The 121,975-nt window shown below is 42.6% G+C and overlaps 10 protein-coding genes and 2 pseudogenes across 12 annotated transcripts; 6 read left to right on the top strand and 6 right to left on the bottom strand.

Annotated features, from left to right (window-relative positions):
* The first annotated feature begins 2,151 nt into the window (after positions 1-2,151).
* LOC133883613 (formamidopyrimidine-DNA glycosylase-like) lies at positions 2,152-5,635 on the top strand. Of its 2 annotated transcripts, XM_062322988.1 has the most exons (10): positions 2,153-2,505; positions 2,760-2,811; positions 2,897-2,954; positions 3,654-3,722; positions 3,814-3,939; positions 4,067-4,117; positions 4,187-4,264; positions 4,362-4,461; positions 4,617-4,651; positions 4,733-5,635. In XM_062322988.1, exons 1-10 carry the CDS (start codon positions 2,274-2,276, stop codon positions 4,931-4,933), a joined length of 1,002 nt encoding a protein of 333 aa, XP_062178972.1. In that variant the 5' UTR covers positions 2,153-2,273; the 3' UTR covers positions 4,934-5,635. The 2 variants fall into 2 exon arrangements, 1 of the variants encoding a protein (XP_062178972.1); XR_009902923.1 differs by lacking the exon at positions 4,733-5,635 and having other exon boundaries at positions 2,152-2,505; positions 4,359-4,461.
* A 1,821-nt stretch (positions 5,636-7,456) lies between these two features.
* Positions 7,457-8,429, bottom strand: LOC133930050 (36.4 kDa proline-rich protein-like). Its single transcript, XM_062376751.1, has one exon. It carries the CDS (start codon positions 8,352-8,354, stop codon positions 7,503-7,505), a length of 852 nt encoding a protein of 283 aa, XP_062232735.1. The 5' UTR covers positions 8,355-8,429; the 3' UTR covers positions 7,457-7,502.
* Positions 8,430-22,396: 13,967 nt separating this feature from the next.
* LOC133883352 (ESCRT-related protein CHMP1) lies at positions 22,397-25,051 on the bottom strand. Of its 2 annotated transcripts, none has more exons than XM_062322656.1 (2): positions 24,216-25,051; positions 22,397-22,579 (listed from the first exon to the last, which is right to left on the bottom strand). In XM_062322656.1, the coding sequence occupies exon 1, from the start codon at positions 24,860-24,862 to the stop codon at positions 24,248-24,250; it is 615 nt and encodes a 204-aa protein (XP_062178640.1). In that variant the 5' UTR covers positions 24,863-25,051; the 3' UTR covers positions 22,397-22,579; positions 24,216-24,247. The 2 variants fall into 2 exon arrangements, with proteins under 2 accessions (XP_062178640.1, XP_062178638.1); XM_062322654.1 differs by having other exon boundaries at positions 24,221-25,051.
* Positions 25,052-31,851: 6,800 nt separating this feature from the next.
* Positions 31,852-35,713, top strand: LOC133883564 (proteasome subunit beta type-3-like). The gene is made up of 7 exons (XM_062322913.1): positions 31,852-31,981; positions 32,076-32,257; positions 32,339-32,446; positions 33,724-33,813; positions 34,633-34,717; positions 34,915-35,009; positions 35,308-35,713. Exons 1-7 carry the CDS (start codon positions 31,976-31,978, stop codon positions 35,354-35,356), a joined length of 615 nt encoding a protein of 204 aa, XP_062178897.1. The 5' UTR covers positions 31,852-31,975; the 3' UTR covers positions 35,357-35,713.
* Positions 35,714-36,948: 1,235 nt separating this feature from the next.
* Positions 36,949-44,197, top strand: LOC133883350 (PX domain-containing protein EREL1-like). The gene is made up of 10 exons (XM_062322652.1): positions 36,949-37,222; positions 38,274-38,402; positions 38,845-38,943; positions 39,225-39,317; positions 39,453-39,561; positions 39,672-40,348; positions 40,596-40,760; positions 40,845-41,075; positions 42,025-42,243; positions 43,491-44,197. The coding sequence occupies exons 1-10, from the start codon at positions 37,112-37,114 to the stop codon at positions 43,767-43,769; spliced, it is 2,112 nt and encodes a 703-aa protein (XP_062178636.1). The 5' UTR covers positions 36,949-37,111; the 3' UTR covers positions 43,770-44,197.
* Positions 44,198-44,898: 701 nt separating this feature from the next.
* On the top strand, positions 44,899-47,851 carry LOC133883351 (uncharacterized). The gene is made up of 5 exons (XM_062322653.1): positions 44,899-45,413; positions 46,218-46,374; positions 46,978-47,201; positions 47,314-47,487; positions 47,575-47,851. Exons 1-5 carry the CDS (start codon positions 45,204-45,206, stop codon positions 47,659-47,661), a joined length of 852 nt encoding a protein of 283 aa, XP_062178637.1. The 5' UTR covers positions 44,899-45,203; the 3' UTR covers positions 47,662-47,851.
* A 615-nt stretch (positions 47,852-48,466) lies between these two features.
* Positions 48,467-49,023, bottom strand: LOC133931132 (cytochrome P450 71D7-like; annotated as a pseudogene).
* A 4,005-nt stretch (positions 49,024-53,028) lies between these two features.
* On the bottom strand, positions 53,029-57,527 carry LOC133883348 (protein KINASE OF THE OUTER CHLOROPLAST MEMBRANE 1-like). The gene is made up of 5 exons (XM_062322651.1): positions 57,279-57,527; positions 56,369-56,736; positions 56,166-56,257; positions 55,297-55,770; positions 53,029-54,222 (listed from the first exon to the last, which is right to left on the bottom strand). Exons 2-5 carry the CDS (start codon positions 56,732-56,734, stop codon positions 53,262-53,264), a joined length of 1,893 nt encoding a protein of 630 aa, XP_062178635.1. The 5' UTR covers positions 56,735-56,736; positions 57,279-57,527; the 3' UTR covers positions 53,029-53,261.
* A 13,944-nt stretch (positions 57,528-71,471) lies between these two features.
* LOC133931131 (mitogen-activated protein kinase kinase 7-like) lies at positions 71,472-72,476 on the bottom strand. Its single transcript, XM_062377938.1, has one exon. It carries the CDS (start codon positions 72,474-72,476, stop codon positions 71,472-71,474), a length of 1,005 nt encoding a protein of 334 aa, XP_062233922.1.
* A 4,953-nt stretch (positions 72,477-77,429) lies between these two features.
* On the bottom strand, positions 77,430-81,055 carry LOC133930437 (uncharacterized; annotated as a pseudogene).
* Positions 81,056-89,240: 8,185 nt separating this feature from the next.
* Positions 89,241-92,455, top strand: LOC133930542 (APETALA2-like protein 4). Its single transcript, XM_062377201.1, has 10 exons — positions 89,241-90,067; positions 90,222-90,247; positions 90,344-90,374; positions 90,470-90,557; positions 90,675-90,820; positions 90,952-90,996; positions 91,073-91,164; positions 91,256-91,374; positions 91,478-91,648; positions 91,805-92,455. The coding sequence occupies exons 1-10, from the start codon at positions 89,694-89,696 to the stop codon at positions 92,024-92,026; spliced, it is 1,314 nt and encodes a 437-aa protein (XP_062233185.1). The 5' UTR covers positions 89,241-89,693; the 3' UTR covers positions 92,027-92,455.
* Positions 92,456-100,392: 7,937 nt separating this feature from the next.
* LOC133883345 (probable E3 ubiquitin ligase SUD1) lies at positions 100,393-106,404 on the top strand. The gene is made up of 9 exons (XM_062322641.1): positions 100,393-100,766; positions 101,425-102,105; positions 102,755-103,522; positions 103,627-103,838; positions 103,933-104,286; positions 104,695-104,852; positions 104,970-105,133; positions 105,305-105,451; positions 105,607-106,404. The coding sequence occupies exons 1-9, from the start codon at positions 100,512-100,514 to the stop codon at positions 106,120-106,122; spliced, it is 3,255 nt and encodes a 1,084-aa protein (XP_062178625.1). The 5' UTR covers positions 100,393-100,511; the 3' UTR covers positions 106,123-106,404.
* The last annotated feature ends 15,571 nt before the right edge of the window (positions 106,405-121,975 follow it).

Below are 121,975 nucleotides of genomic sequence, written 5' to 3'. Positions count from 1 at the left end.
CGCAGAGCGACCCGGCGTGCCCGCCCTGTCTTGTTCCTCTGCCACAGCAGGGCGGCAGACGGAACGCGATCCTTGCGATGATAGGGGTGATACGGGACGGGACCCGTGCAATTAATAGCCTCACGCGCCTCTGCCAAAGCATGGCAGGAACTGACGCTGCGGTGGGAGCAATTGGATGTGTCAGGCCACGCACGCTCATTAAATGCGGCCTCGGGCCTCTGACTGGCGGACACCTCATCGGTGGGCCCCTCGGGGGCCTTTCTGGGTCGTCGGGGCACCGAGTGCTCAGGGGTACTGTTCACGTCCCCGAGCACTCTCTCCCGAGAATGCCTATCCTTATCCTCGGGGTACCGGGTACTCGGGAGTACTGTTCACCTCCCCGAGCACTCTCTCCCGAGCACTCTTGTATGATCCTTCGGGGAACCGAGTGCTCGGGGGCTACCACGTGCAGCCCCGAGCACTCTCTCCCGTGCACTCTTTGCGTGGAACCTCGGGGAACCGAGTGCTCGGGGGCGACCGCCCGCAGCTCCGAGCACTCTCTCCCGGAACTTTAGCTCTTCTGATCATCGGGGGACTAGGGTGCTCGGGGGTGACCAGGCACCGGCCCGAGCACTTTCTTCCCGGTACTTAGACTCCGCGGGTCATCGGGGAACTGGGGTGCTCAGGGACCAGTGACTGTGGCCCCGAGCACCTTCTCCCTGGACTTGAACTTTCCTCACCCTGCAGGAGGGACCTCGCGGGATGGCGCCATGTGGCGGATGGCTGGCCTGGCCTCGGGACTCAGGGACCCCCGGTTCTTGATACACCGACACCCCCAGTCGAGCCCTTGCACTCAGTCCATGCACCAGCCCCCATCTATTATAAATAACCCCACCCTCATCCATGGATAGACCACTTTTTCCTGCAATATCTTCCTCAGCTCCACCAAGCCTACCCAAGAAACATTAGAGGATTTTCATCCCCTAAGGGGTCGAATAACCAATGTACTTCTGTGGCGACCCTTATAGGATACGCGAGTCTCAGGACATATCCTACACATATGAACTACGCTTCTTCATGTGTGCCAACTACCAGTCCGTCGCGCTAAGGCAGGGGACCCGATGCCCTAAGAAAGGGCAAATATCCTATGTGCACTCAGTAGAGAGCACCTATTGTATTCTAACATATTTTTATTCTTTAAGACATGTTAGGTTTAGCAGCAACACGCTATTATATTAGTCTTTAGACGTACCGTACATGCTAACGTTTGTGGTCATCTCTTTACGGTTACGGTCTATTCGCGTAGCGATGAAAAACCCTATGCCCTATATAATATTTATCAGCGTATGTAAACTTCGTACCGGGTTATATGATATTTGTGCTTCATAACTATTATTGTTCGACAAATTAGATTTTGTATTCTCACATAATCACTTTATTAAAAAATCCGTACACTTTTACACCCACTAAATAATTTTAAAAAAAATTAATGTGCAATATTTTTCAATTTACCGAATACACATTCTATTAAAAAACTAATTATACATATAGTTCTGCAATTGAATTAAATCGAATGAAGGTATCGCCCACTGACCTTACTCTCCTCGATTATTAAATGCTGTCGGAGGATTAACTCCTGTCGCAGGGATCCCGAGAGACCCATTTTTAGAGATTCGGCCGGGGGATGATCCTGAATAAGTTCGTCGGAGAAATAAATGGGAATGAATGCAACGGCCGGTGGTGGGGGCGTCGACCTAGTGCAAGAAGAAGTAAATGCACCGGAATTTAGACAGATTCGGGCCGCACGGGGGCGTAACACCCTACTCCTGTATGGATGCAATAACTGTCCTGAGGAAGTCCCTCAAGGATGTTGCTGGTTACAAGAACACTGGCCTAACTAAGAGCTTAAGGCTCCTTATTCTCCGGTTGGAACTGTACTCAACCTAGCTCACAATGTCTCTCGTTCTTCCTTATTGGCGTTTTGCCTTGTGCGTTGTGTTGTTCTACGTATCCTCTGGCTCCGGTTCCTGATACACCGACAAATGCACTGTCAGTCGAGGTCTATAAGGTATTGCATATTCTTAGCTGTTGAACGGACGACGATAGGGTAGATTTTATCATTTTTGCAAATGTCAAGTAATCTTTATATATATAAAAAACAGAAGCAAAGCGACCCAACGCATGGGCTCACTGGGCCGGAAGGAGAAGGCTCTCACAATTCACGAGGGGAGGAGACGGTTGGTCCAGGCGGGCAGAGAGAGGGAGGGGGAGGGCGGAGGTGAGCGTGCGCGGCGATGCCGGAGCTACCGGAGGTGGAGGCGGCGCGGCGGGCGCTGGAGGCGCACTGCGTGGGCCGGCGCATCGCGCGCTGCGCCGTGGCGGACGATTCCAAGGTGGTCGTTGCCGGCGTCGGCCGCGTGGCCTTCGAGCGCGCCATGGTCGGGAGGACCATCGTCGCCGCGCGACGGAGGGGCAAGAACCTCTGGCTCCGACTCGACGCGCCGCCCTTCCCGTCCTTCCAGTTCGGTCAGTGCATGCGTAGCCTAGGCTTAGTCTTTTCTTGTTCGCTCCTATCTCGTTGCCCTGCTCTTGTCTCAACTTGCTTATCCTGGAGCAATGGGTAGTCAAAATGCTGCCTTTTAGTTGATGCTAGTGTGCAATTGGGCGTAATTTGCAATGATTAGTGGTGATTTAAGTTGAATTCTCCTGAGGAACCCCACGTTCTACTACTTTGCATCAGTCTAATACGAGGGCTGATAAGAACATGCTTTGGATTGCAGGGATGGCTGGTGCAATATATATAAAGGGCGTTCCTGTCACAAACTATAAGAGGCGAGTGGTCTTTTCCAATTTTTAGCTTGCAATTATCTGATTTCACCAAGGGGATTTTAGGAAATAATTATGCATATGATTGCAGATCGGTTGTCAATTCCGAAGAGGAGTGGCCCTCCAAGTACTCTAAATTTTTCGTTAAGGTAGTGATCCAAGAGATGATATCACTTCAATTTTTTTCTGGCATTCTTCTTTGTGACGTGTTAATTTTGCAGTTGTGCTTATATAGACTGACGAAGTCTGGTGTGAAGTAGCAGTTCGCAAGTTGAAATCAACATAGAATCCTTGTTCTTGCACAGTTTCGTTGGTTTGTAAAATAACAGTCAATAGACAAGAAGAGTCATGGCTTCATACCGACTATCCTTACAGCAATCTTAGTATACATATCTTCAGATGAACCGACAACTAATCATTTACTAAAATCCCATGGGCAGAGGCTTTGAAGGTCCCCACTAGCTAAGCTTCATCCATCCTTTTAGGGTCCAGGGAGTCTCACAGGTGAGCATCTGTAGGTTCCCTCTTGCTCAACATAGGTCCTTGGGAGCCATGGGAATTAATTGGTTCCATGAAACCAATGTATCAGCTCACGGATGGGTGAGTAAAATCTGGAATTTTTCCATGGGTTAGTCCCTCATGATGATGGATTGCTGGGAGATATGGCAGGCAATTTTGGCCACCTACTGTGACTGATTAGGGGTTGTTTCAAAGATGTGCATCATATTGTTATTTGACTTCAGTTTAATTTGCTCCAACCTATCCGTTTTGTGTGAAACTCAAAATCTGTCTCATATGATGTTGATTTTGAACTCTGATGTATCTAACTTTTTTTGCTTGATTTACAGCTTGATGATGGCTTGGAGTTTTCCTTTACTGATAAAAGGCGCTTTGCAAGAGTTCGCTTGTTTGAAGATGTTGGTACCTTCACAAGTTCTTTCTAAATTATCTGAATATTCCTTTCCAATTTATTTCGTACAGATTTCCTCACCCAGGTAATATTTGCAGCCTGAAACTGTACCCCCAATTTCTGAGCTTGGTCCGGATGCTCTCTTTGAGCCAATGTCTGTTGACAATTTTTTGGACTCCCTGGGTAGGAAGAAGATTGGAATAAAAGCTCTTTTACTTGATCAGGTAATCAGCATCCAACCAATATAAGCTTTTACCTCTAAAAAAAATGGCCCCCCTACAATATACAGAATGGACTTCTTGTTATTTTGTATACACACTTGATTTATTACACTTCTTTTAAAATGAGCAGAGCTTTATATCAGGCATTGGTAATTGGATTGCAGACGAGGTGCTTTACCAGGTATTAGTACAATGGTTTGTGAAGCTTGCATGGAATGCAACAATCAATTTTGATCTTTTTTCTTTTCAGTCAAGAATCCATCCATTACAAATTGCTTCAAGCCTATCCAGGGAGAGTTCTGAAGCACTGCACCACAGTATCCAAGAGGTGGGTCTAACTTGACATTGCATTGAGGAACTGAAATGCATTATAGTGAAGTAACCTTGCAGAATACTTTAAGTCCTGACCAAGAATTTTTTAGTAGGTTGTGAAATATGCTGTTGAAGTTGATGCTGACTGTGACCGCTTTCCAGAGGAATGGTTATTTCATCACCGCTGGGGCAAGAAGCCTGGTAAAGTCAATGGTGAGATTTTCCTCAAGTTACATCATGTTAATTATTAACAAATCAAACTTGTTAATATACGGCAACACCAATAGTAATGTTTTCAATTCTGTATATGAGCACTCGTCAGCTGTCTATTCCACTTTGAGGATTTAACAAGTTTCTGACCCTTGTAGGAAAGAAAATTGAATTCATAACGGCTGGTGGCAGGGTAAGTAATTGTCCGCTTCAGTATTATGCCTTCAGCTATCCCAAATGTTTCTAGCTTCTGACATCTACTCGCTTTGCTCAGACCACAGCTTATGTGCCACAACTGCAAAAATTGACTGGAACCCAGTCTAGCAAAATGATAGCTGCTAGCCTGGAACAAGTGGCCGCAAATGGTGGCGCCGAGGATTTAGAGATGAATGGAGAAGATGGTGATAATTTGAGGCCAAAAAAGCGAGTTGCGACCTCCAGGGCTGCCAGGGGCAGCAAAAGAAAGACACCATAGGTGGTACATCGAGAATATGCGAATAGCATGGTGGTAAGAACTCCAGGTGTGAGGCTAACAACCAGGGTTTAACCCCGGTTCACGTAAAAAAGGGCTCCTCGTTGTGTGTTCTTTGTGGCCGTGGCGCGGTCGCTCGATAGTGTGCGGGTTGTATGTAGCCGGTTTTCAGAGTCTTTTCTCGATCTTAAATGCAATACCTTCTGGATATCTATTCCCTTGGGTCAAGTTTTCATAGGTGGCACATCCAAAGAAAAGGAAAAATGGTGGTGATGGTGAGAAACCAGGTAGTGAATGTAGCAACAAAGATGATGTTACGATTACAGAACCAAATAAAGTTGGCACCATTAGCAATGGCGAGTAAGATTTGGAGAAATCTTCCAGTAGTGCAGGCCATAAATCACTTCAGGTTACAAGGTCATCAAGGAACAAAGTGAAACCTAGCCAAGAAAGATAGCTGGGGATTGGTCTATTTGTCTCACTGGCATTTGCAAACTGCATTTTGGTGTATATATGTCGCCTGCATGTTCGCATTTAGTATATGCTTTCCTGTGCTCATCCGGTAAAATCCCTTGAAAACCAGGAGACGTGATTTCCATTCTCTTCGTTTTGTGCGTACCACTGTATTCTGTACCTGATGAACAGAGGATGCCACTTCAACATTCTTGGAGTGATATGTTCCGGGGGCACATTTTGCTGTATCTCTATCATCCCTGTGAGTGGTGCAGCTCCGCAGTACTTTGAACAGTAACAGATCTAGGCTGTGTGTTCATGAAGGGGATATTATGCCAGCAAGATGAGTAGCATCATTTTAGTATCACCGAACCGAATGGATAAATATCTTCGATGTGTCAGTACCATTGCGATATATATGTCAGTGTGGCCCTGGGTCCTATGTATCATCCATTGCTATATATGTCACTGTGGTTCCGGGTCCTATCTATCATCCTCACAAAATATAGATGGTATTTTCCAATATGTACGTCTTTGTTGAGCTAATTTTCTCCTCAACCACTTTCATCGAGCAACAATTAACTGCTAAACGCCATGTTATCCATTCTAATCCTGTATACGTTTCACTACGCTGATCAAGGTCCCATCCTCGGTGGTTCAGATTCAAATCGTGTCTCACGCAAATGCTTGTGGCAGTGCGTGCAAGAAGACAGCAGCAACTGTTAAAGATTTCACATGCCACATCGATAAAAACAGACGGTGAAAGAGGCCGATCGGCTGCTAGTAAAGTCAGTGCGACTTCGGTCACGGGTGACATAGCGCCAAATGACACATGTCCTCGCGCCACTTTTGCGCCTATCACATGGCGTGCCGCCCTGTCGACTCATGCAGACGTACTGCAGGTGCAGGGACACTGAGACCGCAGGCCGTCGTCAAAGTATTCTCTAGAGCTTCGCGGCCGTACGTGAGACTAGCCAGATCCCCACTCGTCGATAAGTCACGTCGTCATGCATGATGCGTATATGCATGTGAGATTTCGAGCCAAGCAGGACCCGACAACTACTCTACGTAGGTAGTGTCTCAGACTCTCAGTCTCACGCACTGACATTATCAAAACCAATCATATATTCCAAATTTCCAATTACATACATCAGATATTCAGATTCATATACACGACAACACACATGCTATAAAATCAGTCACCGACACTGCGACACCTCATGCTATTATTATAATGCACCTCCTAATGATCAAGCGTCTGAAAATGAAAACGAGATGCATAGATCAGGTGACTTTTTTTAGATGGTGGTTTCTTCGTCTGACGGAGGAGGCGGAGCCATCATCGGCCACGGATGGCCGGTGGGCTAGTGCCGGGGTGAGGGAGATACGGGCGCGGGTTAGCGCGGCGCCGGTTGATTCGGCAACAAGAGCCCTACTGAAGATGGGTGGAGGAGGACGGGAGGCGGAGGCGAGTACCCGAGCTCGATTGAGGGGCGGGGGAGCGCAAGGGTGAGGGGAGCTATCGGGAGGTTGAACAAGGCTGAAAAGCTCACTGTCATCACTAAAAAAACTAAAAAAAAAGCATCTGTATTTTAGCATCACCTTTATTATAATCCTCCACACATGATCTCAGTCTCGCTCGAGAAGGCCAGGCTCACAAGAACATCCACAGACAAAAACAAGTGTAGAATTATTGAAGACATGCAACACTGTTCCTTGCTCTTCATCATGAGTTCATGACAAATCGAGAATACAAATTAACAATTAATCGTCACCCATCTTGCATATCAAACTTAACCGTACCACAAATCAAGGTGCGTACCAAACTGAAAACAACTAAACAGGTTTAAAACCACAACAGAAACGATTGAGCATAGAACAGTCGACCCATCGTTAGCTGATCGTCCTGTTCCTCCTCTGGAGCCTAGCACAAAGCAGACGACATCCTCTCATGTCGACCCTTCTTCAAAGTAACAAAACAGCGCACTCCAAAACTCCTGCATTTTCACAAAGAAACAGATCTAGTCAGAGTTGAGCAAACGTGCATGTGTTACTTGCATATGCCGATGGATGTGGGGGTAGGTACGTACATACATGCATCCATGCATGGATGGGTTGATCAGACGGTGCAGGTGTAGCCGGGCGGTGGAGCCTTGCCGCAGGTGAGGAGGAGCTGGAGCGCGAGGGGCAGGTAGATGTTGATGTTGAGGAGCTTGAGCCTGATGGTGGTGCAGAGGCACACGGCCGCCTCCAGCTCCACCAGCCCCTCTAGCAGCGGGCAGCACTTGTTCACCACCGGGTCGCCGAGGCCGATGTGCACCAGCCCGCCCAGCAGGTCCACGCACGCACCGATCTTCAGCGAGTCCACCGGGCACGTCGGCGACGACGGCGTCGGGGTCACAGGCGGTGGTGGAGGAGGGCAAGGCGTGGTGCTGCCTCCGCCGGGCGGGTACGTGACCGGAGGCGTCGTCGGGGGCCCAGTGATCGGGGGGTACGTGACGGGTGGACCGACGACCGGGGGCGTCGTCGGAGGGCCGGTGATTGGCGGGTAGGTGACCGGCGGGCCGACGACTGGAGGCGTGGGGATCGGCGGGTATGTCACCGGCGGGCGAGTAACCGGTGGGCCGACGAATGGCGGGCGCGTGACGGGGCCCTTCGGCGGGCCGACGACTGGAGGCGTGGGGATCGGCGGGTATGTCACCGGCGGGCGAGTGACCGGTGGGCCGACGACCGGCGGGTAGGAGGGGCTCTTGGGCGGGTGGTTCACCGGCGACGGGTAGGTGGGGCCCTTGGGCGGCTTGGGGTTCTTGGGCTTGGGCGACGGGTATGAAGGCTTGGTCTTGGGCGGGTGCGACGGCTTGGGGGCCTTGGGCTTGTCGCAGTCGCAGGAGAGGATGGGCGTCACGGCGGTGGAGAGCAGCAGCAGCAGGGTGAGGAGGAAGGGCCGGAGCTTCTTGCTGCTCGCCTCCATGGCTGCTGCTGCTGCTGAGTGTTGTACTAGCTAGAGTGTAGGAGTGTGCACTCTAGGGTTTCGGGGTGGTGCTGCTTTATAGAAGAGTGAGCTTGTAAGGGACGCCCGTGAACTCTAGGGTATCTAGCTGGCAGTGTAGCTAGTGTTCTGGATTTGTACAAGTGTAGGACTGACTGGCGAGTCAAGTTGCATTCGTTCGGAGTTTACTTTATTTACAGATAGTTCATGATCACATGAATGGCCTGGTAACACTCGACAAAGAAGTCATGCATGTTGACGTTCGCAATGGCTACAAAGCCTAGATGAGAAGCACGTACTGTAAGCAGGGAAGAAAATTTTGGTCTTACCCGTCTACCGGTCTACTTAGATAGAAAAAAAAATTATCAGATAGAAAAAAATTATCATGTTTTATCGGTATAGACAATTTCAGTCTTACCCTGTCTACCGGTCTACCTAGTAGGAAAAAATTATCATGAATTTTATTTAAATTTATTTGAAATTTATGAAGCATATTCGATAAGTTATGTTTACTGTAAAAAAACCAGACCGTAAGCGTGCTCTATATATTGCTCTGTATCGTTTTGTCCTTTTGAAGCACCGTACCGGCTGTGCGGCACGGCGCGCACATGCTGGAAAACGATGCATCGATTGCCTGATGCCGCCCATCGGTAAGTACAGTACAGCACAGCACGTCGTGAGATTTCGGATCGACGCGACCGACGCTGCCTGCCTTCGTCGGCGTGTGCGACGTCGACTGTGTGCCGCGCGCGGCGCCGTCACGAGATATATAGCGCCCGCCCGCCTGACGACGCCCGGCCGACCCGGCCGCCGTGCTTGTACGCGAGCGCAGCACGCACTTGGCACGTCGCGCGCGGTGCATGCGTACAGGCATTGTGCTACACGATGCGCGGCGGCCGGCAGAACCGTACGTTCCGTCGCTACGTGTAGGTAAACGATCTGGGGCGGAGGAGGATGGAGCCGTTGGAGCCCTCTCGCGAACAGCCGACCCTGCCCCTTTTTTCCACAATCACCTCACGAGTCCTCCAAAATCCAGCTAATCCACCCACGTTTTCCACAAACCTCTGCCAGATCCAAGAGCCTTCATCTCTCATCCAGATCCCTTCTCTGGATGTTCTAACGTCTGTTGTGTTCTCTCCTCTTCAAACGGAAACTTTTGTTGCTGGAACGCCAAATCTACATCGGCAAGAAGACAGAGAAGAGCCAAATTCGACGAACCAGCTTGATGGTGCGATTGTTGGTGTTGCCTCTAAGGGATTTCCAGTTGAAAGCTCCAACGCGATGGTGGTTCAAAGCGAAACCAAGAAGTCTCGGAAGCTCTACCGGTGCAGCCGGGAGGGTCGACCTCCGCAGATCCGCTGACTCAGGTCAGTGGCGGACCCAGGATTTGGCGATTAGGTATTCAGTATTAAAAAAAAATATTCAATCTAAAATACGAGAAATCTATAGTAGCGTAAATTTTAAAGTATAGATTGTTCATAGTAGAGAAGTTTCAACTAATTAGGAGAAATTACAAAATATTTAAAAGAAAATTATAATTTAACTTTATGTTCCTTTATGGCTTGGAAGCGTTAAATGATGTCACTATCTTTAACTTGCACAAAAAAATCACGCTCAACTGCTGACTGCCGAACTAGGCAGTCACAATATGGAGATCATGAACTCTTGATGCTTGTTGCTGTGGTATGAGAAGATGGGCTCTTTCTAGTTAATAGGCCGAGTGGAGGATGGATAGTAGCTTGGGCTCACGATTTGCTGGATGGACTGATAGATTGAAGCAGCAAACAAGTAAGTTGGTCTAACTAGAGATATATATACGTAGTATAGCTGCTATATAATCAATTTTTTTGCAAAAAAGTTGGATATTCAATTGAATACCCATGCATTATGGTGGGTCCGCCCATGACTCAAGTTCAGCTCCTCCATCCCTGGGTGCCTGAGTGCAGTGGGCATGGCCAGGGCATCGCCTTGTTTGATCTGCAGTAGATAGAGGGGGGGGGCATCTTCTTAGGTATGCCTTCTTCAGATGTGCAGAACTTCAGGCCAATCTCCCTCGGCCAAGTGCATAGTTTGACGCCTCACTCCGCCAGCAAGCCTTCCAGGGAGGCCAGGGTGCCTTGGCGCCCCTGTCCTATGGGTGCGAGTTAGCACAGCTCAGGTAATAAGAGTACGCCCAGCATCTTGAATTCGAGGCTGTTTCAAAACCAATCTTGCAGCAACAGGAAACTAGATCAACTCATCTCTGAGAAACCTAGGGAGAAAAGGGTCGGTTTCAATCCATCTGTTGACGTTTTCCCTATCGAAATGTCCCCAAAAGAGTTATCCGCAGCTGAGCCTGGGACTCAAGAGGATCACGGCGAGATTGCACATTTGGAAGGGTGGCAGCAGGTGAAGTCTAAATACTGGTGGAGAAAAGAAAAGGCCCTCTCTTCCACCGCATCAAATGTTCAGCAATCTGCTAGGATGAGCAGATATCAAGAGCTCTACTGAGCTCTACTTAAGACGCATCCAAGGTAAATGCTTCAATTGTCTTGCTCACGATCACAAGGCGGCTACTTGTATAGACCCAACGAGATGCTGGCGGTGTTGTGGCTCCGACCACCTTGCTAACCAGTGCTCAGCTTCCCCAAAGAGCCCAAATCTCTTTGTTGTTCCTTCAAAACCTTTTATTTTGGCCCTGTTCAGAAAGAAATTAAATGGTAACTGCTTCAGATGTCTTGCTTCGGACCACAATGTGGCAGCTTGCAGGGAGCCTCCTCGCTGCATCCTCTGCCTCGCTTATGGACACCGCTCAAGATGGTGCCCCTCCAGAAAAAAAGAATCTCATCTCCGCGAAACACGGCAAGCTTGCCGCATCACTGTCGGGTCGAGCCACCAAGTTCCTCCTCCTTCCTTAACCTCGGAGGCCTTTCCTCCCCTGCCAAGCTGTTTGGTGTCATTTCACTCTGCGTCTGCGAATCAGGCCTGTTCCCCCACCTGGAGGGAACTCTGGGGTTGCTCGTTGGTACAAGCGTATGCACCCTCCGTTGCCTTTTCACAGTGCCTGCGCGGACACGCTTGTGTGCTCGTCTTCTCCTAGGCGTGGTGAGCTCTCGTCTTCTCCTACGCGAGAGCGCCTATGTGCACGTTCTCCATCTTGGTGTGAGTGCCAGCGTGCACGCTCTCCTGTCCATCTCCGTTTGCTCTCTCAGTCACTGGTGCGAGGCCGGCGCGAGCGTGGCCACTCTCAATCTCCGGTGAATGGCTGGCGTCAGCGTGGGCGCTCTCCGCCTCCTACGCGTGGAGGACGATCCGACTTGTTTCTACGTCTTAAGTCTCACGCAATATCCCCTCCTGCGCACGTCAGTTTCCATCGGGTTCCTGTTAGGATGTCCACGCGCGACGCGTATCCTCCCTCTAGGTCGCGTTCGCGGGCCGCAAGTTGCCGTGCCCGGGATGCTTCTTTGTCGCTAAGGCGTGTAGGGCATGTTGGCACATCCTCTATTTCCCTTTTGCGAGGTAGACACCGACGTGGGAGCTTGTCTCCACCAGCCAGCGGTGAGCCTCCTTCCTCATGTTTCGATGCTCGAAGGCGCGCACACGTGGTTGATGCTAGCTCGCTACACCTATTCATCAATCGAGCTCTAAAGGCTTCTTTCCGTACCTTTGATCCAATGCTTGAGGAGTTTTCTCGGTGCATGCTTATCGCCTCTGGGCTACCACCATCCTCCACTCTTCCTCCATGTGTGGACTGCCTTCAGGCCTCTCAGTCTGTACCTTCAGTAGCTTCTTCGCGGCCCGTTGAGTTTGAGCTGGAAGAGCTCCCCGTCGTTGAAAATGTGGCTTCTCAAGACAATCAGGTGGTGATTGATCAAGCTCAGATGGTAACTGCAGATAATGATGGGGAGATTGTTCAAGCGCAGTTGGTAAACATTGACGCAGTGAACATGCAACAATACGATGACCAGTTGGCCTCCTTCCTTACTTTGGTCTCCTCTGAAATCGATGCTCCTCTTCTGCTTTCACCACAAAAAAATAAGAGCCGCAAGCAATAAACATTGCTCTCCCTCCGCAACACCTGCTCGTAGGAGCGAAAGGCTGGCAAACAAACCTGGCTACTCTATGAATTCTGAGAAGAAAGCATGTGAGGTTTTGATGAAAAAATGGGGTATCATTACTCCTCAAGAAAATGTGAGTGAGGTTGCTCTAAAACGTTACTTCGCTTTGTTCTCAGAGCCCCTGTCGAACACGACCATCAATGCCATTCTCGCGCTCTGTGGTCTGGATGGCAACTCCCTCCCCTTGCCAGTGCCTGGTGATGACAATATTGAAGATGAAGCTTGATTATCGGTGCAACTGGAGGAAACAGTGGGTCTTATTTGTTGGAATGTGTCTCCTCTCTCTAGTTTGGGTGCTACGCGGGCCGACGAGGATGGTCAACTCGCTTGAGATGTTGTGTCAAATCTGCTTGATAGGGATTTGGCTTTCAGCCCCGATGTGTTTTTTCTCCTTCTGGGCACCCTGATCGACCCCTTCTGTGTCTAGTCTGATCACAAGCTCAGCTGCGATTGCCATACAGGGACAACTCTCCCAACTAGCCACTGTTTGTATCTCTGCAGTATGGTTGATGTGGTTTCAGTTTGCTTATAAATGCATTGCCAGGTGTTTTACTTAGGAGCCCATATCGCAAAATAGCTGCAAGATCTTAAATTGGAATGTTAGAGGTTTAAACGACCCGGCTAAAAGAGCTTCAGTTAGGGGCTTGATTCAAGAATCGGGTGCAACTGTAGTTTGTCTACAGGAAACCAAGTTGGCTGCTCCAGATAGCACCATACTTAGAGAAATTGTGGGTGATCAATTTTTGGAAAACTGCATGTTTTTGCCTGCCCAAGATACTAGAGGTGGCATCATCCTAGCTTGTCATGACAACTATTTCTCCCTCTCCGATCAAAGACTCACGTCCTACACCATCTTAGCCAAGCTGCTAATGAAAAGTGATAACATTTGCTGGACAATCACCTCTGTATACGGTCCACAGGATGATAACAACAAGAGTGAGTTCCTCCAGGAACTTAAAAATCTGAAAGTTTTCTCTCTTGCATCTTGGTTTATTGTTGGAAACTTTAATCTCATCTACCAAGCAGGGGATAAGAGTAATGCAAATATAAATAGGAGATTAATGTCAGCCTTTAGGAGCACCTTGAACGAGCTGGAGCTCAAAGAGATCAACCTGCTTGGCAGAAAATTTACTTGGGCCAATAATCATGCAAACCCCACCCTAACTAGAATTGATCGAGCTTTCTATACAGTGGATTGGGATCTTATGTTCCCTAGATGCCAAATGCATGCTCTCTCTTTTAGATTTCAGACCATTCCCCTCTCTTCATTGTGGGGGATATGAAATTCAAGAACACTAATGTGTTCCGGTTTGAGATTTTCTGGACCAAGTTAGAAGGTTTCTCTCAGGTGGTTTCGGAGGCCTGGAACAAACGCACACAAGAGAGAGACACAATACATCGTTTACACATCAAACTATCTAGGACGGGAAAAGCACTCAAGAAACGGAGTCGATAACAAATTGGTGATTTGAGACTTCAACTAGCAGTGAGCAAAGAGGTGATCCTACAATTGGACAAAGCTCAGGAATCAAGACATCTATCCTAGGATGAAAGAGATCTCAAGTGCAAGCTTAGGCTGCGTTGCCTTGGGCTGGCTGCTATGGAAAAAATGAGAATGTGTCAACGGGCTCGACAATCCATCATACAGGAGAGTGATGCCAACACCAAGCTTTTTCACATCATGGATAACAGGAGAAGGAAAATAAATTATATCCAACAGCTGAATACTTCCTATGGTTTAACTATTACTCATGATGCAAAGGCCCATGAGCTATTCAAGCATTTCTCAGATCACATGGGAAGGAAAGTGCAGTGAGAACTGTTGCTAAACTGGTCATCCTTGGGTGTCTAGGTTGTGGACCTTTCCCATTTGGAGTCATCCTTTGAGGAAGAGGAAATTAAGGACACCATCATGATAATGCCATCTGAAAAATCTTCCGGCCCAGATGGATTCACGGGCTTATTCTTCAAGCTTTGCTGGGATATCGTCAAGGATGATCTAATAGCTGCCATTCATCACATTTATAACCTTCGGGGTCATCATCTTCACCTCATCAATACTTCAAATATTTCTCTCTTGCAGAAGAAAACAAACGCACAACAAGTTAAGGACTACAAGCCGATCAGCTTGATTAACAGCACAGCAAATTTTTTCACAAAGCTCCTTGCAAATTGGCTTGCGCCTTATCTCAATGAGCTGGTATCCATAAATCAAAGCACCTTTGTCAAAAAGAGGTGTACTCATGACAACTTTATTTACACTCAAAATCTGATCAAGAGCTTGCATAGGAAGAAAGAGCCCGCCTTGTTTCTTAAACTGGACATTGCTAAAGCGTTTGACACTGTGAGCTGGGAATATTTGTTGGAACTTCTGCAGAAATTAGGTTTTGGACAATGATGGCGTGATTGGATTGCTCTTCTACTTGCCACATCTAATTCTCGAGTTCTGCTAAATGGTTTACCAGGTAAACGCTTCTTTCACCAAAGAGGCCTTTGCCAGGGTGACCCGCTCTCACCAATGCTCTTCATTTTGGCCATTGCCCCATTGCAAAAATTATTTGACTTGGTAGTTGCTCGAGGTTTGTTGAAACCAATTCGCAATAGGGCAGCTAGACTGCGTATCTCACTTTACGCTGATGATGCGGCTATCTTCATTGCACCAACAAAGGAGGATGTCATGACTGTCGAAAGCATTTTGCAGACCTTTGAAAAGGCCTCGAGACTTTTAACAAATATGGAAAAAAGCGAGATTTACCCTATTAGTTGCAATGGCCTAAACATGGAGGAAATCTTCAATGTTCTTCCAGCTCAACTCAAGAACTTCCCTTGCAAATATTTGGGACTGCCTCTATCCACTAAGAGATTGCAGAAAATTGAATTACAACCTCTAATTGACAAGATGGCCGGTAAGCTTCCTGGATGGAAAGGGAAACTCCTCACGAAAGTAGGTCGTCTGACTCTAACTGATTCTATTCTTTCATCGTAGCCTATCTATCATCTCTCGATCTTCCAACTGAATAAGTGGGCCATCAAAAGCATGGATCGTATTAGGCGTGCCTTTCTATGAAAATGAGCAGACCATGTGAAAGGAGGCCATTGCTTAGTTAGCTGGAAGAAAGCTTGCCGGCCAAAGAAACTAGGAGGGCTTGGCTTAAAAAACTTATTGGTCTTTGCGAGAGCCCTCCTGTTGAGATGGTTGTGGTTTGAATGGCAGACTCCGGAAAGGTCATGGCTTGGGGCTGCTTTACCTTGTGATGACTCTGATCATCGCTTGTTTATGGCTTCAATAGAGATCATGATAGGTAATGGTCTAAAGGCGAAATTCTGGGTCTCCAACTAGCTGCACTGTCAAGCCCCAAAGGACTTGGCACCGAACCTCTTTCTCATCGCCACAAGAAAGCACCAGAGTGTTATGCATGAGCTACAAAATGGAAATTGGATCCACTCCGTAAGAAACATCACTACCTCCATACAACTAAATGAGTTTGTTGCTCTATGGGTGAAAATCCATGATGTGGTCCTGCAGCCATATGTACCAGACAATATCATTTGGAAGTGGACACCAGACGGCATCTACAGCGCGAGATCAGCTTACTTGGTCCAATTCCATGGCTCCTTCTGCCGATTCAATGCCAATGTGATTTGGAAGGCAAAGATTGAAAACAAATGCAAATTCTTTGCTTGGTTATTTGTGCAGCACAAGCTCAACACTTCGGATAACCTGGCGAGAAAAAATTGGCCACACAATAACATGTGCCCGCTATGTGATCAGGCACAAGAATCTGCACTCCATCTTGGTTTACAGTGCGTGTTTTCAACAGAGGTTTGGGAGCATGTGGCACGCTGGTCACATAAACAGAAGTTTAGCCGTATGATGTTGCGGAACCATAATGATGTCAAGGATTTGTGGGAGGAAACAATGGCATCGATCGTTGTATCTGATCAAAAGATGGCAAACTTCATGTTCATATATACCTGTTGGAACATTTGAAAGGAGAGGAACTGAAGAATTTTTCAAAACAAAATCTTACAACCTATCCAGATCTCGCATTTGGCAAAGGAGGAGGTCACGGCAAAGATAGGAACGATCATGATGTCTGGTTGATTTGCCTGATGTTGCCACTCGGTTTTTCTTGCTTGGTGTCCTCTTGTTGTGTGTAATTGGTTTGCTAGTTCCTTCTTCATGTTATTTCTGCTTCTTATACGCCTTGCGGTGATGAACCTTGTTGTTTTTCTTTTTTCTTTCCTTCTTTAATGAATGGCAGAGATCCTGCCCTCCTTTTCAGAGAGAGAGAGAGAGAGAGAGAGAGAGAGAGAGAGAGAGAGAGAGAGAGAGAGAGAGAGAGAGACGCACATATATCAGTTGGTTTTGGATCGAAGACTATTCCGCTGTCCAAGATAAGGTTGTCGAGATTCCGGAAATAAATATACTAAGAGCACCTTCAGTGTGGGTTCAAATCGAACCGTGCGTCGTTGGAATGGAACCGAGCACACTGTGGAGCGGTCGATCTAAGGTGTCAGAAACCAAAATCGTATCTCAAATTATAGTCAATTATTTTCTGCACATGAACGTTGGCTGACCGACTTCATGCTACCCACGCGAATGAGGGCGATGAAAGAGGAGAATTTTTTTACTGGCCTATGGAACCTGCACACATTATAGCAAACGAACCATAAAACAATCGAACCGAACGCTCCCTCTCAAATACAATGAAGGTGCTCTAAGTGGATATTGTACGAAGGCGTGCAATAAACTTGGTTGAACCATGAGGTACATGATCGAGCATCCCACTCCCGAGCTGTTCTCGTCACCTTTGCTCTCCACCTTTGCACGATTCGTTACCTTCGCCGCTACTCCGCCAACCTCAATACTACCAATAACAATGCATATATTGTAGCAAGTAAGCCAGAAGACTTTTCAAGTTTTTATTTTCACCAAACGTATGAGGCATTATCCTTGAAAAAAATCGGAGTCATTATCGTCGTGTCGCTACAAAATCTGAGTTAAAGTTAACCAAAGCCAATAGCTAGGGAGGTAAAGTTACCAAATATAGAGAGAAGGTTACCATAGCCGTACAAATTCATTCAACAAAATACGAGATATCTCGCGTATGAGCTCATGCTCTCCCATATAATCAATCAAACAAAAATATATACATACAACTATAAATTTTATTCGTATCATCTCATCTAAGCGAGCCATCACATACATATTCAATTTGATCTGAGCGACCAAACAGCATACACGGTGCACCCGCCGAATCCTAGCTGTATGCATGCACTCGTCCGATTGGACCGCCGACTGGATATGCACAGCGAGTTCATACTACGACATGTGCTAGCTGCATGCACCCGTACAAACCTGTGGTTGGTGTGGGTACATGCAACTTGCGCCACGCCACGCCACGCCACGCCACGTACTGACCGGTCGCTCTGCCTGCGTCGGCGGCGCGCGTGATCACCCACCCATCCGATGCACCCAGACACCGGCCGGCCGGCCGGACTAGTCGTCGTCGGTCGACCAGTGTGACTGATACCTGTGGGCGCGGCAGCAGCAGCGGCGCGCCCTCGATCTCACCCTTGCGGCGTCGTCCGTGATGCTGTGGGGGGGCGCACGTACGTGGCCTTATGCGACTCGTGAACCCGGCGGCCGCGGCCACACCCTGTCCTCTCGGCCATCGCGCGACCTGCAGCAGCGACCTTTTCCCCTCCTCTTGCGCGGCCACACCCTGTCCTTCTGCCTTGTTGTCGATCGCATTGCTCATTCCGGCTGGTCTGATCGATGGCAACAAGTTAGTCCTTGATGTAATACATAACACAAGTTAATTACGTAATTTAAGTTGTAATTAAGGGCTAATAGGTAATTAAGCATTTGATTGAGTGGCTAAACGTACAATGGTTAAGTCCTAGGTCAGTTAGCGCTATAAAAACAGAGGTAGGCCTAATCATGGCTTTAATCTCATCATTAGTGTTGTATTATGGTCTGCCTCACAATTTTCATCTTCAAACCAATTTGAGGGCTCTAAGCTGATCTTAAGGCCGATCCATGTCATCGGGCAATCTACCTGGACCTTCATCAAACATCTACAACGATCAAGAGGGGGTGATTTCACCAAATTCATGTATTAATATCCTAATTCTGTGATTTAATTGGTGTTGTATTCATGTAATTAGTGATGATCCAGCATCTAAGCTGAGTTTAATCTCTAACAGTCTGAGCTTGCCGGTCTATGGGTGTGGTTTCCCATGAAGCGTTTCAATTGGATGAGTGGTTTTGCTCAGTATCCACGCAACCACGTAATACTGAGTGTGCTTGGTTGTTACACTGGGCGCGATTTGCCTGGCCTTGAACAAGCTAGAGAATTGCTTGTGGACTGTTTGGCTACTGTTGAGAAATCGTTGTTACCGGATATAGTCCAAAGATATCTAAGAGATAGACTCGAATATATAGTGTCAAAACCTTTAAGGGATAGACTCGAATCCTTCTAAAGATCGAGATGGACCCATATTCAATTGGAAACTTTCAGATTTCCTAACAGCTACTACCCTAGCTCCTTCCGACATTACTGACTCAGGTGCCCAAAAACTGACGCCTGACTCAGGCAACAACGACAACCAACAAAGCCATTGTTGTTGACCGCCACCGCCGCTAGATTCAACGTCCATGGCAGAGCCTCTTTCCAATTCCTCTTCGACGTCCATGGCTTGATGATTTGACGTAATTTAATCAAAATGGCATGGTCTGTTCAAGATAGAGATTCATTTATCCAACCTTATATTAGTAACCTAACATTGCTGATGGGCAAGAAACTAAAAATCTTGCACGAGGAGGAAAATGACCAATTTTGTCTATGGTTCTTTGCTTTCTTTCATTCTATCTCTTTAATTTGTCCGAATACACAACCTACATCGCGCAATTTCTTTGTTGTTTACGAAACTAGCGATAATGTGGTTGTGTCTGCATTTTGTGTAAACCATGCAAATGGGTGATATTTCACAAATGGATGGTTGGTGTTGCTTAGACAACTTACAACCTCCCATTGCATCGGATTTCATCTCATTACGTATTAGCCTTTGATAAATTAAAATAATCTCAGTCCCTGTTGAGCTACTACACGTTTGGCCAAGACATCTGAACGAAAAAAACAAGTTCGGTCACATGGGTGTCTATATGTTTGGATCTTTTCGTGGAAGTCCACGGTTGGATGGGCACCCTAAAAAACCCTCTTGTTCTCGTCCTGATAATACATTCGGTCAGTGGTACAGTGCACTCCATGCTCGCCGGCCTTTTGTACATGCACATCTTGGTTAGGCCGTGTTAGCATACAGAGAGAGGAGGCAGTAGAACAAGGAAGGAGACAGCAATAGGAGGAGGCACGCTCGATTGGATTACTCACCGGCGGCTAGTTTGTCTGACGTGAGAAGGAAGGAGAAGTCGTTATCTATTACAGCCTGTTCTCCTGTGTCTCTCGTGCTCTCTTTAGCGATCTGCTGCAACACGCCACACGCACGGGCTGATTGAGCCACAGCACGCAGTCATGCACGGGCTGAGCCCACTCCACTTTTACAAAGCCACTCGGGCCCAGCTAACTTCACATTCGACCTTCTAGCCCGCAACCTCCTGCGCTCGGGTTCCTCTTGTTGCTGCTCTTGCCGGATGCGGTACAGTGATACTGACACCACACCCGTCGTCTTGTGAACTTGCTTGCCCGCACGAGGAAAAGATTGCTGAAGAGACTCCATGTCCTCCTAAATAGACATCTCTCAAGGCATCTGGGGTCTTAGAGTCTCTAAGTAGGTGACTACTCCTAAGTCTTATCTTGTTGGCAGGAGTCTTAGAGTCAAAGGCCGAGACGGAGACGGAAGGGATCGCCATGGCTGGCACGAAGCTATTGTTGAGGGGGTCTTAAGTGGCCCATCCTAGGACACCGGAGGTGGGTGAGAAGGAGAGGAAGCGAGGGTGGGTGGAGAGCCAAGGATGAGGGGGGCAAGGGGTCTGGGGTCGAAGGAGGAGGCAGAGGTGAAGGTGGAGGTGGCAAGAGAGGTAGAGGAGGGATCACTTATCAGGACATGGGTATAATATCCTGATTAGTGCGAGAAACACTACGTATTTTTTAAGTAGTAGAGATAACACAGCGGAAAACAAACTCTAAACTATAGGCCTAATTTTTTTAAGTAATTTTTTTATCAACTTTTTTCGTAGAAAATTTGAGATCAACTTTTTCCAGAGTCATTAATTTAGAACCGAGGTAAAGCACCTCGCATCACGGTTTCTTATGTTGAAGCACGATTCGTTAGAGTCAGGATTACAGCATCGCTGCTAAAGATCTTGCAGAAACAACGGGCATCATTTAGCGGCTGCAATTTACACGACCCTTCTTTCATGCAGAATTATTACAACGATTCAGAAAGCACACACATCTAGGGATTCCAGGGAGGATTGGTTCAACCTCTGATCTAGAGCACCCATCCTTCCAAATATCTATGAGCACCATACTATCAGTTGTATGCAACTAATTGAGACCACTCATAGATTTTATTAATGGTCTGGTATAAACTTTTCTTGTTAACTTATTTTTGAAAAAATTTCTCGCAATCATTTTTCTCAAAACTTTGAGCAGAAAATTTTCATAAAAATGTTTTTAAAAACTTTCTAAAAAAGAAAGACAGGAGAGAGAAAAAGTTTAGAAAAAAAAGATGAGGACTATCGGGGTGGTTTATACGGACGGCTGCTCGCGTGATGATTAGCCGTGTCCCCCACAGTTGTGCTCGTTTTCTAACTTGGGCCGGAAGCTAATGTGACTGGCCCTAAAAAAACCTAAGGTCCCTGGCAGCCCACGTGTGTCGCACGGGTGCCTCTAGGAAACTCACGCAGCCAGCAGTCCCCAGCCCACGTATTAAAAAAGTCAGCAAAGATGAGGGTCAGCTCGATTGGGAATTTTTTTTATATTTTTTCTTTAATAATTTTAAGAATACACGTCTATTAAAAAATCCATATCTAATTCTCCATGACGACTACACGCGCGGCGCCCCACGCCCCACTCCAACTCCTTTAGTCCCACCTCGGGAACCGAACCAAGGTAGCGCAAGTTAAAAGCACAGCTCCCGCACCAATCCCCGCCGAGCTCAGCAGCGCGAGCTTGTGACCCGAGCGGGGGCATCAAGGTGGTGTGGACTTTGACGTATGGCTGTGGGCCCGGGTCGGGAGCGCTCTTGTTGGCCCGCCCGTTCCAAGTTGCGTAGTCGGTCGGCGAGGTTTGTGCGAAAGCTGGGCCTCACGATCCTTAAAGCGGCAGGCACAGCGTGAGGCTGGTTTCACAGAGCAGCGACAACTGCCCGCTTCCAACGGTGGAAGGATAACGGGCCTCCGCGCTCCCGGCCCTTCCTGGGTCTCGCAGCCTACTCCAACGAACCACCATCTTTTTAATTTTTCACTCCATGCAGAGCAAAGGAAAAGGGATTTTCTGTTTCTGATAATCACAACCAGGAGGCTGGGGATTCACAAGGCCACTTCCCTGGAGCAGGCTCAGATAAAATTCAAGACGCGGGTGATTCGAGTATGAACCGTATACAAGCGTTCGCTACTACTATACGGTGGTCTGATTAGAAAGGCAAAGTTAATTACTGTTTCGTAACCTCATTGATTGATTTCAGAGTTGTATACAATCCTCCGAATTGCAACAGAGTCGCACATCCTAGCATCACCGGCCACTGCTTATCAAGTGAGGTTGTAAATTGAGTGCTCAAGCCGCTGTCCAAGAAAGGAGGCAGACAAGAGACGGCCACCGGATTTGTTCATAATAGTTCGATCTTAAACTTAAGCGAGGGCATTGACAGTAGGACAAACTGATGCAAAGCATTGAAAACTTAAGCATTTCTGTTTAAGACGAGTGGCGGGCCCTCGAGACAGCAACACAGAAACACAGATGTTCACAATCCCGCAGATTATAGATTTTACAGTACAATATCACACAGCAAAGTTTCATCAAGTCCACTGACCCCACACAGCAAAGTTTCAGCATAACAGTATTTACGAATCTATCAAATAAGAGTAGCAGTCTGCGTGTGACTGAGTAACAGCGACTCGAGAGAGCACAGCATGAATTGCATCTGCAAAAGTGACACTGGCATTAGTATACAGAAGCGAATTTCGATGATCAGAAACATGGACAGGAAGCATGCCTCAACTAATTTAGAAAGTTAAGAGGAGATTGCAGAGCTTTTATGATTTACTATAAATGGACCAGACTTAACAGTATTAGTTGAGAAATTTTAAAACACTGGATTGCAAAGCTAAATATCTCAATAACAGCAAAGGCAGCAATCAGTCATCACTGTTTTCTTTGCTAGAGGAACGTTGGGTATAAAATTTGAGCCAATACTGCTTATACATAAGAAAAAAATTCCATATAGGAGTGCAAACTGCAATGCATGCTTTGGAAATACAGTTGTGTAGCTGGATCATGCAATCTAAATGACGATACACAATCAATGCACATTCACAAGCAAAATGACAATATGATTTCATCATTGAGGAGCACATCATAACAAAAAATGAAGGGTACACCATGAAGCATGTTACTTTATCACATACTGTTAAGGGCTCTGCTAATTCTGTTAACGTGCTAATAAGTAATATATTGATTAATTGTATCAGTGGTGCTGTAGAACTAATTTCATACTAACCTTAATATTGTGATATAAATAATCACCTTTTACAACCTAAAGAAACCAATCTCTTCCACTTGTGCTCTTAGATTCATAGTGAGACTAGTAACATATGCCAGTTCTCTACGATCAATCCACCAACCTTTTACTTCATATATTAATTGACAGGAATCCTGACATGATATGGAAAAGCAAACAGACATGTGGATATGTATCAGCTGATAAACTCCAACTCTGTATACACCAGTATGCCTACTAGAAAACCTCAAATAAAACACACCAAGAACTATTTCTGATTACTGATAAAGCAATCAATCAAATTTACTACAACTCTGTTTAACTTTATCTCAGACTTATACATGCTTATGCTTCAGAGAAGCCAAAAACACAACAGTATGCACAGCAGCACAGGCAACAGAACCATCCACAAATGAATAGACACCACACTGGAGCACAATATGTGCATTTTTCATAAACTGTAAGTTCAAGCAGCATTATGTTATTGTTACCATAATATTTGCCAGACAAACTCTCAGGCTTTAGCTGGCGCTAGCAACTTATGGAACTGCTAACTACCGGAACGCGAACAACACAATAGACGCTCATGTGGTCAGTTCCTTAGGACAAACATGGCTTTCCAACTGAACTTGGACATTACCAGGAACAATCACCATAGTTCTAGTTCTAACAAATTTGCAGGGTCCTCGCAGTCATAACGTGACTAGTGTGTATACAGTACTGCAGAGCTGCACCATTTTTACCAAGGTACTCCATTATCGATATGTATCTCGTTCCTTTTTCCTAGGTGTAAAACTGAAGAGAAGACACTCATTATTTGCTAAGCTTGTCTGCCCTAGAGTACAACTCGAAAGTCGAAATTCACAAAGCTTGGCTTGATATTATACTAGATACAAACATAATAACCTTTACTTGCAGTCGGACATAATGTTACCCAGAAACACAATCTTGATAGTAGATCGACAGTATTCGCAGGATGCAGCAGCGGGACGTATATTATGTGTGTGTGTGGGGGGGGGGGGGGGGCTAGGGCTAGGATACATCTATTATAATCAATCACCTGACCTGAAAGGCTGAAAGCCTGAAACGCCCTCAGCCACGGGCCTTGAGCTCGGCGAGGCGGCGGGAGAGGTCGTCCTCGTCGACCTTCTCCTTGTCCTTTGCAGCCGGAATAGCGTGCGCGGCTGCCTGCGGCAGTCCGACGGAGACCTCGAGCCCGTAGTCGTCTGCGACCTGCTGCATGAGGCTGTTGACCTCGGTCTCGGGCGTGGAGAGCGAGGTGGATCCGGCCATCGCGCCCTCCATGAACTCGGCCTGCACCTCCATATTGACGAACTGGCGCTCGAACTGGTCCATGGTCTCAGACATCTTCTGGAGATTCCCCGTGGCGAGCGCGGAGTCGAGCGACTTGACGATGGACTGCATGGACCTGCCAATGACCTGCATCTTGGCCTGCGTGTCGAGGCGGGCGACGACGGCGTCGAGGCGGGAGGCGAGGCGGAGGTAGTTCATGTGCTCGGTGCGCTTGCGGATGGCGTTCTCAGCGTAGATGCGGGCGCCGTCCACGTTGCCCTTCTCGATCGCCTTCTTCACCTTGAGCTTCTGCTCCTTCTCCTCCTTCTCGCACTTGCGCGCCTGCCGCTGCAGCGACTTGGACGTGAACTTGAGGTCGAAGATCTGGTTCATCAGCTTCTCCGGGTTCCCCATCGCCGCGCGCCGGAGTTGGGCCGGACCTGGGATTCGGTTGGGGTTTGGGAGAGATCGGGATGAGCAATTGGGGAGAGTTCGTGGAGGCGAATGGGGATCTTGTGGGGCCGTTTGGGTTGGGGGATTTGGATTCGATTTTGATCGGGAACGGGGAGACGACCACGCGGTTTGGGGCCCGGGCGACACGGTTAAGCAATGTGCTGCCGTTAGGGGGAGGAAGACCATGCGGTGGCTGCGTGTGGGGCCGTATCCCGGGCACGGATGGGAAGTCACGGCGTACCTTTCAGTGCTTTCACCTACGCACCTACCGTTCATGCACATCCAACATCCTCTGTTGACTTTCCTTTCTATTTGGGTAAAACACCATTTTAAAAAATATTATTGCAAAAAAGATATCGGGCTAGTGCCATTATAATCTTTGCAAATTCGAGTGTCGCCATTTTAGATGGTTGAAGCGTACTTAGCCAGCTTGTTTGCCTATAGTATTCAAGTAGGAACTTTTTCGTTCCTATCCTTGCTCTTCTTTCCCGGCGCCAGCTGAGCTCGAGAGGCCTTGTTCCTATTTGTGCTTAGTCCTCAACCCTAGCTCGAGAGGTGGCGGCGACTACTGGAGGGACGACAATGTTAAGGCTAGTTGAGCCATTCTAAGGCGATGGAGATGGATGTCGGTTGATTTCCAGGAACGTAAAATCTCATACGGCCGCTTCCACTATTGTGATGGAGGAGGTGGAGTTTCTCCGAATGGATCTCGAATCGTAAATAGCCTCTTCCACATCCTTGTAGGATTGATGTGAATCATCCATAGTTTTTTATGGCCTCTCACAATATTGGTGTAAATCCTTTGAAAGTATCTAATGGTCCTAGAGGGGTTGAATAAGGCACTAATCAAAAAATTAAACCAACTACCAAATTCTAGAACAAAGAGCAACCTTAGCCTAGAATCAATAAACGCAACTAGACGACCTAGCAAGCTAGAATGATAAGCACAAACATGCAAGTATATAGAACATAAGTAAAGTGCGGAATTGAAACTTGCATGAAGGAAATACTAGAATCAAAATGCAGAATGTAACAAGAGTAGTGAAAGAGGACACCGAGTTTTTTTCGAGGTATCGAAGAGTTGATACTCTTCACTAATCTTCGTTGGAGCGTCCACACAAGGATGCCGCTCCCCCTTAAGTCACCAAGACTCAAGTGCTTACTAGTGGTTCCCACTTCTCCATCTCCAGATTGGCGGGTATCAAACCAAGTACACGAGCTCCCTGAGGCTCCTACAAGACCTCCAAGAGCTCACCGAGAACATCTCCAATCTACACGACCCGTTAGGTGTTACCAACCACCAAAAGTAACAAGCTAACTAGTTCACTTGATCCCTATCAAGCCTAAACAACAGCTAGATGCACACTCGCTACTTTTGAAGCACTAATGAAATCCTTAATCTTAAATTAAGAACTTGCAAATCACCTCAAGTGCTCTCCCTTGCCTCTTGATGATACACACTGTGTATGAATGCTTCTGGGTTGCAAGAGAGACGAATGAAACCAAGCGAGGAGGTATATATAGGCCAGAGGTCCAAATCTAGCCGTTGTCCAACCATTCACTTTTTCTGTGAACACCGGATGGTCTGGTGCACACGCCTCTGTTAACACCGGATAATCCGGTGAGTTTACTTTTTCCACACGCTGGTCTGACAGCTGTCAGTAGCCATTGCAAATGCTCCGGTGTTCCTCCACACAGTATCATCAGATAATTTAGTGAGTTATAATCTTCTGCACCATGACACAAGTCACAAAATGCTTCGGTGTGATATCCATCTCATCACCGGATCATTCGGTGCCTTTTAATCCATTTACTCTGAAAATACCAAGCTTCTGTTTAAATAGTTCGGTGATAACTTCTTTAAGTCACCGGATAATCCAGTTAGTTCAACTCTGATTTTCTCCAGAAAACAATCCTTCTGTAAAATAGTCAATGTATGCGTCCATCATATCATCGGACAATTCGGTGCATGCAACTTCAAACTTCTCTGAAAAATGACTCTTCTGTTAAATGCTCCGGTGCATAATTTCTCCCATCACCGGACAATCCAGTGAAGTTATTTGAAATCTTCACATAAAGGAAACATAGTCCGGTGAGTTTAATCCTTCTCGCATCGGACAATCCGGTGAGAACAAACTTTCTGGAACTCGTCCAATTCAATCGACTCTGAGTTCTAACTTCTCAACTTCTCACCCATGAGCTTCTTTGAGCTACCTAGTGCTGAATTTTCACAAGTGTGCATCCAACTATATCTAGACTCAACTAGATCAAGATACAACACTTATCCCATCTTTATAATATGATCAAAAGATAAAAAGAGACATATATCTACTCTAAGGCCGTGTTTGTTTGCTGCTTCTGGTTCTGCTTCTGCTACTGGCAGAAGCCAGAAGCCAGAAGCCAGAACAAACGAGGTTCTGGAGAAGTGGCTTCTGGCTTCTTCTGAGGAAAATGAACTAAAGCTGAGAAGCTCGCTGAGATGTGCTTCTTTGAGAAGCTATGTGCTGAGAAGCCAAAAATGTATTGTAGAAGCCAACAACCTATTTCTAAAAGCAGCTTTTCAGACAAGCCAAAAGCACAGCTTTTCAGAAAAGCTCAAAAGCAGAAGCTCAAACAAACACGACCTAAGTGTCCTTCATCACCTTGTAACACTTAGAACTAGAAGATCCTTAATCTTGACGCAAATGTCCTTTTATCGACCAATAGAATTCCATGAGGGACAAAAAAAACATTCAATCATTGTGAACTAAAAAATTGATTCGCTTCAAAACATACGCATTAGTCACAATAATACGGTTGTCATTAATCACCAAAACACTTACCACTTACATAGGGTCCTAGATGCTACACACTTCACTCGCTCTTCACCACCGCTTTTGTCCTTCGGCGCCAAACCATTTGCTTGCACTTCACCACCGGATGGTCTATCGCAGTCGAGTCTTACTTACCCTTCACCGTCTTACCATAGAAAACTATTTTGTATCCAACATCTTCAATAAATTTATTTTATCATATATGAAGTCCAATCTTGTTTTTCACTCTTAGCATATAGAATATTTCAATTCAACTTATGTCTTCTTATGTATTCTAATATCAACTCACTCTTAAAAATAAAACACACGAGTTAGTCCATAAAACTCTATTGATAATAACATACCTTTAGTTACTCGATCTTCACAAGTAATTTAGCATTCAAACTTATCGCCAATCTTCTATGAGTTTTTCTTTCCTCTTATGAGTATCATTAAGATCTCAATGACTTCAATGCAATTCTTTGAACTCATGATAATTCTCAATGAATCCATGATTAATCATTTATGCATCTCCTATTAAATAATATAATAATAATTTTTAACATAATTATTAGTCTATATGTATTATTATTAACTTACCCGGGCATTGTTAAGAGCTCATTCATCTTGATGTATATCTCTCCTCCATGCATCACTATGAAACAACCTACTAACAAACTCAACACCATTGTTAGTCTATAGTACTGTCATTAATTACCAAACCACACATAGAGGCTAGAAGCACTTTCAATTCGCCAGATTATCCGATGTGTACAAGTGCCTGGAGACAGATGCTCTGACGTGTACAATTCCTCCATCGATGGATCATCCGATGTATATATTTTTTCTAGAACTTGCCCAATTCAATCAATGTTTGTCACAACTACGATGTATTCTTCATATATTACATATATGAGACATACTAAAGTATATAGTTGATAAATATATTATTCTCATTGATTATGTTGTTATTAATCATATAAATCACATATATACCATAAAAAGATCATGTTCGCTACAAACTCTAAAATCTGAAACTTCAAATCACCAAATTCAACAAATGCATCTGTTCCACTTGTAGAGGAGTTCCACCTATGGCCTTCCCTTTCATCAAGACCCTATAAAATCCACAAGTGCTATCATTTTGCATCCAAAACATACCTCAATCAAAATGTCAGTAACATAAAAACGCACCAGATCCACGCAACTATTGTAGGTAATCATTGCGAAATGCTTCCCATTGCTCAATTGTCATACTTATTCTTGCTTTTAGGCAGAATGTTAGTAAAAAAAATGAAGAATGTGGAATCAAAGATGATAGTCACATACTAATACATAGAATCAAAATACCAGCAACATAAAAAACACCCTAGACTCACACAACTCACAGGTATATTGTTCTCTCACTTAAAATCGACATAACTTCTTGGTTGCTTGCTCAGTAGCTTAACAACTAGAATCCCACACGCTAGCCAATCAACAAGCGGTAGCTCCTTCCCCTCCATGATACTTCCGCTGGAACTATAACCAAACTTCCTCGAAACCCTAACGAATTATGACATTATGCTTCCCCATAGAAGTGTATCTTAGCGGAGGATGAGGGCGTGGACAAGGGGGGCATTGGGGTGGGTAAGGAGCAGGCTGGCAACGAAGTCGAGGGGGAGCACTGGGGTGAGCAAGGAGCACACGGACGATGAAGGCGAATGGGAGCACTATTTCACGAGGGACATTAATGCTTACCTTCAACGACGGTAAAATGGTCCAGTTCAAACATCTGGCACTGGGGGAAAGAAGAGCCGAGGGCAGGGGCAAAAACATCCATACTTGAATAGCGTATGCCAATGGTAGGCTCCAGTCGTCTAAAGTGGCGCCACTTGAATTTGCAAAGATTGTAATTGCACTATGTCATTTTTTCCAATGGCATTTTTCAAAACGACGTTTTTCATAATGGCACGAATCTAATGTACCATTTCTATTTTATTCATTTTTAAAAAAAGAAAAACTTCGAAAGGGTTACTTTTTCTTTTGGAAACTTCAAAAGGGTTCCTTAAACCAGGGATGGCAACTTTAGCGAGAGCAATAATGCACCTACTTAAAACTTAAACATACGGTCAAATAAATTGCCTTGACCATGCTACAAAGGTAACATAGACACTAGCCATGATTTCCGTACCATGAAATGGTTGCTGCATTTTGCAGTGAGCAAAGGCTATTAAAAAACTTTACCTACCACCACACCTTTGGCAGCAGGACCATCCTGTTGGGACAAAGGTCGATCACGAGGCCAAAGCCAAATGCGCTCAAAGCTCATTCACAACCATGGGGCTTTCATACTTGTTCTTCATCGTCTACTTCTTTGATTACTCGGTGGAGATGGGAGGAGGTGAGGTGTTGATATAGTATTGGATGATGAGGTGGCATCACATTGGTGAGGTAGTACAATCTTTTGGTTGGTGAGGTGCCACAATATTGGTCGCTAAAGGTCTCACCTTTCTCAGCCCGTGGCGGCTAGGGGGTGATATGGGTGATTGCATAAGATTGGGCCTCATGAGCAGGCAGGGGAGTTGAGTCGTGACTTGTGATAAGGAGACAAGCACTCGATTGAGGCAAGTGAGAAAAGAAAGTGGCGGCAATTGCAAGTGAAAAAACAAATCTAGGGTTTAAACTAGTAGACTATAATAGGCAAGTTAGTGGATTTTGCCCCCGAGAGGGCCAACCATGAATATTTTCAGCAGTTTAACTACCAAGTGGTGAAATAAAAACACTAGATCAAGTTCTTATTGGGTGAATTGCCATTGAAGATCGGAGATCAAGATCCAAGTCCGTTACCATACCCCTACTTGTCTTACTTGTCTTCATCCCTTCATGGTACCTTCCATGTTTTTATCAAACACTATGTGTCCTAGGATTAAGAACCTATGCTATAGTTAGAAGAGGGGTTTGGTTGGACTCAACATACCAGAGGAGTTCATGTCATGATAATATCCAATATTTCGAACCAAAATTGTAGGCTGGCTTGGTATTATATATTTATGGGCCTGATATAGCTACAGGCATATTAGAGTTGCAAAATTCTAGACTCCATCAAATAAGCTTATTGGGAAAAAAGAAAACCCTGTTGAAAATGTAGTTGATTTAGCTACTAGGAGAAATATCAGCCCCTAATGATTGCACGAGAAATCTTGGAGTTACCCAAAGTTGGGCGAGAAGAGAGCCTTTGTTAGATTATTTTTTATAAGACATAACATAAAACTAAAAAAGATTCCTCCAAAAAGTTTTGTAGCTAAGTCTTGCTTTGAGTCTAGGCCTCAATATAGATTAACAGGTTTATTATTCTCTTATTTCCCTGAGTAGGTTGCCATGATCTTTTATATATTAGTTTTGAAAACCGGCTCCTCATTAACTCTTTCTCAGCTATAGACCTATTTATACTTTATACCTGTTTAAAGCACAATTTCTATTCCTCACCAAAAGAAAGCATAAATTTCTATTCAGTTTAGGTGAAATTCAGCTATAGAGTTTTTGTTAAGCTGTTCACCCTACTCTGCGATATAGAGACGAGCTAACACTGTTAACAAACACGTTGACATGAATACAGACTCGGGCACAAACCGCACCCGAACTTGAGGTCGAACGGCACCTCGACGCCGCTGGACCTTCTTGCTAGAGTTGGTCAAATGGACGGTCCGGTTCGATACGGTATAGGTTTATTGAGGTATGATCCGTTTAGGTCCGTTAGCTAAACAGGTTATGCTGTGTTAGCTCACGTGTCGTGACTCCAGCCCAGTCACGGTCCATTTAAGATCGGGTCGTACCGTGCCGGCCCGCGGCACGATAGGCCCGATGATTTTTTTGGCTTGTCAGTCCGTAAAAAATAGAAAAAAATCACAAACACTTATTTTCACTCGAAATCGAACACCCGAACTTCTACTTGTAAGTTAAATACACTATTATTGTACTACATATCCTATATGATATTAGATCTAAATAAATTATATAAAATACTAAAAAATATAAACAGTTAAATGAGTCGTGCCTTACCGATCTGTCATACCACGGCTCTGATCCAGACACGATCCAAATCATCGTGCCGTGCCGTGCCAGAACCGGACCAAAATAGTCCTGTATGGTATCGGCCCATTTAACCCGGCCCACTTGGTCATCTTGCTCGACAAGAAGCCTACCTCCGTCGCTACTACCCCGTCCTGCATCCTCCGTCTCTCCCCCCGTCGCCGACGCCTCCGCTCCGACCTCCTCCGCAGCCTCCTTCTCAGCTCCGGCCATGTCGGTGAGTCCCATGGACCCCGACACCCCCCGTACCTTCTTCTCCCCTCGCTTCAGATCTCGATTTACCGACGGGTTCCGTCCCGCTCGTCCCGCAGATCTTTGAGTACAACGGGTCCGCCGTGGTGGCGATGGTGGGGAAGAACTGCTTCGCGATCGCCAGCGACCGGCGGCTGGGCGTGCAGCTGCAGACCATCGCGACCGACTTCCAGAGGGTCTTCAAGATCCACGACAAGCTCTACATCGGCCTCTCAGGACTCGGCACTGACGCCCAGACGCTGTGAGTCGCTGCCGGATCCTTTTTTATTCGTGGTTTCGTGCCCCGCTAGTTCGGTGGCTTAGGGTTTGGATCTTTGGGCAGGTACCAGCGGTTGGTGTTCAGGCACAAGCTGTATCAGCTACGGGAGGAGAGGGATATGAAGCCAGAGACCTTCGCCAGCCTCGTATCCGCGCTCCTCTACGAGAAGAGGTGAGAGTTTTACCAGCACAATATTGGTGGAATTGTGTAGTATACTAATTAATAGCAGTGGTTTTGTATTAATTGAAACTGTCTGTCATATATTGGATTGTGCAAGAGATGCAATTTTTATTTAATGTGTTGACTGTCTAGTGTAGTATAGGGCATATGAAGAAAGGTTACGATGTTGCATTAGAGCTTGTTCGATTGAAGGCAGAGCCATTGGAGACAGCTAATTTGTTGTCTTAATGTTGACATATGTAATGTTTTGTGAATCATATGAAAGAAAGTTCTATGTTAGCCTGATTTAGGGTTAAACATTTACAGTATTACAAGCATATTGCAATTTATAGTTTGTGCTAAATTTGCTTCCTAAGCACCGTAGCGGTGAAGTTGTGTTACAGTCAGTTGATTCATTTGGAGCCGGAAATAAGTACATGTTGGTCCATGAACAGGACAATTAGCTTGCCAATTGGTGATTTGGTGGTCAGAATATACAGAGCTTTATAGCATGATGATTGTTTGGGGATGAAATACTTTGGAGTTATATGTTCATATACAATGCTTTGCCTTTTAGACTTGCCCTGTTCCAGCCCTAAGGGAGTAATTCAGATGTACTTTGCTTGGTTTGTGCTAAATTTGCTTCCTGAGCACTGTAGCAGTGAAATTATATTGCATTCAGTTGGTTCATTTAGATCTGGAAATAAGTATATGTTAGTCCATGGACAAGACAATTAGCTTGCTTATTGGTGGTCAGGATATTCAACGCCGTATACTATGATGATTGTTTGGGAATGAAATACTTTGGAGTTATTTGCGCATACACAATTTTTAGACCTGCCCTGTTCCAGCCCTAAGGGAGTAATTCAGATGTTCTTTATTGGGTTATACAAGGATTATGTTAGTTATGCAATAAAGTGTTAAGTTATGTAGACTTATTTTTGATTTTCTAGCTGAACATAAACAAATCTCGTCAATGACTTTCAAAGAAGCCTTTGGTTTGTACTACTAGAATGATATGTTGTTAGGCTCTAGGCTTGCTCTTTTTCAAGAGGGATAAAAAATAGGGTATTAGCCTATTAGGGGTTAGATGTGAACATAAGGCTCTGATCGCTAAGCACTTGTCAGCTGTCATCCAGCCTTTTCAACTCATAATTGCTCAGGATTAGCTTTTGTGTACAAATATTGGCTTTGGGTTTATTTAGGCCCAGTCCATATTCCTTGAGTGTGTGTGATTGCATTACAGAGACTGTTTATCTAACTTTTATTGTGCCGCATGAGAATTTCAGATTTGGACCTTACTTCTGCCAGCCAGTTATTGCTGGACTTGGAGATGACCACGAGCCATTTATTTGTACCATGGACTGCCTTGGTGCAAAGTAGGTATCTGTTTCATTTATGTTGTTTTTCTTTTGGATCACATATTCTGGTTGGTTTTCTACTTCAATATGCTGCCATCTTGCTGCACTGAGTAGTGTGTACTATGCTTGTTAGTTCGTGTTGTTCACCTTGGGGCAGATTACACATTCAGGTTATAGCACTGTAGCTTCAAGTAAATGCTACAGACCGGACACATTTTATAATTTCTGGATGCCCACTGTTTGGTATTATTGACAATTTGTATGATTCACTGCTGTTCATTTGATTCTCCCTCTGACACACTTCAATACAATACACAATCTGAATCTCATGTATATATTTGCTTGCACACGTGCATAATTTTACATAAAAACATCATATGAGCTGGGTATTGGTTACTTGCTCCTGAAAATGGAGATGTGCTTGATGAAAATTTGTTGTTTTTATCTCAAAATTTGGCAACCCTTGTTTACGATTTTTTAGCCCTCCCTTTTACTTCATAGTTCCATAATTTACTGAAGCGGAATCATGTACTATTCCATAATAAGCCACTTGATTCTCCTGTCTTGCCATTCATGCTTCCTATGCCTTATATGCAATGCTGTTAAAGTTGTTAACCAGTAATCATTTGATTGCCTACCTAGTAGTGATTATACTGCCTAATAGGTTGATTATATGGTAATGGGCTGATTATAAAGTTACCTAACTTTTCCTTGTATATGCCCTAATAGACCTGTTTTTAGAACATTGCTTGTAGGTCTCTCGTGATGCCTTTCTCTATCATCTTCTTGTGAACTGATTGAAGAAGTGTGTTCCTAACTGGCTAACTTCCTATGCAGGGAACTGGCCAAGGACTTTGTTGTTTCTGGGACGGCATCTGAATCCCTATATGGTGCTTGTGAATCCATGTACAAGCCAAACATGGTATGTGTTTCAACTTGCTTTATTGATCTGTTTTCTTGACATGAAGTCATGCCAGACAACATATTTTCGTTTATGTTTTGGATCTGCCATATTTATGGAGTTCTTTTTTTTGTAGACTGTAGGATATAGCTTTTTTACTATTATTTTGACCGAGACATAAGTCGCTTGACACAAAACTGTTATTTTTCATGACAAAGGAACCTGAAGAACTCTTCGAGACTATATCCCAAGCTCTTTTGTCATCAGTAGATCGTGACTGCCTCAGTGGATGGGGAGGTTATGTCCTCCTTGTGTAAGTTCACTGGACCCCTCAAATATTGGTCATTTGAACTTTTTTGCCTTTATATTATATGCTTATGCACTAAGAAATTAACACTTTTCTCGTTCGTGTTATCGACCACGACTGTAAGTAAATTGATAAAAGAGAAAAATGATATAATCTGGTACCAGTATAGGGTGCAGTTTTGAATAACATATGGGTTTGCTAGACAAAGTGTAACATGAAGCTTGAAATCCTATCAATTCCACGTTGTCGTCATTCTGCCACTTGAGCATCAATCTACTTTGACATGTTGTTCTTTTGGGTGCAGAACACCGACTGAAGTAAAAGAGCATGTGCTCAAGGGCAGGATGGACTAAATTATGGACGGTAATTCTTCAGCTGTGTCCCGATGCTTTGATGCATGCTGTTTCTGGTCTGGTCTGCAAGCAACACATAATCCATGTCTTCGGATTCTGAAGTAACTTTGTATCACCACAGTTGTTGCTGTATTACTTGTAGAAGGAACATTTGCGAAATTCGTTTTCTTCACCTCACTAAACTTTTTCGCCGAGGCGTTTTGAGTGTGCCGTGCATAGCGTGTTTCACCTTAATGGTGAAATACTGACTGATATGGATGATGGATGTAGGAGAATATACTCTTGGCCAACATATGCTCAAGGCCTTTGAGATGTTAATCGAACTAAGCGCGGCGGTGCGGCGCAGGTCACCAGACAGCCAAACTCTTGCGGGACTGGGATCGCTGTCTTGTATTCCGAATAGCAGAGAGCAAAGGTTCGTGGCAATTAGCATATGCTTGTTGAGGACTGCACGCCACTGGTTACTTCACTAGTACGCGTACATCGAACTCACTATGTTAGATGAAGGTGCATCCGTGATGCATTTCTTTTGGGCGAGTATTCATAAATCATCTCGGTTATGGAGATACCTTATGCACTACCCTACTACTCCGATCCTAAATATAAATTATTAGGACATTCATATGATTTCTAATGTATCACTTTAACTAATAATATATATACAACTATATTTTAAATAGAATGAGATATATTATGAATATATTTTTCATGATGAATGCAGTGACATTCATCTTATGTTGTCAGTGTGATTTTTAAGCTATTGATGATCAAAGATGTTTTTTTTTTGCTTAGAACAAAATATAAATGGATTTATATTTAGAATGGAAGGGAGTATCAATTTATTTCACGCACCCAATCTACATACGTGTCACTATGCAAGTGCGTTGAGGTTGCCCTTCGAGCCTACTTGTGTACTTCATAAAAGCCAGTACTTGCATCGTTATCCAAGTGTTTTCAGCTTCTGGATCCCTAGTTCCTGTGTAATTGTGTAACAATGGTCTAACTAGTTTTCAAGTGTTTAAAAATAACTTATTTTTTTTATCATCATTCTATGTCTTTATTTCCAATCCACTTACGTCAATCTATAAGTGGTTAGGTGTTAGTACAATGATATATGATAGGTGATTGAGAAATAAATATTATCTAGCGTCGAAAAATAGCAACTCTCATACGGCAAAAACATGTAAATATATATAACACACATCAAAGTTGGACAAACAAGCATAACTCTAACTAATGCTATAGTAAATATGGGGCTCTTGATTGTATATCAGATGTAGAGTTTATAGGCTAAAACAAAGTGTTTTAAGCTCGATTTTTAGTTTAAAATAGGAATAATATAACTCACCTAGACACAGGTAAAACCTCGATTTTCAATTTAAAATAAAATAATATAACTCACCTAGATATTACCGGTGTAGCGGAGCTCCAACTCGACTAATTCCGGCTCCACCAAACGAGCTCTTGATCCGGTCAGCTCGTGGGCTGAAAAACCGAGGTCTAGTCCTGGTCCAACCAAACCGCACCGAACGACCGGGCCCGTCCAGCCGGTCAGCCCAGCTCTCACCACCAGCAAACTGTGGTGGCTTGCGTTGACAGTTAGATGCGACCGCGGGAGCGTCCGCCTCCGCGTCTGGTTCAGCTGTTCCCCTCTCTAATCTCTCTCTAGTGTAGTAGGAATCGTCGGCGCGACGCCTCGGGTGATTCGTCCGTCCCGATCCCACCGCTCCTCCGCGGAGGCCACGGCGGGCGGCGATGGCGACGTCGGCGGCGAGGAAGAAGGTCCTCAGCCCCCCGAAGCACCGCCACGACGGCACCTCGCCGCTGCCGCTCGGCATGGACTGGTGCCCTCCCCCGAAGAGATGGGTAAGCGCCCGCGATCCTGTCTCGTACTCAACCCCGTCGCGTTGCCCCTCTCCCGCGCGCGCTTTGATCTCGGTGGCAGATGCGGTTCCCGCCGGTTGGCGCTACGGGGAGCTCGCGATCCTGCTTCGTTGCGTCCCCGAGGGCCTAGATTTGTTGTTGGCTCCGTCGATTCCGTGAGGTATCGATGGGTTTGCTATGCTTGGTCTCGAGGGGGCAGGCGATTTCAGTTGGATTTGGCTGCAGCTGCGTAGCGCGTAGTAGCAATTTACTACATGAGCCTAGGTATTAAATGTGTGGGTTGGGATCTGCATTAAAATTCGCTGAGTAGAGCGCCACGTTGCGCATGGTTGCCGATTCAGCGCTTAGAGCTTGCCTTCGAGTCTTCGACTAGGGTTTTGGATTTTTGTGTTTCACTTGCAAGGAGTAGAATATCTGCTTGATGCATTAGTTTAGTGAGAGTGGGATTGTAAGTGTCAATTTCACTTGTGCTTCACTTCTACTTGTGATTTGGAATTTTTGTTCATGTTTCTCTTGCGAGGAGTAGATTATATATGTTCCATGGAGTACTTTGCTGAGAGTGGGATTGGAAGAATCGGTTGAATGCTTCAGCTTCAAATGATTGATTGTCTTGTTGGTCTGTAGTGTTGTGGTATTTTGTGTTTTCTATCGGAGTGAATGGTCTGTAGCTTCGCTTACCGAAAAGTATAGTTGACGTTGTAGTTGAGCTGGTTCATGTTTTGACCCTTTCAGTACTATCCCATGATTAGGTTAGACCTCCCTATGCTGTTTCAGTGATCATGGTTTCTTGTTAGTATGACCAGCGACACTTTTAACACACTTTCACCTGAAACAATTCTGCATGTTTGATTAGCAAAATTCAGTAATGTGTAAACCGAAAACAGTGGCAGAATTCCATTTAAAAGGCTTTCCTATTATAAATGGTTTGCATTAGGAGAAATTTTCTGTACTATATCTGCATGATTGGTCTCAGGGCGAAACTATTTATTGGTCGACACTTCTTATGGGCTCGCTGCCTATTGACTGCATGCAGGAGGGAAGGAACACCATATGGCCACATAACCCTCAAACAGGTTGGAGTTACTGTGTGATGGTTCCTTCCTGGATCGCTCAAACACCTGAAGCTGGTGTGACCACTGACAGCTTTTTGAAATCTGTCGTTGTGAGTAATGTTTATCTTGTATGCTTCTTATTTTTCCCAACAATGCATAGCATAAATGGCTTGCACGCATTCAATCTAGTTACATTTCCATATGGCAATTTGGCAAACACACTGTTTCTGGTATTGTCCTTGTTCTAGAACAAAATAAGCTAGAAGTGTATCACAAATGAGAAAACTTTTATGTACCAATAGAAAAAGGAGAAAAGGGACTATTCTCAATTATGAAGCTAAAAACTGAATTTCTTTTAAGGACATCTCCGTTTATACTGTCTGGACATCTTAATGTATTATGAACACTATTTTTGAACTTCATTGTGTTACTAACGTATTGTAATCAACAGGCAAAGGGCACTTATCTTCTGTATATTGTGGAAGTCTTGATTGATTTAAACTTTGCCATCCTTGTTTTCATGTATCTCTCTTTAATGCCCATAAAGGACAGTTTTACAGGATACATGTTGGTGTACAGTCTCCAGAAGGCTTTAGCTCTAGCCATGGAATTCTCAGAAGGTTTAGTGACTTTCTGAAGTTATATTCTGATGTAAGTTGAGGCATTATTGCCATTTGTTGTTTCACATGTCCAGGATCTTAACATTGCAATATTCTTCTTCCTTGAATTTTAAAAAAGAACATCCCCCCTTTTTTTACTCAGGCTGACAGTAATTTTGTAGAAATGTAATAAACCTGTACGTATCACTTTGTGGCTAAAAGTAACCAGTTGTGTTGATAATGACTTGATATCTTGTTTTGTAACATTGTGTTTTTTACTAAGTTTGGTGTTTGTTTGTTTTCTTGTACTAAAAGTGTCTTTCTGTGCTGCAGCTTAAGAGTGCATTTCCCAGAAAAGATGTCCCGTCGGCTCCTCCGAAGCATTCTTTCTTAAGAATAAATTCAAGCAGGTTGCTTCTAGAAGAGGTAAGATGTACTATTTATTGATTCATTATAGTTTTGTTGTTTTTCCCTATATCAACTGGATGTTTTATGCTAACTAGTACATTATTTCATATTCTGCTTCTTGGACTTGTGGTTCTTAAACTGTTCTTGTTGCAGAGAAGGCATGCATTGGAGGAGTGGATGCAAAAGTTACTTTCTGACATTGACTTGTCAAGAAGTGCTCCTGTTGCTGCTTTTCTTGAACTTGAAGCGGCCGCACGTTCATGTATGTGCTAATCGACTTATATTTCCCTCTAATTGTACATTAATCATTGTCTTAATGTGCACACTAAACATATTAGCAGAGAATTTAATTATAGTGTTTTATTAAATTAGATTTCCAAGAACGGAATGGGCGTCCTTCTGAAGCAGGTCCTTCCGCAAAAAGTAGTACAGACTCTTCTCCGCATCCTGATTATCCTGCTTCTGGTTCTCTCACCGAGTGCAATCAAATAAATCCAGCACTTAATCATGGTAGCAGTCTGACAGGAGCAACTGGCAATGGTGTGCTGGGAGAAGCTATCTTAGATCAGTCCGATGAGCATGCTAGTAGTGTCTTGAATCACAGGAAAGGGAATCTTGTCTTTTTGGAACATGATGGTAGAAATGGTTCGGTAGCGTCTTACAGGGGAGTTGTTTCTGATGAGGATCATTATTCTAATCCTGGCCATGCTCGGAAGGACTCTGCTGAAAGTATTGGGAGTGATTTGAGCTCTTTAAGAGGCAGTGAATTATCTGCTCCAGGGGCTACTAGTTCCCTATGGGATGGTCCTGTGGATCTACCAAGCGGCATGGATGGACATAATAGTCAAACAGAACATCTTACTGGTTTAGATATACAACTTTTGTATGATGTGGATGCACAAGTCATCCTTCCAAATGATCAAAAACAGAAGTTGACTAGACTTTTGATTACCATGCAACGAAGAATAGGGACAGCAAAAACTGATATGGAGGATCTCATAGCACGATTAAATCAGGAAGCAGCTGTCAAAGAATATCTGACCACAAAGGTATTGCTTTTTAACTTATACATTACTTTATGGTTTGTCATGCATCTAGCGTTGCTTAGTATTCCAGGTTCATGCCTAAAAACAAAATGAGCATTTGTTTTCATGTTGCGTATAAGATTGTATGCTTTGCCAAGTTACTATGTTTTGTTGTTTTTGTGCATTCTTAGTTACATTCAGTGGAGTTGTGTGTATCATAATCATTCTGTGGATTGTAGGCAATGTTTGCTACTTATTATTTCGGATGTAGGTCAAAGATTTGGAGGTTGAGTTAGAAGCCACAAAGCAAAAAGGTAGAGACACACTACAACAAGCTATCCTGGCTGAAAGAGAGAGGATTACCCAGATGCAATGGGATATGGATGAGCTCCGCAGGAAGTACTCTGAGATGGAGTCAAACCTGAAGATTGAACAAGTCAGTTTTTCCTCACTGTTCTTGTGGCTTAGTTATTTTATTATCCATATGGAGATACTGATTATCTCCCTTTATTATTTGCAGAATGAGAAAACTCGCGTGGAGTCAGAGAGTGGTGAAAAAGAAATTTTATTGGAAGAACTAGAAAATAAACGAAAAGAAGTTGCAAGTTTGAAACAGCATCTCGGAGAAGTTGAGGCAAAGTCTAAAGCAGATGTAAAGGTTCTTGTCAAAGAGGTCAAGTCTCTTAGAAACTCCCAAAAAGAGATGAAAAAAGTGCTGAATCAGTATCTTGAGGAGAAGAATGATTTAGAGGTATAACGATACCTGTAAAATTACAATCCTCTGTTCCTTGCATAGTTGTAGCAATAACAATCTTGGTGTTTTTTCTAGAAATACTTGTTTGCTCTTACAGACAGCATATTCAACATTATTAACGACTTCCCAGACTAGTTTGGCTAACTGTTCGTGCTCTTACTATTGGTCTATCCTGCAAGCCACCTACCATGGTACTTAACTTAAAATCCTATATGTTCAGTTTGTAGTTACTTGGGTCAGGATGCACTCGTCAAGTTGCTAGTACACTTTGGTTCATAGCTACGTGACTTTGCTATGGGACTTTTTGAAGCTGTTAGACCCAGGATACCTTTGGGAGGATGCAAGACATCCTGGCCTTTTGCATTTCCGCTTCAAAATATTCATGGTTTCATGCAACAGGTCATCCTATTTGGAAAGATGATCATAAAACATTATGCTTGCTAGCCGAGAAGGTTCTCTTAGCATTAAAGAATGTGATTGTTCTCATGATCAACATACGCATGAGCTATCTGTTTTGTTTCACTATCTCCATGTGTTTGTTTTTGTCAAACTTGGATGGATAAAGTTTGAAGAGCACTAAAGAATATGATTGTTCTCAAGATCAACAAACACATGAACAGTTTGTTTTATTTCATCATCTCCTTGTGATTCCTCTTGTCAAGCTTGGATGGATAAAGCTTGTTCTATCTAGACAAGATAGGATGTATAAAGATTTCTCCTTATATAATGCAGCTTCTTTGTAAACTACTTAACTGCATAAGCTGAGAAAGGGGGTGTGTCTTTTTATGCATGGTGACAGCTTCAAACCAATTAATCGTTTATAGCCCCCCCCCCCCCCCACAAACACACAAAAAAATCTGAGCTTGTATGGACTCACATCTGTAATTTCAAATTTTATGCCATCATTTTTTCCCTCTGATTTCTAATTGTATTTTTGTTGATCCAGAGGGTTATTAATAGACAGAAACAGCGGTCAACACGTATGAAGTTATCCCGTGAAAAAGTTCTTCATGAGTGCAGACTGCTGCGTGAGCGTCTACAAGAATGTAGTGCTAAATTTCTAGCAGAAGAACAAGACAACTTTACTATTGATCCATCATCCTTGCCTGATGCTCTAGATCTTCTGGCAACATCAGATAATAGAATACGCCTACTTGTTGCAGAGGTAAAATTTAAATGTTAGGCAGATTAATGTCATTTATTCCAAGGGCCTGCTTGGCCAAACTCTACTTTTATCTTCTTAGAGAGCAGTCAAAGTTATGCAGTAGAGCTCCAATTGTGAAGTTGGAGGTGGAGTAATGGAGTTATTTGGAAATAAATGCTGCTTTCTTTTCCTTCAAAATAGAAAACTATGTTGTTGTCCTATGGATGAAGACATAAAGTAGAATGTTACTTATGCAAGAAGATGAGAATTATGATGTAATTTTATCCTAACATAGTAACACTGAGGCAAGATTATCTAGAGCAGTTTTGTTATCATTTGGAAGTATTCCCTACCTTTGCATTAGAAGCCCCTGAACTCTGGTTCTCATTTTCATCTTGGAGCTGGAGCAGTCTTGTGAAATAGCATAGTTCTAGCGGTCTCTTCTTTGAAGCTAGACTGTTCTAGTGTTGTAAAACTGGGTGTAGACAAGTGAAGTTGGAGAAAATTACCTTATCAAGATCCCAGCTTTATTGTTACTAAGATGAATCATAGGTTACCGCATCTAGTTCTGCAACCAGGGCTTGCACTCTATTTTGGTAGCTCTTGTTTGGAGTTACGGCCACCTACCAATAACTTCTTCATAGAAGCAGCAGTAGAAGCTAAATTTATCTTTAGTTTTCTTGGGTTTTACTGGAATTTGGAGTTTGAACCACATATCATTGTTTACCTTGATGGTTGCATCCTGTAGTTGTTTGATTTAGAGGTGTAGACTTTTGTTCACTCTGGAAAACAATATTCATGGGTCTGTGATGGATGCTAGTACATTAGGAGGGTAAAATCCATCCTTGGGAGGTTAAACAGCGACGACTTGAGGTAGGTTACACTAGGTGAAAAAGGGTACACAGATTGGCCGGGGGGTGGATCTATATTGGCCGGTCAAAGGAAAGGGACCTGGAGGTTTCTCTTATTTCACTTATAGTACCATCTTATCACTAAGTTATGTTTCGGTTTTTCTCATATCACTACTTTGATATGGAATTTTGTTTATTCAAAGTTATGCTTCATCGTTTGCATTCTTTTTTTTTAATATAATTCTTCCTGGTGTTTTGCATCTTTGCACATGAAAGCATTGCACACTCGGATAATTTACCTCTGTACGGAACATCCACACTCAACTTTCAATTTTTTAAATGTGCTTTCTATTCATTCCACTGCTATTTAAATGTGGGAATCTATACTAAATCTATGCTATGCATTGATCTCTATAGGCTCAACTTCTAGCTCGAGATGATGAACAAGGCTCTTCTGATGATGGTGACCATTCTGATAGTAGATCCTCGTTAACTACGAGCAGCGAAGGTGCAAATGCTACTGATGAAGATACAATGAAAATGTTGTCCGATCTGCTTATTGACAATGCGCAGCTGAGGATGCGCCTCAACTCTGTCATCCGCAATGCTGTAAATACCACCGTGAAGCCAGAGAAAGACGGTAGTGAAGAAGCTGTCCCAAAAAAGACAGTTCTTAACTGGTTGTTGGACAGATGAAAAAGCACCAATGTATATTCTTGTGAATTATATCTTGAACTTATGCGGCTTGATCAAAGTTATATGATGAGCATTCCTATAATGCCAGAGTAACATCAGGATAAATATTCCCGTATGCAGAGGGATCCTCGAAGCGTGCCATGCTGTTGTATTATTGTTTATTTACTTGAAAATTTACGGAGGGTAGTATGCTTAGTGGGCTTGTGAGTTGTCACATTGCGCCTCCGTTGCTGTTAGGACAGTAAGCTTGCCCAGCTATGGAGAAGTTCGCAGTTGGAGTGTTACTGATACGGAGCATAATAAGCCCCCCTTTTTGCACTATATGTAATTACAAAGCTGGTGGAGAGCTGTATCTTTGTAAAAAAAAAAAATATATCGGGATTTCGGCTGGCGTGTTTCCAGAAGGAATGTACACAGTTAACTGGACTTACCTTCTCCCATGGACTGTCCAGTGTTTTCTTTTTGGATTTCATGGAGTGTTCCTATGCTAAAATTGTGTTCTTTTCATGGAACACTCCATTGTTAGAAGAGTTCATGCCATCCTGGTCCTTGGTCCGTATGTAATGTATAGGTGCTGGGCGCTACCCGGTAGATTTACGTCGTTTTGGCATCTTCTCTATGACATCTCTATCAATGAAGAAGCTCAAATGCACTGTACAGAAATACAGGTGCATTACGTGATGAGCCAAATCTATGGGAGAAGTGTAACATGGGCAGGGCAGTTTTACACATCACAGTCTTTTTACAGACCACAGTTCATCCGACAGAACAAGTCTTACACCCCCAGAAATGGAATCGCCCCAGCACGAGACGGAGACTCGGAGAAGGAAAAGCACGCGGGTAGGCCCACGAAAAGGCCCGTCCCGGCCCATCTGTCCGCCAAACAGCACGTCACGTCTATAAATTAAATTTTATAGAATTTTATCCTATAAAAGATTTTTTATTCGTGTTTATTTTTTATTTCTCCTCTTCACTCTAACTATTAGATCACGAGATAAATAATGTAAATAAAATCTTATAAAATATTTATAAACAGGTTATATAAAATTTGTTTTCCCGTACTCACACCCTCAGGTTCCACTTGCCGAAAAATAACGCGCAGATCACACATTCACACGCACGCAGGCGGCGCAACGGGGTAGAGCTAAAAATCCAACGTGAACGGGAGGGAGGAGAGGCGACAGGTTGATAAATACCCTCGCGAGCACGAAGGCGTCGCCAACCCAACAACCCGACCCAACCCATCAGAAACCAAGCCAATCAAGGCGGCGACCAGGAGGCGGAGGCGGAGGGGATCGAGACCCAGCTGTGGATCGCCAGGGGGAGGGGGAGACCGGACGTAGGAGCTTGGGCCGGATGTCCCGCGGCGGCGGGGACTAGGACGACGGCGGGGATCACCGGCGGTGAGAGGTGGAGGCGGGGGAGAGCGGCACCATGTCTGCGGTAGTCTGTGGCAAGAGGTCCTCCTCCATCTTCGCCGACGAGCTCCTCCCGCCGTCCCCTCCCTCTCCCCACTCCCATCACCACCACCACCCGGCGGCCAAGAGGTCCCGCCGCTCCCCGCCGCACCGCGCCTTCGACGGCCACCGCCGGGGGGCGCTCCTGCACCAGCTACTCCCCTTCTTCCCTGACATGGATCCCCAGGTCCGCCTTGTCGCGCCTCGCTTTATCTTTTCCCCATGGTTTTTAGGTGGTAGATGACAAGATGCGGTTTGCTCTCCACGGTTTAGTGTGACCATTTCGGATGGGTTTGGTATTCCGATGAGAAGACGCCGTTTCTGTTGGTAAATCTGTGATCCCAGCGCTCTTTTAATTGACCGATGGGTTCTGGGGTGTGAAATCGAATATTCTGGTGCCTGGAAGCTGAAATGCGGCTTCTTTCGCTGGATTAACATCTTTTACTGCCATCCTTGATATGAAACTATGAGATATTGAGATGATAAGCTGAATCTCCGTGTTATCTGTGCTGTCTTTGGATTAGTATGTTTTACTCCATGCTTGTATGCTTGCTTAGATGTTTGTGGTACTGTGAAGATAGAATTGTAGCATGGCCTACCACTATTGCATTTGACGGCTTTGGGCCATGTTAGCACTGAAAATTGTTTGTTTGATAGGATTTCATCTACTGTTATCCTGTGTATGTTTTCTTAAGGGAAATTTGCTAAGCATTTGTATTCGCCGTAGTTGATGGTGTTGTAGGGATTGAATACATGTATCCACACTATTTTAAGTTCTTGAAAGTGTTTAATCTGCTCCAAGGCTGCTATGTCCCGAGCACACAAAGTGAATTTTTGGATTGTATGTGGTTTCCTTTATCTATGGAAATTTATCCTCCTGCTGCGTCCTGATGGATTGAATTACTTCGGTGCAGAGTCATTTACTTTTCCTACTAGTAAGTAGTATTATATGTGCAACACAGCTGACTATACTTGTTCGAAATAATTGTAGTTGCTTGAAAGAGCTCTGGAAGCATCTGGAGATGACTTGGATTCTGCAATAAAGAGTTTGAATGAGCTGCGCTTGGAGTCAACAGAGGCTACCTTGTTATCTACTGGTTTCAAATCGGAAAATGGTCAGCCTGCAGCAATTGACCCATCTGTTGAAGGTTCATTTTCTACCCAAGACTGTTGTTTTCCTTGGATGCAATCATATAGCAATAATCATACATGCTCATGCATTTAGTTCTAGACTTCTAGTTGAGTTCTAGACTTCTAGTTGAACTTATGATAGTCACCAAGCACTGACTCATTGAAAATAGGTTTTGATACTCCTGTTCGAATTTGTTCATCAGTATTACTCAGAGACCTATTTTGCAATTTCAGATTTCAAGGATTCATAATTTTTTTACCGTTATATCTCTACACCATCATGCGCTGTCGAATTTAAAACACATGTTTGGATCTGATTGTGGTACGCAATTAATTATACATAGAATTGGATCACCAAAATATCCTACTTTGTCTCTGACTCTCTGGCTTTACTCGTAACTTCACCTTGATATGACATCAAGCTGTCCAGCTCTTGTGTTGCATTTGGCGGTTAACATAATTTTGTATCAGCTAGGATGGTATGACGAGTACTACCACAGTAAATGAATTGGTTGTAGCACACTTATATCCTGATGCGTTTTACTATTCTCTAAAAAGCAGAACAGTAGTTTTCTTGGTTGTATTGTTGACAGTAGCAGCAATTTTGCATACCTTGGCAGGTATACCCAATGGTGGCGTGGATACAGCTACAGAACATCCACCTGCTGTAGATAATTATCGGACAGGTAATAATGGCTCCGAATGGGTTGAGCTATTTGTCAGAGAGATGACGAATGCTTCTGACATAGATGATGCACGGGCTCGTGCGTCGAGAGCTTTGGAAGCTTTGGAGAAGTCCATTGTAGAGCGTGCAGGAGCTGAAGCTATGCTGAACTTGCATAAGGTACCCATGTGTCACCCTAACTTCTATTTGCCTGTATTATTCGACTAATTTGTAGAAAACTTGATAGGTGAGGAAGGCATGTTTAACAGTTATACGTTTTCTTGGTCTATAGGAAAACACGATGCTTAAGGAGCAATTGACAGTCGTTCTGGGAGAGAATGCTGTCCTGAAGCGTGCGGTGGCCATTCAACATGAGCGCCAAAAGGAGTTTGATGAGAGGTCTCAGGAAGTCCAAAGCTTGAAGCAACTTGTTTTGCAGTACCAGGAGCAAGTGAGGACTCTGGAGGTAATAATTCCTAGTCATTTCGTCAACTATGCTCCTCTTTGTAACATATCAACTGAAAAAACTTTTGGGATTGACCTTACATTGCAGATAAACAACTATGCTCTCACAATGCATCTCAAGCAGGCTCAGCAGAACAACTCTATGCCCGGACGTTTTAATCCTGATGTATTTTAGCTTAAGCTCCAGGATGATCCGCTACAGATTAATAATCTATGAAGATGTCTTATTTTATCCTACTGCCCCGTGGAATGGGCATAAGGGATAGGTGGATTAACCACCCACAGGTCCAAAACTTTCCAAGTTATGTTGATTCAAATGTGTTGCTCATATAATTTGCTATTAAATATATAATATTCTTTCACCAGTTATCGTGTATTGTTCTTCACAATAATTCAGAATTGGTCCACGATATGCATTTTTGTTGGTGTAATATACACATGTTCCTGTGCATCACGGTGTTCAGATGAAATATTACTCCCGAAGTTTCAAAGATGGTAATCAGTATTATTCCATCTCCCAGCTAGCAGCGATTAGACGGCCCTATGCAGTCTTACAGCAATGATACATAAGCGTCAGGGGTATTTGTTCCCTGTATAGGCTATGCTTGAGGGAAGCGAAGCTTTCGTCAGTCTCACAGTTGAAACCAGGGATTTCAGTTTACATTTTTCTCGTTTACCAGTGAAAATATTGAAATTTGTGAAATTTTATTAAAATTTCGGTTATTTTTCGTTTCTTGCACTGTGGGTTTCACGTGCTAGTGAATTCATTAATATGAGTGGTATCGCAATCAAATGGTCAATCTTTTGAGTTGACAAATCTTCAATTCATTGGAATTAGATATTTCATTTTTTTGAAATTTCACTAAAATTTTGGTGAAATTTAATCGCCGGTTGAAACTAAAACTCCGGCAGTAAGGAGTTGCCTTTGCATAAGCTTTGTTTGGAATGATGGAAAATTTTAGACTTCAACTGGGATCAAACTATTTCACGTGGAATTTTCGCAAACTTCTTACATCCCAAATGATTCTAGCTCTTAACTCATAGCTCCCAACGTAAACAAACATCCACACATTACGAGCAGGTACGCGAATGGTGGCGTGCAGCCACAAGTCGCTCTTCCTCCTCGCCGTGATCCCGAGCTCCTCAGCCATGTCCAGCTCCTTCGGCGCAGCGCCGGGGAAAGCTCCCAGTCGAAATGGAACTGTAGACTTGCGAGGCCGAGCGCTATACCGGGACAGATCCTCCGCCTGGCGCTGAATGGCACGAGCTCCAAGTCCGTGCCCCTGAAGTCTATCTCCGCCGCCCCGTCGGCGCAGCCCTCGAACCTCTCCGACTGAACTTCTCCGCGTCCCCCCCATAGGTTGCGGCGTCCCCTGGCCTATCGCCCACGCCTTGACCAGCACCATGGCGCCCTTTAGGCACGTCGTAGCCGAGGACGCCGCTGGTGTCCTCCTGGCTGGCAGTCTTGCCGGAGGAGCAGTGGCACCGCGGCGTGCAGCCGCAGCGTCTCTTTGATGACGAGGTGCAGGTAGTGCATGTTGTATAAAATGAGATAATAAGAGCATCAATGTTATTTCATATATATATAAATAAGGGTATAACATATATGAAATAATTTATTGTAATCTTGTTCTGTGTGCCGAAGGTTAAAATGACATTTAAAAGAGAACGGATGAGTAGTTAGCTTGGTAGAAATTAGATATTTGATAAAAGTTATTTTACGAGGTGAAGAGAAGCATAAGAATGGAACTTGCAAAGGAAAACAAAGAGGACGCTTTTATGAAAACATTTTGTGTGAAACTGTGAATCGGTGTGATCATCGGATTGTTATCTATTTGGCACTTCTTGCAGGGATTTTGGGTGGCGGGTTCCTTCTTGGTTCAGTTGTAATGGTCATGGAGGACGCTGATGCCCCGCACCACCTTCTGCTTCTTCGGTGCCTCATGGCACAGGGTGTTGTTGTACACAAGCAGCCGTTGCTCATTGCAGAACCCAAGAAGAAGCCTCGGTCGTTCCTTGGTACACTGCCTTCTCCTGTTTCATCTTCAAAGGAGGATGGACGGCATAGAGCGATGGGGGTTGGAGCAAGTAATGATGGACGAGCGAGTGTAGGTCTCCTGATCCTGAATACTTGTTATTACTAGAGTTGGAGTTGCCAAAGGTCGTTCTTCTTTTTCATATTGCTCTGCCAGGATGAGGGTTTGAGAATAGCTTGGCAGTACAAGAAATACTCTGGGGATGAGAAGACTTCTCATGCTGAACATAAAGGTGGTCCTTTCTTTTGACCGGGGAAACAGTAGGGGAGACCCCTGCTGAGGTATAATATTGTATATAAGAGAAAGAAGATTGTATAAGAAGAAAAGGGAAACCAAACTAAACTAAACAAAAGCAAGAATGCTCAAAACAAAGGGGCCAAAAAAAACAAGCTAGGAACGCAAGCAAGACTCCTCTAAAGAAAAGAAATAATCCAGTCAAGGATCACATGTCTAGTTTCCTCCTTGATTCTATGAGTTCGAAGCAAAATATCCTCCTTAAAATTCTTCTTCCAAAGAGTGAAGCTCGACTGTTTATGCTCAAAGATGAAGGCATTTCTCTGTTTCCAAATATTCCATGCTCCAATAATGAAGATTTCCATGAAGAAAGAAGAGTTGAAGACATTTTTCGCTTGGATCAACATATCAAAGAAAGGCTTGGAGAAATCCCAATGAATGCCAATGAAATTCCAACACCTCATACTGAAGTTACAACCAAAAAAGAGATGGAAAGCCGTTTTTCAATTTGTAGTCTGCAAAGAACACAATTGTAATTTTCATTTTTCACTTTGAAGTTTTTTCTTTTCAAAATATTCCTCGTGTTGAGTCTATCCATTTGAAAGGTTGAGGAGGAGATATGTGATTGTAAGATAAATTATAACATTTCTTGGGAGAATACATATGAGAACCCCATAAGTAGTGCCAAGTATCCTTGGCATTTTCCTGTATTTGTAGGTCTTGAATGAGTTCTTGTAATTTAATGTATTCTTCATAGGCTTGAGCAGATATAGGAGTGTAAAACTGCCTTTCTATACTGTTATTCATCAGGAAATCTGCCACTGAGATGTTTTTATTTTTTTCAAAGGAAAAAAGTCTTGAGAATTTTTCTTGTAATAGGTGATTGTTCCAAATGTCACACCAGAACAACACTGTTTTTTCACAACCAAAAGAGCAAGTAGTAATTCCTTTGAACAAAACATTAAGTCTTAAGACATCTTTCCACCAAAAGAAGTCTTTTTCACTGAAGGCATGAGGTACTTGACCATTTTTGTAGTAAGAACCCCAAATCAGTTTAACCCACGGTAAGTCCTTTTGATTATAAAATTTATCCAGATGTTTGAGTAGAAGAGCACTGTTATGATTTCTGAGATTAACAACACCTAAACCTCCTTTGGATTTGGGTTTACACACCTTTTTCGAAGCAACTAAAGGATTGCTTTTTGCATTAATATCAGACCTTGACTCCGTCTCTTCATCTTTCGTTTTGTTCTGTTGCTGGTGATTTTCTGCAGTATGCACAGAACCATGTTTTCTGTGCAAGTTTTCATTTCAAGGGTATGTTAGAAAATATATAAAAAAAGGAGATATATATTAATAATTAATGAGCTGATTATTTCATGCTCTTTGCCTTTGTAATCAACTTATTCCTGGCAATCATTGATTGCAACCTGATGCTGACAAGATAACAGCTATCTTCATAATACATATTAGTTTTTTTGGATAATCATAATTTCTAGTACTAATATTTAAGTTAAGCTTCCATTATAGTCCCTCAAGATGTTCATGACAAGTCTGACTCATTTAGCATCGTTGCAGACTGTAAGCAGGAATTTAGCAATGATTTTGATTTGAGGAAGCCCTTGGAAAGGCATTTACTTAGTGGACAGCAAATTGAATGTGTAAGCACTCAAGATGCAGACACTCTCAGTGATGTCCAGGATCACTGTTTCACTTTCTTATCTAAACTTCCAAGGTAAGGTTAATTCTTGGCTTCAAAAATCAGTTTCTTTGAGGAAATTTATTCCATAGTTGCAGTGCCCTGTTATCATCGACTATTCTATCCTAACATCATGTTATTGTCCAATAACGATAAAGTTGGCTGTGCTCGACCAATGCATCACGTCTAATATTGCTTCTGAACACCCTTATGTTTTCTGCATTCAGAAAAGATGGCAGATATCTAACTGCTGGGCGAATTGCTATACAATCACTCTGTGCACCGCAGTGTGGATACTTTGAGAAGGCAAGCGTTTAATTCAACAATATTCACTGGCTGATTACTCTACTGCAATGTGTTGAAAATTTGAAAGCAATTTACGTTTCTTTTCTATCAAATTTGGATGTAGTTGCTACTTGCAAGTCATTGAATATGCATTGCAGGACTGGGACATGGTCTCATTTGTCAGATCACTGAAAGCCATGGTGCACTCATCTAATTCTGTCGCTGTTATAACATTTCCAAATACACTTTTATCACATTCATTCTGTAAGAGATGCCAGCACCTGGCAGATACACTGTTGTCGATCAAAGCAATTCCAAGCAAGCTTGACCATTTAAAAATATGTTTCATGCTGACCATTTCAATCATCTACATTGTCCAGCATTTGAAGTGCCTGTTTCCTACTAGATGAGGACAAAGACTTGGCAAAACTCCTCACAGGATATCAAGATATGGTTGGTTTTTTGCACGTCCATAAGGTGGCTCAGACTAATAGCCAGGTACCGAAGTCTTCAGAACTGCTGTAAAATAAACTTTGTGCTCACTTGTTTTGACGCCTTCTATGTCGACAAGCAGGTCCCTGTGATCTCAGAGGCGTCCACACTTTCTCTGAAGCTGCGTAAGAGGAGGTCGCTGGTGCTAGAACGGTTGAATCAGGCTCCAGTTGATGGGTCAAGTGGGCCTTCGAATGCTGCATCAGGCAGTTGCTCCTCCTCGTCACAAGGCTCACAATTTGATTTCTAGTTCAGATTCAGATGGTATGGCTGGTCTTTGCGAAGAGAGAAGCTCAGTGTTGTGTACTTGTTACTCTGGGAAAAACGCAACTTTTGGAGGTTTAGTTTTTCGCTAGGAGGCAGTTTGATGGTTCACGTTAGCCGTCCCCCTTCATGTATCTTTCACCTTTGTTGTATACCACTTTCAATAGTTTTGAAAAGGTTTATCTTGTATATTACTATCCGCTGATGGCAGGTAATTTTCCATGTTTATTGAATCGTCTTCAACTAAGTTAACAAATTGCAGACTTGTAATCATGTTGTCCGTTTCAAGTTATCATATTTTCTCAAAGTGATAGCGATGTACCAAGTCAGAAGCGTACGAAACAAATCGGCCATGTTGATGCAGTTGAAGAATTAGTGGTCTCCACGAAGACGAGTGACAGACTTCAAAAGTTTGCTATGTAATGCCAAAAGCAAAAGACAGTTTGAACCTACAATTCTGCATACAGAAGCACAGAAACATGATATACCAACGCATAAGACATGCCTGGGATGGCATAAACAGTCAATCATATAGGAAATAACTTCATATAATTGTATTTTCAAAGAACACCTGGAGATGCTTCTTGAGTAGATGCACAAAATGAGACGTTCAGAGAGAGAGAGAGAGAGAGAGATTTACAGAAGTTTTAGTAAGAAAGTTTCAGGCCTAAATATGCACAACTGCGATTGATTCAAGCGGTACATATGCAGAATTCCTGATAATCTTATCGGGAAATCTCCATCTTTACATTGGTCTGACTATTCTTATCCAGAAGGTGCAACAACATCACCGAAAAACATGTTTGCCACTGGTGGAGGGAGCCATGCTGCATTGGCATTGTTCTTGACTACTTGCTGTTGTTGCTGGTGATCACCGCTCTGATCGGAGATGCTGGCAGCCTTCCGACTCCTTGGCCTCGCAATGCTCTTCCCAACAAAAATACCCAGCTTGAGAGCGGTGAAGAAACCTATAGCGATGAACAGCGGCCTCACTGCCCAATGGAAGTCCTCAAGATGCTCATACTTCTTCACAATCCCATCACACTTGTCAAAGCTCACGACCTCCACCTCAGAAGGATCTGCCAAGCAACTGCATACGTCACCAAGGCTAAATTTGCCAGGAAATTTCACAAGAAGACACCCATTCGGGAGTATCTGTGAAATTCGACCTGTAGCTAATCCTCCACCCCTCTTTCGCTGCCATTCAAATCGTGGGCTTGAAATATTGGGTTTCAGTCTTACAAACTGCCCAATACAGTATGCTTCAGCCATTTGGAGATCTGAATAATTACCCTTCCAAAGGGTGTCCATTCCTATCAAGCCAACAGTCACTGTACCGTCACGGTCAATGCTATGAAGAATGCCAACCTGAGAACGCTTCTTGTCCTCCTCCCTCAGGCGTACCCAGTCTCCAGCAGCAAAGCCATATGTTAACCTCTCCACCATTGAGGAGCGAACCTTCAAAGGATCGTGTAGACCGTGGACTCGTACAAGAATGTAACCATCACGTTCTCCATCATCCTCCATGCCAACTATGGTTCCATCAGGGATTTCCATAGTTTCAGGACTACAAGATTTTTTCAGCTTTGTTGAGCGGACCTTATCACCCACCTGCAGCTTGTCCTTAAAGAGCAACCAATTAGTGCGACTTGCCATGGTTGGCCTTGCCACCCTTACATTGTCAGAATTGTCCCAGCCAATGTTGTCATGATCTGCATCTTTAGAACTAAAAAAATAGAAAATAAATTAGGTCAACAGGTGCTCCAACATTTTTGCTAAAAACAAAGGAAATAAGCTCTCCAACAAAATGCTAGGACGCATGCACAACAGTCTAGCCTAGCTCGCTATACCCATGAGTTGGCGCCCCCATCTCAGATCTCAATGGGCCTGCTATACACATAGGCCCAACCGGAGTCACAACCAAGGTCCTACACCAACTCAACCCAAAAAAGTAGCCAAATGGGTGAGGAACCCTCCACCTTTTATGTCGTGCTCCCCTATCATCAATATCCGATGTTGGACTAAACTCAACAATCTTCCCCATCACACATCGGGTGGCGTAGCTCGCAACCATGAGGCCCAGAAGACGTTCCGAGTTTCAAACATGAAGCACTGATGCCATTTGTTACGAAATAAACACGTGCAACGATATGGATCTACCGAGACACACCATTCAAGATCAAATGCAAGATGTTTGTTAACGAGGTTCAGGCGAAGCCTACATCCACAGGGCATGACTACGAACGCTCCTTCTCACAGTTGCAACACCGGTCGCTTCAGGATCCCAACAGAACTGCTGACTCCCCTTCCAAGTATGTCTCTATGTAATCATGGCTACAACAACGGTCCTCCTCTCATATTAATGAGGATCTCGGGTTACACAAGTTCAGCACCAACTCTATTGTACTGCTAATACAACTCCAAGTCCAAACGTAACCTACTAATACACATATTCGACACATATTCCAACAATAAAAATAAGGGAGGAAAGTAGGATATTGACCAAAGATAGACCATATTACAATAGAACAACCAAAGCATATCAACACATTTCCATGCTTTGACAAGACGCAAGATAGTACTTCAATAGAACTGAGCACTCTTAGATGTGATAGAAGCAAAAGTTAGAACATAAATGCTTTGACAAGACGCAAGATAGTACTTCAATAGAACTGAGCACTCTTAGATGTGATAGAAGTAAAAGTTAGAACATACCATGGTGAAATGACTCATCTAATGGGAATTTAAAGAAAACCTGTAGATTGCCGATAATGCAGAAGCACGACATTTAGCATGTTACCTCTCGAATGCATGCAAGATATCTTTCATCAAGGGGCGGTCTCTAAAGTCATACTCAAAGCACCCAGAAAGGACGTTTTCAATGTCGGGAGGTAAACTATATGGGAATATTGGTTTTTCTTCCTTCAGGGCAACCAACTGATAAATCTCATCTGGTGATTTTCCACGCCATGGCTGAATGCCACTCAACATTTCAAGGATGCTGCAGGCAAAACCCCATGAATCAGTCTCATAACTAATTGGACCTCTGATGTTTGGTTGCCATTGTTCTGGAGCCATGTAATTTGGAGTTCCAAGCCTTTGGAAAAGGTCTGGATTAGGCAGTGAAAGTCCAAACAGCAGGGATGGGATCCCGAAATCCCCTAGCACAGCACGGTCATGTTCGTCTATGAGAAAATTGCAAGGTTTAAGATTTAGGATCAATATTCCCCTGGTGTGTAAATCTAGTACTCCGCGTGCCAAATCAGCTCCATATCTGCAATTAAAAATTGTCATGAAAAATATATTAAAGGAAATAGACACACAAGACACGTATAAATAATACCATCATAATCATTACAAGAGATCAACAATATATTTAAGTTATACTAAAATGAGAAAGGATAACTGACAGATTAGATCCCCTAAGCCCTACCATTGCACTGTAATGGTAGAGAACAAATGATGTGCTATTCCTTCACTTCTAGCTATCAATCAACAGATGCACTCGATATTTTTATAATAAACTGCCAAACTCCATGATATGTTACTCAGTACCTCATAGAAACTACTTGCTCAAGTCCAAAAGTTTTAGAATCTACACGCTGATCTTAATGGTGCGCATGGTGCACTCGATGCATATATATAAACCTTTGGGTAGTTTCACTGTACCTTAAAACATCTGACAAAGGGAGCCTTCCACCTTTAAGCCGAGCCATCTTGTCTCCAATGGATCCTTCATAAAACTTCATGGCTATACAAATCTGAAAATTCATGAAGCAAAATAAGCAATGAATTAACCTTCAATGCCAAGGTGGTGCACCAGTGAGACTCGGCATGGATCAACAAAGATCAACGTGCCGCAACCAACATACCCTTCCATTATGCGTCGAGATACCATGTAGGAAACATACATTGCCGAGACCCTGGCACTTGCTGAAGATCTCATCGAACCTCGCAGAGAAGATCTGCAGCTGGTCATCTCTGATTGGATGCAGCATCTTCACCGCGACCTCGTGGTACCGGTCATAATCCTCCGTTCTCTGATGGTGAGTTGCTATCCATACATCCCCAAACAGGCCTCTCCCTATCCTGTGCTTCAGGTTCAGCACGCTTGGGTCAATCCACGGGCTTATCTGGCTTGGGCCGGAGAAGACTGTCCGGTAAAGACCAGGATCCTTCTCAAGCAGCATGTACTCGAATGCCTCGGTGGGTTGGGACTCGGTGCTTTGCCCTGCCATTCCTGCAAAGCAAGTTCCACCATTACAATCTCAATACCTTTTGTAGTAGAAAATCTCAACACTTCATAGCGTTCTAGCCATGCTTACGGTGTTCTATCTAATCGCCGAGATTTTCTTGCTTTCAATTTCAATGGCGCTACTAAACAGAGTAGAGCCAAAAAATTTCCTACTTATTTGAGTTGAAATAGCACCGGAAGCAAACTGAGAGCTGAGGTTCCCAACTTCCCAGCAATTATAACACAAGAAAAAAAAAAACCTACACAAGAATGCAGAGAAGCCCAGAGACGGGCAAGAAAGATTCGATTACTTACTGATAGCACTGAACTGACCAGTATAAAAGAGCGAATCAATGGACAAAAAAAGGGTGGAACTTGGATGAGGAACAGAATCAAGAGTCCACTAGAGCAAGAATCGCTCAACCTAATCGGCAAGAATCACTCACATGACCGGTACAAAGGTATGAAAACTAAATGGGGAACCAAAAAAAAGGCAAGAACTTGGATCAGCAACAAATCAAGAATCCACAGAACAAGCTGGTTCTCACCAGTCTCTTCTTCTTCTTCTTTTCCTCCCCGCTACTTTTCCCCTTTTCTAAGCGAGGCCGACGAATTGGTACTGGAGTAATCCGCGGAAAATAAGAGCACAAGCAACAACAGAAACTCTGCTATACGTGCGCATGTTGGTTTGGTGGTGTGCGGACGTGGGAGGGGAAGCGTGCTTGGGGGAGGAGGAGGTGAGCGGTGGAGAGGATTTTTATATGGAGGTGGATTTTCTGCGCCCGTTGCCGCTTCCTTCCCGGCCTTGCTCTCCTCCGCTTGCCTTTTCTTTTCCTCTTTGTTCCCTTGCGGTTTCATGTAGCTTTTCTTGCATTTTGATTATTACGGCCTGTTTGCAACTGCTGTGATGTATACTTGTGATGGACTGCAATATTTAATCAGCTGTGTGATTTTTTTTGAACTGCAGATGTTTTGTACTAACTACAATATTCAAAGGTAGAATAAACGATTTTAGAAAGCAAGCAAGATGTCAGAGAAAGCCTAAATTTGTTTATGACTTGACTCTTGCAGTGAACATTGTTGTTCGATCCGTCTCTTTTTTTCTAGACCCGGTAAAAATGCTTTCGACTAACTAAAATATTAAAAAGTAGAATAAATGATTTTAAAAAGCAAACAGATGTCAGAGCAAACAAGTAGAATAAATAATTTTCAATCCACTATCTTGAACCAAAAAATTTAAAATAAGATATTCATCAAACTAGCCTTAACACGAGTATTGGCTAAGACAAAGTAATTACAAATATGGTGATAAAAAATGTAGTATTTAATAGTATACATGAGTCATAAAATTTTCAAATTTTATCTTTAGAAAAGCTAGTTTGATTGAAATATTTTATGTCAAAGCATCAAGATAAACCTAAGATTAAAAGCTTTCTTCACACAACTACTCAACTCAGTCTAAATTCAAGTCTAGCAATAGAAAATACTAAAGACATACAAGTCAAAATACAATTACTATAATTATCTTATACGATGAAATGCAATGCAAATACAATAAAAGTAAGATAGAGTACGTATAAGGACAACTTCCCTTCATATAATGCTATGGAGATGGCACACTCTAAGTTCTCTTCTCAAATAGGCAAATCTTGTTGCATATAGAGGCTTGAAGAAAATATCAATAAGCTGGTGTTGGATATCAATATATCTCAAGTTAATATATCCCTTCTTATTATGGTCTCTGTTGGAACCGCTAACCCCAAACAAAGAAGGCCTTCGTTCTAGGGAAAAGCCGAAAGCTCATAAGTGTAACACGTGTTATGGTAAATAATCTTGATTTCTCCCGTCACTTCAGGTACAATATGGCCCTATTTATAGCTTGTATCCAACCACCTAACTCTAGGATTTACAGTTTAACCCTCTCAATTGCCACATTCTCGGTATATTCGGGGGCATTATGATACAATCAAGTACATTTGTATGATTACAATTGTGCCCTAGGCAGTTAAGTGGGCCTCAACGTCCATTTGTGATCTTCGGCCAGTCTCATGACTGCACTGAGGCCCCTCTCCGGCTTCCAACCGAAGGTTCGCCACGACCTTCACTCCTGCCCTCCGGCGCCGTGAGTTGACCTTCGGCCTCCGGCCAAAGACACGCCATTACCTTTGCCCACTCCGGTGAGCGGAATTGCCGGCCAACCTTCAGCTTCCGACCGAAGGCCTGCCGCAGCCTTCGCCTATACGGGCGGTAGAGGTCGCAGACCCACCTTCGGGCTCCAACCGAAGGTCCGCCGTGGCCTTCGCCTGCACGGATGGGGGAGGTTGCAGGCCAACCTTCGGGCTCCGACTGAAGGTCCGCCATGGCCTTCGCATGCATTTTCTGAAATACCACAACAACACCCATCAGTGCTCAGCCATCGGTAGACTTCGACTTGCCATACGAAGGGAGCTATAGATCATCCCCAACAGTCTCTCAAGAAGTGAAATCTCACATCTATATGTGTTTAGTTCTAGAGTGTTGGACTAGATTATTAGCTAAGCTGATAGCACTGGTGTTGTCACATAAAAGTGACACACTCTTGAAATCTAATACATAATCTCTCAAGGTAGCAACCATCCATAAAATCTTAGAACAACAGCTAGAGACAGCAACATATTCAGTTTCAGCAGTTGACTGCGTAACACTAGACTATTTACGAGAAGACCAACAAATAAGAGAGGTACCCAATAAATGACAAGTGCCGGATGTACTCTTTCTATTAATTCTACAACCAGTAAAGTCGGCATCCAAAAAATCTCGTAGGAAAAGCAAAGAAGATGTAGAGAACCAAATACCATACTCAATGGTGTGTTTGAGATACCTCAATATACGCTTCATCGCTTGGTGGTGAGATGTCCTTGGTGATGCTTGGAAGCGGACACAAAGATAAACGGTGAAGTGGATATCGGGTCTTGTCGTCGTCAAGTACAAGAGAGAGCTAATCATGCTCCTATACTCCCGCTGGTTTACCTTCTCGCCATCTTCATCTGGATCAAGCGCAATCGATGTAGCTATCGGTGTTGCCAAAGACTTCGCATCGCTCATATCAAACTTCTTCAACAAATCCTTAGTATACTTTATCTGGTGGGCGAATATACCTTACTTGTATTGCTTGATTTGAAGCCTAAAGAAGAAGTTGAGCTTGCCTATCATAAACATCTCAAATTCTTTACTCATACTTTCTGCAAACTTGGCCACAAGAGTATAAGAAGAGCCAAAAAATAATATCATCCACGTATATCTGAACAAGTAGAAAATCATTGCCATACCTAAAGGTAAATAAAGTTTTATCAACCGACTCCATATCATACCCATGCTCTAACAAGAAGGACTTAAGCCTATCATACCAAACCCTAGGCACATGTTTAAGCCCATACAAAGCACTTTGAAGCTTGTATACTCTATGCGGGTATTTGAGGTGCTCAAAAACTGTTGGTTGCTTGATATACATATCTACTTCTATGAAACAAATTAAGAAAGTACTTTTGACATCCATTTAGTACAACTTTAAACATTAAAATACCGCAAATATAAGAAGAATCCTAATAGCTTCTAGTCTAGCTACCAGTACAAAGGTCTCTATAAAGTATATCGCCTCTATTTGAGTGAAACATTGAGCCACAAGTGTAGCATTGTTTCTCACTACAAACCTATCTTCCCCTGCTTATTTTTTAAAACTCATTTGGTGCCTATGGTGTGAATATTTTGGGGGTGGCTCCATGAGGATCCAAACTTGATTTCTCACAATCTTTTCTAGTTCTTCATACATGGTATTGACTCAATTAGAATCAGAAAGAGCGTGTCTAACATCACGGGGCTTAAAAGAAGCAACAAATGCTGAATCAGTGAAATAAGCATGATGAGTAGATTTGGATCTTATTACCCTCTCACCAAGGTTGCCGGTCATCAGTCGAGGGGGATGTATTCACTGAATGTGCCAAGAAGCCTCGCGCTGTGAAACACCCTCCCCCTATAAGGACTGTTAGTTCAGGCTCGAAAGTAGTTGAAGTAGAAGTAGAGGCTGCAGGACCCTCTGCAAGTATCGAAGAAGCAGAAGCCAACTTGGAAGCAAATATGATGACCCAAAGTAACGAATCATCCTCATCATCACAGAGAGCTGGAAGGTCGCCATCTACAAAAATATTTTCGCTAATCTCATGATCACATGCACACTCAAAAACAGAGCTAGTAAAAGGGGTTGATTCATCAAAGGTCACATCATATGATTACATGATGGAGTTAGTGTCAAGATTATAAATCTTGTAAGAATGACCATGAAGAGAAATACCATAAGAAAACCATCGGATGAGCGTGACTCAAATTTGTTAAGATTGTCACACTTTAGGATGAAGCAACGATATCCAAAAAATCTCAAATGAGAAACATTTGGCTTCCTCCCAAAATGCGACTCATAATAAGTCACATTCAAAATCGAGTACAGGAAAATCCTATTTGAGATATAGAAAGTTGTACTAATAGCTTTTATTCAAAACTTTCTAGGAGTCATATGCTCATCAAGCATCGTTCTAACCATCTCCACCAAAGTGAGATTCTTTCTTTCAACCACGTCATTCTGCTGAGGAACGTGTGGGGCAGAAAATTGATACTCAATGCCATGTTCAAGATAAAAAGCATCAAAGAGATAGTTTTTAAACTCAATGTCATCATCACTGCTAATTGCTTTCAAAGCATCGGGGAGTTCCTTGAACAATCTCAAAGCTAAGGCTCAAAAGTGAGAGAACACTTCATCTTTGCTCACAAGAAAGAACACCCAAGAGTAGCAAGAGTAGTCATCAATAATAACAAGTACATACCACTTCTCACCCGCTGAACGAACCCAGGAAGTACCAACAGTGTGCATATGGAGAAGTTCTCCCGATCGTTTAGTCATCACCAGATTCACTAGTGGGTGAGAGACCGCAACTATCTTGCTATACTGACAAGAAGCACAAATAAGGTTCTTCTCAAACTTGAGCTTGGGCAATCCTCGAATCAAGCATATGGCACTTAAATGAGTAAGAAAATCAAAACTCATGTGCCCTAGTCTCATAAGCCATATTCAAAGCTCAGAAGAGGGTTGAGCACTCAAACATTGAGAAGAACCAAAAGACTCAGAAAAATTGGCTCCAAAAAATCTCTCAACTGTAGAAATCCGATAAATTAAAATACCCAATGAATCAAGAACTCAGGAAGCAACACGCTTAAAGCACACTTCCAAGTCTTTATCCAACAACTAAGATACAAAAAGCAAATTGTATTCTAGATGCTCTACCAAAACCATATTCGTGAGAGTAAAACTCCCACTCACTCTTACTATACATTTGGCCTTCACTTTACCTTTACTATCATCCCAAAATGTGATGTACTCATGTCGCTTTGTCGGGATGAGGCTGAAAAATCATGATGCATCTTTGATCACATGACGCGAACAATCGGAGTCAATGTATTACTTGTTCTTCAAACCTCCGTCTGCCACCTATATATGAGAAGAATTATAGGTGGATGGATCAGTACTTGGGCTAGACAGAAACCTCTTGGAAATCCAGTATTGAGTCATCTTCCCTGAAGCAGTAAAAGTAGGTACATGCAAATCAACACTGGTGCACTGAGGACGAGTACTACGATGGGAAAAATGTGGTCCGCTAAAGTGCTACAACTCAAAGCCTCTGACACATGAACCAAAACTATATGTATCATGATAAGATCCACGTTGGGCACCACCTTTAGGAGGAAACTGAGGAACACAGGAGCCTCGTGAGTAAGAGCGAGGAAAAATCTCATGTACATCAAAAGAGGGGTGGTACATGTCTCGAGTACTCTGCTCTCACTCACGCTGCTCATTCTTCCTATGGTGAAAGCAAAACCAACTAAGTGAGTATCTCTCTGACAGTAGGTGCAATGGTAGCATCTCTTAGGTACTTGACTGTTGGTCACTTGAGACTCTCTCACAGAGGTTTTCATCTTAGGTTGTGGAGCTCTCTTGGGTTGTGTTGTGAGTTTTTTCTTTGTGGATTATGGTGTGGGTTTCTTCTTTGTGGGTTGTGGTTTGACATCGATATTAGCTTTCTCAGCCTCAAGGGTAGCAGGTGTGGTGAAAATAGTCTTACCCTTCCTATTGTAAGCTACTATCTCAAAACTCAAACCCAAAGCTAACTCAGTCTTATCAGCACACGTCTTGGTCTTGATCAAGATCAAATATATTTTGCCATTGCCTTCTAAGCACTTCTCCACAAGAGAAAGGAGATATTCATTCATAGCCATGAGCTTCTCAACTTGCCCCCTAACCCAGCTGAGCTTGTCCTTAAGGACGATATAGGTAGAACAATTTGATTGTACATCCTTAAAACTCTCAGCACTCTCCAATCTAGACTCTAGCTCATTTATGTGCTTAGCTTTCACATCAATATCCTTCGATAACAAAGGGTAATTTTTACAAGCGCCTAAGAGAGTAGGTCTAGACTCCTTCTTAAAAAGTTTCTTCTCACCAGTCTCAAGCTGACTGATGATTTGAACATGCAAAGTCTAAAGCTTGACAAGCTCACTCATGACCATAAGGAAACTATCATACTCTTCATCCTTGGTCCTAGACCTAAGCAACTCAAGCTTGGAAGATGATCATTCTAGCCTAGACTTGAGTTCCTTGACTTCACAATCCGCTTTCTTGAGCAATCTATCCTGACTAATAAGCACATCATTCAAGGTGTCAACCTGAACAGAAAGTCAGTTGTATGAAGGTGATACCTTGGAAGAATCAAGCTTGGGGTCTTTATCGTTATCGTCCACCATGAAGCAAAGGCTGGTGAAGTCCTTGTTCTTTCTCGTTTTCTTCACGCGTGATTCCTCATCCTTTGTGCTTTCCTCTGAGCTTGAGGAGGTGTCGATCGCTGAGCGCCACCACAAAAGCTTGAGGTGCTACCTTGGTTGCCTTCTTGACCATCTTATCGCGGTTCTTGAAGAAGGGCTTCTTGTTCTTCTTATGCTTATTGTAGTCGTGGCTGTGATCCTACTTCTTCTTGATCCTTGAACAATCTGCCTTGAAGTTAGTTGTGTCACCACACTCAAAACAGGCACGAGAATCGTCTCTCCTCCAGTCTCTTCTGTTGTTGTAGAAGCGGGTGAACTTCACGATCAAAGCCAAAAATTCATCATCTAATACGTACACCTGCTCCTCTATGATAGAAACCAAAGAAGATAAAGCAAATGCACAAGGTGAAGGGTTAGCACAGGAAAACCAACTCCAACATGACTACCACCACTAGGTTCTGAAACCAATACCATATTCTGAGACAATAAATTTTCTAGGCCTATCCTAGCCGTCTTGACTATCTCGGTGGATTTGAGCTTGCTAAAGATTTCATCACAAGTCAATATGTTATAATTGGATAATTCCTCGATGCTCAAGATCTTCACTTTCCATATGCTACGGTCAAGAGCATATAGAATCTTGATCACCCTCTCATGGTCAGAGTAAGGCAAAACCCCAGTCGATCTAAGATTGCTAACAATCCCATCAAATTGAGCAAACATGGCATCCAAAGACTCTTCGGTCTTTGCATGAACATCTGATATTCTTGATTGTACGTGCATTGGCGCCAAGCCTTAATTTGGTTAGTGCCCTCATGAAAAAGACACCAAGAGTGAACCAAATCTTTTGGATAGTACGGAGGTGCTAAATTCTATCGAACTCATTATGACTTAGGCTTGTGAATAATATATTTCTATCCTTTTTGTTGGCTTCATATTGTTCAGTCTGGTTTCATAATCAAGTAGTATTTATTTGTGTTAACAAACATGGTTTTCCTAAATTTAGTGTACAAAGCATTTGATATGTTTGGCGTTTCTTATATAGCCAAAGTTACCAAGTTCAGAGATTATCTAACCTTCACTTATGTCCTCAATAATTGATACAACCTACTTGTGGAGGTGTTATTGTGAGAATTAAGTATGTTTCTTCGATGGTGTATGAAAGCCATGCATCTGCACTTTGTGTTTAAGTGAGCTAATGGAAAATTCTTTCATAACGTGGGTATTATGTTCAATATTTTTTATTTCACTAACTAGGTGGCTATACTAAGACACGCCTAGATCTCTAATTAATAATCAATACTACAATCTAGAAATTTTTTTCAGGTAATATGTTATCTTTTGGTTAGATATGAAAAAATATGCATTTTGTTTTTCAACAGTGAACTATTTGCAATTCGATCCTACTATTGGTTCTTGTCACACATTACAGTTTTCAAGTTATGCTAATTTTCTTCTAATTTTACAGGCATTGGATGCTTTCAGTTTAGCAACCATTGTTTCTCCTATAATTATGTAATCGTGACCATTACAACAGTGGCTACTAGAGTAATGTTCAGTAAAATGAATTGTGAATGTTTTGTTAATTAGTGTGGAGTTACGAGGCCAAGTTTGTAGCTTATTCTGCTTAATGGAAAGTTGAGAAGTGGGTTGATCAAATCGTAAGTTGTGTTGCTTTTGAATTATGCTTCATAATTTCCTATTCCAAAGATATAGTCACTTAGCTCTATTTTCTGGCTATAGCTACATGAGGTAATTCTTTTATTACATATCTTATTCTGTTAAGTTGTGTTAATAAATTTGTAATATCTCCTACTTCATGAAAGAGTATATCAAAAAGCTTCCCTACAAGGACTTAAAAATTTATGCTACCCTAAAATACCTAAGAGATGTGCTTAATCAACTTGTAGTGTTATCAAATTTCCCTAAGAAATGCCAGCCATATGAGAAATTCTATAAGACAAACATGTTATTTTTTTTACTTTATCCATGAGCTTATTGAGCTGATCTCCCTCTCCCACTCTAGCATATTTTGGTTGACAAATTTTGGTAAGACAGTTTAAACTGAGGACACTTTCTGGGTTGTACATCATAGATTTGTGGTCCTTATGCATTTTAATCTAGTATCTCGGTCCTTGTGTATTTTGTGTGCTTTTGGGCATAAGAGCAAGCTATAATCTATTTTTGATCTATCTTGCTGTTAGTTGGTTACTTCAAAGATTAAATCATAATTTTTGTGTCTTTTCAGAACATATGATATTGACCAGCAGAGATAATTACCTGAAAGCATTCTTCCAGTTACAAGATCTTTGCTTTACTATGCACACAATCAAATTAACAAGTTACAAAGGCAAGGGGTATGAGGTGGACTTCGGGCCATGATTAGAAGTCGTTTGCTTTGAGGTCGTTAGAAGTTCAAGTTGTTGCCTTTTGCACCACGACAACCTCATTGTGAGACCATGTGTTATCTCTAGTTCTGATTATATTCATGCTCTTGTCAATGTAAGCCATATCAATGTGTCATCTCCATTGACTTTAACGCTCTTCTTAATTTAGTTCTGCCATTTTAATAATTCAAAGCAAATAATTTGTGATAAGGAAAAAAGATAGCGAGGAAGGAGTAGCTTATCAGAAGTATTGTGTGCACTGGCCCAATGTAGGTCTTACTTTCTTGCTTTGTACATATTCTGGTGCGTTTCTTAACTTTCTTTTGTATTTTTAGTAGATTAGTGGATAAGAAGATGGTAACAATTGACAAAACAATAGCTAGAACAATGCAAATCGAGTTGAGTGGCCAAGTTCACTTCCTAAAGAAAATAGAATGACTAAAAAGCGGAGGCCAAAGAGCGTACGATGATGATGATTCACTTGTCAATCGATCTAGAGTTAGTGTTAGGTTAGCTACTCATTACATAAATTGTTCTTGACTTTGATCAGGTTCATCATATTATTCTTTGCTACTGTTTTTGTATTAAGAGGGAACTCTCAAATATTTTCGGTGCTTCTCAAATGCATTTGATTGAAAATCTTATTCATAAGTAGCTATTTCCTCTGGAACATGTAAGTTATAATATTTACTTGATTATCTTGTGAACCTGAATTATCATATATTTGTGTGTTCATTCTCTTTGTTTCCAGATAAGTGCAAGCATGTTCCACTATGGACAAACATTTTGTCGGGAAAAAATGCGCATTAGAGTTGACATCATTGTTGGCAACTCTATATAATATGAGGGGTTTACAATTGAGAATCATTGCAACGCACACGAACCTTACTAGTAACGACTAATGAGTAACTATGTACACCGCGCTGGATTTGGGATCAGCCATACTGTACTTGCACATGGAATGCAAGTAGTGCGTCCTGCGTCGTGCATGGCAACATGTAGCATGTTAACATCACTATTACAAAAACAACTTTTATAGGTGGATGGTAACTTATTTACAGAGGTGTTTAACCATCTACTAGATTTTGCCCGACCAGACTCACGTGATTTTTCACGCGAAATACATGCACGTGCGGTTCGTAGCACTCAAACCCAGGACCTCTCAGCTCGTGTGATACATCCTTACCATCCCACCACATAAGTACTAATGATACTAATAGCATATGCAATCTTTTTGATCTTTTCTATCTAAAACTTTAAATAATTATTTGGACATTTAATGATTTCAAATGAAAAATGTTTTCAATTAATAAGTTGTAAATCTCATTCGAGGACTACAATTTTAATATAAATTTTGTCCCCATCCGACTTCATATGAAAAAATTATTAAATGTCCTTTAAAAATGACCTTTAACACAGGCGGCTTCTTATGTCACATAAGTAACCGTCTTTAGAAATGACCTTTAACACAGGCGACTTCTTATGTCACCCGCCTATAGAAATCTACTATTACCATAGACGATTGTCGTAAGTAGTCACCTGTGAAAATTTATTTCTACATGCAGTTCTAAACCGCAAGGGCCCCACCAACTGCTCAGGCGGTTTATCATATGAGCCACATGTGAAAAGACACCCTAGGTGTTTCAAAAAATGGTTTTAGTAGTAGTACATCATGCTTGACTCCTCACGTTGTAGAGAGCTTTGCAAATTTCGCTCGGTGAGGCTCATCAACAACACTAAACCCCAAACAAAAACAAGTCGTCGCGGGCCAGAGTTCGTCAGCACGCGTAGGCCAAGCACCGAGTCGGACGCCTACACCTACCAGTGTTGATGGCAAACGAGCTGACACTGTATATATAGAGAGATAGAGAGTCACACAGGTATATATATAGTTTGTGTGTTCTCTTAGTCTTTTCTATTCACACATGCTAAGTAGGTGAAGAAGATAATTCCTTTTAAGTTAGTATCTCTCTACCTCCACTAGTAAATTAAGACTAAAAGATACACTCTATCTCCTTCATATGTTTTTCATGTAGTGCATTTAAGATTTATTTAGATATTTCCTAAATATATTAGGATAAGCCTATATATCTAACACCCTATGTCCTACGTACGCTGCTATTTGTATTCCATACAGGGTCCCCACTCTCCACGATGAGCTACCGTAGCGGCGCGGCTCGACGTTGCAGTGCATGACGAACGGGTGTGCAAGCAGCTGAGCCACTGTGGCGCGCGGCCTCGGCTCCTTCTGCAGATACGCGTCCATGAACCTGTTGGAAATTAATCTTGTTTTGGTGTCTTTAGGTAAGTTAAGTATTTAGTAAAGGCAAGTCAGATGCATGCACGTAGAAAGCTAGGATAGTTTTGGTTGTCCAGTTGCTATATACGTACTCGTATTGAAGGTCTACGAGTCCGCGGAATACACGACGGTCGATCAAGTCCGACTCGTATGCTTGCATGTATCCAGGTCATAGAGTTCGAGTCGGAGTGTGTATGCTTGTATGGCAAAGTACACGTGCAGGTGCACGGAGTCCAGATACAAGTCGGTTAGCTTGTATGTCTAGCGGGTTGAGTACTCATGGCCTATATAAGTAAGGGCATGTAATAGGAGTTTAGAGGCATCGGGGAGAAAAGCTCAAAGTACTTGGTTAGGTACTCGGAGAGCTCGGATCTCCTCGAGGCGTCGAATCGTGGAAAGCTCAAAGTACTTGGTTAGGTACTCGGAGAGCTCAGATCTATGATTGGATCGAGGAAAGCTCGAAGTACTCGGTTAAGTACTCAGCGAGCTCAGATCTCGGATCTAGACTTTGAAAGAAATAGAAGAAAAGAAAAGGCTAAGCTGTTGCGGCCTCGGAAATTTGTGTATTTTGTGTTCTCTCGTCGAGTTCCAGTTGACGGATCGTCCATCTTGCTTCTCGTTGGGTTGTTCGTGTGATCGGGCGCTCACCTAGTCAAGCGGGGTGACTAGTCGCTGGGGTGGTCGAGCACTTACTACTCGCTTGCCTGGTCGTGTGACTAGTCGATCGCGTGGTCGTTGGTCGTGCTCCTGGTCAGACGCATACTCGAGGAGCGTGAACTGGTCACGACGAGTGGTCCTGGGCATCGGGAAACGCAACTATTGATATCAGAGCCTTGACAAACTACTCGGCAAGCTAGGAGATCTGTTGTGTGCGGTCGAAGGATAGCAGAGGTAGCGAATCAACATCGACGATGATGTCTGGATCAGGAGCACCGACGAAAGAAAGTTCACTAGTGTCGCTACACTATCCAATGCTCACGAGGAGCAACTACACAACATGAGCGATGAAGATGAAGGTATTCGTGCGTGCACAAGGCGTTTGGGACGCTATCGAGCACGATGACCTGAAGGAAAAGGTGGACAAGAAGAAGGATCAGATAGCCCTTGCCGCCATCTATCAAGGCATCCCGAAGAAGACACTGCTGGCAATATCCGAGAAGGAAACTTCCAAGGAGGCATGTGAGTGCATCAAGATAATGTACCAAGGTTCCAAATGTGTCAAGGATGCTCGTGTTCAAACCCTCAGAGAAGAGCTAGATGGCTTGCGGATGAAGAGCACAGAGTCGGTCGACGACTTCGCAATGAAGGTGAATTCCATCATCAGCACGATTTGTGGGCTTGGTGATAAGATGGAGGACTGATATGTGGTTAGGAAGATCCTTAGAGCCACACCAAACAAGTTCTTGCAGATTGTCGCTTCAATCGAGCAATTCGGTGACCTCGAGACCATGATAGCTGAGGAGGTCTTTGGCAGGCTCCGGGCGTACGAAGAAAAGGTTGCGCGGCAATGACAAAGATGTTGACATCAATGCTGAGCATTTGTTGCTCACCCGAGAGCAATGGAGGGTTAAGGAGCAGAAGAATGGTGGTGAAGGCTCGCTCATCCAATAGTTGCGGACAAGGCAGCAAGAATCGGAAATTTGACAAGGCTAAAGTGAGGTGCTACAAGTGCAAAGATTATGGGCACTACCAATGGGAATGCGAGGAGTCGAAAAAATAGGAGAAGACGTTGTTCATGGTTGCAGAAGAGGATGACCACCCGGCACTGCTCTAACGTGAAGAAAACAAGATTAAGAGGGTGTTTGTTAGAAATTAATCTTGTTTTGGTGTCTTTAGGTAAGTTAAGTATTTAGTAAAGGCAAGTCAGATGCATGCACGTAGAAAGCTAGGATAGTTTTGGTTGTCCAGTTACCGTATACGTACTCGTATAGAAGGTCTACGAGTCCGCGGAATACACAGCAGTCGATCAAGTCCGAGTCGTATGCTTGCATGTGTCCAGGTCGTAGAGTTCGAGTCAGAGTTTGTATGCATGTATGGCAAAGTACACGTGCAGGTGCACAGAGTCTAGATACAAGTCGGTTAGCTTGTATGTCTGGCGGGTTGAGTACTCTGGGCCTATATAAACAAGGGCATGTAATAGGAGTTTAGAGGCATCGGGGGAGAAAAGCTCAAAGTACTTGGTTAGGTACTTGGAGAGCTCGGATCTTTTCGAGGCGTCAAATCGTGGAAAGCTCAAAGTACTTGGTTAGGTATTCGAAGAGCTCGGATCTACGATTGGGTCGAGAAAAGTTCAAAGTACTCAGTTAATTACTCAGCGAGCTCGGATCTCGGATCTAGACTTCGAAACAAATAGAAGAAAAGAAAAGGCTAAGCTGTTGCGGCCTCGAAAATTTGTGTATTCTTGTGTTCTCTCGTCGAGTTCCGGTTGACGGATCGTCCATCTTGTTTCTCACCGGGTTGTTCGTATGATCGGGCGCTCACCTAATCAAGCGGGGTAACCGATCGCTGGGTGGTCGAGCACTTACTGCTCGCTCGCCTGGTCGTGTGACTGATCGATCGCGTGGTCACTGATCGTGCTTCTGGTCGGACTCGTACTTGAGGAGCACGAACTGGTCGTGACGAGTGGTATTGGGTGTCAGGAAACCCAACAGAACCCGCGTAGCTCCGCCAACACCTCTGCGTCCTCCAGCACCGACGGCGGCTCCTCGTAGCAGATCACCTGCTTCAGCTTCTCAAATGACGGTGTCTCCCCCATGGGCAGGATGGTGCATTGCCCCAAGAACAGCTCTAGGTCGGTGACACCGAGACCCCAGACGTCAACGACAATGGCACCGCTTGGCCCGGCGCGGCCGTTGCGCTCAAACCGCTCAGGGCTCCTGTAGGCTGTCAAGTCGACGTCCAAGTAGACAGGGCAGCGCCTGCCGTCGTAGTCGTGGAAGAGACTCGACGCATTAAAGTCACCGATCTTGACGTCCCCGCGTGCGAAGGTTTATGCACAAGAAGCAGTCATCAAAATAAATTCTTGGAGGGAAATACAACTTTTATTGCTGGTAAAAATTCCATCCAAATCTGATGAACACCAGAGATACATAACAATTACACTCTAATCTACAAATAATTAGGAACAGAATTAATCTCGAGAATCTAATTACACAGATCCAGGGATTGAATGGGTGCGGCTTCTCTATGTCCCATGCTCTAACCCCTACAACCTACAGGGTCTCCACGATGAGCTCCCGCAGCGCGCGTCTCGACACCACGACGTCGCGCCGCGTGATGAACGGGTGCCCGAGCAGCTGCGCCACCGTGGCGCGCCGCCTCGGCTCCTTCTGCAGGCACGCGGCCACGAACCTGCGCAGCTCCGTCGATGCATCTGCATCCTCCGGCACAGACGGAGGCTCCCCGTGGCAGATCGCCTGCTTCAGCTGCTCAAAAGAAGGCTTCACTACAGCGGGCAGGACGGCGAACCGCCCCAAGAACAGCTCCAGGACGGTGATGCCGAGGCCCCAGACATCGGAGGCCATGGTGCCGTGCGGCTCAGCGTGGGCGTTGCGCGCGAACCGCTCGGGGCTGAAGTAGGCGCTAGTGCCGCCGGTGATGGAGACAAGGAGGCGCTCGCCGGCGCCGCCGTAGAGGATCCTGGAGGTGTTGAAGTCGGCGATCTTTACTTCACCGCGAGTGTTGGCAAGGAGGTTGGACGGCTTCATGTCGAGGTGCGCGACGCCGCGGGAGTGGAGCTGGGCCAGCCCGTTGATGCACTGCGCGGCCACCTCGGCGAGCGCCGGCTCCGGGAGTCCCAGTTTCCCACGCCGGCGGAGGACGGAGAAGAGCGAGCCGGCGTCCATGAGCTCGAGCACGCTCGCGAGCTCGCCGCCGCGCCCGCGGAGCAGGGCGTGGCAGCGCACGATGTGCGGCGACCCGGCGGCGCGGCGGAGCACCTCGGCCTCCTCGTCCGCGGGGTCCTGGTCGAACGCCACCTTGAGCGCGAATACCGCGCCGGTGCCGCGGTGGCGCACCTTGGTGACCCTGGCGAAGCCGCCCTCGCCGAGGTCGCCGATCCTCTCGAGGTCCGATAGCCGCAGCTCCACCGGCGCCGGCGGTTGCGCCCTCATCATCTCATGCGGAGCGCAGGGGACCCGGTGGAACATCTCGTGCGGAGCGCAGGGGACCCGGTGGAACATCTCGTGCGGAGCGTAGGGGAAGACCGGGCAAGCCATCGGGCGCGCGGTGGCCGGAGACGGGGCAGACAGCGGTCGCCTTTGCTGCTTGTCTCCACGCTAATGCGCGAAACAAAGTGATGGCTGCAAGTGCGAGATGGCAAGAACCAAGAAGCAGTGGGAGGGCGTGGCGATTTATAGCGCGCGAGGCCGAGACCGACGCGGATTAGCGGCGGGGCTCAGGTGAATTGACGCGCACGTCTTGTGTCTTGGCCGTGGATCTGGCTCGACACGGAGTCGGTCTCTTTCCATATATGGTAATGGAATCCGAGACCGAGAGAGGAAGGGGCCCACGACTCAGCCAGCAAGGCATGCTTGACTTGGAGTGGAGAACACGGTCAAGGAGATTTTGTCGGAATCCGACATGACAACGGAAGCCGAACCGGAAGAGGTTCTTTGTTGCGATGAGTTCTAGATTTTTATGTTTTGATTTTTCAAATTTAGTAATTTTAGGTTGCCATATGAAAAAATAATAATTATAGGTGTCTGTATTAATTTGAAAGGTGACATATGACTATCACCTATTTAAATATCGTTCTTCCAACAAATGATATATAAAAAATACAGCATTCTATTACTAACTTTTTGAGTTAAATAAAATACAACATTCTATTTAAAAAAAATCAAAATACTATGTAAATATTTTTTAAAAAAAATTATGGTGCACCAGATCGTGGGGAGGGATGGGTTTGAGCGGGCCGGCTGCCGATTTGCCAAACTTCGGTTTCTCATCCCGGTTTTTCCTCGACGTTTGTTACCGCCATCCATGCATCTGTGCTCTATAGATCCAACGAGCCATGCGCAACAGATCGCATACGTGTAACAGTAGTGCGATCGACCTAGTACGTAGCGCAACGAACCTCCCAAGTCCCATCCGTGAACCGAGCAGCCGCGGCGGCCGGCGAGGCGACGACCATGACCGGCCAATGCGTGACGGCGTGCCACCGCGCCTCCTCGGCGCACGCCACCGTCCCCGTGACCTGCATCCCGTCGTCGGTCTCGAGCTTGTGCTAGAGAAGCAGCGGCAGGGGCGTCGTCGCCCGCCACGGCGCCGCTCCTCGTGCCCAAACCTAAGCCGGCCGTGGATGCCAATAACCCCGACGACGATTCGGGGTGCACCTGCCACCTGCACGGTACGTGCGCCGGCGTCGTTCCTGTGTTAGATCGCGACGTGCTAGCACTATTTTTCTTTTCATTCCAAGGATAATCGATCTTGGCCATATATGCTTTTCTTCTCTTTTTTGGTGCAGGTGTGGCTCGGCATTGGGCTCGCCTGCCTCGTGGTCGTGGCGTTCGTCCTGATCATCATGTTGGCGTGACATGGCGGCTTCATGCCTGTATGGATGACATGGCGTCCAAGTGAAGAAACAGAACGCCAGATCGCGGCCTTTACACTGCATGCATGCATATATTAATTGCGTTTGTAGCTTTCTTTATTTTGAACAGTAAAATAAACTTGATACTATGTAGTAGTTCTGTTCTAGGGAAATACAATTTCACGTACTCATATACACAAACAACTTATCTCAGCCATTCATCCTTTCCTAACTGATATTTGTTCAACCCTTAATTATTCTTATCTGCACATGATTCTTTCCTCTGATCCATACATCCGTCGCAGTTTGTTTGGTGCTCTTCTTTTCTGGCGTTATCCGTTGTGCTCTTCTGGGCCATCATTGCCGGGATCGTCTACTGGTTCAGTTTTTGATTGGAGCGGACGTCGAGGACAAGCTGCATGCATGCATCCGATATTGATGGGAGCTAGCTGCCAATAGTTTCTGACACGACTGCTGGAATCGGCAAGTGCAAAAAATTTACCTCAAACGTAGTTTAGGACATGTGGATAGATTTTTTATAAGAAATAGGGAGGAAAATTCAATTACTCTCTCCTCTTGTTCTTGCTGCGTGATCCCTCGTACGCTAATCACTTGAACATTAACCGTTCCATTCGATCCGATAGGTCGCCTCCCTCTACGCCTCAGCTACGTACTCCGCTTGTAATCTGCGGGACACGTACGCAACGACCCAGAGTGTAGGCGTGTAGCCGATCCAAACAACATGCACTTACGGTACGGCACGAGCCCAGAAGCCAGGCCAGCTGATGATCATCACGATGGCCGTGTGTCCATGTCCAGCATGGTGGCGCCCGTGCGTTGGATTGGGGCCGGTCTAGATCCCGGCTTTTCCTCGATGTTTGTTAAGATGAGATGAGCGCAGATAGTTTATCTAACAGCAACACAAACTCTCGGTTATCAAACGCAAACCTTACCTCTCTATCGATCCAAAGAGGGCACGCGCAGCGGCGCAAAGTACGTAGTACTGTCACAAGCCTCACGACAATCGACCGACCGAGCAACCCGGCGGCCGGCCGGCCAAAAAAACTAGGCCTCCGTACGTACAGTAGCTAGCGGGCGCCGAGCAGGCGCAGTGGTCAGTCATGGTACGTCGTCCCTCGAGAAGCAGCCGGCCGTCGTGCCCAAGCCGTCGTCGTCGCGCCGCTCCTCATGCCCAAGCCCAAGCCCGCGGCCATCCACCCCGACGGACTACGTGACGGGTCAAAAGTTATGTCTAAGTCCAAACCGAAGGTTATAAATGATAGATGTAAGTGACGAGTTACAGTTATAATTTGTTATTCCTATTTATTATACGATGGATAATAAATCAGTTAATTTTGAGTGTTTTCAATAAAATAGACATAACTTTTATATACGGACTCTGATTTTAACGTTTTTAATTCTACGGATATCTATAGAAAAATTACACTTTATCGAGTTCTGTGAATTTTTTTGGCCAAAAATAACTTGGAAGATTGAGTTCTCACTTTTGAAAGTTTTTGCATAGTTTTTAAACACATGTTTGTGTCCATAGCAGTCATCCCTTATATCAAATTTGAGCAAAAATGTATAATGGTTTATATTCTAGTGCGGCTGAGGTAAGAAAAAATAAGATAAAAATAAAATAAAAATAAAAATATTTTGATAATATCTCATGTATTATTATTATCAATAATAGGTAGCATTGGTCATTATCATGTTAAGTGCTTCTGGTTGATAGATCCCACAGAAAATAATCTTGATTTTATCTACGACAACAACTTTCATCTTATTGGTAAAGCTTCATTAGTAAAGCTTCTTAATAGTATATGACTGCATGTACTTGTTTAACCGGAAGAGCATGCATGCTAATTAGTGATGGGTCACAACTTGACCCGTCACTAAATATTGGCCTAGAAGGTTCGTCACGGGTTGATTATTGGTAATAGATCAAAACTTGATCTGTCAGCAATGACTAGATCATAAAAATAATGAAAAGAAGAAATTATGTAGTTGGATCATATGCCCTATCCATTCGATTTGAGCTTCTCCAGAGAAGATGAGACGTTAAAAATGAAAGTGTTCGCAACGCATCGAAAAAGGTACCTATGTTGCCAACCATTAATGACTAGTTCAAAGACCGTCTAGCTAGAATAATTGATCACTGATAAATCGTCATTGATGATAAATCATAGCTATAATTTATTACTATTATTATAAATGATCAGCATATTACGACCCATTAATTTCATATCAACTTTATCTGTTTTTTATGTAGGGCCGGCGACGGATGAAGTTTCACGGTCGTACGTAACGTACGTACGCCGGCGTTAAGATCAGCCGGTTCCTGTGTTAGAGATCGAGAACCACATTTTTCCTTAGTCGGAGAATTATCGGTACGCACGTATCGTCCATTACGACAACTGTTTCGTTGTGAAATATGTCGATCTATCTCAGCGTTGATTTTGTTTTATTTTCTTTCTGGTGCAGTTTTGGCCCAAATTAAATAAGATTGGGAATATATTGATTATTTGATGATAAATAGGGAAAATTCAATCACGCAATGACCCAGAGTGTGTACGTAGCCAATGCAAATTCTGGATTGGGATTTTGAACTCTATAAATAAACGGTCAAATTCTGTAAACAGATTCTGTAAACATACATCTAGATTACGATACAACCTATAATCTATTTAAAATAAACTTTTACAATCTATAATCTAAAATAAATGCAGAAGGAAAACAAATAGAACCATAGTCCAATAGCACAATCAGAGCCGGCGCCGCAAAGGACTCTAATCTCGATCCGGAAATGACGCGCGGCGCGGTCGTTCGGCTATAAATTTATAAAACCTCCCCGGCCGCAGCCAGCAGCCGGGCAAACAGACCGATCATTGCCACCAACCAGCGGCACCAAGGCTTTGAGTTCCCGGCTCCCCGCCGCCATGCACCATCATTGCCACTGCCCGCCCGCGCACCACTGCCCCCCGCCGTGTCCGTCGCCACCGCCGCCGTTCGCGCAGCAGGACCTCTGGAACCCGGTGTTCGGGCCAGTATTTTACCCGGCGCTGTTCCCGAGGCCGAGCAGCTCCAGAAGCTTGTGGGACTCCGACGACGGCTCATCTCGCACGGTGCGCGTCGAGGTGCCGGCGGCGACGACGGGCGACGACGCGGCGCCGCTCCTCGATCCCAAGCCCGACGGCGCCAACGCCGACCCATTTGGCTTGGTACGCGACTACGCGACTACGCGTCTATCTCGCGCCCACTGAGCTGACCAGATATGCATGTATGCCGATCCATGATCTTGGTTCTTCTCTTTTCTGGTGCAGGTACTGCTCTTCGGTTTGGTCTTCTGGGCCATCGTCGCCGGGATCGTCTACTGGCACTGTTTCCGATAGGAGCGGACGAGGACGAGCTGCATGCATTGCAATGTTGATGAGGGGATGGAAATAATAATAGAGATATTGCTGGAATTGGCGAGTGTAAAATTATCTTCAAACTAGGTTTCCGAATATATGGACTTGATAATAAAAAGGGGGGATTTATCTTCAAACTAGCTTTCCGAATATACGGACTTGATAATGAAAAAGGGGGGATTAAATTCAAAATTAAATTACTTTATTCTCTTGTTCATGCTGTGTAACAAGGAACGAAAGTCGATGATTTTCGCAGAAGTTACTGATGTTTTTGGTCTGGAGTGTACATAATCTTCCAAATCTCCAAATCCTCGCCCCTCTCATATTCTCTGATATATTGAGGAATCTCTGCAAGGTCTATCAGCTTTCCAACAAAACCTGGTTTTGATGTATCGTCCGGATGACCGCATTCTGCAACAAATGTATTGAGAAGATTTAGATAGCTCGACTGTAGTTGTTTTGTTAGCTAAGCAGTGGTTTGTAAACAATTTACCATCTTGAACCGAGAAGAAACTTTGGAAGTGAGCGTAACCATTGGCTACAACGTCTAGTTCGTCCAGACTGACGATGTATCTCTTCTCCAGGGCTAAGTATAACACCTACCAAATACAACGAGGAATCCTAATATTCCGCTTTGGGGAAAACATTTTAACTAAAAACCTTTGATATTAATAGGGGATGCTGAATGCGACAATACCTTCCTAGCACCACTTTTCATCAATTGCTTCACTGTTTCAAAGAACAAATCAGTGAGATCATCAGTTTAAATTAGATCTGCCGCGAACAGGATTGTTGCTTTCTCAGCATCCTCAATTTCACTTGCAGACCACAAGTACCTTAAACTGCATTGGAGAACAAGCAACTTGAGCCCAGTGCTGAAGGATCATTTACCAAAACTGAAATTATGTAAAAGCAAGATTATATAGAAGAGTTGGAAAACTCCATTTAACATCTATGCACACAAACCGTATTGGGTGGACAACATTAGACCTCCCACTTTGCCCAAGAGTGCGACGATGCCTAGCTCCGAACTCTGAAGGGACGTGTGGAACCTCACTCGTCATCACAACAAGACGTCTTGAGGGATCCTGTTAAGTCAGGGCACCTCCAACGCTTGGGTATGATGACAAGTGCCTTCGACTTGGGAGACACTCGAGAAATTTATTCCTAGACCCCTAGAAGACCCCAACGAGAACTCCACGAGAAGCGTACCAGGCTCCCCTTTGTAGCAAATGAAGGTGTTTGTACATCCAGAACCACCTATGGTTGACCCACCGGATTAATACCATCTTTTGCAAGGATGCTTCTGCCCATATCTTAATCCTCCACTGGGGGTTACTCTAGTTATCTTGTAACTCAGACTAACAAAAGAAAAGACCTCGACCCATAGGAGAGACGTCCTGAAGGATATTGCAACTAGGTCGAGGAAAAGGTCCCGAAGGCTGGCCGCTCAAGAAACTCACTGAAAACAGTTACTCCCTCCGGTCATAAATACTTATCGCTTTTGACTTTTCACGATCTTCGACGTGCAACTTTGATCATGATTTTTTATTAGAATATAGTTATAATATCTAATAAAAATATAATATTATGAAAGTATTTTCAAGACAAATCTACACGTGTGATTTTTATGTTTCCAAACTAAGTATTTTGGAAGCTATTGACAGTCAAAGTTTTAAAAGTTTGACCGGATCTTGGTCAAAACGACAAGTATTAATGACCGGATGGAGTATCTCAGCGAAGGGACTTTTATTTGTGAGAACTAGGGTTCGAGCCCTAGCTGGTAGCGCCGCATCAACTCAAACTAACACATATCAACATCTGCACGAACTTGTGTGTCTCCAGGCCCCAGGTACCCCCTGATTTAGAAGTTCTCTCTAACTACAAGTGGTGGGCATACCAAGTAACCAACTATAGTAGGTGCCTTCATATACACCTGATTACCTGAACCCGAATAAACACCCATGTCACCCTCACTCGTGGACCATCGGTCCATCGAGCAGCCGATGCCTGCCTCTTGCTTTTGTGATTGTTTTAAATCTATTCGACTCGCCCACTCAACGGTGCTAGTGGCCTCTAACTTACACTCATGTCTTGGGTCCTACCATATGACAAATACAATACATGCACACACATGTGCACTATTTTTTTGTTTATTAACAAGGAAATGATCATGAAACTCATGATCTTCATATCCATTTTTCTACTTGAATATACTGCTTACAGATCACAGTACTGCAATGAATTATAGAAATGTAAAAGTGGGATGAATCTGTGCAGGAAAAAAGAAAAGAAAAAAGAACCTCGGATCAGATGGATCACATGTACCCGCAGGTGGCGGTCATGACATTTTCAACTCCAGTTCCCGTACACAGACTTTAGCTTCATCAAACTTTAGCATACTAGAGTTGAGGCGGACATTAGCCAAGCAGTTATCTAAGATATCAGCGCCTCTATCTGTTCATTCCCATTGGTAAATAATTTTGTAAGAACTGAAGATAGCTAAGTGCCAAAAAAAAATTGAATATTCCATGCATTTTTTGGGTGCATGTATTGAAGGGATGCCAAATTATATCATAATATGCACAAGATGTGAATATTATCAAGTTGCAAGTGCTATGCCAATCCAACATTCAGATATATATGACCTGGCTCAGTTTAAGAGTTAGGACAACAGTAAGTACTAATCAGATAATTTATTGATTTTGATAGTACATATGAGTTAAATATAACAAAACATGGCAATTAAAACGAAACATTGAGTCAGCTAAATAGTATATATGCCTGAGTTTTGCGAATGAAATTGAGTAATAAGGATCATAATTGGAATCATATCCTGCAACTTAGTTATATAGTTGGGGCAATTCTGACATCTATGGTGCCACAAGGAATTGAAATTCTGATTTCACCCAACTTTTCATATATATTTCGTCCACTCAATCAACTATATTTGTCGTACGGAAGGATGAAACTATACCTGTTGGGTTGACGTGGAACATTTAATTCATTCAACGAGTAAAATGTAAAGCAAACTATTCTGCCAAATTGGATATGACAGAAGACCCAAGTACTTGTAATGAAAATTCTTCTAGCAATTCGAGCTTGTATCAACCCTAACAAACCTGGCAAAACATCGTGGAGTTAGGAACAAATCATGTTGTAGCCTTATACAGATTGCTTCTATAAGTAACATATAAAGCAAGGTGCTACCGTACTAGTGTCCCCTCCTATCCACTAATTTCGTATGGAATCAATTATCACCTGTTCCGGCACCAATCTCTATGGCAGTAACACCATCAAAGTCGGACGATGTGAAGCTTTTGTGTAACACAAAGTCAGCTAATAGCAAGGCCACCTTCCAAACCTGCAAACCAGCACCGACAATGAATCACATATAAAAGAGAGATGAAACGAAAACTCGAAAAGCACCATCGACCTTCTCCAACCTGAAGCCCAACACTCTTGAGTGAGCTGGTGACACCATGCTGAATGGTAGTGACTTCTAACTGCAGACTAGAAACGATTAAACGAACAAAGTCACCAATCACATGAACACAATATGCAACAATTGCCTTACGATCTTTCTTTCTTCTTCTCCAGTCAAGAACGAGATCCCCGTCCTCATCCAGGGCGACAGCGTCAGGCGAACCACCTTCCCAACAAAGCTAACAATGATGTCACCTCAACGAGAAATTCAACCCACCCACCCACACACACACCACACCAACCGCTGCACTACGAGTCTACGACCAACTAGTGCAAAGACACAGCCACTCCCGCTCACTTACAACAACTGCCCGTTGCCACGACCGGCTCGCTCTCGCCGCCGTCACTTCCAGACGGCCCTGACAATACCGAATCAAAGCTCAGGGAAACCCAAAACATGCCGTATCCCAACAATCTCACCTCGCTTGGCACCAAGAAGCAGGGCAGGCAAGGTGCACGACGAAACGCGCGCGAGGGGAAGGGGCTGATGGTACCTAGCGGGCGGGAGGAGAAGAAGAAGCGGGAGACGTGGAGGCCGGAGAAACGTGGCGGGCGGCCCAGTTGCACCTCGTTCATCACCTGCTCATCCTCGGCCACTCCGTCGCCGCCGCAACCGCTGCCTCCGGCTTCCATCCCAAACGCCGCGCAGGTGCCCCCGCTGACGTCTGCGTCGTCTTTCGGAATTTTTTCATTTTTATATTTGTTAAATTGAAAATTTTAAACATAAACGTCCATTCTAAAAAATCGCACATCTATAAATATATCGTCCTTTCAAAAGAAAACATATTTTTTTAAAATTGTGTTTTATTCTCCTCAAAATTCGAAACAGTATCAAAATAATCATAAAACATTCTAAAAACATGCATGTAGAGAATGTTATGATCTAATTCTTAAAAAAATCAGATAAAAATATAATATATAGAGTAAGAAAAAAGATAAATTTCAATAAAATTTATTTTTTTCTTATTGTATCAGAAACTTATTTATCTTTTTTTAATATTGTATAAGTAACTTTTTGAGTTAATTTTTTAAAAACTAGATTATAACATCTTCTACATCGTATTATTGTTAGAATTTTTAATAATTATTTTAATAGTTTTTTAAATTTTATTAGCGTTGTAACTCAACAATTTTATTTTTAAACCAGTCGCCTTGAAAGTGTGGGCGCTTTAGGCCAGGAAACTGTGGGCCCGAAAATGCAGGCCCTAGAGTTATGGGCTGGGTCTCTTCATGGGCCGCGTAATGGGCTTTATGATTTGGGGTTTATGTTATGCAGTTGCGTTTTTTTTTTTTTTTTTTTTTTTTTTTTTTTTTTTGCTTTTCTCATTTGAAACTGCACGGCGAGTCTGCGGCGGTGGGCGGCGGCGATTCTCCGGCGATATTCCGTTCCCGGGGCCACGGCCAAGGCCGAGTGAGGGAGGCGGAGGCGGGCCCCAGCGGAGCGAGCTCGCGTCGCCTTCCTCTGGTGCAGGTGCTGTTTGCTCTTCTCTTTCGTCGCCTGCTCGCCCCCGTTTGTGCGCGGAACAATTCGTCTATTCGATGAAAATCTCGTTGTGGATTGGCCGATGGTTTCTCGGGATGATCTGGTCGGTGAGACGAAATCTCTTGCGTACTCACTTCGAGATGGTGGTTTCTTGTAGCCACCTCCACTTGTATAGTGTAAATTTAGGCTTTGGAATTGGCAGTGCTGAGAAAAAGGTTTGCACTTCTAGCCTTGAGCTACTGATGCTATTTGGTAAGATGTGCCAATCTTCAAGCAACACTATCTAGATTTTTAGCTCGAGGATGAGTTGTTTACGAATGAAAGGAGAGATGTTATGGTCGGTAATACGTATAGGAGGTGGCCGTTCAAAATAGCAACATATCAATGTGGCAGTTGAAGTGCCTAAGTCGGATTCTATAATTTAGGAAGGTTTTGATATAATCTGGTCAGTTAGGATTAGGTGGCCGTGTTCAAATCGGTAGGTAGAGGTAAGATTGTAATGTTTGGATTGCAATCCGGTTTAGTTAGGATTTAGAGTTGGTTTGGATCTGGACTAAGGCTGAATCAAAGTTGTAATCGGCTACTAACCGAGTAGGAGATGGAGTCAGCCAAGCTCTCTATATAAAGAGCACTAGAACCTTTAGGAAATCAATCAATAAAGCAATCCTTTTATCTCATTCTAGATTCTCTGCTCTCTCATCTCCCTATTGTTTGGCCGTTCTTCTATCCGACGCCGCTCGGCGTCAATCAGTACCCATCACGAGCAAGAAATCGGTCAAGAGAGGCTTGTTGCTTCCCATAACTACTTAATTAGGTCATTACTCAGGGTGGTGACACAAGTGATGTGGAGTCAGTGCATTCTTTGAAACTCTCAAATCAGGTACTATCACTGTCAAAATCAAATAGTAACAGAATTAATTTTGTTCCAAATGCACCACTGTGGTACATTGGGTTTGATGGACAAATAAAGGAGATCCGTACTGTTGCATTGGCTACTTCGGGGAGCTCCTCCTCTCCTAGCATTTGATTCCCTCCTTGCACACATACTTGCACATCTCATGGCAGAGGGCATCAAAGCATGCTGCTGTCCGTTTTAAGTGCCTGACAACTATTACCTCCCCTGGTCCTTGTCATGTTCAAGTTCAAGACGATCTGGTTGGTTTGGAAGATCTGAAGATGCAGATCCTACAAAATCCTACTAAAATAAATACCAGAGTAGGCTACTTAGGTCTGGCAGAACCAACCAGGTTAACTACATTTCTTCTTGAAACCTGACATACACATTCAAATATGCAATGTTGTGAGTTCGATCTCGTGAACATTGTTTTAAACATTATTTATGCTTGGTGGTTGTAGTTCTTTCACGTTAAAGGGACGAACTCATTACTTCTTTTCAGGGTTTCGCTGGATCTACGTTGTAGGTAGCATGACAAGGGGAACTGAACTGAAATGGGATTGAAGTGATCGTTTCTGCTATTGTGGGAGTTGGAAAGGGGGGTGATTGATGAGCAGTAAATAAGGACTGCAGCAACCCTGCAGGTCGCCTCAATGGAAGACACATAGAGGAGAGAGTACAGAGAGGGGAGGCAAGAAAAAGGAGGAACAAGGACCTACAAGGTACTCTTGGATTGGCCTCTTATGGACATACTCTGCTTGGTTGCATTTGATTCCCTACCCTTCCCAGCTGCTTATGATGGACAGCACTGCTGGGAGATCCAGCACAATAAAAGCCCCCTTCCCCTTGCCATCATCATCTCACACAGTAAATACAAGCTACTGCTCTTTTACTCCATTGTCTTACTCTCACTCTCTTTCATCTTGCAATTTATGTACTATGTCGTTTTACATAGAGCCTGTTTCTCTCTTTCATCTTGCAATTTATGTACTATGTCGTTTTTACATAGAGCCTGTTTGGCTTTTTTGAGGAAGGCTTATCCTGCAAAAAGGTGGAGGAGAATTCATGGAACTGTCTGATATGATCGTATTCTAGATCTTTTACTGATCTTGCTTCCATTTAACTTTTTGACTTTTAGAGAGAATATAACTTGAGGTACCGACCATAATGTTGACTTCTCAAGCTAACATCTGAATGGTTGCCTTTAATTTTAAAACAGCAATAAAACATCCAACAACTTGGTTAGTGGAAAGAATTTCGTGATCGATTGGACAATTTGATATCTGAAGTGGTGTTTTGTTAATTTGCATCGGTAACCAGCTGCTTAATTTTCCATTTGCTAATTAATAATCTTTGACTGTGCGTATTAAAAACATGGCATCAAATCTTGTGAATCTCAAAAACTTTGCATGATTTTTATTATCGATATTAGCTGGACAATTCATCTCCCCAAGCATTTTTACTTGTTTACTTCAATTTCTGCCTAAATAAGAAGCATGTTTTGTATTTGCTTTTCTTTGGCATAGCGTAAGAACATCATGTAGCTTTGTGTATTACTTCAGTTGCTTTTGAATGTAGTCGCCTTTTCACTTCAATGGTTCCATGAACATAGCAAGGGAGACTTTTTGTATATGAAATATCAAATATCTGACTCATGCATGATGCAAGAGTAAGACGTTTAGTTTATGTACAAATAAATGATGTCCCCAGGGAAACTGCCACTACTGCAAAAGGCACATGAGTGCCGGTTGAAAAACGGCTTCAATACTGATTTTTCAACCGATAGTCTTTATTCGACACTATAGTCACTGACTATCACTGTGGGGTTTGGAACTGGCAATGAAAGTTTTTAGTCTGGTTCACGCCTCCAACCGACACTGAAAAGGTTCTCGAGCCAAAAAAAATAAACGAGATGGCTTGAAAGAGTCAGCTCGGCTACCGCTCCTGCTGCCGTAGTGCTCCCACCGTCGTTGTTGTCGTATGCTCAAATTGAATATATCTCATCCATAGAACACATCTCACAATCAAATTCAATACAACAAAGTAAAAATCGACTTATCTCATCCATACAACACATCTCACAAACAAATTCAATACAACAACGGGTATTACTAACTTGCTCCACCGGTGACCCCGAAACAACTAGCACTAGTACACACGAGCTCACCTAGGAGATGATGAACAAGACACACCCAAAACAACTAGCACTAGTACACACGCGAGCTCACCTGGGAGACGATGAACAAGATACACATAGAGAACACGTAGAAACTTGGTGGAACACAACAACTGCTTCACGCTGGTATCGAGCCACCACATCTAGACCCTCGAGCGCTGGTATCTAGCCACCGCATCGAGACCCTAGAGTGTGAGCTCACCGGCCTCCGCACCCACTCACGCCACTCTGAGCAGCAGCAGCAAGCCAGAGCTTCAAGTCACGGCTGGTGCACGGGTTCAAGAACCTGTTCGGCCGGAGGCTAGGGATCCGGAGCGAATGACGGTGACGCAGCGAGGAGGAGGAGCAGCAGTGGCGAGGCAGGAGTGAGGGGAGGGAGAGAGAGGGAAAGAGATAAGGTGGAGAGAGATAAGGACCGAGGAAACAGACATGTGAGGACTGGGGAAGAGACAAGGGGGAGTTGTCAACTAACAGACACAAGACGAGCCAAAACACGATTCAAGGAAATTTCAGGTCCGACTTGTTTGGTTGTCATTGGAACCGACACTGATTTGTCAACCGAACGGACGTGAGGACGAGTTGAAACGCGATTTAAGGAAATTTTGGATCCAGCTTATTTTTAGGGGTAGTTTTCACTGGAACCAGCACTGATAGTCACTTTTAGTAACAGTTCTTAATACCTCGATCATTGTTCACGTATGAAAGCTTAAGAACCAGCACTGAAACATCTTCAGTTCTGATTCCTGTACAACCGACACTGATGTTCCGCTACTTTTGACCAGTTCTGCAGTAATGTGCACCAACCATCTACTAGCAGTATCCAATGGGACTGTTAACACTGCTAAAAAATAGAAGCAAAAGGGCGCTTCCTTAATGTTGCAACTTTTGATTAAAAACTAAGGCAAGGACATGAGATCATCCCAACGTTTCTCCAATCAACATAGGGAAAAATACAAACCCCCTCAAAAGTTACTCAGATTTTGACTTCCACAAAAGTTATTTTGTTGCAAAAAAACCCCTAAAGGTTTGGTTTTGTTGCAAAAACATCCCAAAAATTCAAAAAATAAAAATAAAAATCACAACAATTCTAAAAAAACTAGAGACAATTCTAAGACATTTTGTGAAATTTGTTTTCAAAAATAATATCCTTTGCATCATATTTCATGGAGAGAAAGTTTGAAAAAAAGGAAAAATATGCAACTCATTTATTAATTCGAGTTAAATGCATAGTTAATTATTTACTAATCCAAAAATGATGAAACCAATTTTTTAGTCTTCTTACATGATCCTATATCATCTAAAAATATATGAAATCTTGAAATAGTTATTGTAACATGCAGGATTGAGTAAATATATTGTAGATAGATTAATTCATAACTAATCCATAACACTCCCAAAATTAGTGAAACCACTTTTATTAGTTTACTTAAATAATTATTTGTGTAGGAAAAATAATGGTAGATATGAGAAGGTTAAAATAACATGAGTTAATAAATGAGCTGCGCATTTTTCTTTTTTTCCAAACCTTCTCTCCATGAAATATGATGCAAATAATATTATTTTTTAAAACAAATTTCACAAAAGATCAGTTTTTTTAGATTTTTTTGTGATTTTTTTAATTTTTTTACTTTTTGAGGGGGTTTTCAACAAAGTCAAACTTTTAGGAGGGGTTTTTTGCAACAAAATAACTTTTAGGATAAAAGTCAAGATCCAAATAACTTTTGAGGGTTTTGCATTTTTCCCATCAACATATCCTAGTTGCAGCCACATCCCCGTCACAACGGCAAACATTAAAGAAAAAAGGCATGTCTCAACCACTCGCCTTTTTATGTTCTCAAGAAAACAAATCACCTATTATATTGAAACGTAATCGGTGGTAAAGCTGACTGTTATATTAAAAAAGAGGAAGGGACCGACATGCGAAGAACAACCATATTACAAAAAGGAAATAAAGAGCCAAGGATTCAGGGGCAGACCCGGATCTAAGGATAGGCGACCAAAAGACTATTCTCATGCTATGAGGCACCCTAGGTGATGTGCACCGGCAAAAAAAAAAAAAAAAAAAAAAATCAACCTACGTTCTTAGTCTTAACTCCCCTTAATAATTTTCCATCATGGGAAGCAAGCATGTACTGATGCACGCACTATTGCTCGTCACTCTAGCACGTGTATAAGAGATTCTTAGTATCCTTGACATGCTTAGACACCATTGAAGGTGTTGTCGTGGAGAGCCGAAGCTGCTGCTGAAATGTCCAAAAATTCACTTATACTTTAGGCTACCGAAATGTACATGTATAAGTCCGTCATCGACACATAAACCCAGAAATAAGGGCACAGAGACATATCATGTATGCATTGATACATGGTGCATCATGATGCTTTCAATTTGGTTAACGACGTGGGTCTTGGAGCCGGAGGTAGATGGTGCATCATCTATCCTCTCTTGTATTGCACCCGACAGAGGCAAATTAGCTTTGCTCTCGTATTGAAACCTTTTTCCCTGGCGCAAGCAAAGCAAGGGGAGGTGGAAGGTGGGGCCATTATACAACGAAGTGAATATCGATAATAGCTACGTTACATGAAAGCAGGCAGACACTAGTGTTGCCTGAATGCAAGAAACCTACGAGCTAATCTGAACATCTACTGTCCAACCCTCCATGCTTGCTTGGTTGGTCATCACTTACCACCAAGATTCACAGAACTGTTTGGACCCTGAAACCCGATCGCTGGTGGTTACTGGAAAATCGCAGTTATCATGATAACTTAGACAAAATTTGGTAAGAATTTGCTCAAAACACTCGGTCAAATTTGAAATTCGGCGAAAATTCAGACCGAATCAACCGAACGGTAACCGGTCCGTTTTCTACGGTTACCGACCGCATTTAGCGATTTATCGAATGATTTTTCTGATTCTTTTCAAATTTTTGGTAATCGTTCGAATTCATCAGTAACCATTCGGTTTTAGCGATTTATTGAACGGTTTTCTCGAATTTTAGGGAAATTCAAAAAAAAAAAACTAAAAAATAGCTCAACCTTGTAAAATCAATAACTAATTCATCTGAGCTTCAAATCAAGTGAAACAAATTTTGTTGGTTTCCTTGTAACATGATCTACATGATAAAAGTATTTATACTCTAAAAAAAGTTGAATATTTTTTGTGAGAAGATGTATTTGCTAAACCTAGTAAATACATACTTTACTCTTTGTTAATCCAAAAATCATGAAACTAATTTTGTTAGTCTTCTTACATGATCCTATGTCTTTTAAAAATACAGGAACTCATGAAATAATTATTGTTACATGCAGGATTGTGTAAATATGTTGCAACTAGATTAATTCATAACTGATCCATCACATCTCCAAAATTAGTGAAACCACTTTTATTAGTTTACTTATACTATGTTTTATGTAGGAAAAATAATTACATGAAAAAGTTAATTACAATATTGTTTCTTAGCATATTCACTTTATACTTATGAACTTTGTAAAAATCATGGAGAATTAATAAAAATCTAAATGAAGTGAAACCAATTTTAAAGATCCTCTTAAGATACTCCCTATACAAGAAAAATATGTGTTTATATGTTAAGATTTTTCTTAACATAAGTTAATAAATAAGCTGCACGCTTCAACTTTTTTTTCTTTTTTTTCAAACTTCCTCCATATAGAATATGATGCAAATAACATTATTTTTAAAAAACAAAATCACAAAAGGTCTTAGAATTGTCTCTAGTTTTTAAGGATTTTTTATTTTTTGATTTTTTATTCAAATTCAAAAACCGGTTGGTTTCTATTATCCATGCGGAGCGGTAAGCTGGGTTACCGTGATTTTTGAACTGTAACCGTTGATAAGTTAAACTCTGTTCACCAATGCTACACTGATTTTTGAGAATTTGTGTAGTTCCCATTTGACCGAAGACGACGGGCATGTGCATGTATTATTGTGTATAACATATATCTACTGCAAAATGCATGTTTATTTAATTTTGGAACTGATGTCATGTTTGTGCACATAGATTATGGTATCTACAAATGTGCACTATGAAGAGACATGCTGACATAGAAAGGATGGACGATGGTTAGGTGACAAGTCTAAAGCACACAGAGATAGTAGAAAGAGGAATCAGGGAGGAGTGAGGGGCCCATCTGCCTCTGTGGATTGCCTGAGCCTGATGTTCTCTTCTCTCCTTCCAACCCCATAAAAAGAACACGCATGACATGAAGTGATAGCCTACTCAGAAATCTTTTCCTTTCCTTAGCCTTGATACCTGTAGATTCTTTTAACAGAGCGCAAGGAAGTGCAGGCGCGCGCACACACACACAGCTGCAGAGATCAGCTGGTTTCATATCACGTAGCTGCATAAAAGAAAAAGTTCCAATGATGCATTCCATCTCATTGAACTAGGAAGCAAGAGCCAAGAATACCTTGTGTGTATCCGTACACGGCCATGGCGGCCACCAAGAAATCCTTCCACGGCGTCGACGGCATTGCACTCGCCGTGCACGGTGACAACGGCGCGGCGGTGGAGGAGGAGCTGCAGGTTCACCGGCCGGAGGAAGGCTCCAGAATGATCTTTGGCTTCCCGGTGCCCGGCCGGCCGGCCGCCGTCACCCAACAGTTCTTCCCGGCGACGGTGGTGGTCGCAGCACCGGCGCAGCAGCAGCAGGCAGTGGAGCAGTGCGACGCGTCCGCCGCGGGGGTGGCTGACCAGTGTGCCCGGCCGGAGTCAAGGAAGAGCCGGCGTGGCCCGCGGTCCCGGAGCTCGCAGTACCGAGGCGTCACCTTCTACCGGCGCACAGGCCGATGGGAGTCACACATTTGGTCAGTCACCTACTCACCTATACGCTTCCCTTTGCTCGGAGCCTCGGATACAGATACAGCCATTGCAATAAGCTTTGCAAATTATATGTGCAATCTCTACCTCATGTTCCATTTCTTGTTCATTTCTCTCTCTTGTATGTGCTCTGATTTGCAGGGACTCTGGAAAGCAGGTGTACTTGGGTGAGTTCCTACCATGCGAAACTTATTCTCTCTTGAACTTTAATCATGTGTACGAATTTACTCATGGATGCATTTTATTTTTCCCCCTTCTTCTAGGTGGATTTGACACAGCACAAGCTGCTGCAAGGTTAATACAGCTCTGCACTTTTGTTTTGTTTTACAAAATGAGAGTTTTTTCCTGTAATTTTTATCCAAATCCTTTTGTTCTCTGAACCTTTTCAGGGCCTATGACCAAGCTGCAATCAAGTTTCGTGGTGTCAATGCAGACATCAACTTCACCCTGGACGACTACAAGGAGGACATTAAGAAGGTAATCGCTGATCAGAACAGAGGCGACCATGATCAGTTTTGAACAAAGAGCTGCTCTGTTCTTCTGCATCTCCCCCGCTGTTTGATTCCAAACACGTTTTTGCCATGGCATTGCCAGATGAACAACTTCAGCAAGGAGGACTTCATCCAGGTCCTCCGGCGACAGGGCACCGGCTTCGTCAGGGGGAGTTCCAGGTTCAGGGGCGTCACCCAGCACAAGTGCGGCAAATGGGAGGCCAGGATCGGCCAGTTCATGGGCAAGAAGTAATCCTTATTTACATTGTTAGGCTTGATTCTTCTGAAGGAAAACAATAAATGAAACCCGGCATTTCGTTACCTCACCGACGCAAAAAGTTTGAACTGAATTTGGCCTTATTTCCATGTCATTGTTGCAGATATGTGTACCTTGGTCTGTATGACACAGAGATGGAGGCTGCCCAGTATGTCTGCACTGCACTTCTCTGCATTTCTGTGATGCAGTTTATGACAATTTCTGATTTGTGCCGTGCTGACCAGGGTGTATGACAAGGCTGCGATCAAGTGCTACGGCAAGGAGGCAGTGACGAACTTCGACCCCCAGACGTATGACAACGAGCTCCAAGTGAAAAGTGAGTCTCCCTGACATGTTTTGATGTTTTTCTTAATCACACACTCTGGAACCACTCTTCAGGTGTCTGAACCCAATGTTTGTGAATGTAGCATGGGACGGTGAGCTTGATCTTGAGCTCAGCCTGGGCTGCGCGGGAGGCGATCCCACCACCGTCGCCGCTGAGCCATTCAACTCCGCGCTGAGCGTGCAGAGGACGATGGGCCTGACGGTACTCCAAGCACGCTGAGATTGCTAATGTCCATTGTTACACCTGACTGAACTACCTCGAACTCTGACACTGGCTCTGAAACTGCTCCATGCCGGAAAATTAGTTCATGCTGCCGGAGGAGGACGAGACGACGGCCTGCTACCCTCACAGGAGCATCTGCACTAGGCCTTCGCCGACTCCATCCACGCACAACAGCGTGTCCAGGCGCCCAGGCCCAGCTGGCTATCACGTTCATCGCCACAGCGGCAGGAACACGCTGCACATGCTCCAGATGGTACGGCACCCGTTACTCGTACGATCAATGATCACCTCACTGAAATGATCCATCAGTGATTCAATCCATGCTAAGCAATCGCAAGCTGCCATCTTTCGTTTTGTTTCCCTTCATGTGATGCACTGACCGACCCGGCACCACCGGACCGATGAACAGAGCCAGATCAGCAGCAGTGGAGGCGCTGCAGAGACACACATGCAGGCGCGCCCCGGCTGGCCCAACGGCGGCAATAATTGGGTGCCGCCGTACGCCGCCCCCGAGCCCAACGACGACGCCAGCAGCGCCGCTGCAGCATCATCAGGATTCCCACTGGGGCAGCTGGGCCACTGCTGGGCGCGGCAGCAGCCGGCCACGGCGTCCAGGCCCAGCAGCAGCTGAATCTGCCCATCACCAGCACCACCAGCAGCAGTGGCACTGACCACTGATCGGCCACTGGCAATCTGCCGTGGCCTAAGATTCTAGCAAGAACCACCGTTCACCTCGGCCGCCGCGCAGCGCCGGGTTCCTTTTTTTGGGTAAGCAGTGTGGCACACTGTAGCTACAAGAGCGCTTTACTCAGGTGAACGGATCGTCGGGCTGGAAGATTTGAGCGGTTTTGAGCGTTGGGAGCTCGAAATCTTCTGCCCTGATGGTGTGATGAAATGTAAAACTAGTGTTTGCTTCATTAATTCTACGTTTCTTCGCTAGGTCTTCTACGTAATGCTGCTCTAGTGCTGTTGTATGGATGAAATGCAAGTATGAAACCGTGTGATGTAGTCCACGTCCAAAAATATTTGTACACCGAGTTGAGACACCGAGGAATGGATAACGAGCCATCTCTGCTCTTCGAAGCTTGTTAGGCCTTGAAGTGAGCGTAGCTGAGTTGGTTTGGATGCTTGTGGTGGAATATGCTTATCCGGGATTGAGTTCTAGACTTAACACGGGTGCAAACATTTATAATATGACAAGTAAATTTCACAAAGTCACTAATATGTTGTCCTAATAGTCACAAACCTACAACATTGGGTACCCATTTTACAAGCCCACAAATAGCTACGGTAGCATTATCATAAAACTATAATTCTGTTACAACCACAATTCCTGACAATCTAGGCACATATATCAGCATAATAAAGAGTTAAATAAGCCTGCCATGTCACATCGCGCAAGTGCAGAGGGCTGATAAGACATGGCACAAAGAAATGGTGGGTCAGGGATGCTGGCTCATGTTATCTGCAGTTGGGAGGAGCGGTGCGGGACAGCAGGATTGTGAACGCCGCAACGGGGCGAGCTGTGAAGGAATCACCAATGACATGTGGGTCTAGGGTTGTAAGTAACATTGGCTTGGACGGAATGGTAGCTTTATGAGAAAACAACAACAAGTAGGTTTGTGAAATGGACACAAAAAGTTGTAGTTCCTTGACTATTAGGACAAGAAATGGTGGGTCTATAAATTTACTTTAAAATGACTATACATGTACTTGACATCCTGTTAGTATAGAAGGTAAAAGTTGTACCTTTCTTCATTAAAAAAAGAAAGAATTGGCTCGTTCAAAAGTTTGTGCCAGCTTGACGATCGGAGCATAATGCAACTTCAAGTCTAAGAACGTCAAAGAGCTTAGATGAAATTGAGCACTTAAACAAAATTCAAGCGTATTAGTAAATATTTAGATGAAAATCAATAATATTACAAAAAGTATGACCCATAAACACATGGAATTTAGATGGTTTAGTATTTAAATTCATGAACACAAATTTTATGTACATTGGGATTTGGGCTCACTGATTTGATGATAACCTAGGCTAGCCAAACATAATCATATGACAACGCTATGGTACTAGGAGTTTGAGACTTATATCTTGTTGAACCTAATGAGCTAATTGAGTAATTCACGAGCAGAACATGAACCGACTTAATAAGGAATCAAGCTAGGGAAGGAGGTTTGTCTTGGCTTGTTCAATAACCAAGCTGAGCCGACTCATGATCCTCGAACGTCTCTTTCCAAATCTAAGAAAACTCCTGAGGCCTATTTGTAGTACAACGTTAGATCGTGTTGTGGTGGACTTGCTTAGATCACAGCTTCTTGTCTTCTTGATCAATACTCTTTCTTTAAATGGAAGAGTGTAGTTCTTGTTTTGGTAACACAATAAGAGTTGGGTTAGTCCCTCTCTGATATTTAGAAAACCCAAATACAAGGAAATAGAGGGGTGGGGGCATTTATGCACAAACACTTGCTTGGTTTCCATCTAACAAACATGTGGGCAATGTCTAGGACGAGATGACCGATTACACTTTCCCCTTTCTTCTTGGCTTAGTTCCTCACTTTTTCTCCTCACTCTCTTTCTCATCGCCGATCGGGAGAAAAAAGGGTTGGATGTTTGGTGAGTCACCGAAGAAGAAATGAAACCTCGCATCACCAATAAGGAGAGGTAATTAGATGCATTGGCTAAGAGTATCCTTTTATCATCTATATATGTTGATGCATTTAATTGTGTTTATTCTCTCATCAATGCACATGATATTTGATTTAGTCTCATTGAAATACATGAAGGCACAAAGAATGTGCACAGTGAGAAATATCATATGCTCATTATTAAGCTCAATGACATCAAGCAACTACCCCATAAAAGTGCTAATGATTTGTACTCTTATTTGAACATTCTTGTTAATGAGATCAATACGTTAGGTTTGATGCCAATTGTAGATGATCAAGCAGTGAGAAGAATACTTCAAACTCTTCTTCTGAAGTACAAGTTGATAGTCTCCATTATCTATGACAACAATAACATCAAGAAGATGACTCCAAGTCAAGTGCTCGACAAGATCATCACCCATGAGATAACAATGAGTATGGGGGTGTAAGCTTCTTCCTCATCTGGTACCAAGAATCTTGCTCTCATAAGTAAGCAAGCTCAATGTTAACACATGAAGGCAAGGATGAGAAAATAAAAGCAAGAGTCAAGCTCAAACGAAGACGATGATGATCAAGATGAAGAGAGCTAGGAAGAGGATGATCAACATACATCAAGTGATGAATAAATTGATCATAATGTGGCCAAACTCTTCTCAAAGTTAGAAAAGAATATGAATAGGATCAATACCAAGGTTGATCATCCTATCTCCATTGAAGACTTGGTCAACACAATTGATCACATCAAGAAGGAGAAAAAGATCAAGATCAAAAAGAGGGTGACAAGGGGAAGATCCAAGGCACTTACTAGCATAGAGAGATGGGTGAGCGATGGTGAAGAGACAAGCTCAAGTAATGAAAGCTTCACCATTCTCTCCTCCAAGAAAAGCTCTTCCTCAAGGTCATCATCACACAAGTCGTCATTGCGCAAGTCATCTCACAAGTACCTTATGGCTAAAAGTATGGATAGCAATGTAAGTGATGATGAATTCGATGAGAATTATCCTTTCTATAATGAACTTTTTCATTTGATCAATGAGCAATAAAGGGTCTTAAGAAACAATCAAAAGAGTTTAAGAAATTCAATACACTTAATGGCATTCATACTACCTTTGTTTCTAATTATGAATAATTATTGTGCAAATTCAATTTACTAAACAAGAAGCATGAAGAGCTTAAAGCTAAATTTGAGTGCATTGAATATCAAACTAAGATTCTTTTGAAGCAACCCACCTCTCTATTTAATTACAGTTATAAGGTATATGCTTTCACTTCTTGTGATGATTAATCGATTTATCATGCTCATCCCTTTGCAACGAGAAATGCATTGGGAGTGTTTTTTAAACATCTAATTATCTTATTGCACAAGAGAATAATGAGCTTAAGCAAAGAAGTGGAGAAGCTCAAGAATGACTTTGGCGAGTTTAAAGGGCAAAGAACATATCCAACCTCCTCAAGATAACCATATTTTCATGGCGAAGAAGCTTGCGAAGGAGTCCACCATGACATGCTTCAAATGCCATGAAAAAGGCCACAAGTCATTTCAATTAAACAAATGAAGAATGAGACCAAAGAGAAGAAAAAGATGACGAACCTCTTCAAAAAGACATTCATCCTCTACACCAAGCCCAACTATAAGATCAAGATCAAGAGCAACCACTGCAAGCTCAAGAAGAAGGACAATGGTAAGGTGGTTGCACGCATGGTTGGAAGAAAGGATCGGAGGTGGAACCAATCTATTTAGGTTCCCAATGAAGTTATCACCTATATAAAGAGGCCCGATCGATTTGGTTTCCAAAAAAGCCTTAGGAATTTGGAGACTTGGCTCACAAAATGAAGTGAATGTTCAAGCAAAGAAGTCAAGTATATATCCAAGTATAATTTGGAGACTTAGCTTAAACTTTCTATCTTAACATATTATCTAGTTGTGTATATATTTCTTTCTCATCATATGTATGCGCACATATATGGGGAGTTTAGACTATATTATGTGAGTTATATAAATTATGATCTATGTGCTTTCAAAGCCTACAATTGGTATCATTCATTTATAGTGATATCCATATAATTGGTATCCTTTTATTAGATCATAATTTGTGAAGCTCTCTTCCATATGCTCTAATATTTTTTTCTTGAGTTCAATATGTGTTTATAGCTATTTTTGGTAGATCGTTAACAAAGGGGGAGAAGTTTGATGACCAAAACAAGATGAACAATGCGAATAGATTGTAGCAACAAGCAAGACATCTAGGAATGCTAAAGTTGACAAAAGGAGGAGAAGAAAAGATGCTATGCGCCTAGATTGACAAAAGAGAAGCTCTTGCATAGTTCATTCAAGGGAGATAATGGTAATGGAGAAAAAGAGAGCCACACCAAAGGAGGATTAAGTAGTAAGAACATGCATCCAAGTAATATTGTAAGATTTTGTGCTCGCTTATGATCTTTACATTTAGTATCATTTATTATTTGCCACTTGCTTTGGTTGTGTTGTCATCAATCATTAAAAGGGGGAGATTATAACGAAAATGGTCACATTAGGCTATGATTGTGATTTTAGTGATTAATGACAACATAATCAATGGGAATAATTTTTTTTTGTCAAGAATATATGTTAGTAGGTCTCATGGATGAAATACATGAAGAAGCCACCGCAGCTGGGATAAAATTGGACTGAATTAGAAAAGTCACAGGAAGATTTGCCTCACCAGATGTTTTGAGTGTTGAACTCATCGGAGCTTTGATTGCTTATCAAGATAGAAAGAGGATAAGTTCACCGGATGCTCCGATGTATAAGTTGATGAAATCACCGGATGAATTCTTAGGTGACACGTGGTCAAATTTGTTAGAAGTGTTATACCGAATGGTCCGGTGCTCTAGGTGTTGAACTCACTGGAGTATATTTATCAAATGAGAGAAATTCCTGAAGAACTCACCAGAATGTCCGGTGTTTGAGAAGAGTGCTCACCAGAGCAATTTTTCCAGAGAAGATGTTGTACTGAAGAATGAAGGTTAAGCCTCACCGGATAGTCCGGTGATCAATGTGAGCTGCACCGGAGTATTTCTAAAGAAAAGAAGAGAAGGTTCAACCGGATGATCCGGTGTTGATAAGTATGAATGCACCGGAGCATTGTTACCAGAGAAGGATACAACCACTGAGATCAAAGGTTCAATCTATCGGATGGTCTGTGTTCTTCTTCTTTGCACTGTTCATTATCCGGTGTATTGTCTGGTGTTCATTTCATTCACACCGGAGCATTATTTTCAGAGAGGGTTGCATTGGCTCGGTTCGCTGAAGTCAACTCACCGGATAGTTTGGTGATGAAGTAATGTGCACCCGATGCATACACCAGAGCAATTTACACAGAGATAAAGGAAAGACTCGGATAGCTCAGTATAACTTATCGGATAGTCCGGTGATAAAGATGAAGTATAGACCAGTATGTTCGGTGTTCACAGAGGCTTGAGTGAGGTTCTAACGGCTAGTTTGTGAGAGTGTACTCACTGGATGATTTGGTATTAGTACTACTGTTCTCACCGGATCATTCGATGTTAATAGCTTTTTAGAACCATTGGGTTAACAGCTAGTGCGCAGGTTTGAGGCTATAAATACCTCTCCACTTAGTCATTTGAAGGTGTGGCGTGCTATTTGGAGTCCAGATAAGTTCATGTACACCTTAGAAGATATCCAAGCTACCAAAGTGCTTAAAGTGATTATCCAAGGTGATTAATCACAAGATTAGAGAGTGTTTAGCGCTTATAGGTCTAGAGAGAGTGTTGCTAGGTGATAGTTGCCTAGAGAGTGAATCAATGAGTGATCCAACCTTTTACCAAGTGGTATATCAGTACCTTAGAGTCTTGACGACTCGCCAGTAAGCTTGTTGACCATCTGACTTGGTGTGGAGTGGCAGCAAGACGATTGTGCGGGGACGCGGAGACCCTTGCTTTGGTGGCTCAAGCTCCGAAATGAACACGGCGGCGAGGAATCGGAAGAGAGGCTAGTGGTGAGACCTTGGCTTGGTGGCTCATCCGATTAAAGGCCTTATCTTTTTGATTTGGTAGCTCAAGAGCTGTGATCGGGTGTCGATCGGAAGCATATCTTTTGTAGAGCTCCAACGTTGACTAGGGGTGGCATTCATGCCATTTATTGATGTGATGAATTTGCTCTCTCTACATTATTTATATTTCTGCATTTACATTCTTGCAATTTACCTTCTTAAATAGGTTGTAAGTGTTTTGATCGATAGAGTAGAGACACTAGATAAACCTAGAGCACATTTAGATATAAATTGATATAGATTTATCCTGTGTTGTTTTTAGAGCTGAAATAGTTCTAACTGTTATAATTCAACCCCTTTTAGGATGTCACCAGTCCCTTCACCCATCACATCATACCACACCCTCATTAGAGATAGAGCACCGGATCTTGGGCCCGTTGTCACCTACCAAGCACATATCCCAACGACTTCGTTGGTGCCATCGATTGGCATGCCTACCAACTTGGAATTTGATTTCCCAGGTGAAATTTCACATCTCTTAAGTAAAGTTTTACACTTGCATAGAAAGTATGAAATCCCAAATTGGAAGTCAAGGTTTTCAATAGAATTTTTTGAAACCTTGAGTTGGAGGTTTTGGAATTCGAGTTTAGTAGTATCCACATTTTGGTAGTACACATTAGATTGTGTTGTGGTGGACTTTCTAAGATCATAATTTCTCGTCTTCTTGATCATTACTCTTTCTTTACATGAAAGAGTGTAGTTCTTGTTTTTTAAATACTCAAATACAAGGAAGAAGGGAAGGGTTATTTATTTATTTCGCAGACACTTGGTTGGTTGCCATCTAGCAGGTAATTGAGCAATGTATAAAGGGGATGACTTAGTACACTTTCCCCATTCCCTTCGGCTTAGTTCCCCACCATTTCTCTTTGTTCCCCTTCTCATCACCAATCGGGATAAAAGATTAGCAATGCCCCATCACATCCTACCTCACTCCTCACAAGAGATGGAGCGCTAGATCTTAGGCCCACCGTCGCCTATCAAGCACATATCCCAATGACTCGTTGGTGACACCGATTGGCATGCCTCACAACTTGGAATTCAATTTCCCAGTGAAATTTTGCATCTCTTGAGTTGTAAAGTTTTACACTTGTGTATGAAGTCTAAAATTTTGATTCGGAAGCTTAGGGTTTTCAATAGAATTTTCTGAAACCTTGAGTTGGAGGTTTTGGAATTTGAGTTTAGTAATATCCAAATTTCAATGGTACAACATTGGATCATGTTGTGGCGGACTTGGTAAGATCACAATTGCTCGTCTTCTTGATCAATACTCTTTCTTTACATAGAAGAGTGTAGTTCTTGTTTTTTAGAAAACCCAAATACAAGGAAATAGGGAGGAGGTGCATTTATTTATTACGTAGACACTTGTTCGGTTGCCATCTAGCAGACACTTGGCCAATGGCTAAGAGGAGATGACTCGGTACACTTTCCCCATTCCCTTCAGCTTAGTTCCCCACCCTTTCACTTTGTTCCCCTTCTCATCGCCGATTGGGAGAAAAGCTTAGCAACACCTCATCACATCCTACCATGCCCCTCACAGGAGATGGAGTGCTTCTTGGGCCCATCGTCGCCTACCAAGCACAAATCCGACGTTGGTGGCATTGGTTGGCATGTCTCGTAATTTGGAATTCGATTTTCCAGGTGAAATTTTGTATCTGTTGAGTTATTAAAGTTTTATACTTGCGTAGGAAGTCTAAAATTCCGATTAAGAAGTTTAGGGTTCTCAATAGATTTTTTTTTTTTGAAATCTTGAGTTTGAGGTTTTGGAATTCGAGTTTAGTATGCAGATTTTAAGTACAACATTAGGAAATTTGAATCAATAATTTAGAATTAGGCTCAAAAGTCGCCGATACTCTTATCTTTTGCTCTATTTTCCGGATGGGGCGCCCAAGATGATAGCGGCACGGCGATGTTAGAGGAAGGGTTAGCCGCTTCGCCATAGAGTTGAAGGTTGTCGGAGAGGAAAGACGTTACCCGTGGGCGTCCGCTGAGAATAAAACCAGCGGATATCCGCGAATTTGCATTTGCTATAGTTGCAAAAGTGGGCCTTTTTGGTGACATGTTGTAGAGAAAACCAAATCAACTTGGGCCGGTGTGGGATGCCGGCCTGTAGTGTAGCAGCCCATGGAGCTCCAGAAGGTAGTGGAGCAGCTAACGGGGCCTAATATTACACGCTTACCAAACCCGAACGCTATATATCCCTCCGACCCGACACGACCCGACCCAGAACCCACGGACCCATCGCACCGAGACCCGTTATGCCGACCGCCACCGCCTCGTCACCAACGCGTCGAGAAATCCACGTTGTTTTTCCGCGTTCTGCTGCGCCTCCCCTCGCCTCCCCTCCCCTTCCTTCGCACCGCCTTCCTCCCTTGCCCGCGTTCCCCGCGCGATCGATAACCGCCGCCGACCCAGCCAGCCATGGCGGAGATCGCCGATTGGGCCGTCGCGGGCGAGCTGCCGGAGGAGGCGCGGCCGCCCTCCGCGGGGGCGGGGGAGGACGAGGACGAGGACGAGGAGGACGAGGAGGAGGGGGACGTGTGCCGGATCTGCCGCAACCGCGGCGACGAGGGCCACCCGCTCCGGTACCCGTGTGCCTGCAGCGGCAGCATCAAGTTCGTGCACCAGGACTGCCTCCTCCAGTGGCTCGACCACAGCAACTCGCGCCAGTGCGAGGTAACCGCCCCCGCCCCGTGGATAGTGACGTAGCTGGATTCGTTGCGTTAGGGCGTCGATTAGTTCGGTTGCGTGGTGGAATCGATCGATTGGATATTGAGCCAGGGCTTTGGATTCTGGTATTTGATATGTAGATTGGGGTTAGTTTTGGTTGATAGGTGTTGGTACTGGATAGGGCTAGTGATAGTTGAGGTTTTTATGGCTTTAGGTTGCTAGAGTTAGGGATTTGGATTGAGAACCATGGCGATTGAATGTTTTTTACGGATTATTCTGCTAGCTAAAGGAATTTGATGACGCTGCACTGCTGTTGTGGTTTGGGATATTTTAGAAAGCATAATTGGCTGACAACCTGCAATTGCGTGTGCTTGTGCTGCTTAGCAGTGACATTTTCGACCTGGTATAAACGAGTGATTTAAAGTTTAATTACCACATCTTCTTATTGAAGAAGCTCCTCTTCAAGAACTTCAGGGATCTCTAAAGCATCTCACTTTCAGATGTTAGTTAGGTTTAGGATGAATATGTGTTAGTTGTGAGTTCAAACACTACTCTAGGGCTGGGTGGCAATGGCTTTGTCAGGAAAAGGAGGATGGTGTTATGTTATTTTTCTCAACTCCAGTTTGTGTGGGTAATTTCTGATCTATACGTTGGTGTGCTACAGGTTTGTAAACATGCATTCTCCTTCTCACCCGTGTACGCTGATAATGCTCCGTCAAGACTCCCATTCCAAGAACTCATTGTTGGCGTTGGAATGAAAGCATGCCATGTGCTTCAGTTCATCGTCCGGCTTGCCTTTGTTCTCTCAGTTTGGCTCATGATTATCCCATTCATTACCTATTGGATATGGCGGTTAACTTTTGTGAGAAGTCTTGGCGAAGCGCAAAGGCTGTTCTTGAGTCACATCAGTGCTCAGTTGATCCTTAGTGATTGCCTACATGGGTTTCTTCTCTCAGCTATCATTGTACTTATATTTCTTGGTGCCACCTCTTTGAGGGACTATATAAGGCACCTGCGGGAACTTGGTGGACATGATGCTGAGAGGGATGATGGAGGCCGGGAAAGGCATGGTGCTCGAGCTGTCAGAAGGCTAGCTGGTCCTAACAATAGGGTACCTGCTGCAGATGGAAATATTGATGAACTAGCAGAAGCTCAAGGAGTCGGAGCTGGTGAACTTCTAAGAAGGAATGCCGAAAATGTTGCTGCTCGATTAGAACGACTTGAAGCTCAAGTTGAGCAGATGCTTGATGGTTTGGATGATGCAGATGGTGCTGAGGATGTTCCTTTTGATGAACTCGTTGGTATGCAAGGCCCTGTCTTCCACCTGGTTGAGAATGCAATAACAGTAAGTATTACCTTTTTCTAGCCCACAACAATTTTTTGTATGGATCTACATGTGTCTGCATAAATATTTTCAGTATCAGATTAATATGCCATACTATTGCAAAACTCTAGGAACTCTACTTGTTTATATTAAGGTTCAGTATGTAAGTGGTGACGAGTAAATTTAGATACGCCATAGGACTAAACCTTTGTTGACAAGGAGCCACTAAAATGTTGTCTCGATAAGATTGACTGGTTGGACTCATTCCATTTTATCGATAATCTCAAGATTTGTGTCCCCCAGCTTTTCAATCAGGGCTTGCTTAGCTTATTTCTTTTATTCATCTGACATGATGTTCAACACTTATATCGAGAACTTATTCAAGACGCTGATTCAGCAGGTTGTTTATTTTTGTCTCCTTGCTTTATTGGTTTCTGTTATTTTTTATTACCAAACTATGTCATGGAAGTGGCATGAGAGAAGCTTGATATTCCTAACTTTCAAAAAGATTGTATAATCCAATATTGATTAATGCAATCTGTGTTATTAAATCATGGGCCACCTATCTTCATTTATAATTCTTTGCATGGAAACCTTCTGATCTTTTCCAACCTTTATTACAGTCGCATCTGTTTATTTTCGAACATTAACAGGAATGTCTTTTATCCAGGTTCTAGCTAGCAATGCTATATTCCTCATTGTTGTGATCTTTGTTCCGTTCTCATTGGGAAGGATTGTCTTGTACTATCTATCATGGTTCTTCTCTTCGGCCTCTACTCCCATGCTGGCGAAAATGATGCCCTTCACAGAAACTGCTATTTCTATAGCTAATGGTACATTGAAGAGTGCAATTAATGCTGTGAAAAACTTGTCTTCCGACAGTCATAACGAAGGTGTTATTGGGCATGTGATTGAGGTTGTTACTCAATCCTTGAAGATAAATGCCACTGGTCTTAGTGTAATTCAAGGCACTGGGAAGAACAGTCTGATAAAAGGAACAACTATCGGCTCGTCTTATCTTTCTGATCTGACGACTCTCGCTGTTGGATACATGTTTATCTTTTGCCTCGTATTTTTGTACATCGGATCACTGGCTTTACTTCGATATGCCAGGGGTGAACGTTTTACCATTGGAAGGCTCTATGGTATAGCTACTATATTAGATGCCATTCCATCTCTATGCAGACAGTTCTTTGCTGGAATGAAGCATCTCATGACTATGGTCAAAGTTGCTTTCCTTTTGGTGATTGAGCTAGGTGTGTTTCCACTAATGTGTGGTTGGTGGCTTGATGTCTGCACTTTAAAGATGTTGGGTGCAACAATTGCTCAAAGAGTTGAATTCTTTGCAATGTCACCCTTGGCAAGCTCCTCTATCCATTGGCTTGTTGGGATTGTATATATGCTCCAAATAAGCATATTTGTCAGCCTTCTTCGAGGGGTATTGCTCAGTCCTTTTAATAATTCCAGTAACTGCACATTCAGACTTGTAAATTCATCTATATCTGATTCTTCTCACTTTCTTTTAACCTTTTCTTATTGTAGGTGCTGCACAATGGAGTTCTTTATTTTCTGCGGGACCCTGCTGATCCAAATTACAATCCGTTTAGAGACTTGATTGATGATCCTGTGCATAAACATGCTCGACGAGTTCTTCTATCAGTTGCAGTTTATGGTAGCTTGATTGTGATGCTGGTCTTCTTACCTGTAAAGCTGGCCATGTGGGTAGCTCCTTCAAATTTTCCTCTGGACATCACGTGAGTACTTATACCTATAACTTTTCTTCTTAAGTCTTTTTTTGTCACATTAGGATTTCACACCTAAGTCTTGTTGGCCTCTGTGGAATTGCAGCATTTTTGACCCATTTACCGAGATTCCAGTTGACGTGCTTCTGTTCCAAATATGCATCCCATTCGCAATTGAGCATTTCAAGCCTCGTGCAACAATTAAAGCTCTTTTGCATCATTGGTTTGCTGCGGTTGGTTGGGCCCTGGGCTTAACTGATTTCTTACTGCCAAAACCTGAAGAAAACGGTGGGCAAGAAAATTGGAATGGCAGGGCAGAAAGAAGAGATAGGGGACAGTTTGCCCCACAGATTGAACAGCGAATGATACATGCTGCTGCAGAAGATAATGGTAGGGGGAATGCAAATGAAGCCAATGATGTTGCTGAAGAATCTGATGTGGATGATCAGGGAGACTCTGAGTAAGTATTTCTCTATATATTTGTAATAGAATAACTATCTATGTTTCTCCCCGTATATTGTAAACCTGCAGACTCTGAGTAATTATTTCTCTATATATCTGTAATAGAATAACTATATATGTTTCTCCCCGTACATTGGAAGAACTAAACAGCCTTTGAACACAATTGAGTAATGATATATAACAAATTATGAATTGCAAATGGTAAATATGGATTTCACAATAATTGTCCGCTTGAAGTTTCCCTGACATTGTTTAGAGAAATCTGGAGGTCATACTCAAGAAATTAGTAGAACTGTATGACATTATAAATAGATGGCTCCTGAATCGTATATTAGCATAAACTTTTTTTCCAAGGAATGTATCAACATAAACTGTGGCTAGGTTATCTGAATTTTTCCTTTTGAAGGTACGGCTTTGTGCTTCGGATTGTGCTCTTGCTTGTAATGGCATGGATGACATTACTGATTTTCAATGCTGGAATGATAGTTGTTCCTATCTCGCTTGGCCGTCTCGTTTTTGAGGCTATTCCCCGCCTGCCAATCACACATGGCATCAAGTGCAATGGTAATTTAGTGGTGTTTGTATTATGCACCTTTATTGTTTATATGTAACATCTCATATTTACGTGATCAATTTTGTAAGACGACACCCTGTGGTAACATTTTTTTGTTTCTCTATCAGATCTGTTCTCTTTCAGCATTGGGTGTTATATTATCTGGAGTGCAGCTGCTGGGACTAGATATGCAATTGATTACATTAGATCACGACAACTGGGCTTCCTGGTGCAACAGATCTGCAAGTGGTGTTCTATTGTATTGAAGAGCTCTGCTCTTTTGTCAATATGGGTAATTCTTTTGGTCTGAACTACTTTGTTTCAACTTTCAACAACCCATTTTTTGCATTTACGGGTTTAAGCTCTCTGATTTCTGGCTGAAGAGGAGTTTCCTGGGTACATTTGGTATATAGATAGGCTCCAAGGTACGTTCTAAGATCTAACCACTAATATATTTTTTCAGGTCTTTGTTATTCCTGTGTTGATTGGACTCCTGTTTGAGCTGCTGATCATTGTACCCATGAGGGTGCCTATCGATGAGAGCCCTGTTTTTTTATTGTACCAGGATTGGGCGCTTGGGTTAATATTCTTGAAAATATGGACTAGACTGGTAAGAATATAGATGTACAATTCTTGTGTCCCCACATTTAAAACCCAAGTGTTCTCTTTTTCCATATTTATAATCTTGCTTTTGGGGTAGTTACTATCTGGTTGTTTACAAAAGAATAGGTTGAGTTGATAATCTTACGTTGATATTATTTCCAGGTTATGTTTGATCACATGGCACCTTTGGTTGATGAAAGCTGGAGGTCGAAGTTTGAGAGAGTAAGGGATGATGGCTTCTCCCGTTTGAGGGGTCTGTGGGTCCTCCATGAAATCATAATGCCCATTATCACCAAGCTCCTTACCGCTCTTTGTGTCCCGTACGTCCTTGCGAGGGGTGTCTTCCCGGTGTTGGGCTACCCACTGATTGTGAACTCAGCAGTCTACCGTTTTGCTTGGCTCGGCTGCCTGATATTCAATGCTCTCTTCTTCTGCGCTAAAAGATTCCATGTCTGGTTTACCAATCTCCACAACTCCATCAGGGATGACCGCTATCTGATTGGCCGGAAGCTGCACAACTTTGGCGAGGATAAACCCCGGCCGAGTGAATCTGGAGCAACTTCAGAGTCAGATGACCAGGACCGGGCACTAATCCTACGAGATCAGGAAGGGGGTATGAGATTGAGGATGAGGCGCAATAACCTGCATGTGAATCAACAACCTAGGCTGGCTGCATGAGCAGGAATGAGTTTTGACGAAGAGCGCACAACCAACTTCCAGCCTGCAGCTTCTGCGTGTGGTTTGTAACAAGAGTTTGTCTGTTAGTGTTAGGCAAGAGTTCAAGATTGCTGTACAACAAAGCCTAGGGGTAAAGCTGAAATGATTCGTGCGAGGTACTGATGGTGAAGTCCCTTACCTGTGGTAGTCATTGCTGACTGTAAATTTCGTTTGACAGAGCACTACCAGCCAGGGTTAAAAAACCGAAGTCCCTTACCTGTGGTAGTCATTGCTGACTGTAAATTTCGTTTGACAGAGCACTACCAGATAGGGTTAAAAAACCGATGGTAACCGAGCAAAAATTGCGATAACCGACTTTCTTGGTCCGGTTCGGTTTCAGAAACTGAACGATAATCAAATTTGAATTCAAAAAATTCAAAAATAATAATAAAATAATTAAAAAAAATTTAAAAAAATTAGATATAATTCTAAGATCTTCTGTAATTTTTTTTTAAAAAAATAATGTCGTTTGCGTCATATTCTATAAGGAGAAAGTTTGAAAAAATAAAAAAATTAAAACGTGCGATTTAGTTATTAACTCATAATAAGAAAAAATTTAATATGTAAACATATATATATATTTTTAAAATGTATCTTAAGAGGATCATTAAAATTGATTTCACTTTATTTAGAGTTTTATTAATTTCTCTATAATTTTTACAAAAATCACAAGCATAAAGTGAATATGTTAAGAAATAGCACTGTAATTAACTTTTTCATGTCTACTATTATTTTTTATACATAAATCATAGTATAAATAAACTAATAAAAATGGTTTCATTAATTTTTGAGGTGTGATGGGTCAGTTATGAATTAATCTAGTCGTAATATATTTACAAAATCCTGCATGTTATAATAACTAATTCATGAGTTTATGTATTTTTAAAAAACATAGGATCATGTAAGAAGACTAACAAAATTAGTTTTATGATTTTTGGATTAGCAAAGAGTAAACTATGCATTTAACTTGGTTTAACATATACAATTTCTCACAGAAAATTTTGAACTTTTTATGAGTATAAATACTTTTATCATGTAGATCATGTTAAAAAAATTAAAAAATTTTTTTCACTTGATTTAAAGCTCAGATGAATCAGTTATTGATTTTACAAGATTGAGATAATTTTTGTGTTTTTTTGTTAAATTTCACTGAAAATCGAGAAAACCACTCGATAAATCGAAAAAACCGAGTGGTTACCAACAATGCGGAAAATTCGAGAAAACCGCTCGATAAATCGCAAAAATTACTCGATAACCGGTCCAAACCGACTGGTTACCGAACGGCTAAAATCGTGATTTTTCTCCCAAATTTCAAATTTTGTCAAATAAATTTTGTCCGAATTTTTTTAATTTTCGACCGGTTACCACGGTAACCGCGAATTTTCAGTTACCACCGGAGCTCGGTAATCGAGCTCCGGTCGGTAAGTCAAACCATGCTACCTGCCCAACCCAATTTAATGTGAACCTGTTGTAGTGGCTAATGAGTTGAGTTGAACTGTTGTGTAGATAGATCATATTGTCCACTGTCTCTGTGGATTTTTTGTGTAGTCTAATTGTTCTTTTGCAACGGTTATATGGGAATGTAGGGCTCGAACTTGTTGAGTTTTTCTTCTTCTGTGTAAGCGAGGCGGCACGAGAACCGAGCTCATCAGGGTTCCACTCCATCGAGGCACGATGCCCGTGGTCGCAGCCGTCCTGCTGGACCCCGGCAGAGACGGGCCGGAAGGAGGATAACTGGGATAGAGGAGCTGAGGGACGTGGCGGAGCCGCTCATGTCACGGCAGGCTGGAGGAGGCCCAGCCACAGGGGATCATCATCACTTGAGCCTCTTGCTCCGTTGACATGGACCCGATCCCCGAAGGCGGTGAGCAATGCTCGAAGGTTGTCTCACATGCGACGACCTGGAGGTCTACAAGGCGCGTCTGAATTCTTTTATGCTGCTTGTTTTCGAAACAGGTCTACTAACGCGGTCTTCCCGCAGCGCGTGCGGCTGAGCGGAACACGCAACGGTAACGGACCGAACATGCTAGCCAATTTGTGCATCTTAATAGCTTGTCAGTTATAAACGTATATTGCAGTTGACCGCTTTGCACTTTCGAACCAAACGTCTCTCTTCTGTTAAGTCTAGAATTTTAGAATCGAATATGAGTTCATCTTGATCTTTTAAAAGATTTAACTCTATCTCTCATAAATTTTTATACTATATATACGAAATAAAATCTCATAGAAGAAAAAACTTTTCCCCTATACTATATCTCCTTTTATGATTGTTTTCTTGAGAAATTACTAGACTACACCGGTAGTAGTGGTTCCTTAACACGTTATCAGCACGAAGCTCTGCCAAAAATCAAGCTAGCGGAGCAAATCTGCCTGCGACTAATCTGCACTACATCAATATCGCCATCAAGCGGGCGAGTCATGACCTAGCCTATATGCCCCACGCGGCATGAATTTACCACGACATGAACAGACTACGGTTTGTCGTTTATCTTCTCACCATTGTTGGTCTATATGGTTAATTTGGTAGATTAGCTCGCTATTATATCAAATTATGGCATGATTAGAACACGCAGATTCGTTTGTATTAGTCATTATGGTGACCTGAAGTTGCCGCCCTGCGCACCCGCTGTGCAGAGGTGTGAAGCCAACCGTGGAGCCCTGCTGACCAGCGATCGAAAGTCCTGTCACTACACCGAACTGCTATCTGCGCCCTCATCTGTGACCTTCCTGGCCGCTGACACTAGCTAGAAGCCCTATCACCCGGGGTCATTCCCTTTGTACCGCCTCTGTTAGCTGCGCCCACCACGCCCCTGTAGTGCCGTCATATCGGCCTTCCGCCTCCATGTTGGTGCCCGCATGCGTTGCCATCCTTGTTGCATGCTGCCACACAACTCTGCTGCAGCCCGACCTGGCCGCCTAGTGCCCCTGTGTTTCCCACGACATGCATCGATCGGGAGCCCCTATTAACGTGTCGTATTTTGCTACGCCATCCCGGCTGCCCCCTATGGCTGCATGTGGCTGTAGCCCGACTGGTTGTGGCCCACGTGCCTATGCTTCTGCTACACACGAGGAAAGCCCTAAGGCCATCTCGACCAGCACCGTCGCACTTGCTGTTGTTCATGGCCCTCGTGCCACACCTGCTGCAGGCGGGAGCCCTTGCTGCACATGCCGCCAAGCCCTGCAGGTTGCTAGGCCAGCTGCACCCTGCTATGCACGTGCCGAGCCTCCCATAAGCGACCGGGCCATCGCCCACCACACGCCTATAAGGCAACCACACCCCCACATGAGCCGCTAGCTTTGCCTCTCAGTCAACAAAGGCAAGAAGGATTAGAAACTCTAGCCGGGGGCACGGGACAATTTTGGATCGGGCTGGTCCAAAATGGCCCAACTAGGAGTTTTGGGCTGGCCAGCTGACCAGAATAAGAAAAGAGAAAAGAAAAGAGAGAAGATACATGGGCCGGCTAGAATGAATATGAAGGGCCGAAATAGAAGAAGAAAAAGGGACTGCAGAAATTTTGCAATTAGACCGTGTGGTTTCTAAAAATTACACAAATCCTAAAGTTTTGCGTATAAACCCTAGGACTTTGCAGAAAACCTCGAGAATACTTTTCCTTACAGAAAAGTACCTCTAAAATTTAAATTTTGCATATATTTTTAGCAATTATACATTATTTATTTCTATATTATTTTTACTATATAAATGACATGTTATGTGTTTAAATTCAGTAATATTCATATAATGGCATAGAAAATATAAAAAAATTGCAGCAATCATATTTAGAAACACGATGCAAACTTACCTACAGTAATGCTTGTGTCATCAAAATATGTAGATGACTGGCATCACGAATAAGGAGTTCGTTGTGCTGAGTGTACAAGCGGCTGCAACTATCTCACTTGTGTGTTAGATGTCTGAATTGTATTAGGAGCGAAAAAGCTCTACACTGCCATTGGCCTAGGAACAAGCAGTACAATGGTCCCCACAAAGGATGAAAAGGATCAATCGCTTCATTTTCTCCACCACCATCTCTCCCCCACTTTGAAGGATGAGTACATTGTAATGACCAACGCTAAGACACTATGAGATGCACTACAAGAGCGCTTCGAGCGCCTTAAGTACACCATCAAGCCTCTTGCAGAGCAAGAATGGGTCCAGCTTCATTTCTTTGACTACAAGCATGTTAGAGAGTACAACTCAGTGCTGCACCATATTTGCACACTTCCATGTCTCTATGGGAAAGAGATCTCAGAAGAGGAGAAAATTGAGAAGAGTGTCTTCACTTTCCACCCGAATGCGACAAAATCCACACACAATCACCGTAAATCAAAATACAAGAAGTATTCAGAACCGATTGATGTGTTGCAACTTCATGAAGTTCATGACAAAGTCATAAACAAGAACTTCTTGTCCCAGCCACAAGGACAGAGCAGTGGTCTTGACGTCAACCACATCTCTTTCAAAGCACGCAAGAACCATAGTAAGAAGCTGGGGAAGGGAGAAAGAAAAGTGGTGACAGATAAAGTCAAACCTGGTGATGATAATAGTAAGACAATAAAAGAAGTCAAGCCATATGGTGAGTAGAACCAAAATCTACAAAACACCAAAACATGCTGTGGAAGCATACCAAAAGAAGTAGAAGGAGCAGTTAGAAACATACATCACCATTTTAGTGGGGATGGAGGTGGACAAAGTAGCCACAATCAAAATGGTAGCATCTCATATGGAAGTTGATGATACTCACACACTGGCAATAAAAGACCTCCTAATAAAGGATGTGGAGGTCTCTACTTTGCTCTTCTCCACTGCCATATAAGATGTAATGAAGGATAAAGCGGAAAAGAAAGTCATTGAAGAAGAAATGGTCGGATATTTCGTAGATTCTATCTAGAATTAGAGTAATCAGAAATTTATTTTGTTGCTGAATTTAGAAATATCGAATGAATAAATGAAAGCTTTAGAAGAGCAAGCTTAGCAACAAACAATATTTTTTTTTGGTATTTATAGAATATGTGTGGCGTCTGTATGGAGAAAGTGTATTGTGGATAGTGGAATATAAACACTTTTCTAAGAGAAAATATGTATTTTTAGTCTATTAAAAATAGCTCTAAAAATGTGATAATTGTCACCAGTGGTGATAATTACATAGTAGGTTTTGGAAGAGCCATAGTCATACTACCTATAGGAGCTACTTTTCATATTAAAAAAGCATTGTTGTATCCTAAATTTATAAGAAATCTCTTAAGTTTTAAAGATATTCGCGCTAACAGTTTCGATATAGAAACTGGTGAAGAAGATGATAGGGAGCCCCTACACATCACTAAGTGTGATAGTAAACTAAGAATACTAGAAAAAACTTCCTTCCATGAGTAGTGGCTTGTACTACACTTGCATTAGAGCATATGAAGTATTCATTACTTAAAAACTGTGTTTTGTAGTGCATAATTATTCTTCATACGACATGATAGATTTGGTCACCTGGCCTTAGAATGATGAGGGATATAATTACTAACTCACAAGGTCATGGCATAAATATATAGAATTTCCTGAATCATGAAGATTTAGTGTGCATTAGAATGAATAACGTTGGAGAATTCACTTCTAAAGTGTTCGATGATTATTGTACTCGTATGTGAATTAAAGTTGAATATTCGGTACTGTACGTCCACACTCAGAATGGACTAGCCGAAATATTGATAAAAAAATAAAATTCATTGCTAGACCTTTATTGCAATATTGTAATTTGCCTGCTACATGTTAGGGACATGCAATTTATATGCGGCGACCCTTAATTATAGACCATCCTCCTAGTGCAAAGGATAGTTCTGAAAATTTTCTATTTACACAAATTTAGATGTATTGTTTATGTGCCAATACTGCCGCCACAGCGAACCGCTATGAGACTTTGTTGAAGCATCTAGGCTCTTAATTCGTGTTTTGGTAATTAATGATAATATATCTTTGTGGACTAACATGTTTGAATGAGTTATGAAAAGGTTAGTCACAAAAGTGTTGCGGAGCTAGAAGTTGCATGAGTGAAAAGCATGAGGAATGGTTAGCTCAAGGCAAAGGTATAATTGTAGGGCAATTTTTTTTTACCGGTCAATGGAGATTTGAGAAGAAAAAATTGATTGAATTGATAGAATAAGTGTCGTACTATTAAGAGGGGTTGAAGTGTTTACTTAAGGTTTCTATGGTACCAAATTACTCAAACCTGCATATCATATAGAGTTGAAAATTATAGTTTGAGAAAAACCATTGAAAAGATTACTTTTGTGTGCTCCTGTGCGCTGGTGGTCTGACCGAGCCAGGCGGTGGTCTGACCGCTGTATAACAAACCAGGGCAGTCTTGCCTCTTTGAGAATGGCAGTCTGACCGGCCCTTCGAGCGGTCTGATCGTTGTATAAAGTCTTCTCAAATTCTGAGTAAATCTAAGTCTCGGTCTGATCGTGAGTCTTGCCGGTCTGATCGAGAATCACACAGAGAGTTTGTGTTCCTACGCTCTGACCACAGGGTCCGTCGGTCTGACCGTCAAGACTGTGCAGGTCTGACCAAGGAGGATGGTGGTCTGACCGCCAAGATGTGTCAGAGTTTATTTTGATCGTTGTCTGTAGCCGTTGTACGGCGGCGGTCTGACCACCACTGGTGCTGCGGTCAGAATGACAATAACGGTTAGATTTTGGGAAGAAGGGTATAAATATGGGCTTGGCTAGCTCATTGAATGATCTCTTGACTCTAGCACATAAATACAACACTTGAGCTCTAGCCCTTCACTCTCCCTCTCTATTAGCTTGGTGATTGCATCTTTGAGAGGTTGAGAGTAACTAGTGTATAATTTCAAAGATTTTGAGCAATTTGGCGCTTATGATCCTTCAAGCAAGCATCATCAACGTATTACTCTTGAAGGTTGCCGCCTCTTAGACGGCTTGGAGGTTGTGGCACCGACGAGCCCTACAAGGAAGATTCTGAAGGAGCCGCGGTGGTGAATGTGAGAGGTTTGAGCACGCCTTGCCGGAGTGGTAAAGTGCTTCACTAGTGAAATCGAGGTTTTGAGTAGTTCTTGTTTATTTCCGGCTTAAGGTCAAGTTGCTTGAATGAGCCCTTTCTCGTGTGAGAATTAAATACTTGATAGAGAAGTGGTTTGAAGCTTTAACTCACCTCAACGTGGATTAGGGGTGATCGATAAATTACCGAGACCACGGGGAAAAAAAATCTTTTGTGTCATGTTTGAGCAATTTACCTTATCATTGAGTTATTTACTTTCATGCAATTTACTTCAAATAATTTATCTTCCTAGATTATAAATTGTTACATATCACCCTAGGTTGCAAACCTCAACTTAGCTCTTAGTTGTTCTTCATATTGCTCTAGTGATCCTTAGTTTATTTTTGGAAGTTTTCTTAATCGCTTAGCAATTAGTTTTAAAACCGCCTATTCACCCCCATCTAGTCGGTACCTTTGATCTTACACTTGCATATGGCCCGCTTCACTGACTGCATATTTGATGAAAATAATTTTCCATTATTATGGGGAGGAAATATACCCTTGGATAAAGAATGTCGAGAAATTATTTGGCAGGCGGAAGGAATGACAGCACATGATCCTTGCACTAGTGAAACAAATGATGAAATATATAAAATTATCGAATTGTAGAAATTAGCAAACGATCTGCCTAATCATTTTTTGTGATTTGAAGAGCGTGACTAAGTCGCATGTGCGTGCACGCAATGCACCGGAGATGATGGAAGTACCAAAAGAAGGTACCCCTCATCTTGTACTAGGAGCTCTGAAAAATAATAAAAGGACAAAAAATTTAGTTCATCGAGTCCTAATTAGCTGGAGACGTCTGGTGAAAATGGGAAATAAGAGCTTACCATAGTTGATCATAAAAATACTCCAAATGAAGAAGTGGAGCTAGTTGAGACCTGATGATGGTATGGAATCTAAGAAAATAGGCATACCAGATTTAAATTTTCCTATGTAGGAAGAAACTAACGAAAATACACGCACTGAAATCAACGCTGGTAAACTAAAGGACCTTACTCCTATAGTAAGAAATAATGAAGAAGCACTTGAAAGTGCACCTGAAACAAATAATGAAGAGCAAGATAAAAAAAAAGCACCTGAAAGTGCAACATTTGATGAAATAGCAATGGACTATGTGAATTTAGGAGAATCCTAGAATAAAGCAACCACAATAGTTAATATATACTTCACAAATAAAATTGCTACAGTTAAAGATCATGACCCTAAACTTGCATCTCGCACTGAATGTAGAATGAGGTCAGATTGGGAAGACTGGTAGAAGTCAATAACGACTGAACTGTTGTCCCTAAATAAAAGAGAGATTTTTAGGTCAATATGCTGCACACCTCCCCACATCAAACCAATAGGATACAAGTGAGTTTTGTTTGTAAGAGTAACGAAAGGAATGAAATTGTGAGATACAAAATACGACTAGTTGCATAAGGTTTCAATTAATAAACATGTGTTGATTACGAAGAAACATATTCTCCGGTGATGAGTGGTATTACTTTTATTTATTTAATCTCGATGGCAGTCAATGTGGATATGAAAATGAAATTGATGGATGCTGTGACCGAATATCTTTATGAGAGCTTTGATTTGAATATTTATATGAAGGTACCTAAAGGAATACCATTACCGAATCAGGATAGAAGAAATAGACATCTTTATAGCGTATAATTGAAGAAATCTGTATATGGGTTGAAATAGTCAGATCTCAGAATGAATTTCTGTATATGAAGATGATCTTAATATCATCGGTATAGAAGAAGAAATTGAAGAAGCAATCTCGTACTTGAAGTCTAAATTTGAAATGAAAGATTTGGGTAAAACTAAGTTTTGCTTAGGTCTGCAGCTCGAGCATATGATAGATGGAATTTTCGTATATCAGTCAAACAACACTAAGAAGGTGTTAGAGTGATTTGGTTTTGAAAAATTATTTCCCTCTAAAACCCCCATGGTTGGAAGGTCATTGCAAGCAGATCAAGATTCTTGTAGACCTAAAGAAGAGGGGGAGGGAGTATTGGAACCGGAATTCTCATACTTAAGTATAATATGTGCGCTGATGTATCTAACTAATTGCACTAGGTCAGACATAGTATAGTAGAGAACCTACTTGCATGATACAATGCAGAGCCTACTGAAAGGTATTGAAAGGGCGTGAAGGATATTTTGTGTTACTTGCAAGGTAGTAAAAATCTGGATCTGTTCTACAGAAAGAATCATTACCTAAGTCTGATTGGATATGCAGATGTTGGATATCTGTGAGACCCACATACAGTGAAATTACAGACTGGCTATGTTTTTCTATATTGTGGAACTCCAATATCTTGAAAATCGTCAAAACAAAGTCTTGTATCTACTTCGACGAACCACTCGAAAATAATAGTTTTATATGAAGTCACATGAGAATGCAGATAGCTTAAAAAAATGATTAATCATATCCAGTAGTCATATGGTTTGAACACTTCTAACACTCCACCATTATATATAAAGATAATGCAGCATGAGTTGCACAAGTGCATTCAGGATAGAGGAAAAATAACTTAACTAAGCATATCAATACCAAGTTCTTTTATGATCATAAATTGCATAGAATGAATGAAATAAATGTAATGCATACCAAATAATATGAAAATCTTGCATATTTATTTACTAAGTCTCTCACTTCATCTAGTTTTGAAAGATGTGTCCGTGACATTAGGATGATGAGGTTTAGAGAGTTGCACATTTCAGGAGAAGAATTTTCACATAATATGATATAAGGAATTAAACCTTAGTCAAGAAGATTAAGTACCCAAAGTTAATTATAAAGATTATATAAAATATTTAGGCGGATTGTACTCTTTTTCTCTTAAATGAGTTTTTCTGAAGTTTCTCATGACAAGATTTTTAATGAGGTAATTCATGTGAGCATATCGCGAGCTATGTACTATTCCTCCCAATTTTTCCTTCTAGGTGTTTTGGAGAGTTTTGATGTGACATATGTATTTCACGAGAAGTATCCAAAAGGGAGTGTTAAGGAACCTGGAGTTTTACAATCGAACGTGGATCCATCTTGATCTTTTAAAAGATTTGATTCTATATTTTATAGGATTTTAATACTATATATACACGAGACATAACCTTTTATTATATAACATAGATAAATAAAAAAAATATTTCACTTACATTATGTCTCTTTTTTTATTTTTTTTGAAAAACCTTTAACCGGTGGTTCCTCACCATCTTCAACTCATTTTAAATCAAAGGTTTTGGCAGTTCACAGCACGGTGCGAGCACAACCACACAACTATTTCTGCAAAATTATGGAACAATAAAAACGACCCGACGAGGTCCAGGTCCAGTCTGCTTCCCTTCCTTAAATAAAAGAGCAAATTTTAGAAAACCATATATACTGGTGCCATTGTAACACATAACCACAGGTTTTGAAATTTCCTTCGCAAAAACACAGGTACTCTTTTTTTCATCTAAAAGAGAAAGAGACTTGTGGTTATGCAGTGCGTGACGTATTTTCTTAGAATTAAATTCTAAAAGAAATAGTAATGGATGCGTCTGACTTTACCCTAAAGAAAACTGCGATTGTGTGCTACATATGGGCGGTGTACCCGCGGTTTTGCGAATGATGTCAAGGTAATTTAACTGTGGTTATGCAGTATGTGACGTATAGTTTGTTGCGTTTTATTTAAGACGCCACTGGGTGCAGCCCTCGCCACGCTTCGCCGACCTCCGCTCCTCTCCCCTATTCGACCACCGCTCCGCATGTCGATCCAGGGGTTGATCCTCGAAGTCAAAGGCGCCTTCACTTCCTCCCTTGTTCGTCGTCGTCGTCGTTCCGTCTCCGAGGTGGTACGGGCATCGACGCTGAAACCCCCTCCTTGTGTTGTGTCTGCAGTCACCGGGTGCCAGAAGCTGCGGGACACAGAGTTCTTCACGCAGCACTGTAGGGATGGAAACGGATCGGATACGTATGGAATCGAATTCGGATAGTACGATTTACCACATTTTAATTCGAATACGAATACGGATCCGGATATCTTCGAATACGAATACGAATCGGATAGTTCGAATACGAATCCGCATTCGGATATCTACTCGATCTTTGAAATTCAGGTTGGAAATTTAAATTTTTGAAAAAAATTGACTGAAATTTGATAAAATTCAAATGAAATTTGTTCTACTTTGATTGGGCCGGAATTTTACAAATTTTGTTCAAAATTCATGTTGGAAATTTAAATTTTTGATCAAATTTAACTGAAATTTGATGAAATTTGACTGAAATTGTTCCAATTTGATTGGGTTGGAATTTCGTTCATATCTGAAATTTCTAAAACTTTAGCAAAATTTAGTTCCCTGGTTGGCGGATACGGATACGAATCGGATATATCTCGAATTCGGATATCTACATTTGAATCCGAATCTCGAAAACGAATTCGGATATATCCATTTTAGTATCCATTTCAGAAACGAATACGGATACGGATATCAATATTCGCATTTTAATAGATACAGAATCAGATAATTCAAATTTTCTACCATCCATTTCTACCCCTACGCAGCAGGAACTAGGGTACGCCACCACCAAACTTCGCACCCGCACCGGTCCATCCCTCTCCCTTCCTTTTGCCGTTTTTGGTCGTTGGTAGTACATGCTGACGACGACGACTCAGCCACCAACGAAATAATTAACCAATATAAAAGATAGGAGTCACAGCTAACGTGCTAGGCCTATAGGGAACAATACCACTGGGATACAGCTTACTACTGAAAGTCAGAAACCGAGTAGCTAAGCTGATCCTGTCTAACTTTGCATAATGGCACCATTCAGTTGGCATGATATGCTTGACTTTTGTTGATTTAAGAGTAAATTATGTTGGACCTTTCAATTTTAAAAGGGAATTCAGTTTGCTACACATTTGTGACAACTGCTTGCTCACCTCACACAATCATGTTTATATAGTTTTTTCTTTGATGGTTGACAAATATTGTGAAGAAACGAACATAACGTTGCTCTAAAAGCACTTATTTAGGGTTACTGTGAGACAATTCAGACATAAAATAAGGGTATCATTCTCCTTTTCACCTAAACACTTAATCAGTTTCATAAGTCACTACACCAAAATACATCATCAATGCCGGTTCAAAATCATCATCAGATATGAGTTTTAAACCAACACTGATTACTCGGCACTGATAATCACTGACTATCAGTGCTGGGTATGAAACCGACACTGAAAATCACTATCAGTGCCGGTTGGTAGCTCTAACTGGCACTGATAGTCGGTCTTGATTTAATATTTTTAGGGCCGAAAAGAGTTTCAAAAAAAAATTCATGAAATGAGGCACCCGACAGATGTTACCCACCCGACTCGCTCGCATGCGGCAACAAAGACTCGAACTCAAGACCTCCTATGTGCACGCATGAATTCTCTAACCATCTCAACTATCGTCCGTTCGTGAATATAGTAGCAAAATAAATCCTTTTGACATCTTCTGACCAAATATTTAAATAGCTATTTGTATATCTAAATGATCTCAAATAAAAAAGTGATCAACTGCAAAATTGTAGATCTTATCGAGGGCTACAATTTTCATATAAAGTTTTTCCGCATCCAACTTCGTTTGAAAAAATTATGAACTTTTTAACGTGAGCTGTCATCGACTACTGCTGCAACTTTATTATAATTATTTGGGCATTTAATGACCACAAATTTTAAAAAAAATAACTACAAAGTTGTAGATTTTGTCGAGAGTTACAATTTTCGTATAAAGTTTTTTTCCATCCGACTTTGTTTGAAAAAGTTATAAATTTTTTAACGTGAGTTGTCATCAATCACTGTTACAACTTTATTATAATTATTTGAACATTTAAATGACCTCAAATTAAAAAACTACAAAGTTGTAGATATAATCGAGAGCTATAATTTTCATATAAAGTTTTTTCCTATCCGACGTCGTGTGAAAAAGTTATGAATTTTTTAAGATGGGCTATGACAGTAATAATTATCAGTGACGGTTCGTAACTAGAATCGGTACTGATAATCAGTATCAGTATCGGTTTGTGGTTTTAGATTCTTTTGTAGGACTGTATAGTGTTTCCACGGATTTGAAAATTACTGCACAAAACCTAGAGCAATGAATGAAGTAGATGAGTGATGGGTATATGCAGATCACGCCCTTAACCTGTGCTCTTCAAAAAATGAGACTAATCTCTAGTTGACCTTTAGCTAATTGAGCTAGCTATAAGACATTACCAACAGCGATGAAATATTCACCTTGTTGATATCTTATCTCGATGAACGTACAATATTTTCCCTTACAAGTAGGCTTCTACAGAACTTTACTTACACATCAGCTTACTGTTGTAATATTTTCTGAGTCTGTATCTTAGTCTAGAGTTTCTTTTTTCCTTATGGGTGGGTACATGTGATATTGACGCCAGATGGAGGTTGAAATCCGGCTTTCGATGAGAAGTTTCACAGACCCCTCGTTGAAGGGCTCCTTGAGCTGAATGTTAACGTTTATAACAGCAACACATTTAGGCATGATGACTTCATCGGCAGTGGCAGGTTTGTGGCTCTTAATGTGACAGATTATTATATTACTCGTCACTTATATCACCTCAAATTGAGATCGAATATTTACCCGTTATAGATAACAGGTAATAGATGACGGGTCATAATATTACCCGTTACCTATAACATGAGTGATGGGTAATTACTAAATCCGTCACTTATGACTTGGTTATAAGTGATATATCTTCCTGAACCAGTCATAAGTTACGAGTCATAACATGCACGATCTGTTACTTATGACTTGGCATAGGTGACATGTAATATTATCATCCGTCACCTATTACTTAGCTCTGTTTAAAGAGCTGGCTAATCACTATGCAACAAACAATTACTCAACAATACCACCCGCACAGTGCTGGTGATTTTCACCAGCTCCACTCGAGATTTTCTAATATCTCGTTGATTTGAAGTTTGAATTGGTGTTAGGTCTTTGAAAATTTGCATCTCCCTCTTTTCTCCTCCTTTAATCTCTATTTCGTAGATTTGTTGTGCTTTGAGTTATAATCAGTTATTTTGCATCTTTATCTAAAATCTTAGTATAAGTGAGTTGTATTTATGTTAGATTTGATACTATATTTGCTCGATCTACCACGAGATGCCACATATTAGTGTATTTGTATAGAATTTTTAATCGCATATTTAACCTCGAAATTAAGGTAATTGTTAATAAAGAATGAATATTTTTACATTAATTTTAGATGACGGATAGAAGTTGGATGTACCTTGAGACCCGAACTTGTTCAGAGTACCTGAGCGGGGTGAAGCATTTCATGAGTGCTGCCTTGGCGGATATAAAAGATCGTGATAAAATACCAATATATTGTCCATATCGCGACTATAGGAATGATAGAAGTTCTCAAAACCAGACAATATCCATACATACCTGGTCATGTATGGATTTAAAGAGAATTATACATGTTGGAACAAACATGACGAGAAAGGCCTTAATGAGAGAGAGTTGGATCGAGCTCTCCATGTCGACAGTGTGTATCAAGGACTTACACCTGGTGAAATAGATCATGATCTTAGGGATGAGGACATATTAGGTTTTAGTGAAAATGATGTCAAGGATTTTGTAGAGAATGTAGATCAAATGGTGCGGGATATCGAGCGGCATGACAAATATAACAGTGGTGAGTTTGCTAAATTCTAGAACTTTGTGCATGATTTCAAGACATCTCTTTATCTCAACTGTAAGGAGAAGTACATGCGGATATTTGAGAACCTAAAGCTTTTGTAGCTAAAAGCAACCCATGGTTAGATTAACAAGAGTTTCAAAGCATTGCTGGATCTATTAAGGGACAAGCTAACAGAGGGGAACTTGGTACCCGAGGACGTCTACGACGCGAAGAAGATAATATATCCTTTAGGACTGGAAATAGAAAAAATTCATACATGTAAGCAGGATTGTATCTTGTTTCATGAAGAGTATGCAGAGCTGGATCAATAACTTATTTGTGGAACCCATCGATATAAGCATCAAATTATTCAGGAATTTGACGCTCTTTTTTTCGATGTCGGTGCACTCACGGAGATTCGATGATAGATCGCAGAGATCTTGGTGGCTGAAGTCATCATCAGCTCACACGGGAAGTTCCACTGTAGAATTCCAAGGTTGTGAGGTCTTATGCTACATTATCTATTCTACGTGTATCAACTTTTTTCTGCTCTAAATTTCAAATGAATCACATTTTTTCCCTTCCATTTTAAATACAATTATGCAAAAATCCACAATAATTCAAATGTAAAATTCCTACATCAACAAAAAAAATGCACACATCTAATAATATCTAATTTCCAAATCATATTAAATAACCTATTTTAACTCTATATTACTGAAATATTTGAACTTTTCTAACTATTCTACATTTCCTAACCAACTATACTATATTTTCTACCTTTAACTAATTTCTAAACCATACCTGCTCTACTATATATTTCATATCTTATTTTTCTAAATTATCTACTCTACTCAATATTTCTCTAATATTCTCTAACTATTTTTCTATAGTTTTCATAAGTACCCCTAATTTTTCTAACTAATTTTCTACTATTTTCTAATTTTTCTAACTATTCCTAATTTCTAACTTTTTTTCTACAATTTTTCATAAATCGCCTACGGTTTCTTTACCTACTCTAATTTTTTATAATTTTCTAACTACTCCCTTTTCTAACTACATCTACTTCCTAACTACTCTAAATTTCTAACTAATTC

This window comes from Phragmites australis, chromosome 10 (assembly GCF_958298935.1).
Source record: "Phragmites australis chromosome 10, lpPhrAust1.1, whole genome shotgun sequence".
Classification (NCBI taxonomy): Eukaryota; Viridiplantae; Streptophyta; class Magnoliopsida; order Poales; family Poaceae; genus Phragmites; species Phragmites australis.
The sequence above is the reverse complement of the archived record's forward strand: the minus strand, read 5'-3'. Positions and strand labels throughout refer to the sequence as shown.

Excerpts from the sequence above, each read along its gene's own strand:
- LOC133883613 (XM_062322988.1), top strand. The coding sequence starts at position 2,274 with ATGCCGGAGCTACCGGAGGTGGAGGCGGCGCGGCGGGCGCTGGAGGCG. Across the intron at positions 3,723-3,813 it reads GAGTTCGCTTGTTTGAAGAT|CCTGAAACTGTACCCCCAAT; the intron begins GTTGGTACCTTC and ends TAATATTTGCAG. Across the intron at positions 3,940-4,066 it reads AAGCTCTTTTACTTGATCAG|AGCTTTATATCAGGCATTGG; the intron begins GTAATCAGCATC and ends TAAAATGAGCAG.
- LOC133930050 (XM_062376751.1), bottom strand. The coding sequence starts at position 8,354 with ATGGAGGCGAGCAGCAAGAAGCTCCGGCCCTTCCTCCTCACCCTGCTG.
- LOC133883352 (XM_062322656.1), bottom strand. The coding sequence starts at position 24,862 with ATGGGGAACCCGGAGAAGCTGATGAACCAGATCTTCGACCTCAAGTTC.
- LOC133883564 (XM_062322913.1), top strand. Across the intron at positions 32,258-32,338 it reads GGCACTGACGCCCAGACGCT|GTACCAGCGGTTGGTGTTCA; the intron begins GTGAGTCGCTGC and ends ATCTTTGGGCAG. Across the intron at positions 33,814-34,632 it reads ATGGACTGCCTTGGTGCAAA|GGAACTGGCCAAGGACTTTG; the intron begins GTAGGTATCTGT and ends CTTCCTATGCAG.
- LOC133883350 (XM_062322652.1), top strand. The coding sequence starts at position 37,112 with ATGGCGACGTCGGCGGCGAGGAAGAAGGTCCTCAGCCCCCCGAAGCAC. Across the intron at positions 39,318-39,452 it reads GCAGGTTGCTTCTAGAAGAG|AGAAGGCATGCATTGGAGGA; the intron begins GTAAGATGTACT and ends TTCTTGTTGCAG. Across the intron at positions 39,562-39,671 it reads TGAAGCGGCCGCACGTTCAT|ATTTCCAAGAACGGAATGGG; the intron begins GTATGTGCTAAT and ends TTATTAAATTAG.
- LOC133883351 (XM_062322653.1), top strand. The coding sequence starts at position 45,204 with ATGTCTGCGGTAGTCTGTGGCAAGAGGTCCTCCTCCATCTTCGCCGAC. Across the intron at positions 46,375-46,977 it reads AATTGACCCATCTGTTGAAG|GTATACCCAATGGTGGCGTG; the intron begins GTTCATTTTCTA and ends ATACCTTGGCAG. Across the intron at positions 47,202-47,313 it reads CTATGCTGAACTTGCATAAG|GAAAACACGATGCTTAAGGA; the intron begins GTACCCATGTGT and ends CTTGGTCTATAG.
- LOC133883348 (XM_062322651.1), bottom strand. The coding sequence starts at position 56,734 with ATGGCAGGGCAAAGCACCGAGTCCCAACCCACCGAGGCATTCGAGTAC. Across the intron at positions 55,771-56,165 it reads CCTTTGTCAGATGTTTTAAG|ATATGGAGCTGATTTGGCAC; the intron begins GTACAGTGAAAC and ends TTTTAATTGCAG. Across the intron at positions 54,223-55,296 it reads ATCTTGCATGCATTCGAGAG|TTCTAAAGATGCAGATCATG; the intron begins GTAACATGCTAA and ends CTATTTTTTTAG.
- LOC133931131 (XM_062377938.1), bottom strand. The coding sequence starts at position 72,476 with ATGGCTTGCCCGGTCTTCCCCTACGCTCCGCACGAGATGTTCCACCGG.
- LOC133930542 (XM_062377201.1), top strand. The coding sequence starts at position 89,694 with ATGGCGGCCACCAAGAAATCCTTCCACGGCGTCGACGGCATTGCACTC. Across the intron at positions 91,165-91,255 it reads CAACGAGCTCCAAGTGAAAA|CATGGGACGGTGAGCTTGAT; the intron begins GTGAGTCTCCCT and ends TTGTGAATGTAG. Across the intron at positions 91,649-91,804 it reads CGCTGCACATGCTCCAGATG|AGCCAGATCAGCAGCAGTGG; the intron begins GTACGGCACCCG and ends ACCGATGAACAG.
- LOC133883345 (XM_062322641.1), top strand. The coding sequence starts at position 100,512 with ATGGCGGAGATCGCCGATTGGGCCGTCGCGGGCGAGCTGCCGGAGGAG. Across the intron at positions 103,523-103,626 it reads TTGTCAGCCTTCTTCGAGGG|GTGCTGCACAATGGAGTTCT; the intron begins GTATTGCTCAGT and ends TTCTTATTGTAG. Across the intron at positions 105,134-105,304 it reads CTGCTCTTTTGTCAATATGG|GTCTTTGTTATTCCTGTGTT; the intron begins GTAATTCTTTTG and ends ATATTTTTTCAG.